This window comes from Callospermophilus lateralis, chromosome 6, assembly GCF_048772815.1.
Source record: "Callospermophilus lateralis isolate mCalLat2 chromosome 6, mCalLat2.hap1, whole genome shotgun sequence".
In the NCBI taxonomy this organism is placed as follows: Eukaryota; Metazoa; Chordata; class Mammalia; order Rodentia; family Sciuridae; genus Callospermophilus; species Callospermophilus lateralis.
The window spans coordinates 2618214-2761691 of NC_135310.1; the positions used below are offsets into that span (position 1 = coordinate 2618214).

At 47.9% G+C, this 143478-nt stretch overlaps 2 protein-coding genes across 4 annotated transcripts; one reads left to right on the top strand and one right to left on the bottom strand.

Moving 5' to 3' along the window:
* Positions 1-33502: 33502 nt before the first annotated feature.
* Positions 33503-71527, bottom strand: Cep43 (centrosomal protein 43). 3 transcript variants are annotated; one of them, XM_076858037.1, is made up of 13 exons: positions 71368-71527; positions 70984-71037; positions 67585-67639; positions 67011-67099; positions 66462-66599; positions 61346-61426; positions 58589-58648; positions 51412-51638; positions 48757-48869; positions 47073-47141; positions 40894-40933; positions 39973-40069; positions 33503-35640 (listed from the first exon to the last, which is right to left on the bottom strand). In XM_076858037.1, the coding sequence occupies exons 1-13, from the start codon at positions 71467-71469 to the stop codon at positions 35566-35568; spliced, it is 1200 nt and encodes a 399-aa protein (XP_076714152.1). In that variant the 5' UTR covers positions 71470-71527; the 3' UTR covers positions 33503-35565. The 3 variants fall into 3 exon arrangements, with proteins under 3 accessions (XP_076714152.1, XP_076714153.1, XP_076714154.1); XM_076858038.1 differs by lacking the exon at positions 58589-58648; XM_076858039.1 differs by lacking the exons at positions 33503-35640; positions 39973-40069 and adding an exon at positions 45860-45932.
* A 31021-nt stretch (positions 71528-102548) lies between these two features.
* Rnaset2 (ribonuclease T2) lies at positions 102549-121858 on the top strand. Its single transcript, XM_076858040.1, has 9 exons — positions 102549-102710; positions 106435-106495; positions 107918-107970; positions 109334-109391; positions 111081-111151; positions 114909-115022; positions 118187-118232; positions 120344-120418; positions 121230-121858. The coding sequence occupies exons 1-9, from the start codon at positions 102628-102630 to the stop codon at positions 121428-121430; spliced, it is 762 nt and encodes a 253-aa protein (XP_076714155.1). The 5' UTR covers positions 102549-102627; the 3' UTR covers positions 121431-121858.
* Positions 121859-143478: the final 21620 nt, after the last annotated feature.

A 143478-nucleotide genomic window follows, 5' to 3' on the forward strand; every position in this document is an offset into this window, starting at 1 on the left:
GTGCCTAGATGAGGCTCAGGGAAGATTTGTGACATTTCCTTTCTACACGAGGAACGCGTTCCTGTGAGAAGAGTGAAGAAAGTGCTGGGGCGGGTGAGCTGCACCCACCTTTCAGGGAAATGCGTTTGGTTTTTAGTGAGAAACCGCGCTTGCTTCCAGAGGCCACTTTACATCTCGGGGAGGGAGTCCCCTCTCCTGAGACTCTCCCCGAGGCCCCCAGCTCCTCCACGTATGAGTGAGTTCCCATGAGACGAGTTTGCAGGGTACTGGGCTCTCGTTATGCCAAGGACCGGGGACGGAAGGTGCCCGCAGAGCTGGACCAAGAGTGCCCCGAGTTCCCAACAGAAGGTGGTGAGGACTGGGCAGGCCAGCCATGACCCAGCATCGAGAGCACACCATATGATAACCACCTGTGTGGGCATTTAGAAAAGATGCTGTCAGCACCCAGAGTGAGTCACCCCCAGCAACCTCGGCCCCACCCCCACGTGCTCAGGTGTTGGTGCATCTGGGGACACCTGGCAACGGTGGTGGGTCTCCATTTCCACAAGCTCCTCTCCATCTGGGCAAAGGCTTTCAATAGATGCGTCTTTAAGTCCCTCGGGATAAAGCGGGGAAAGGGGCCACGTGGCACCACCTGCGGGGGTTCCTGCTGACTGTCCACTGTCGGCCAGGACGGTAGAGGAACTTCAGTGGGAAAGGAGTCGGCCGGTGGGACGAGTGAGGGCTGGCTACTGATCTTCCCTGGGTCAGGATGATTCCCAGTCAACGACCTGGTAGAAGGCAACGGTGCCATCAAGCTGCCTGAACCGTGGGATCTGCTCTGGTATAGGCCCTGCAGAGAGCAGGGAGGACCCGCCTGACGTCACGTGCTGGAATTTGAGGGGAAGGCAAACCCCACGAGGTGAGGAAGCTGCCAGCACACGGGCAGGAGGGACCTGCCTGGAACCACGGCGTCAGAGGACAGGTGCCGCGAGTCAAGGCCGTGACTTCCGTTTTCTAGGGTCACATTCCAGAAGTCCAAAGAAACTGGAGGGGCTTGACTTGCAAAATCCTTTCATTTTAACTCAATATATCAAGACGTAACAATCGCGTAATCAGTGTAGATCAGCACAGCTCTCTGGTGCTGTATGCAATCAGGTGTGAATTTTACAAGAAGAGCATATCCCAGTTCAGAGTCCCACACCTGACTGCTCCGTAGTCACACACGACTGGTAACCACCACACTGGACAGTGTGGGAAGAGAGACTGGCCTAGTAAAAATGACCTGATGAAGGTCACTGGTCACTAGTGTACTAAGGTCCCTGTAATAGAAACTCCAATTCGGGGCACCTAGTTGTATGGGGTAGCAATTATCCATCGCCAGAAGAACACCCGTAAGAAACACCCCCCAGTGGTACACACTGACCCTGTACTACTGCCACAGTCGGCAGAGACCTGGGAGCTTGCTGCTGCGCGGCACTAGCCAGTGTGGCTGGCCCAGTCGCTCCAGGCTCAGTCTGGAGGCAAGCAGCGCTGGCAGGGAGGGCGCTGTCCGCGGGACAAGGTCCCTGTGTGCTCTCCTTTTTTTTTTAAATAGAAAATCTTTTTTTTTTAAGAGAGAGAGAGAGAGAGAGAGAGAGAGAGGATTTTTTAATATTTATTTTTTAGTTCTTGGCAGACACAGCATCTTTGTTTGTATGTGGTGCTGAGGATCGAACCCGGGCCGCACGCATGCCAGGCGAGCACACTACCGCTTGAGCCACATCCCCTGCCCCCCTGTGTGCTCTTCATCCTCACGCAGCCTGGCCACGCCTGGCCCCACGTCAGAGCCCCCTTGCAGCCGAGGTTGCTCAGGTGGACCCGGAATCCACAGGCCATGGCCTGTGCCACATTCTGTTGACCACGGCCAGTCTCAGGCCAAGGCAGACTCCACCTCCGGATGGAGCACTGTGAAATCACACCCCGGAGGACAAGGATGCCAGAAGCTACTCCCTGGGCCACCAGGATGCCATCCCACTCGAGGGGAAGCTCCAGACAAGGGAGCCAGAGCCCCACGGATGGTTTAGCTCGTCAGGCGATACATGAGTCATTTCTAACAAGCACTGAGCAGGGCTGTGGGTGGCTTTAGGACTGTGATCCAATGGCCCCGCATGTGGGCCATGGCCTTTATAAAAAACTACTTATAGGAACGAGTGTGTTTAGTCCCCAGTGAGAAACTCAGGGGACAGCATGGACGCTAACTCGGCTGTGCAGAGCATCATGTGGAAGGAAACCGCTCGGGTCTCAGTTCCCCTTCTGGGGCATCGTGTGCACCGGGGGGGATGCTAGGTGTGGAGACCAAGGCAGAGTCAGGCTCAGTAGGTACCAGCTCCTCCAGGGAGAGCTTTCTAGCATGGAGAAGAGATGACTGTCCAGTGATTCAGCCGCCACAGCAGGTTCTCAGTGGAGCCATAGCAAAGGGCATCCCTCCCTGCCATTGGCCCCAGAGCTACCTTCTGAGGATGGTGCCACCTGACGCCATGAGCTGTCTCCCTGCCGTAACTCATCTGTTTATGGAGACACATCATCTGACAGCTCCTGCTCACGGACCTGCTGAGATTTACAAAATGCTCTACTCACAGAGAGGACGATGGGTTGAAACCAACCACCATGTCCCCGGAGCTGAGTTGCCCTGTCCTACTGTGCAAAGTACAGGGTGGTTGAGTGACTTCAGATCACGTGAGACACTGGATAGACTAGAAGTGAAACAGAGACTCTGGGGCTCTGGTCTGTGCTGTACTCAGAGTCTCCGTCACTATCTAACCACACGCCCTGAGAGAACATACAGCGTGCCCTCGATTCCTGGAAGATCCATCCCCCTGCCGCTGGTTAGGTCTCTTCACAGAGAAGTATCTGCCTTTGGGCTGCTACGAAACAAACTGCTAACAGCCGAACCAGAATCCAGCCCCACCAGAGGCCGAGTTTTTGCGTCCAGATGAAAAGCCCACACTGACCGCCTCTGCTTCCTGCACACAGGACATCAGCCAACCCCCAGGAGGCACAGGGCGGGGCGGGGGTGCTCTAGGGGATGTGGTGTGACAGCGGGAAGGCAGGGGTGACACCCAGCCAGAGAAGCCACCTGCTAGACACAACAGAGATGGCAAGAAGCCTGAGGCAGGCCGGGTTCCCAGGAGCTGTGTGCCAGGGTCAGGCAGCTCTGCGGAAGGTCCGGCAAGGTGCTGGGGCACCGGCCCTGAGGCTGCCTGGGCTTGACAGTGAGTTTGCAAACCTTGGAGGCTCTGAGAAGGACCAGGGCACCCCTGAGAGAGAACAGACCCCCTCTCCTGAGCTCTTCAGCAGGGTGGTCTCAACTGAAGCCCACTGGGACAGTGACCGTGAAGAAGCAGGGAGGCGGCAGGGCCAGGACCCCGGTCCCAAGGGAATACCAGGGGCCAGCCCTGATGGAGCAGCGGGGAATGACGTGAGCAGCGCGTGCACAGAGTGTGCCCGTGCCAGGTGGCCTCCGCTTCCCTGGGAAAGCCTTCTGGTCTGCCCCCAGGTCCAGACGAACATTGGGCACCCTTCACGGTCCCTGCAACAACACCTGTCCACACAGCAGTGACAATGGAGATTACCCCCCACCCAAAACACACGGCCACTCCAGGGGAGGGACCCCAGTCTCCACTTCTCTATCGATGTCACCTCTGGGAGCAGCAAAGGCCCTCCAGGCCCAGCTCCCAAGAGTCCCTGGAGTAAGGGAGCCTGGTGTGAGCAGCGTGGGGCCAGGGCAGCAATAGACCTGGCTTGTCTGCTGGTCAGGTGGGAAAGCATCCGGAAATTACTCTGAACTAAAGGTCTGGCCAGGGGGGACTATAAATGTCTATCTACCTGGCTTTTCAGGAGAAGAGGGCCCACCAATGTCTGAGGTGTAACTCGCCCCCCACAGCTAATTTCAAACGCCCTTCCTGAGGTCGTGGAGGAGGGGCTAGGGATAGACAGGCAGACTGGTAGCTGGGTCCAGCCGATGGGGATGCAAGGCCCACATGGAATCTAGCAAACGCAAGGAAGGAGCCCACCGCAGAGGACAGGGCTCTGTGGGGTGTCACCGGCCTGGAATTCCAGGGGCAACTTCTGACAGACAGTGGCAGGAAATCTGCCTACAGCCACAGAGGACCTCCTTCTTCCTCTTTTTAAGAGGCCCACCCTGCATCTAAGATGATCTGGCCTTGAACCCACTGCTAGTTACACCAGGTTCCAGGTGGGTGTGAGTTTGGGGGAAAGACTATTCCTCCTTCTATGCCCCCAGATTGCACTCGCAGCTCAGGTCCTTCTCTGGAATTGCAGACAGTCTCCCGACTTGGGGAATTTAGAAGGGTCTCCAATACCTGAGGCCAAAGGCAGCCTGCCCTGCCCACACCTGTTCCTGGCCCGCCCCTCCAGGTAGGCTGAGGCCACTCCCTGCAGCAGCTGGCCCTGACTTGGCCCCACCCTTGACCACTCTCTCCACATCCAGTCATCAGCAAATTCTCTGCCATTTCTCCTCAGGGTCTGATACGTATCTCTTGTCCCAGATCGTGCACCTTCTCTCTCTCCATTCCCTCCTGACCCCTGGACCCTGGCTCTCATCTGCCAGGAGGCCCTGCCCCACCTCTGACCTCCCTGTCTCCCGAGTGTGTCCACCAGTCACTGGCAACCATGCTCTCTTAGGTTTCTCAGCCCCTGAGGCCACGTGGCCAGCCCTCCCTTCCCTGGGGCCTCCCTGCTCTGGAATTCCTATTTGTAAGGGCTTCCCAGTCCTGCTCGGCTGAATGCTCCCCCTGGTTTCCTGCCCCCTCCACCTGTCTGCTGTCCCGGGGAGGCAGGGCCCAGTGCAGAGGGGTGTGACATTCTACCTCCCGTCGTTCAGAGTAGGGTCTGCTCACCAGCAGGCGCTCAAGAAATATTTCTCGAGTGAATGAATAAATGAGGTAGTGACTTACTTGAAAAACTAGCATGTGGGTTTTTTGAAAATCTTATCTCCCTTTTGCACAATCTCTAGACCTAATCTTGTATCAGCCTACAGTTGATGCACAGATAGGGCGAGGCTGCAGCAATCTGGGGCACACCACCTTTGTGATTTGTCATCCGAAAAGGGGAAGAGGTTTTGACTTGAAAGAGCAAGAGGGTGGATGGCCTTCACGTGGGACCTCTGCATGGACCTCCTCCGTGGCTCCTCCGTGGCCTGGTGTTCCTTCCCACTGCTCCCTCCTGGGGACCCTGAGGCCTGCCACCTTGCCGAAACAGCTTGTCAAGCAAAGCTCTTTAGTTTGCCAAAATACACACGGATGCTTCTAGCCGCTGGACCAATCCGTTTTAGGGAAATTAATGGAAGCCCACACTGGACCTTATTCCTTTCACACTTCCTTTTACAGTTGAGATTCCCCCTCTGGGTTACATTACTAAAGTGTGCAGACCTCAGAAGTGGGAGTGTGCGAGGGATGTGAGAGGGTGCGTGGGTGACCCCTGAACGGAGCCACACGAAACAGGCTCTTCACCCAGTGATGGGGCTCCAAGATCAGGAGCATGGGCTTAGGGACTACATGGGCACTTGGCTCCTGGCTCTCCACATTCGTGGGTGACTCGTGGGAGTAGCTCATCTGAGCCTCAGTGTCCCCTGTGTGATTGTGGGAAACAGCTGCCTGACAGGTGGGGGATGGAGTCTGGAGACCGGGGAAGGAGCAGCAGGCTCCCACCTGGGTCCTGGAAGAGGCCACAGACACAGGTCTGGAGCACACTGAGCCAGCGGGCGGGAGACTCTACCAGATCCCCCGGACAGTGAGGCCTCGCTCCAGGCTGCTGCTGGTGGCCTGGGCCGGGGCACCTGGGAGAGGCGTCTCTCTGGAGGGTTGGCAGGAAATTACTCATTTGGTGCCATCGCTGTGCATCTCACAGCGCCTTACACACAGGACCCCCAGAATGGAGGAAGTGGGCTTCGGAGGTAAAAAGACGGGAACAACAGAATGGCCCAGGGGGCAGGGCCGCTGACGGCCACTAATGGCCGCTGGAAGGAAGCAGCCACTCTGGAGAAGGAGAGTCACCACCGCAGCCACTCAGCAGAGCTCGGACACTTCCCGTCCTCAGAGGAGAAAGAAAACCCTCTATCTGTTCTCCCTCGCAGGGAAGGGGACAAATCCATGCCTTGTTTCCTCTGAGGTCCTCCAGGGCCTGTGGACTCTAGCCCCCCATGCAGTGTGGTCCTGCCATGCACAGGATCGCAGTGGAGCCCAGCCTTCACCCACGGCTGACCCCTACCTTCATGAACACTGACAGCCTGTTCTGCTGTCATTCACCTCTACGACACTGAGGGTGACTCCCCAGCACTTGACACCCATGTTCCACAGTGCCATGGGCACACCACGCCCATGGCCAAAAGACAACCAGGGTGCCTCAAAGATATTGCTGGTTCAGAGTCTGCAGTCCAGGGGAATCCCATGAAACCCCAGAGGACCCCAGAGCTCCCCTCTAACCCACAAGGGACCCCAGAGCTCCCCTCTAACCCACAAGGGACCCCTAAGAGTCTCGCTCTAGCACACGGAGGACCACCTACAGATGGGTGTGGTTTGCCACCTTTGCGGAGTTTTCATGGTCCCTACTTACGTTCCTGGAGTGAGAGTACCGAGGTTTACCAAGGACATCCAGTCTGGATCCCTGTTGTTGCAGACCACCCCCTAATGTAGCCCCTGTACTCAGAAGGAAGTGAAAAGGGGGGCTTTCTTGGCTAGAAGGAAGCAGCAGTCACCCCATGATAAACAGGTATTCTTCCCGATTCTGGACCATCCTGAGGCACCCAGCTATCAGGCAAGGCAACCGGAGCTCCTGTTTAGAAGGAAGTCACTGTCCCCAAGTCACCACGGGGCCACGTCTTAGGGTCCCCCTCACTAGATCAGTCCTCCAGGAGCTGAGGTCAGCTCCCTGCTTAGCAGGGACCCACTGACGTGGCGGCTGCCTGTTCCACTTGGGGAGCTGCCTACAGATCTGTGGCTTCAGATCTTTAGGGAGGGGCCCAGAAGGTTCAGGATGTTCTGAGTGTTGGGCAAACTCTCCGGGGGATTCCGATATTAACTCAATTTGGGAACCATTGAATCAAGCAAGACTTCCCGTCAGCAGATGCTTGGACTGCTGATACTGGAAAAGAATATTCCAAACTTCAAAAGTCCACCGCTCCGGGCTGGGTTGTGGCTCAGCGGTAGAGCGCTTGTCTGGCATGTGCAAGGCCCTGGGGTCGATCCTCAGTTCCACATAAAGATAAATAAATAAAATAAAGGTATTGTGTTTAACTACACCTAAAAAATAAATATTAAAAAGTCCACCGATCTTATCAACAGAGGTGAGATTCCCACTTAAGCCTAAGAGTGGGGGATCTCACAGCCTCGCAATAAAGCTCCGTGTTTCAGCTGCTGCCTCCCGCGTTTCTTTCTCCCCCTACCCTGTGTGCCACTGTTTCCACATACTTATGTCCACATGTTGTAGTTGTTGTTGTTGTTTTAAATAGAGAGTGAGAGAGGGAGAGAGAGAAAGAATTTTAATATTTATTTTTTAGTTATCAGCAGACACAACATCTTTGTTTGTATGTGGTGCTGAGGATCGAACCCGGGCCTCACACCTGCCAGGCGAGCGTGCTACCGATTGAGCCACATCCCCAGCCCCACATGTTGTTTTTTATGTCTTATGGGGCTGGGGTGGACCCAGGTCCTGTGTGGGGCAAGTGCTGTACCAGGGAGCCCCTGCAGCCAGCCTCAGCAGCTTGTGATCCACTCAACAATCTTTTAAAGGATCAGTCATAAGAAAAATAATTTTAACCTGTGCTTTATTTTTAACTATTTCCAGCGCTCCTTATTTCTTTGTATAAATCCAAATTTTTATCTGCATAATTTCCCGAAAGCCCAGAGAGCCGCCCTTCACACTTCCTGTAGCTCAGAGATGACTTGGCTTGGCTTGTTTTTCTTTTGTGGTTTGGGGTTTTGTTGTTGTTGGTTTGAAAAAGTTTTATTTTTGCCTTCAATTTTTGAAAAAATATTTTCACTGGATATAGAACTCTTTTAGTTTTTGTCTTTAGCACTTTGAAGATATCACTCCATTGTCTTCCACTCGCACAATATCTGACCAGAAACCTGTGGCGATGATATGTCTTCCTGGTGTACAGTGCTTTTGGTTTTTGCTCCCTGGATGCTTTTTAATTTTCTCCCTATCTTTGGTTTTTAACAGGGTGAATATCATGTGCTTTCTGGTTTAGGGTTTTTTAAAAATTGTTTTTTTTTTATTTTTTATTTATAAAGATTCTCTGTGCTTTCTGGATCTGGGATTTGTTGTATTCGATTTGGAAAATTCCCAACTACTGTCTATTTAAGTATTTCTTCTGCTCTGTTCCCTCTCTTACTCTGGTACTCCTACTGTACATTATTAGGTCATTGGACAAAGTCCACCGCACTTGGATTCCCTGTTATATAAGTTTCCCTCCACTCTTTTGTGTACATTTCTGTGGATCTACCATCAAGTTCATTTGTCTTTCTGCAGCTGAGACTAGTCTGCAGATAAGTTTGCCAAAGGAATCATTCACAACTGATTTCATATTTCTTACTTGTAGTATTTCTAATTATGGCTTGGTTTCTGTGTGTCAGCTGAAATTTCCCATCTGGTCATGCATGCTATATGTTTTTTCTATAGATCATTCATTTATCAGTTACTTTAAGGTCCCTGTGTTAGTGTGTATCACAGTGGTTTTAAAGTCGCTGTCTTAGTGTCCAGCATCTGTGGCATCCCTAAGTCTGCTTGTGGTGATTGGTTGACCTGTTGGCAATTAGTTGGTTTGGTTTGGTTTTGTAACAAATAGGAGGGCTGACTCCCCTTATCAAGAGGGAAGGTTTGGGCTGGGGCTGGGGCACATGTGAGCCCTGGGTTCCATCCTCAGCACCACATAAAAACAAATAAACCAAATAAAGGTATTGTGTCCCTGTATAGCTAAAAATATTTTTTATAAAGGAGGAAAGGTTTATTTTGGGTCACATTTCTGGGGGCCAGTCCATGAATGACCGGCCCTGTCGCCTGAGGTGAGGCAGCACAGTGTGGAAGTGGGGGTGCAACCAAACCACCCACCTCTGGAAGAGACAGGAAGCCAGTGAGGAGGGGCAGGTCCACAATCCCGCCAAGGGCACAGGTCAGTGACCCAGCGACCTCCACTGGGCCCCACTGGTACCGCCGGTTATGGGTGCCAAGTTCTGCTCCCCCACGCATTGAGGGTTGAACGTTAGAGAAGCAGCCGCACACAAAGTAGGGTTTATTCAAAAAGGGTCAGTAGACTTCTCCTGGGAGGGAGAAGGGGCCATAGCTGGTGCTGGGCCAGCAGCCTTCCCCCCTCTCTCCTCCATGGCAGCCAGTCCCCTGGGCAGGGAGACCCGAAAGGGCCAATCAGAAGCTGACATGGCAGGGATCCCAGCTGCAGCGGTCACAGGTCAACACATTGGCCCTGACGGACCTGCTGGGCTGGCCAACCTGCTGTCCGCAGCTGCAGTTTAGTGGCCAAGGCCCTCCCACTGAGCTTCCCTCATCTGCACTGTTCCGCCCCGACTTCCCGGCCCCCACCCTTCCTGGACAGTGAACCTCGCCGGGGAGCGTCCCCCCAATAAACCTCCTTCTGATGCCTCCTCCTTGTTCCGTGGTCCCCGATCTTGCACCCTTTCTGCTTTACAGCCGGTGGCCTGCTGTCCCCAGGAGCAAGGTGTCTGTCCTAGGCTTCCTTTGTCCCCTGCTCCCTTCCCTTCCTCCCTCTCCTTCCTGTGTAGTGACCCGGCCAGGACTGGCCCAGGGACGCTTGCTGGACGGCCAAAGGGTGGGAACAGGTGGGCTGAAGGGCGAAGGGCAGGATGGAGAGCCCAGGACACATAGGAGTGGCAATCCCTGGGACGGGTGACCTTGGCAACAGGTTGGAGCAGGGGCAGGCTCTGGATGAGGGTGGAGGAAGGGCTCGGAAGGAAAGAACATTTCGATCCCTCGGGGTGGTGTCGGGACAGAGGAGGCCAGGCACCCAAGACGGCAGGAAACAGTGTCATTTGGCTGCAGCCAGGCTCAGAGGGCACAGCTTTTGCTGTAATCAGTCAATCCCCTGAACCCGAGTTCAGGGAGTTTCAGAGTTTTACACCCAGCATGTAAGGGGAGGGCTCAGAAGTTCACAGTCTGCAGAAGTTCACATAAAAGCAGCTTTTTCTCTCACTGTTCTGGGCAAGTTAACCCTCCAAGGACAGCACCTGAGAAGGGGGGAGCTTCTTCTCCCCTTTCTTTCCTCCCCTGCCAGCTGTTACCATGGGCCCATTTGTAACTTAAAAACGTAGACATCCCTGTGAAGCCCAGCTCAAGGCAGAGGCCTTGTTTGCACAGTTCTTCAAAGTACTATACTGGATATGTTTGTGATAACTAGTAAGGGGGTGTCCAGCACCTGGAGTGCTGGTGTCTTCTCTTTGCTGACAGTCCTAACATCAGCCATGGGGAAGAGGGCTTTTCTGTGGAGAAAGGGGGTGCCACTTCAAGAGGACAGTCTCCAACTTCCCAGCCCCACTCAAAACTGACCTCCTTGAGCTGACCTGACTTGCCTTACCTCTCTAGACTGACCGCCTGTCTAATTCTGGCTTCACCACCTCTGACAGGTCCTTCCCTCTCAGTAAACAGCACCTCGGCTGGGGACAGGCCTGCACCCCAGGGGCCTGTGGGGACGCTTCAGATCCAAACTGCAGTGCTGCAGGAATATTCTATATGCCTTTAAGAGAGTGCGGAGCAGGTGGTTGCCAGTCTGGTCAGGAGCTCAGCGGGCTTGGGCTTTGCTTCTGCAGACCACACTTGCCTTGCATCAGTGTCCCAAGCCCAGGGTGACCAGCTGCTCTAGGTCACATGAGGCAGAGGTGCCAGAGGCCTTCCTCCACCTTTGTGCCCACAGGCCTGCGCCATGTGGGACTCTCCTGGCTCCGGCCCTTCCCCAGGACACGACTGACCGCCGCTGCTTGCTGTGTTATTTGGTGTCAGGCTCATGGTGTGGAAGGAAGGGCTTCCATGGTCCTGAGTCTCAGATGAGCCCCTGCGTCTGGGCCTCCGAGCTGGTCCTGGAGGGCATCCTGCCCTCCCAGGCAGTCGGCTCTGCCTGTCCTTGTGGTGAGCCGGGGGTGGGGGACATCTGCCCCTCCTTCAGCAGCCGAGGTCTCACTGACCTTGTCCCAGGGCTGACGGCTCTGCCTGCTGCAGAAAACACAAGGGAAAAGGACAACCCTTGTGTCTGTTTCCAGGGTACCGTGGTCACCACTGCATGCCTGGGCCACTGGGGACTCTGGTCTCCAGGTGCTGCCCTGGGAAGGCCCATAGTACAGAGCAGCAGCGGTCCGTTGGAGGCCCAGCTCTGGGAACTGACGCAGCAGCCTGTATGTGCCCCCAAGGAGGCTCTACCTGCTCTGTCCCCACACACTTGCATGGCGGCCCCCTCCTCCTCCCCGGATCTGTCAAATATGGCAGAGGTCAGGCCACCCATCTCTCCCTGAAGGGCTCTTCCCTCTGCAGAGCCGGCTGACCTGGTTGTCTTGGGCCCGGGCTCTCTGGAGGGCTCAGGCAAGCTGCAGGTCAGGTGGCTCACCAGGCTTCCTCGGGCAGGAGGGCGCAGTCCTACCTCACGCCTCCTGTTACAAGAAGAGGCAGAAACCTGAGTGGTCCCAGGGATGGGGGAAGAGAAGCTCCCTTTGCATAAGAAGCATGTTTCCCGAATGCCTCACCCCTCCTTCTGGGGCAGGGGTCCAGAGGGCCCCGAGCAGGCAGGTCATCGAGGTCACCAGGCCGGGAAGGGGTGCAGCGTCCTGTGGAGGGGGGTGGGGAGGCCAGCTCTCAGGTGTGGAGCCAGATGTGACAAGAGCAGAGCCAGCGAGAGTCACAGAGCCAACCAGAGCAGACTTTGAGTCCAAAGGGCAGGACTGCCCCATGGCGCTGGAGCCTGCTCCCAGAGCAGGGGCTGGCGGTGCACTGCCCCCCAGGCTGCCCGACACTGCAGCAGGTGCTTCCTGCCCGATGGAGCAAGGCCTACGTGGCCAGAGCGAGAGGCCGGGCACACCCAGCACCAGCGAGGGGCTGTGAGGGCAGACATGAGCAGCTCCAGGGGTCGGTGGGGACCGCATGGGAAAGAAGGGGACCACCACTCCTCCCAGAAGTGCAACCTCAGCACCAGAAGCAGTCTTCACTGGTCAGCTGCACAGCTGTCCACTTTAATGAGGCCCCAGATCGCCATTCTCCGTTTGGAAGGAATGGGGAGCTGTTCTCCAGACCCCTGGCTCCTGCAGCTTCAGCACGCTGTGGCCCAGATCTTAGAGTTCACAGACCTGACCCGACACAGCCTGGGCCAGCCCGGCGCTGCTTCACAGGGCCTCCCTCTGGGCATCCAGGAGCCGGGTCTGGCACCAGGCACATCCAGAGGCCCTGGGCTCCCTGCTGTCTCCCTGGGAGGCAGCCAGGACGAGCAGAGACGCCATCCACTAATGACCCTCTCAACCTGAGAATCTGAAACTGAGACTTTTTACAAGGGGCCACGGAACAGCTGGGACTTCACCAGGTTTGCAGCACAGCAAAGGCCCAGGCGGCAGTTCATTCTAAGTTCTGGGAACAAACACAGAGTCAGGCCGACCCTAAGCACCACTGGTGGGTCATCGTCCCCAAGTCCACCGTGGACGGACGAGCACGCTGCCACCAGCATGGAGTCTGGGACCTGTTTGTCCCTCTTCCTTTTCCTTTCATATGTGTCCTCTAGTCCTCCCCTGACCCCTGGAATTCACCGCCCCCCCCCCAGCTACAGGGTGGACTCTGGTCATTCCCATAGCCCTCAGTCCCCCAGGGCTCTGCCTGGGTGCTCCTCTGGAGGAAGCCACCTTCTCACCCAGGGCCCCTGTGGTGCTTCTCAGCTTCTCCCTCGGAGAAAATGTGCACCTGGGCACTGGCTGCTCATCAAGGAAGACTTAACAAGGACCAGTCCCCAGAGAACATGGGCTCACGCAGTGTGACTCATCTCAGGTCCCTAGACAGGAAAGCAGCCGCCCAGAGAGACAAAGGCCCCGCAGATGCCTCGGTGGGAAGGTGGGAAGGTGGGAAGGATCTGCCGCCCCTTTCTCTGGCTTTCCTCCTGGGACCTCTGAGAAGAACTCCAGGGAACCTGGCTGTGGTGGGAGTGGCGGCACGCGGGCTTTGTCACGGGTGAGGGCACAGCCTGGGCTCCAGCCTTCACCGCAGACCCATCTTACCTGGTCACTTTCCCAGAAGATGCCATTCCTGAAGACCACTTTAGATCAACACACATCTTGTTTCGAAGCTCATCCATTCTACACCCCACACCGTGCAGGCACTCACAGAACCAAGCATATGTTCTGTCCCCAGTTCAAACTTGAGATTCTCGCCCAAGGCCAGCAGTGGACGAGAGTTTCTCTTCCCCAAGGCCGGTCACAGCAGCTCTATGCGTCCTGCCCTCTGCCTTTAGTAGGCTGTAAAGGCATGCCCTGACCCACCTGTCCACTGGTAAATGGTAAGTTCCCCTCCTTCCAGAGGGGTCCTGCAGAGGCCAAGGAGGACCTGCGGCCAGCCCTGTGGGGATGCTGCCCAGCGTTAGCCTTAGCTCAGACCCCTTTTGTTCCATCACACTTCAGGACAGTTGTCCATGCTTCAATTATGGCTGTGCGAGGAAGCCCCCATAAGGCCCGGGAGAGTGGGCTCAGGGAGCTTCTGGAGGGTAGCACCCCGGGAGGCCTATCCCCCACACATCACCCTGCACACCTCTCCATGTGTTCCCTGGGTTCTCCAGCCCCTGGAGCCCGGAGTGGAAGCCGAGGAGGGGATCACAGACGGCAAGGAGCACAAGGAAAACAGCTGGGGCCGAGATGTGCCTCTGAAGTGGGTTTGCCTCTGTCTCCGGGTGGACAGCAGCAAAATCAAACTGAACTAGAGCACACCTGGCTGGTACCCGCTTCTGCAGAACTGCTTGCTGGAGGGGAGAACCTACACCTGGCCAGAGGCCTGCGGCGCTGACCTGGTGCCAAAGCAGGTACTGAGTCTGTGCGGCAATAGCCAGCAATCCTCAGTGTTTCCAGGTCTCGGCCTTCTGACCCACTGGGCAGCCTGCACCTCCCACCTGCGGAGAGTCAGGGTCGCCAGGTGACGCGTGTGGTCAATCCAGGCTGGTGAAATGACTGCTATTCTGGAAGCGGAAGCCCCTGAGGTCTAGAGTCCAGCGTCCTCTGCTCTCCTTCTTCTCCCCGTGTCCCCAGAATGAAACCATGTCCACTGCCTCTGGGAGAAGCCCAGGGTGGACGAGAGCACTGTTGAAATGAGGCTGTCTGATGCCTGGGCAGGACCTGCTAGGGGTGCTTGACAGGTGGATAGGCTGGAAAAGCCAGAAATTCCCAGAGATCAACAGTCGTAAAAGTGTCTCATCTCTTGGACCACTTCCTCAGGAGGGGCTGCAACAGGCGGGAAGTCCCCACAGTTCAGATGGTTCACTGGCTGGGAGTCTGTGCCCCCAACGCACATGTTGAAACTTCACAGAGGGTGATGGTAGGAGGGACCGGGGCCTTCTGGGCATGTGAGACTGCACTACGCATTATCCATCGCTTTCTCACTGAATGCCTAACAAGCTTTGTGCAAACCAGGTGCTGTCTTCATTGCACAAGTGGAGAGAGATGCACCCACCAGGCTCTCATACAGTTAGTCTGCATGGGAATCCGATTTCAATTCACAATCTGCCCATCACGTCACGGATGCTCTTCTCCCATGCCCTGGGGAGGTCATGCAGGGCTGGTGTTGGGAAAGGGTCTGTGAAAGAGGGAAGTGGTTTTGGAGGTCACTGGAAAGGTCAGGTGCTGGCACAGCTGCCTGTGAATGAGCTTACAGGACACTGGGGGAGGGGATGCCCAGGGGGCTTGAGGAAGCCACCTGCTGTGCCATCCATCTGTCCAGCCAGGCCCAGGCAAAGGGAGCTGCTGTCTCCATCTCGCCCCTGAGTTAAACCACTGGAGTCTACAGGTTCTCCCAGGAAAAGTCAGACATTTCACTGTGTTTTTGGTAAACTGGGGAGGCTTCATTACAGAAAGAAAAGGCAAGTTAATAGCCAGTTTCCCCCAGATCCATCCTCCCTTCTTTCTGGACAGCTGGAGAACACATTTTCAGAAATCAAAGAATCAATTTGATTTCTATGTTGTTACTGGTAATGAAGACCCAAGGAGTTATTACTTAGAGTATAGACAGAAATGATTCCAAACTCTCAGGATCTATAAAATGCATGTCTGAGTTAGTGTACCTCAAAGGGCTTAAGGGTGACAGCACCGCAGGTGAGTCTCTAGGAGGGGAGGAGGAGGCAGGCCTAGCGCCCCGTCACCATGCCGCCATGTCCTTGCAGGTTGACCCAGCTGGAGTCTGCCTCGCATCCCGCACAAACTCATGTCCATCTACCCAACTGCAAGGAGACATGATTTCTAGGACACTGAGAGATGCAGTCCAGCCAAAGATGCCACTGTCCCCTCAGGCACCATGCCCACCTGTGTCCAGACCTCCTCTGCCTTCTCAACAGCCCAACCCACACCCCCCGCACCCACCCAGCAGCAGGGGTACACCTGGCCCTAGGGGAGGCACTGGGAGGGCCTTGACTGTAGCTGCACTCTGACACGGGCCAGGTCCCGCCTTTGAAGACAGGCACTTTGACCTCTTTGTCAACTCCACTGAGAAGGAAAGCTGAACAAGGTTCACTACCCAAGTTCGACTCTCTTCTGACTTTAGACAAACGTGCAGTGGAGACCATCATCCTTACCTCATTCAAGGCAAAGGAAAATATGGAGAAAACAGGTTGATCCCTCTTTTCTGTTACAGAAAGAAGATGAAGTCAGCACGTTTCTAGAAACTGAACCCTTCTTGAGATGAAGAGACTGAGGGTCAGGCAGTGAAACCAGCAGGTGCACAGCCAGAGGCTACATCTGCTTTCTCTGCAAAGGAGCTGCAGCTGATGTCTGTACCATCAGGAAAGAAAGCAGGTGTGAGGGAAAGATGGGGGTGCACAGACCCAGGGAACCCGGGTCAGGTCTCGGTACCTCTTGGTGAAGGGGCCTCTGTCGCAGAGCTACACACACATGGGTGAAGAGTCTGGGAACCTGGTGGAGGTCAATGCTGCCTGAAGTACAGGCCAAGGATGTCACATGGGAAACAAGTCACCTGTGTCTGGGAACAGGTGTGTCTCCCTCCAAATCTGCATACCTTTCATCTCCTCCTCTTGCCCGGTGACAGCATGTCCACCTGTCTTGCTCCTCATCTCGGAGCAAGCAGTCACCCCGTCACTGTCACGCCAACGGTGGCTTCTGCAGAGGTCCCCTGTCAGGCCAAGTCCCTTCTGGTCCTAGCTTGTCGACAGCTTTCAACATCAGGGTGTTGATCTGATCAAATCAATGCTCTTCCTAGAGCAACGGACAGCGCCTGCTGTTTTATTTGGGAATGTCAACACGTCAGGTTCACGGTTTTGCAGATGTAGAAAATGCCACATGAATCCCCCTGCGCGGTCGCCTCGCACCAGTCCTGCCTCTGCTGGGTGCCATGCACAGCTGCCACTTGTGTGCTCCCGAGGGGCGAGGGTGCAGGTCTCCTCTCCTTGGATCGCCTTGGCCTGGCTGTGCCCTGCAGTGCTGCCGCCGCAGGCGGAGCAGTCTCCGAGCTCCTAATTTCTGTAAGGCCTCCTGAAGGCCTGCAGTGGACCCACTGGGGATCTGGAGTGTCCTCTTACTGGAAGATTTTCAGCCACACACTCAAGTTCTCTGGCTGCAGACCCTTTGAATGGGTCTGGCAGTTTGTCTGTGAAGCCCCCCGCCCACTTCATCTGAGTCCACGTGGGTAGAGCTGTGGTCTCCCTCGGGGTGCTCTCGTGCGGGGTCCCGGCCGAGGTCCTCTCTGTCGTTCACATGTTAGCAGTCGGTGTCTGCCTTCTCCTTGTCTTGATAGAGCGTTTCACTGGTGCAGAAGTTGACTGATATTTTCAAAGACTGAGCTTTTGGCATCATTGATTCTATTGCTTTTCTGCGTTCAGTTTCTTTGTGCCTCTCATCAACTTGGCATTGTCCTTTCTTTTAGAGTCTAATACGAGCATCGAAGTCTACGTTTTCTTCAAGCCGTGCTTCGGGGCGTCCCACACATTTCAATATGTTGTGTCTTCATTTTCAGTCAGCACCAAATAGCCTCCAGCCTCTCAAGACCTTTAAGAATGGACAACAGAAATGTACTGTGTAATTCCCAAGTGCTTAGAGATCTTATGCTAGCACAAGAAGACTGGCTTGTGATACGCTAATAAGAATACTTGATCAATTTTTAGTTTAATACTTCACATCATTTGGTATTTAGATGCAGCAAAAGGTCTTTCATAAACCAGGAGCTGTTTATGGTGACTCCTCGTGCACTTGACAAGCAGGTGCGCTCTCCCTGTCTGGAGCACTGCTCTACAGAAGCCACCTAACCCACTGGACCGGCTGCCGTCTGGTCTAACCAGGTCCTTGCTGGTTTCCATCTGTGGTCCTCGGGTGACTCCTCGGGTGAACTGGTCTTACTCCCCGGGCTCCGTGGGTTTCTGTGTGACTGGCAGCTGTTGCTAGGTGTCTTCTTGGGAACCACTCTTCTGAGCTCACGTAACTGCCCTTACTCTGAAGTCTACTTTTTCAGATAGTTATATAGCCACTCCAGCTTTTTAAAAATTCTGTTTTAATTAGTTATATATGACAGTAGAATGCACTCTGATACATCATGTATATGGAGTATGATTTCTTCTGGTTATACACGATGCAGAACCCCACCAGTCATACAGTTATATATGCACATAAGGCAATAACGTCTGATTCATCCTACTGTCTGTCCTTCCTACCCCCAAACCCCTCCCCTCCCTTCTACCTAAAGTGCCTCTGTCCTTCCCTCCCCCTTGGGAATCAGCATCTGCATATCAGAGAAAACACTTGGCCTTTGGCTTTTGTGGCCTGGCTTATCTCCCTTAGCATGGTCTTCTCCAGATCCACATATTTACTGGCAAATGCCATGATTTCATTCTCCTTTAAGGCTGAGTCTAGCTTTCTTTTGATTAGCGTTTACATGGTATGTCTTTTTACCCTTTTTTTTGTTTAATTAATGTCATCGTATAATTTGCACACCATTCAATTCACCCACTAGAAGTTCAAGTCAATGGGTTTTTGGAATATCCAGTCATGTGACCACCAGAACCAATTTTAGAGTATATTCATCTCTCCAAAAAGAATTTCCTACTCTTAAGCACCTTCCAGACCTGAGCAGCAACCACTGACCCACTTTCTGCCTTTACAGAGGACCTGTTCTGAACCTTCATATAAACGGAATTATGTAATACATGGGCCTTGAAAATTTCTTCTACACACCTGTCATAAAGTTTTCAAGCTTCATCCAAGCCGTAGAATGTATCAGTTCTTAATTCCTTTTGATGGCCAACTGATCACATTGTATGGACATCACCCTTTGCTTATCCTGCATCATTCATGGACACCTGGGCTGCTTCCACCTTTGGCTTCTATGAATAACACTGAACACTGCTCCGAACACCCATGTTCCGACTCTGTGTGTGGACCTGTTTTCATCTGTCCCCAGGTACATACCTACAGGTGAAACTGGCTGGCCACACGGTCATTCCCCAGGTCAGGGATCCAGGGGACCGTTCAACTGTTTCCCAAACAGCTGTGTCATTTGTCTCCCCACAAACGGCATGCCAGGGCTGGCTTCCCCACCCCTCACCCACATGTGCTAACGGGACTCTCCATTCCAGCCACCCTAGGGAGTGGGTAAGTGACATCCAACATGGCTTTAACTTGTATCTCCTTGATGACTAATGACATTCACCCACCTTTTCATGTTCTAAATACCTATATCCTTATTTGATTGGCATGTGTCAGGGTTGCCTTTTCACTTTCTTGATGGTGTCCTTGGAATCAAAACAGTTCTTAATTTTGATGAAGCCAAATTCATCTATTTACTTTGACTCCTCAGGCTTTTGGTAACTCATTGAAGGATGTGTTGCCAAACCCCAGGTCACAAGGATTCACTCCCATGATCTATGGGTTTTAGTTTTGGGTCTTTTATTTGAGTCTTTGACTCATTTTGAGTTGATGTTCGTACCTGGGGTGAGGAAAGTCTCACTCTTTTGCATGGCCCTATCCACTTGGCCCGCTAGCATTTGTTGAAAGGACTACTCTTTCCCCATTTAATGGTCTTGGCACCTTTGTCCAAAATCAGATGGCCATGGGTGGCTTTCTTTATGGATTCTCAATCTCTTCCATCGATCCATATTTCTGTCTTTGGGTCAGTACCACTCTGTTCTTGATTTCCACTGCATTGTTCTAAACTTTAAAATCAGAAAGTATGAGTCCTCCTACTTTGGTCTTCATTTTCAAAAATGGGGTAGCTATTTTAGATTCTTTGGAATTCTATATCAATCTTAGAATCAACTTGTTAATCTCTACAAAAAAAATATCAGTTGCTGTTCTGTTAGGGATTGTTTTCAATCTACAGAAAATTTGGGAAATACTGTCATTTCTAACAATGTCACGTTTCCTGATCATGAACAGGCGACGTGTCTCCTCTCAGATCTTTAATTCCTTTCATCATGTTTTGGAGTGTTGGTGTTTAGGTTTAATACAACTTAGTGCTGAGGCCCATTGGTGCAGGACTTTTTCTTTATTGTTAGTTTAATGATTAGTAATTCAATTTCTTCACATATTATAGGTCTATCTAAATTTTCTATTTTTTCTTGAGTCAATTTTGGTAGTTTATTTCTAGGAATTTTCTCATTTCCTCTAAGTCATCTAACAGTTGCTATCCCAGTATTCTTTTACAGTTCTTTCTATTTCTATAAGCTCATAAATAATGCTCTTTTATTTCTAACTCTAGTGATTTGAATCTGTTTTTCTTGGTCAGTCTAGCTGTAAGTTCACAGTTTAGTTGGTTTTTTTTTTTTTTTTTTTTTTTTTTTTGTGTGTGTGTGTGTGTGTTTTCAAAGAAATAGTTTCTGTTTTATTGATTTTCTCCATTGTCTGTTTTCCATTTTGCTAGTTTCCAGCTTGTCTCAGATTCAGTGTGCTCTTCCAGTGTCTTGAGTGGAAGGTCAGGTTATTGATTGGAGAGCTTTCTTAATATAGGCATTTGCTGCTATAAATCTCCCTCTAAGTCCTGCCTCAGATGTATCCCACAAATTTGGCCTGTATTATTTTCATTTGCTTCCATCTGGAGTAATAGTGTTTTATGATTCCCTTATTAAGTTCTCCTTTGACCCACTGGTTATTTAGGAGTCTATCTTTAAATTTCTACCTATTGACAAGTTTCTCAAAACAAATTTTTCCTACTTTTTCTAATTTTATTCCAAAGTGGCTAGAAAACATACTTTGTATTATTTCTCTCCTAAATTGCAGAAGTTGGATTTGGGACTAACACATGATCTGGCCTGGAGAAAAGTTCCATATGCACTTGAGAGGACCGTACCCCTGTTCTTGGGCAGAGTCTCTTCAGACGTCTGTTGGGCCTCGTTGGTCTGCAGTGCTGTTACAGTCTTCTGACCTACTGCTCTTCTGCCTGGTGTTGCATGAGTTACTGGAAATGGGATGCTGAACTTCCCACTATTTTGCTGAACTACCTGCCTCTCCATTCACTTCTGTCAATCGTTGCCGCCGGTATTTTGGTGCTATGTAAAAAAAGGAGATGGAGAATTACATCATTTACTTATGTCTGTTATTTCAATCCCAGTGAGTTCTTACAGACTGCACAGCTCTGGGCTCTCTTTTATCAACCTTCTCTGACAATCCCTTCTTACTGGGAGGTTTGGACTGTTAAGATTTAATATTTAATTCATGTGCTTGCCTTCAGGAGTATCATTTTCCTCGTTTCTCTTTACCGCCTTCTTTTAAGCATTTTGTGGCATTCTATTTTTAGCCTTTACCCTACCTCTGTGTAAAGTGTGTGCAGGGGAGGCTCGAAGGGTAACAGCTGACTTTCCACGTAGGATACTCTACCTCTGCAAGTTGAATGAAGAAACTATCACCGACAGGTCTCTTGACTCCTATAATGTTCACTCCTAACACTTCTGACACCAAATACGTAATTTTTCAACAACCAATTCTCCCAACTTTCCTGATACCAACTGGACAACCAAAAGAAGGTTAGAAATGCCCAAATCCCTGGAATTTCCTGAATAGCAGTTGTGAGAGAGACCTGCTATTCCTACTGAGCTGCTTTCAGCCATTCCTCTCAGTTTGTGCTAACAGGTTGACTCTTGGTAGCTTCAGAAAGCAGGCTGGTTGCCAGTGAAACTGCGTCTGATTGGAGTTAGACATTCCAGCCTCACCACACCCCATCCTCTGAGAGTGGATGGAAACTGAGCTAACCACCGAGAGCAAAAGATTTAATCAATTGTGCATATGTAATGGAATCTCCATAAAAACCCTAAATTAGGGGCTGGGGCTCAGTGGCAGAGTACTTGGCTAGCATATGTGAGGCACTGGGTTCAATTCTCAGCACTGCATATAAATAAATAAAGGCCCACTGACAACTAAAATACATTTAAAAAAAAAAAAAAACTTGAACAATGGAATTTGGAGATCTTCCAGGCTGGCAAACACATCCAAATGCATGTACACCGACTGCATGTGGACAGAACTCCTGTGGTCGGGATTCCTCCGGGCCCTGCCCTATATCTTTACCCAGATATTCATTGATCCCTTTATAATATCCTTTATAATAAGTGTTTTATCTGAGTTCTGTGAGCTCTTCAAGCAAATCGTTGAATCCTGGGAGGGGGGTTCATGGAAATTCCCAAATTATACCCAGTCATAAATACACGAGGCAAGAAATTTGCAATTAGCATTTGAAGTGGGGCAATATAAGGGACCCCTTAGCCTGTGGGTTCTGACGCTAACTATCCAGAGTTAGCGTCACAATAAAAGTGAAGAATAGATATCCAGTTGGTGCCCAGAGAGTTGGAGAACTGTCTGTTTATATGGGAAAAAGCCCAAATATTTTGTGTCAGTGTTAGGATTAAAAATGTTTCACATGCATCAACATACAACATGTACATTGAAAACCCAACAGATTAGCTGGTTGTAACCATCAAATCATATTTTTTAAACCCAAAAGGCTAGTCTACATTTACTCATACAATTACTATTCCTGATGTTTACTATTCTCCTCTGGTATCATATCTTTTCCTTTACAGATTCTTTTAGAGCAGGTCTCCTACCAATGGATTCTCTTACTTTCCCTTAATTTGAAAATATTTTTATTTAACCTTCATTCCAGAAGAAGATTGCCAATAGAAATAGGATTCTGGTGGACATTTACTTTAGAACGTAGAGCTTTCACAATTTCTGGACAGAGACTTATGTTCATCTGAATGTTTGCCTCCCTAATAAGTCAACGCCTTGCTTTAGTGTTCACTAGACATTTTTATCAAGTTATCAGCAGTTTATGATGTATCTAGACATAGATTTCTTTTTGGGTTTGCTATAGTTCTCAAATCTGTAAATTTATGCCATAGCTCAGTATTTTTCAAATTATTTTGATTTTTCTTTCAAAACAACATATTGAACACCTACTATAAGCCAGGCACTGGGTCATGCTGCAGATACAAAAGTCTACAAACTCGATATACCTCTTCCTTTGCCATTGTGGAACTTATTATGCAGGAGGGAAAATGGCAGTAAAACCCAATAATTTTAAAGGGAGGTAAAGGTTGTAAAGGAAATAAGTGTGGTGGCGAAACAGAGAAAGTAGGGCAATTGCGGAGACCATTTGTCAACACCTCCTCTACCACATGAATTCAGCATTAGTTTGTCAAGTTTCATTGTCTTACTCCTACGAGGACTGAAAGAAATACATTTATAGACTTGGAAAGCATTGACTCATTTACATCATGGAACCTTCTTATCCAAGTACACAGTACCTCTATTTATTCAGGTATTCCTGGGTCTCTTCCAGGAGAGAGATGTAGTTTTGTGTGTGTTTCAAATAGAGTAATCCTGCGAATCAAGTTTGATGACACACATTCTGTTTTTCAATGGAAAATACTATAAGCTTCTATACTATCTGGATTCTATATGTTAGAATGCTTCTAAAACTGTCCACTGACATTTGCTAAATTTTTTCATAGATCTCTTGACCTGAATCATGGAATCAACAGTATATTCATTGTTTTCTTAAGAACACAAAAAAATTATACTTATTTGGTCTGGCTATCATTTCTTGGTAAACAGAAACTACTCTCAGTGATACAGAAAAAGAAATAAGAAAATACCATTTTCACTAATGATTCATATTTACTTTTATTAATTTCCTCCATTTGTCTCTAAATGAAAGACTTTCTAAATGAAGGAGCTAGCTTCACCTCTTCAAGTAATTCAGTAAATCTGAATTCCACTAATAAGAAACATTGTACAGAAATGTCTGTTTATCATTGAATTAGTTTTCAGTGCTGTGACAAAATTCCTGAGGACAGACCATTTAAATGGAGGAAAACTGATTCTAGTCCATGGTTTCACAGGTCTTAGTCTGTGATGGTTTGGCTCTATCACCTCGGGTCTGTAGAGAAGTCAAACCTCTGGTGGGAGCAAACAGTTGACAGAGCTGCCCACGTTGGCTGGTAAGAGGGGAAAACAGGACAGGAAGGAGCCAGGGTCCCCAAGTACCCTAAGGGTATGCTTCCAATGACCCAACTCCCGCCACTCAGCCCCACCTTCTCACGTATCCACCGTGCCCAATGGCCCCATCAGCGGGACCCTCATCTGGGGATGTTTAAGATCCAAACCCTACAACCATCTTTTAAATATGTGGCTCATGGCATGAAGGGATCCCACCGTCCTGAGACGGGTTAGTAATGAGCTCCACATGCGGGGATCTGACAGTTCCACCAGTCACTGTGCTGGATGGTGGTTTAGAGCAAACAAGGAGGAAACGTCACAGAGGAGCTTAGTTTGTGAAACACGTTCATAATCGTACTTTCGTAGACCTCCATCTGTACTGAAATATGGATGAAAGGATGACAAAAGGTGACTGAAGGATGTCACATACTCAACCTGACGTCTCATTGTTTCAAATGGAAGATTACATTGGCTGTGATCAAGTCAAAACCAGCAGCTACACACACCAGAACTCTCTTTTACTTACAGGAAAGTACGATTATGAACAGCCTTGGGGAGGGCACTCTGCTGTTCACGGTCATTCTAAGTCCAGGCTTGCTCCCTCTTGTGACTCCACCGTCCTCTAGGGCCTGGGGTCACTCCAGAGGGCTCAAGCTAGGTCGAGTGCTGACAGGTGGCCGCCTCTGGATGCTTAATGCAGCCCTTTCCCTTGTCCCCCTCAGGAACACTGGAGGCATTAGGCAGTGACGGACACTTAGGATGATGATCTTGGTCAGTGGAAGAGCCTCAACTACTGAAGAAGTTACACCATGAAAGAAAAACCATTAGGAATATTAGGGGCTGGGGTTGTAGCACAGTGGTTGAGCACTTGCCTCGCATGCGTGAGGGTCCAATCCTCAGCACCACATAAAAAAATAAAAATAAAGTGTTTAAAAAAAGAGAGAGAGAATTGATTAAGGACCTTGCATTTTAATTACGATTTCAATATTAAGTTTCCAAGTCTTGCATTTAGAGAGAAACCGTCTAGTGAGAGTGGCCCAACTCTGAGTCATCTTGTCAGCTGGGTTTTCCCTGGGGCAGGGAGGCTGGATGAGGACTGCCGGTGAGGACCTCGACAGTGCGGCTGCTATTACATAACAGAACTGACTCTCGGTGTGCACATCACTTCTCAAACCACAGGAGCAGACCACAGTGGAAACTCAGCTCACCCGGAGCGTCGCAGCAAGACGGCCTGCAAGGCTTCTGACTCGGGCGTGCCTTCTGCGGCGGCTATCTCTACTGCTGCTTCAGCCTACACAGTTAAGGAAAAGTCACTGATGTCAAACTACACACGTCTGTGCCAACATCAGATGCCGGCCGCCCTGGTACAGGCGATAGTGCTGACCATGCCGTGACTCACGGGAAGAGTCGGAAGTCCTGGCCGATAGATCTTGGGGTAAGAGTCTGCTCAGGGTTGACACTCAGTCCTACAGGGAGGCTTCCTGGGAGACAGTGTAAACATTGCTCCTCTCTCAATCCAAAAATAAAGTGAGAACTCTGAAGGCCTTCATCAACTTACATTTTGAAGATTACTTAAACCTAAATAATAAAGGATAAAGCTAACCCTGTGGAAACAGCCAGGTGAGCACTCACACCAATGCGTGTATCCCATGTGTTCCAGGATCCTCAACATGGGCAGGAACGTCTGCCGGTTTGAGCTATTCTTGAAGCAAGGAACTGGGAGTAGTTTTCTTTTTGGGGGGTCTTTTTATTTTTGTTACCAGAGATTGCACCCAGGGGTGCTTAACCACTGAGCCACATCCCAGCCCTTTTAGATTTTGAGGCAGGGTCATGCTGAGTTACTTAGGACTTGGCTAAATTGCCAGGTCTGGATTTGAACTTGTGATCCTCCTCCCTCAGTCTCCAGAGTCATTGGGATTACAGGCACCTGTCTAGGAGATTATTTTTTCCAAATCAGTATAGTTGAGATATTTCCTCCCAGCAGGCTTTTGTGACTAATAAATCCTGAAAAGTCACAGCTGATGGATGTGGTGAGAGAATGTGTGTGGCTCACTCCTGACCCACGAACCTCCCGGCAGCAGGATCTGCTGATGGTCTGTTCTGAAAGCAGAAGCCCAGAAGCCAGGTCACGGCACCAGGTGCACAAGGGCGAAGCCTGCTGGGGACCTGCTGCCCACAGCCCTCCTCTGCCCAGTCCCTCCCTCTCCCGGCTCAGCCTCTCCCCACAGCCCGAGCGCCCAGGGCTCACTTTCTCCTCTGCCCACCTCTTCTGCTCCCTCTCCATCTTCACACAACCACGATGAACCAGGTGAGGCCTTTGTTTTTCTTATAAATTTAATCAATTTCCCTCTAAAAATCTTTAGTTACAAGTTTCCTGAGCCCTCAATTTATTTACTCGGATTAAAAAAAAAAAAAAGGTTCTCTAGGAGGTAAATGCCAAATATTTCTTTAAGCCTGGCCATATTTTGTTTTTTCTTTTTCACATAAGTGGAAGTAGCTGCAGATAAATCGCCCTCAGAACCCAAGTGGTATGACTTGAAAAGGCAAACTTCCCTGGACAACAGCGGGTAAGGGGTCCTCTTATGGAGCCCTGAGCCATCTGTCCAAGCCACCTGTCCGTGGGTCCCTGGAAGTCCCACGTGCCTTCTTTATGAAGTCTCCTGCTCCTTCACCAGGGAAGGATCTGCCAGGCAGCCTGAGGGTTGCAGCTCCAGCCGAGGGCAGTGTCTTTGCCTGCCCAGCAGAAATGGCTCATTCTCAGTCCTAGGAGGTGGCACGGGACGCCCTTGGTCCAGGAGCCTCCCACAAGCCAGATGTTAAGGAGAATTCTTCTTTTTAAACCTTAGGGAGCAAAGCATCAGTCCCTTCCCCTCTCCACAGCCCAGGAGCATCAGTACCAGGCGAAGGGCACAGAGAAGGCCGGCCCCCTCAGCACACCAGCACTAGGCTGCCAGAAACCCAATGCCCCGTGACCCACTGCGACGTCCCATGAGCATTCACTTGCTGTCAGGTTTATTTGCTATTTTGCCTATGGGATACACTTTTTATAACCATAAATTGATAAACTGTTTGTCCGAAGCTCATAGAACATCTATTTCATCATGTAAAGCTAAGAATATTTTGGTCCCTGACTTTCTAGGGAATCTAGCCTTTAAGAAAACAATCAATTGATTTTCAGGTACTGTGTAGGTCAACGAAGCCGTTTGGACACTGGTGTGTGTTGCTCCCCCTTCACCACAGAACAGAGCCCTCTCCAGTGTCAGAGGACAATGAAACAAACTGGTCAATCTAGTAAATCAGCAGGTCAATGTCACCTTTCCACAGGGAGATCACACACAGCCACGAGAGGCTCTTGCCCCAAACTTACTTAAATCCAGCGGAAGAAGCCAAATTGTGAGACACCCCAGGAAGCGGCACAGCACATGGTTACATGCCTAAAACCGGGAATGACACAAAGCAGTCATGATGCAACACGCATACCCGGGACAGGCAGAGGAACAGCAGCACGCATCCAGGGGAGAGGGGCCACGGCTGCAGGAAGAAAGGCTTCCGTATCTCACTAGAAACAAGCAGGACAGACTTGAGTGGACACACCGAGAAGTATGTGTAAGCCCCAGCGTGACATTAAAAAAACAGTGAAAACAGTAAAGAAATTAGAAAATACACATCTGATCCAAACAAAAGCAGTAAAGAAGCAACAAAGAAAATAAGACTTAGAAAACAAAAATCAAAACTGCAGACATAGATCCAACAGTATAAATAAAAAATAAATAAATCAGACATTCCAGAGACAACCTGAAATTCAAAGACATAAATAGGTTGAAAGAAACAGGTATATCATGCCAACAGGAGCATAAGAGCAAGAATATCCAACAAAGGAGACACTAGAACAACAACAAAACAACTACTAGAGGGTTGTTCAGTGATGTTAAAAGGGCCAAGCCTTTATGAACACATAACAACTACAAACACATGCACACTTAGCAACAGAGTTCCAAAACACAAGAAGTAAAAAATGAAAAAGGAAGAGGTAGAAATGTCCTATTTTTTTAAAAAAAATAATGAATAGAACAATTAGGAATAAAGGTCAACAAGGAAACAGAAGATTTGAACATCACTACAAACTAGGTTAGAAACCACCACCATAGGAGTTCACCCAACACCATCAGAATACACACACACACACACACACGCCCAAGTGCAAATCAATACCACAAGGAGACATTACATCACAGTCGCTAGAACTGGCCTCTATCTAAAACGAGGGAAAAGAGTGAGTGCTGTAAGGAGGTGGAGAAGTGGAAGCACCAGAAGTCGCTGTGGGAATATAAAATGGTAAGCTGCTTTGGAAAGCAGTTTGGCAAATTCTGAGAATAAAGCCATCAAACATGTTAAAACCCCAATGTGTGTATGTACCTGAAAGAAAATGCGTCTACCCAAAGTTGTGCGTGGATGTTCCTGGCAGTGTTTCCTAGGAGCAAAAAGTGGAAACACCTATCTGTGGGAAAGCAGAAAGCCTGGCGAGCTCACCCAGGGAGCACCACTTGGCAAAGCCTGGCGAGCTCACCCAGGGAGCACCACTTGGCAAAGCCTAGCGAGCTCACCCAGGGAGCACCACTTGGCAAAGCCTGGCGAGCTCACCCAGGGAGCACCACTTGGCAAAGCCTGGCGAGCTCACTCAGGGAGCACCACTTGGCAAAGCCTGGCGAGCTCACCTAGGGAGCACCACTTGGCAAAGCCTGGCGAGCTCACCCAGGGAGCACCATGTGGCAAAGTCTGGCGAGCTCACCCAGGGAGCACTACGTGGCAAAGCCTGGCGAGCTCACCCAGGGAGCACCACGTGGCAAAGCCTGGCGTACTCAATCAGGGAGCACCACGTGGCAAAGCCTGGCGTGCTCACCCAGGGAGCACCACGTGACAAAGCCTGGCGTGCTCAATCAGGGAGCACCTCGTGGCAAAGCCTGGCGTGCTCACCCAGGGAGAACAAAGAGACACTATAGATATCTTGAAAACATTATGCTAAATGAAAAAAGCCAGCCACAAAACACCATAGTGCATAATTCTATTTATATGCAAGAATGGGCAACTCTGCAGAGATAGGAAGTGGTTGCCTGGAGGGGAGGTGCGAGGGACAGTGGAACTGGGAGTGACTCATAGGGGTTTCTGTATGGGATAATAAACATGTTTCAAAACGGTGACAATGGGGCACAACTCTGAGTATGCTACTAACCACCGATTACTTCAGTGGTTGAATCTGTATGTAAGGACTGTTATAAACCTTCTCTTAGTAAAGTCATCGACTCAGTCACTAGAAAGTGTTGTGATCTGCGTCGTGCCCACTCTGGCCCAGGATGCGCAGCTGTGAGGCAGCTTACAGCTGCCTGTCCCGTCTGTGGTGAGTCATGCCACCACCTGGGCATGGGACGATGGGCTTAGAGAAAACATCTTGACATTTCTGCATAGTCAGGGCTTTATGGACAAGAAACAGTAGGACATCAAAGGCTGGGCCTTAGAAGTCACCCAGAGGCCAGTAAGGGATTCGCCCCTCTGGTGACCTGGGCTTCCGCATCAAAGGGTTTGAGCCCCAGCACCGTGCGTCTCACCCGACAGCTGCCACAGACAGACATCAGAGACCCAGGAACAGGAGGTGACCCGCCTGACACTCCATGCAGCACTTCTCCCACACGGCCTCAGCCTCTGGCTGTCACCTCTTCCTGGGACAAAGGTTTTTAAGTGTCTGTCTACAGACCATTTGCTTCCTCTGGAATGACTGATAAAAATGGTTCTTGATTATTGAGAGACTTTAAGAATTTAATCTATATTTACAACTCGTTTTTGGAAATGTCACGTGAGTGCTAGGAGTCCAACTTTTGGAAGGCACTTTTTCAATTCTTTTCTCACAAGAGCTTAGGATTGAGGGCACTTACACCTTCTTTCAGTGACTAATAACTTTTAGTAAAACATGTTCTTTCAGTGCTATCCATTAACCAACCTTTCCTGAATGTCCTCAACATGGCGAGCTATAGTTTTGTCACCTCTAGTATTTTGTCAGCGTTTTTACAAGGTATTTCAGTATATACACCTCTTTATTAATCAGCAAATAAAGAAGCCAACTGATTTCTATTCAAGATTCAACTCATAGATCACTATTTTTGATATACCTGAAAAGTGCTTTTTCACCACTAGTTTCTGAAGTCAGCATAGCTTCTCCCTTGTGGCTATTCTGAGGATCCGACAGGCAGGACTGAACAAGCCAGCTCGATGCCCAAGTCCAGGCTTCCCTCAGTCCTGGACAGCAATTCTCCTGTGGATGAGACCTCGCCCTGCTTCCCGGCATTAAGACCCTCGTTGGTGTAGACTGTCACTGCCTGCTGTGATTTCCCTAACTGTCCTGCTGTTCTCTGTGTCAGCGTGCTGGACGGCTCCCTACACAGTGGCACCGACTGCCCCCAGGACACCACGCTCAAGGTGGCTCAGGTGGTGAGACTTTGAGGGGAAGTGACATCTGAAGCAGATCTTGAAAGAGGAACAGAAATCCAACAGAAACTGGCTCATCATCCAGGAAGCGTTTGTCTCCTCGACCTCGACACCAGTGAAGACGCCACATCCTGTGACTCTTGCCTTATTAAGAAGAATACCCACTGAGCACTGAGCACTTGGCAAGAACAAGGAATGCTAAACTCTCTACAGTTACCTGAGCCACAAGAGCAGACCTGTAAGGGAAGACGTATTTAGTCCTCCTTTACAGATGAGGAATGCGAATCGTGACAGTGAGTGACTTGCCCACCATCAGCCAGCCAGTGAGTAACGCGTCTGGGACTCTCATCTCGCGTCAGTCACTCTGCTGCTCTCACAACACTCTGACTCACAGGGAACACCTCTTTCCAGGGTAGCCCTTTGCTCTTTCCATGTGATTCCGGGAGGGGTGTCAATCATGAGAAGACCTATCAGCCCATCAGTTTTCCAGGGTCATAACGTTCAAAGATCATCCTTCCAGTTGGTTTACTCATAGATATCTTTCCAGTCCCCACCAGACCCCGCCGTCACTTATCTCTAGCCAAGTGACTACATATGGCAGGCAGCACTTGCCTGAGTGATTCCTTCAGTCTTCATTACTAGGGCTCACGGACTGGGCTGCCAGACAGCCAACTCCTGGAGACTGAGTCTTAGGTGCAGATGAAGGCCTGTGGGAGCTGGAATGGGAGGAGGAAGGTGCAGGAAGCCCACAGCAGCTCGTCAGAGCTCGAAAGCAGCTCTGAGAGCTGTGGCTGGTTACCTGTGGTGAAGGGTTCTCTGTAGCTAAGGCTCAGGAACGGAGAAAATGGGCTAACCTGAGCCTTGAAGTAGTAGAAAAAACTAGTTGCCCAGGAGTGAGATGTAAGGGGTACGGGGTCAGAGGACGGCAATGTGCTCCTCCAAGCCCCACAGGCCCACCGCAGGCTCTGTGGCCACACACAGGACTCAAAACCTACACCAGACAGGAAGACAGAGTCTCAACCTGAGGACTGCGAGGTGCCTGGAGTGAAAGGGAACTTCCCAGCAATCTTCACTCTGAAGAGCCTCCACTTTAAGAACCATGTATGATTTAGAACAAGAGGAAGGTCAAAGATCTATGGCCAATATTCTGGTAACTTACAAAGCTTTTAAACAAAGTATAAATGTTTGAAAATTAAACATTTATGTAAAAAGTCATTTCACATCAACCTATGAATCTAACATGCCAGAAACAAGCCTCTAATCAAAATGCCAGGAAGCCTCGTTTGCTCTTGTCCCAGCGCCCTGACGCCAGCATCCACCACCTCGCCTCTCCGTTTGGGTTTCCAAGGAACCAGGTCTGGCCCGTAGAGCCTTGTGCTGCGTGGGAGGTCCTGCTCATCTGCCTCCCCTGGAAGCAGCAGTGGGTGCAGCCCAGCAGGACTGGTCTCAACACAGTTGTGACATGAAGGACCAGTGTGGTCTCACTATGTTGAGACCCATCTTACATTGACAGCAAGGCCCTTTGTCATCGCAGCATGAATGCCACATCCATTGACCATCCTCCTAACTTTGCGGCCATTATTCAGGCACCGCCAGTGCTTGCCCAGGCACTTCCCATCCTCACCCACTAGAGCTCCTCTGTCAGCCACCAGAGGTCCTCTGGCCAAGCTTCCTGCTGCTGCTGCTCTCATCCTGGCCATTTGGATAAAAATAGAATGCCTTGAACTTATCTTTGCGGTTCCTTTTTTTTTTTTTTGTCATCCCACTAGACAGTCTAAATCTTAGCCCAATGTTTTAATCAAAACTCCCTGGAGAGCCTGAAGCAGTGGCACACACCCACAATGCCAGCTGCTCAAAAGGCTGAGGCATGAAGGCTGTGAAGTCCAGAAGCTCAAGGCCAGTCTGGGCAACAGAGCATATGGTCTCGGAGGTTCCAGTCCAGGACCAGCTAGCTCCACTGATCTTGGCCTGAAATGAGGAAGAGCCTCATGGAGGAAGGGTACAGTGGGAGACAGCTGCTCAGCTAATGGCAGCCAGGAAGCAGAGAGGAGCAGGCCCCCGGCGACTCCTCCTCCAACTAGGTCCCATGTCCCAGCAGTCCCTTCAGCTCTCAGTGGACTCACCTATTTGGCCAGAGCACTCAGGGTGCAACCATTGCCTAAAAGGCCCCCTCTGTACACAGTCCAAATGAAAACTGGGACATCACAGAAACTCCTTCCCAACTCAGTGCCCAACGCAGGGCTACACCTGGTCGGAGAACTGCTTCTCCTTTCTCATTCTCCTCCCATCCCCCACCTTGTGGTCCAGTGACCTTGAGGGCTGCCCTGCTCCTCAAGTGCCCAAAACATCCACACCAGAGCCATGCAGAGGAAACTGTCTTCAACTCTCCACCTGGGCATTGGTGAACAAACTTCAACTGAACCAGACCCATCTGTCATCCACCTATTCAGCATTGAAGTTGGGGGCCTCTCCAAGCTTGGGATAGGGACAGCCGTCCCCCCACAAACTCTGTAGCATTATACTTGAGAGAAAGCTGTCCAGCCAGAAACTCCATGCCCCTACCTGTCTGCCAGTGCTCACCATGAATTTTTGCAACAGATTTGTTGAGCACACACTAGGGGCAAATGCTACTCTAAGTTTGCTTTTTTAAAAAAAGTCCTTGTTCTCACAGAGCTTACTGGACAATATATAATAAATAAGCAAGATCATTCAGATATGAGAGATAACTAAACACAAGGGTAACTGAGACAGAATGGGGTTTCTCCTTTACTCCAGAAAGCACCAAAAACGAGCAAGACAAACCAGCCTTGTGCAATTCTGGGAGGACACAGATTTAGGGTACAGAGGCCTGCATGGCCTGTGCTACTTGGTCCCAGCACATTGAGCAGAGGGAGAAGACATGGAGAGCGAGCAGACGTTCCACATGTGAACGCAGAGGGTGCACAAGAATACCAAACAAGTGCTTTTCATTCATTTGTAATTCTCATCAATAAAAGGGAAGGCCTAGATAGGTGTGGTGGTGCACGCCTGAAACCCCAGCATCTCGGGAGGCTAAGACAGGAGGATGGTGAGTTCAGACAGCCTCAGCAAAAGGGAGGTGTGCTAAGCAACTCAGTGAGACCCTGTCTCTAACAGGGCTGGGGATGTGGCTCAGTGGTCAAGTGCCCCTGAGTTCAATCCCTGGTACCCCCCACCCCCGCCGACCCCTCAAAAAAGGAAAGCTAGCACTTCTCTGAAATGCCACTGTAAGGTCCCATGGCAAGAGTGACTGCCTAGGACATATGAAGCCCTGGGTTTGATCCAAAGCACCATAAAAAAAAAAAACAAAAAAAAAACACTGTAAAATATAAGTTGCCATAAGATATGTGTCTCATGAGTTAATATTTTAATATATATTTTTTAAACAAAAAGAAAACACTAATCAAACACAAAACCTATAACTTCACATTGTAAGTTTTAACAGGGTAATAATATCTAAGCAAGGAATACATGTGAAAACTTCTCCATAGTTCAATTTTAAATTTCAAAATCATTCAGTAATCTGTTACATAGTGCTGATGAGAAGTGATAAATCTTGCATTTTCTCCCCACCCTCCCAAATATCACTGAAAGGTCAGAGTCTATGAGAAACAGAAAATGACAAATTTCAGATGCTATTGTTTCAGAGCTTTCCATAAATTTAAATAGCCACATCCTGCTTTGCTCCCATATCACTGCACTGAAATGTAGCTTCCACCAAAAATGGACCATGGGTTGGAGGTGTGGCTCAGTAGTAGAGCATCCGCCTGGCATGTGTGAGGCCCTGGGTTCCATTCCCAGCACCACCAAAAAAAAAAAAAAAAAAAAAAAAAAAAAATCACACACTGATTCAGACTCCAGAGGACCAGAGTTTTTAGAAAGTGTTCACACAGATGACACGTTCCTCAGAAACGCAGACTGTATCAAGCCCAGTTCCATCTTCATGCAGTGCTATTTTTCAAACCTGAAAAGCTGACTGGGACAGATAGGGGCCCACAAACTGAGGACAGAAACGTGGGGGTTCCAGGACGCCTGGCCCATTTTCTGTCCTACTTCCTCTTGATGTTTACAGCTCAGTTTTACTTAGCCAGATTCTAAGGTTAGATAGCCTTGATCCTCATTAAATTTTCATTTCCTCTACATTTTAGGGCCTGATAAATATTTTTGCAATTCTTCAGTTAATACAAAATGGAAAACTGGCATTATGCAACTCAGTCTGTCACTTGCCATGACCCACCAACTATGCCTTATTTGCTCTTTTTATTAATAAAGGTAACTTTTTAATAAGTCGTATGTGAAATAAAAAGTACAAAAATTAACACCTTCACAGCTTGTATTCACATGAACACACTGCACCACTTCTGTTTTTCCTACTTACACATTTTAAAATCTTAGTAACATTACAAATGTCAGTGACCTACATCACAGCAGCACAATGCATGTTGGTATAAATGAGACTGCTGGAAATTCTACTACTGGCTGTTTTTAAAGGGTTTACAGTGAAATTATGTACAATATATAAAGCTTGTCAAACTAAATATATATGGTCTTAGGCCATTACTACTGTTTCATTCCAATTTGGATTTAAACATCGACTTACAGATCTGAAATGAAAGCACTGCTTAGTGGTTTCAGATGCACTTTGGTATTTACTATGTTTCAAGGCATCTGTACAGTAAGAAGCTGCAGCTGCAACAAAGAGGACTGTGCCTAAAGCTGCCTACGTGGACAAGAGGAGACATGGTGACCATAAATGTTAACTGTTACTGACAAGTCAAAGAATTAAAGGTCAAAACCACTCTAGATTTCTTTTAAACAAACAAAACTAAATAGCACACACAAGAGTACTTTAATATAACCTTAATGGTCTAACAAACCTTCCAAAAGGAAGGAAATACAAAATAAAGTTGATACATCAAATCTACTTACATCAATATACTTCAGTATCACAAATTTACTGGATCTATGTGCAGAACCACCTAATATCAAAACATACTAAGTGGTAAGGAAGCTTTGTTTTCAGATGGCTGAAGCTAAGGCTCCAAAGACCACTGCAGCAGAGTTGTGCAAACCTACGGCTTTATTGACACCGCTCCTTATGCTCGTGACACTGACGTTTCCATGGGTCCCTCCCTGTGATGAGCCTGAAAGCAGACAGTCAACTTCCACAGAGAAACATACAGCTAAGCCAGATTAGGAATATTACATCTTCCACACATGGGCTCATACAGGAAGTATTTTGTTCAGTAAAATGAAAAGCTAATTTTTAAAAATATCTGCAGTCTTTTTGAAATGCAAGGCACCAATAGGGAATAGACATTCCAGCAAAGAGTGATTGTCTGGAAAAAAAATTATGGAGCTGATCAGTCCTTTGTCCTTTGTTAATTAGAAGACCTCCTCTTCATGTCTATGCAACATCTTCCAGATAATCCGCGACATCACTGAGCTGGGAGACAGTCAGGTCTTGTGTGAGGTCATCAAGCTTTGTTGTTCAAAAGAAAGGAAAGAATTAGTATCACAAAGTGGATAGCATCTTAATTTTAAAAAATACAGATTGCTATAATTTAAACATTTTTATTCTATATTTGCTTCATATTTAAAACTCCTGAGATAGGTGGTAAAACTGAAATGTTGAGAAGGGATCTGCCTCAAATCCTATGGCTAAAGAAAATCAGCACAACCTTCTGAGTTCAGTGCTTTGTACTGATTATACTCGCAAATATTTCAAGTGAAAGGAAACAACATCTTAGAGACCTTAAACCAATTTAAGAAACTGAAATACATGGAAGACATCACAAAATCTCCTTAGGTGAGTACAGCCCCAGTATGTGATTCTGCTGATAGCAAAGGTCTCTGAATTGCCAAGTCTCTAAAACTAAATTTTACCCAAATAAGCATTACTGAAATTCATTGAAAACGTTCAGATTTCTCACTTAAAAAGTACTATTGACTACTGTGTTTTTAAATAATGGTATGCACCTTAAGTTCCTAACATCAAACTTCAGGCCCAACCGATACCTGCTAACACTGAATTCATGGAAGCTGGAGTCGGTCAGCCTGCTGGTGGCTGCAGTGAGGCAGACGGACCCAGGACCACAAGGTTGGCCAGAGCCTTGTACTCCAGCTTCGGGGCCACCAGCGCTGTACAAATGAGCGTTCACTAATTCTGCTTAAGCACTAACCAGCCAAAATGGACATATTCATTTCTGTAAACTTCTTAGGCTAATGATCTTAACAGCATGGAAAATCCAAGGGCCAAGACACATGCTCCAAGACACAGGAATGGTGGCATGCCTCCTCAGTCCCACCCAGACCCACCCTCATCTGCATGAACCAGCTACCACAGCAGGGAAGGTCCTCAGGACTGCAAACCATGCCCTAAGCACCATCTACAGCTGTGTTCCCAATTCCAGGCAAAGCTGAGTAGTTAGGACAAAACTGTATGCCTGAAAAGACTAGTAACTGGCCTCTCAGGGGGAGAGTGGGCCAACCCTGGACCACTACATGTTACACAGGACCACGATACACGACAGGAAGGACACAGTCCCCTCCTGAGACCTGAGATGCACTCTTATCTATCTGTTCCTCTGACCCCAATACATCTTCCCATTTCATTAATCTTTCAGTATAGAGAAATGTTAAGTTAGGAATAAAATCCTTTTGAATAAATAAGCCCTCTCGCTCTTGATCCAAACAGTCCTCGTGTAAAACTATCACAAGGAAATTATTAGAAATCTTAACTGAGGTTCTTATATTTTTCGAGCCAAAATCAGTTTATACACACACACACACACACACACACATATATATATATAAAATAAAAAACCAAAAACCTGAAAATGACAGAAAAGCCTACAGATTATAAAAACAGATCCAGATACCCTGGAACTCCATGTCCTCCTGCTATCATTATTACAGAATGAAACAGGTAAGGTATTCCATTTTATTTGCAAAACAATCAAGTACTATACTAATACTGATTCTAAACTATAGACAAGAGTGAATACAGGAAAATTTGTGGACTAGAAGACAATCTTTCTTAATATAGATAATTCAGTCACTCCAGGCTTTTGACGGCTGCTTTCTTGATTTCTATTTCAGGTAATTCATCACTGACATATAGCAACACTACTCAGTTTTGCATGTTGATTCTGTACCCTGTAATTGCTGAATTTGCATATTGGTCCTAAGTTTTTTTGTGGTGTCTATGGGGTTTTATAGCATTTAAGACCAATGCTTCTGCAACAGTGGCAACTTGACTTCTCCTTTACAATCTGGACGCCCTTTCTCTTGCTTGATTGCTCTGCCTGGGCCTTCTTGCACTATGAAGTGGGCATCTTGCCTTATTCCAGAGCTTAGAGAGAAAGTTTTCACCTTTTCCTCATTCAGCATAATGTAGGCTGTTGGCTTATTATACATGGCTTTATTATGTTGAGGTATGTTTCTTCTATACCTAGTTTTTCAGTCTTTTTTTTTTTTTTTTAATCATGAGAGGATGGTAAATTTTACCAAATGCCTTTTCTGTATCTCTCTAGATAAATGGCACTGGAAAAACTGGGTACTCACATACAGTAGACCCTTATCTCTCACCAGTTATAAAAATCAACACAATGGATTAAAGATTTTTAATGTAAGATCTGAAACTATATGTATCTACTAGAAGAAAAAGGGGATTGGAATGGGCAAGGATTTTTTGAAGAAGACCCAAAAAGCAAAGACAAAAAACACATTACATAAAACATTTCTGCACAACAAAGAAAACAAGAGTAAAGAGACAATCTATAGAATGGAAGAAAACCCTTGCAAACCATTGTGTCTGATGTGGGACTGACATCCAGACTATATAAGGAACTCAAAAAACCCATAAGCAAAAAATAAAATATCCAATAGACAATAGTCCTAAACAGACATTTCTCAAAAGAAAACATACAAATGACCAAGAGATGTGTCAAAAATGCTCACATAACTAATCATCAGGTAAATGCAAATCAAAACCAAAATGAGGTTATCACCTCACCCCACTAATAAGGGATATGACGGAAAAGAAAAGAAACAAGTTCTGGAACGCACACACACTGCTGGTGGAATGTAAACTGTACAGCCATTGTGGAAAACAATGTGGAGGGGCCTCAGAAAATTAAAAACAGATGCCCTTATGATCCAGCAATCCCACACCCAGGCATATCTCCAAAAGAAATAAAATTAGGGCCTTGAAAAGATATATCTGCACTCCCATGTTCACTGAAGCACTATTCACAACAGCCAAAAAAATGGAAACAAGTGTCCATTAACTGATGATGGATGAAGAAATGTGACTCATATACACAATGAAAGGCTATTCAATCATAAAAAAGAAACTGATGGGTGAACCTGGACGACATGACGCTAAGGGAACTCGGCCAGCACAGAAAGACACAGGATCCCACTCACGAAAAATCTAACACAGCTGGCCTCAGAGGAGTGGAAAGTACAGCAGTGGCCACACGAGGGCAGGGTGGGGTTGGGGAATGCAGACAGGCTCACCTAAGTGCTGGGTCATAGTTACAGGGAGTAAGAAGTTCTGGCAAGCTACTGCACTGTAAGTGACTGTGGATCATGATAATGTACTATATATTTCAAAAAGTATAAGAAGAAATTTATGGATGTTTTCACCATAAAGAAATATTTGAAGAGATACACTTAAAACTCATTTACATATTGCACAAGCCAGGAGTGGTGGCAAATGCATGCTGTAATCCCAGTGGCTTAGGAGACTGAGAATTTTGAGTTCAAAGACAGTCTCGGCAACTTAGTGAGACCCTAAGCAACTCAAGAGACTGTCTCTAATACAAAAAAAAAAAAAAAAAGCTGAGGACTGGGCTTAGTGGTTGAGTGCCCCTCAGTTCCATATCCTGGAACAACAACAACAACAACAAAAAAAAACAGTACAATGTGTACATTTGTCAAATATGTATCTTTTAAAACTTTTATGTATTAATTTAAATTTAAAAAAAAGAAAGAGACCACAATAACCAAACCACTTCCAAAGAAATCAGCTTAATTTCAGGTGGCTACCTTGAAAGGAAACTGTAAGAACAAAGGTTAACTGGAAATAAGTGGCTTCCCTACATTACTAGTTTTAGAATTAGAATTCCAAGTAGTTATCTTTGTTCAACACTATAAAAACAGATTTTTCATGTCACAAAATAAGAATTCCTAAAACATTTTGAGTCCTGAAAGGGAAACAATGATCTCTGTGGCAGAAGCTTCATACAAATGGACAATGAAGAACTCGGAACCACATTCTGAAGAACAGCTGGAGTGCACATGTTCACGTGCCTGCTTCACTAGGTCACTCCCACTGACAGGAAGCCGAGGGCACCAAGCTCAGGAGGGCGTGTCCCTTTCCTTGGCCACCCTGAGCCTCTGTGCTTGCTGGCTCTCGGCAGACCCCCATCACTGCATCCCTTTGCATGGCACCCTCAAGTGGCCCTGTGTTCTCCGGCCCCAGCTTTCCATGCTGCTCCCACCCAACAAAACCTAATTAGCCATCTGTCAAATCCAGTCGAACATCAGTTCCCACTTTAGAATTTTCATAAGCTCACATATAACAGGCATTTAACAGCACTTCTCACTTTCTACCTTGAATTTTCAAACATTATGTGCATGACTTTTCTCCATGACCCTGTAGAGTGGAACGGGTAACTCTGTCCTGAACTTCTCACAGCTTTCAACTCTATCTCTATGGATCAGTAGAGATTCTGAAGCTTTACAGTAAATCAACAATCAACAAATAGACAAAAACAGCATTCCCCAGGAATATGTGATACCGTACTTTATCACTGGTATTGATGTCGTCTCCTCCCACAGACAGGTCTTCTTCAATTTCTTCACCAATACTTAGTTCGCTTTTTTCTGAGCGACGGCTGGCACTAATTCCAAGAGGAGAAAAGAAAGAAAAGTAAGAACTCTGAAAAGAAGAGCTAACATTCTTCAAATGTGCACACACATTAATCTTAATCCTCTGAGTAAACTATAACATTCAATATCAGTTTCACACATATCACCTCACCAACATCTCAGTAACCACACTTCAGCAGTTTAGAGGAGAAAACCAAGGTTCAATGATGACCTTCCGAACACAATGGCAAGAAAACAAACCCAGATTTCATCTACTACATCACTCTCTCAAAACAACTGTACGCTAATTTCATATGCTAAAAAGAATACATATTTCAAATGCAATAAAAAGTGTCAAGGTAAAACTCTTTGTTGTCTAATTTAAAATTTCCAGTCAGCCCAACAACAAATATTACTTCCAAACTATTAGGCAATGTCTAGATTATTTTTATGTTTTTAAGGTTATCTGACATAAAATATTAAGAAATAGCATCAGAATTAGAAAAATAATTGGAAAGGGCCATTTAAAAAAAAAACTTAATACAGGCCACTCTCACCATCAAGAGGAAAGAAAGCGATAGAGTGCACTCTGGCACGGCACTACCTGACTACGTGACTCGCCTCAACTGCTCCACGTCAGCTCTTTATCTCATTCTTACCAGCATCAACATGATGCAGATGTCCGTATATTAATGTAAGATGAAGAGCATGCTCCAAAACTACAACTTTGGATTAACCATCTTTTATTCACCTTCAATTAATATGAACAAGAGAATCAAATATACTAAAACCCTAACATCACCTTGTCATATTTGTCTATATTCAGAAGTTACAAATATTTGTCCATTTTTCTTACCTATTAAAATCATCAAGATAGTCGTCATCTTCTCCAGTCCCTGATAAGTTTAAGAAAAGATACGTTACATTTACATAAACACTGCATAATTTATCTACAACTAAACATGTTTTCTGCCAAAACAATATACATGACTGAACTATAATGCATCATTAAGAGAGAAGACTTAAGATCAGAAACAACACCTTTTCCATCACTATGAAGACAATGACAAGAGCTGTCCCAAGTGGTCACCCCGTCTCCTAGGGGGTGAGCTGCACCTTGCCTTTACTCTAGCCCTCAGAGGGTGTGCTCTTGATGCTGCCCTTTGACTGGATGGAGCTTGGCAGCAGCAAGCTCACTGCTGTCAGCCCCTCTGGTTACCTGCTGTGAACCACTGAAACTTCTAAGCCAACTGCTGTTAAGACTCAAGTATGACCTCCATGGTGCGAAGAGGCAGGATCACATCAGTGGACCAGCTCCAGCCCAACAGCGCTGAGATCAAACAGCCCCAGAACCCAGGGGGCCTTGGTGATCTTCTGTGGCTGTGCCCAAGAACAATCACACCCACACCAATCACAGGGTTAACATATATTTTCATTCACATAAAGTGCTTGACACAGATCTTGGTCCACATTAAGGTCTGGACAAAGGAGAACCTCAGGAGGGAGAGATGCTGATGAAGCAGTGCTACAGTTTCTCCAGATGTACCTGAGGCTGACAGGTGAGCACCTTCAAGAAGACCTAGGGCTATGTTTTCTTAAATAAGTTTTTTAAAAGATTTTTGTTGTTGTCATTGTTGTTGATGGACTTGTGTATTTTCTATTTATTTATTTATATGTGGTGCCGAGGATGGAACCCAGTGCCTCACACTTGCTAGGCAAATTCTCTGCCACTGAACTACAACCCTAGCCCAACCCAGGGCAATTGAGGACCAATTTACAAATTAGCTTTCCTTCCCCTTCCACGTCTTCTGAGGGTTAGTTGAGGAAACAGGGTTGGAGGTGCATGAGAGCTGCTTAAACTGTGAGCAGAAGATGAACAGGAATGATGTAGGACCTACAAGGGGAAGATACAAATCAAAAGCTCTGGCTCAAGGGCAAGCTATTCAAAGAAGCTGCTGGCACTGTCCTAGGTCCTCAGATCCATCTATGTCTCTTGAACTGTTGAGGGAACCCAAGTTCTGATGGCAGTTAGACAAAGTAATACTCCTTACAGTACACAAGTACTATAGTCCATTTATCAAATATGAGTGACCTAGGTCCCCTGCAGGTAGAGCAGCCAACACTCTAAGAAGAAAGAGGCAATGAACAGGGGTACAAACCCAAGGCTGCTTAGAGTGAGTGGAAAGAACTGAGACAGCAATGGAGTTAAAACCTAACGAAAGCCACAGAGATACACATTCTGGAGGACAGTGTGTTCCAGGAAGAGAAAACACATGCAAAGTCCTGGAGACAGAGGAGTGGTTGTTTAAATAACCAGGAGGAAGCTCCTATAACCACAGGATAGTCTATGGGGATAGACAGAGCCAGCAGGCATCAGAACATTCAGGCCCTGGAGGGCCAAGGTCGGATTTAGGCCTAAATGCCAAAGGAAGCTAATGAGAGGGTGAAGGAGTCAAAGAGACCAAGGCAGCAATATCTGATGTGCTTTCCCATGTACACACTGATGGCTAATAAAGGAAATCAGAAGCTATTGTGGACAGCAAGGCCTGAGATAACTGGGGTAAGGTCTCCAGTTGAACCAGTGACCTACAGATAAGACAAGTGGGTGGGAGGAGGTGGGGAGGAGACTATAAGGAAATGAAGAAAGCAAGAGTCATTGCTAGTGGAACACTCAAACTATCAGGCAATGAGGGGAGTCCCTGGTCATATGCAATGGGTGGGGACAAGTTTCCAGGCTGCTTTCCTCTCTAGAATACAGAGCCTGTCTCCATTGGCAGCCTCAAAGGTTAAGGGGCTACAAGTGCTTGACAGAAAGCAGGCGCTGTTAAGCAGGGCACAGGAAGGGGAGAAGGGAAGAAATCTTTTTCAACAAACCACACAGGTGACAGGTTTACAAGGCCAAGAAACAAACAGCATTAGCAGCTAATAAATCCTGAGAGCCTCCAAGGACTGATCACTGTCCCTTACTGTGAATATCAACACAGAATAGAAGAGGAAACCGAAGCAGGTTAGTGTCAGATCCACGATGACAGCTGAATTCCCTGCCTTCCGACATGTAGCTAATGCAAAACATACCACAATTACTGAGCAACGTGCAACACACTGGTTCTGACTTCCTGGTGAAACACTTACTACACAACACTACTGGAATCTGGAATAGCAAGTCAAGTCGAAATGCATGTCATGAACACAACAGATTTACATTTCTTTAAACTGGGTGTTAGCAAAATTCTGCCCACAGGCCAATGATTCTTGTCTGTGTTTCCTGATAGTCTCTCCTCCCTACCCCATGCCACCCATCTGTCTTATGTGTAGGACACCTGCCTCCACCCAAGACCTGATCCTGGTCATCTCTGGCCTGGTCTTCTTTCTTTCACTCCACCTCCAGACAGTAACCTGGTTTTGTTCAGTCTATGAGCTCAGATTGGCATTTACATTTTTAAGGAATATAAATATTCATACATATGTAACATAGGCTACATGTGGCCAACAAAGCCTAAAATATCTACTAGCTGGCCCTTTACATAGCTTAGTGACTCCTTGCCAGGGTCCAGCCCCGGCGGGGGGTCCAGGGATCCTGAAGGAGGAGTGGTGTTAGCAAAAGAAGGGGAGATGGGACGGCTGGTTGCAAGTTACAAGCAGCCTTCAGAAAAAGTCTGCTGCCCCTAGAGGGACCTTTATTTTTATATCTTTTTTACAGGTGTTTTTCCAGGTAGTTAATGGATAGCTTCAAAGCCTGAAACTACTTTGATTTTCATAATTTTCAAGAGTTACGATCTTTTCTGACATACATTGTTGACTTAAGATATTGAGTACATTGTTTAAAATATTTTCCTATAACCTTAGCCAATCATGATTAAGCTTTTCACATCACTAGGTGCTAGGCGACACAACTAGACTACATGTCTCCAGACCTATTATTCACTTTTATACCAATAATTATTTCATTAACCTTTAACTTTAAAGCATACTTATGATTATTGGTAAGCTTTCTTACTTCTAAACTAAAATCCCAGTAAAAAACACTAAAATAGCGAAAGTCTGTTACTTAAAAAGCCTACTACTCTGAAGTACCTCTAAAATATGTCTATGTTAATTTTACATTATTTTATTTTTCATTTCCAAAGTAATTTCCTTTTTTAATATGACCTATTTAACTGCTTTCTTACAGAGTTTCCTTGGTCAAAGCACACCAAGTCTTACATCTTTGTAATCTTTAACTGAAGGGCAGGCTCTGCACCTCAACTCATTTGCCATTAATATTAACTATGTGTTTCCCATTTTCATCATAAATTCCTGAGTAAGGCAAAGGAAGGTGTGTTGGTGGGGGGAATGTATTTTTATTAGCCTCTTGCCCTCAAGGGGGATACCATAATCCTCCTTTAGTTAAGTAAGCTATATATGGTGGTCCTTGAACTGTGGACACAGCAATTGTTTTTCTGTAGCTAGGTGTTGTACAGGTTGTGGCTTTAGGACAGGGTGTGTGTGTGTGTAAATGGTTAACGGTAGGATAAACATTTCTTGTTGTTTAGGCTTGAGGAATAACACTATTGTTTGTATCCTGATATTGAAACACACCTTGGGGCATGTCTTAATTGTATCCTTAGTCTCATTCTGGGCATTTTCCTGCAATCTCAGGCAATACGTACTTTTATTACTGATTGATGTACGCCCTATTATCCACATCATGAGTATCATAAACAAGACACTTAACATTCCCGAAGGTTCCAGTTTCCAGATGGTGCGGCCCTGCTGCAGCATCCCCCACACTGTGACCCGTCAGACAGCGGGTGCAGGAATGCCTTTATACCGACTCGTCCTCCAAACACGCTAATTGTCTATCTTATTTCCATTTGCATACCTTAGATTAATATTTACCAAAACAAAACAGGTTGTGTTCTAAAACTTTATTTACAATTGTTTTTATGAAACTCAGAATTTATTTTCCCACTGAAATAAGCTTTAAATAATGTCTAAAGCACAATCACTAAGGGCTCTTAGGCAATGTATCATTCTAAAAGCCACATGGTCCTGGGCGTTACTCAGCCTAGGCTCTTCATCTGTAAACCTGGAGATAATAATAAACCTACCTCTAAGGAAACACTTATAAAGTGACTTCTGGGTACAGTGTTGGGCACACATCACTACCATCATTACCATCCTAGACTACTCCACCAGAATATTAAATGTATATTTACAATGAAAAAAAGCTCAAACAGAAAATATTGTTGCAATATAATTAAACAAAGCTAAATAAAACTCTGTTTCTATTGAATCCTTATGTCTTGCTTAGTGACAAACATCTGGCTAGTGAACTGGTATGTCACACTAGTAGGAACTATCTAAATTCCAACCAAGGTGTGTCAAAGTCCCAAGAGAAGACAAAGTGAGGCAGAACACCTATCACCTTCCTATTCTACCAGCAACTCTGTAGTCAAAGTGGCCTCCTCCTTCCCCAACTGAGGAGAAGAGCTCTACGCAGTTCCTCCTCAAACGCAGAGAGGGAAACCCTCACTTTGATAAGAGAATAGAGCAGTCAGAAAAGCTAAAAGGTTTGGCAACAAAGGGAAACATCACAAGAGTGAAACAAAAAAGTACCAGAACTCAAAAGAGACAGAGCAGCCGACAGGTGCCATGGTCAGGGGGTCTCCAGGTGGGGCAGATCACCAAGGCAGCAGAAGGAATGCCTGCTGCGTCCCAACAGCACCAGACGGCAGGAACCAGGGAAGGGAAGGAAAGGGAATAGGCCCACCTAGCTGGCCAGCCAGCAACCAGGGCGCACAAAGAAAGGAAGGCAGCACAGCCAGCAACTCAGCCGTTACCAGGAAGACTCCAGGGCACTGTGTGGAGCAAGAATCCAGGCAGCTCAGGGAACATCTATTCTTCTGCAAATGGCTGCAAATGGGGGAACAAAGTAACATAAAAAGGAATCTAACGTTTGTCAGGCATATACCATGCCAGGCACTGCACTTTTATTTATGTACGTACGCATATTTAAATCCCATTTACTCTTTAAAATGAGGTAGATATTATTAGTTCCATTTATCAGATGAAACAGCAGCTCAGTTTACCCCCATCCCAATCAGTGCACCCCAGGATTTTCAGGTACTAACCCAGCTCTCTGCCCTACTCAGGAATTTCTCCAGGAGTGCGGTTGTTCACTGAGCTGCCCCCTCAGGCCTGCCTGCAGTTGAAAAGGCAAAGAGCCTGTCTGGGAAGCTATGCTCCATCACTCCCAGGTGTGAGTCATCCCGGACCAGGGGACCTAATCTCCCCTCACATTCAGAGAAGACAGGAGATGGCCACAGAGAGCCCAATTGTGACCTTCCTTCAAGTCAGGGACACAGCAAGGTTCACCCAGGCCTGCCTGTCAGACCTGCCTGTGGTTTGCACAGTACAGAGAACTGCATTTTCAGCGCGTGACTCAGGGTTCAGTAATGGTCACACGGGGCCTCGTATTTCCACAGGAACATTTCCTTCATAGCAGGATCGCCAACATCTGCTCCACATAACAGAACACATCTCATAATTTTCCCTTTACAAGTCTGTTCCTTCCATTAGACTGAAGCTCCTGCGAGCTGGACCCCTGTATTCCCAGTACCCAGAGAAGAGCACTGCCTCTGACCAACTCTGCCCAGTCTCAACTGACACCTCTTTCCTACTCCCTAGTAATCTCCTAGTTGACCATGAGATCTCAGCACAGCCTTTCTGAGAGCCCTTCTTGGCATGCCCAGGCCAGGTGAAGCTGACTGCAACGGCTTCCCTGCTCACGAGGTGGCTCTCTAACACATGAAACATCTGCAGGTTCCTGTTACATCCTTCTCCCTTACTAGAGTCCAAGCACCACAAGACAGACATCTGTCCTGGTTGCTGCCACAGCCATCCTTGGCACAGGGTGTAACCTGGACAGGTTATGTGGATGAACTGCTGAATGAACAGAACAAACAGAGACTCACGGAGTCACTTCATGTAAGAATTTACCCTAAAAATATCATCACTTCAAAGCATCAAAACTAAAACTGCAAATCCAGTTACCTAATCCAAGTGATCCAATTTTATCGTTGACCAATTTTAGATCTTTCAAAACTGTGCTTCCCTTTTTACCTGTGAACAGGAATAAATATTAGCATTAAAGAATATTTATTAAAGAAATAAATGTTAACATTCTCTAAGCCATGTCAAAATTTCTTTTTTAATATTAGACTTCTATAGAACAGGAACATAACCCAGAACTAAGAAAAAAATTACATGCCATCATTAAGAGATGCTTAAATTATTTACGGTAACATTTTTATAAGCCCAAAACAATATTTATTCACAAATAATTAATACTCTTCATTGGAACACAACCATCTCACTATTCAACTATTCCATAAGTAGTCCCACCAATGCATGAACTATAGTTAATTATTTTCATCAATTTTATTTTTCCTTTGAACCTCTGTATTTTTATTTTATATACTATTTTATTTGTCAAGCAGTAGTATTTCCTCAGCCTTAGTTCTCAGCATCCTAAGTCACCATTCTCTAGTCTGTCAGTGACATGACCACAGTATCCTGAATTCCTTGAGGGTGGCAATAACCAGGGAGAGAAGGGACACCACAGGCCATCTGACTGGACACACGGCTAGCTTCCCAAATGTCTGTCTTGTGTGGGTTCTAGCAATTCTCACAGTTGTGCCATGTAACACAAAAGGGTTAGGAAGCATGGCAAAACTAGATAAAACCCACAGTGCAAATTCCTAGTGTAGCTACTCGGAGACTTTCTCAAGAGGTACTCGTATGCTCTAAACACACGGGCGATATCCTCTATGTACTGTGGTCTGGTATACCAAGTCCACTGTATCCCTAACGTGTGAGGGGAGGGCTAGGAGGGCAAGAGGTGTCACAGCTTGACTATGCTCTTGACAGGGAACTTTACCCCCACACTACACACGAATAGCCAAGTTCATGTAAACAGAATGCTTTACTTAAGGTTCCAATGATGATTACGATGGTCCCACAGAACAAAAGTTTCAAAATTACCTGACTTTAAATTCAACTCATTTTAAAAGTCCAAAAAGAGAAATGATTTAAAAATTGCAAATGTACTTTGATTTATAATGGACTACATCCAATAAACCCAGCACAAGTTTTAAAATGTTGTAAATCAAAAACACATTTAATAGGCCTCACCTGCTCAAAATCCAGCTTAGCAGAGTGTTTCCCTAGTAACCCTGTGGCTGCCTAGGAGCTGCAGTCCACTGCCACTACCCAGCACCATAGCAGAGGATCATGCATATTGCTAGCCATGGAAAAGATCCATGTTCAAAAAAGTATCGTTCCTATCAAGTGCACACTGCTTTCACATAAAGTTGGAAAATCATCAACTCAAACCATCATACATTGGAGGCAGTCTGTGTGCATATACATACATTATATATACATAAACATTTTATATATATAATGTGCAGATACACATTATATATAAAAAAAATGACATTTCAGCTAAAAAGCCATCTTCCTAAAAGTATTCTGATGGCAGAGAAAAAGCAAAGTATGAATGAGACAGAATGTTGACTACATCAAAAAAGAAATGAAAAAATATCAACAGGAAATGGTGAAGTGATAAAATTATGGGCTATATTTATGATGATCCTAAAAAAATTAACAATCATATACTACCTAATGAGAGAAAGAAACACCCAGCGTAGGCAAGCCCCCATCCTTAGGCACTTACTCTCAGAGTCTTTCAACGAGGGGGCTCCTGCCAGGGAACTGAGTCCGCTCCTTAAGGGGGGCGCATCTGAGAGTGAAGCCAGGCTTCCCGCTGGCTTCCTAGGTTCACTTCTCCTAACAGAAAGCAAGTGACAGTGAAACAGTAATCTTAGGTCCTGACACTAACACTTTTATTTTGCCCCTAGAATAAAAGCAACTTGTAAAAACTGGATATGCACACAGTGGTTGGAAATAAAGCACACACGCTTTATAACTTCAAAATCATAAAGTAGCAGGGCACAGTGGCACACCCCTATAAATCCCAGCAGCTCAGGAGGCTGAAGCAGGAGGATCTCGAGTTCAAAGCCAGTCTCAGCAAAAGCGAGGCACTAATCAACTCAGTGAGACCCTGTCTCTAATAAAATACAAAATAGGGCTGGGGATGTGGCTCTGTTGTCTAGTGTCCCTGAGTTCCATCCTCTGTACCAAAAAAGAAAAAAGAAAGAAAAGAAAATAAATTACACCTACAAGACAATACAGACTACAGGTCAATCACAAATCCATACAGCAAGCTTGTCAGTAAATAGTCAGCCCAGGACTGGGTTGTGGCTCGGTGGTAGAGCACTTGCCTAGCACACGTGAGGCACTGAGTTCGATCCTCAGCACCACATAAAAATAAATAAAATTAAGATATTATGTCCACCTACAACTAAAATAATATTTAAAAAGAAAAAGCCAGCACAACTCTCTTCAGAACTGTTTAATATCTTACAATCGACACTGACTTGTTTGGCACCTTCACTGTCTGTGTCATGTGTTTCAGAAGTCCTTGTCCATCAGCCATAAACACACCAAGGGACAGTATAGGAGTAAACTAGTAAGTACTACTACTCAGATGTACGTATTGCTGGAAAGTCGCAAACCCCTTCCAAATCACAAGCACCCATCTGGAGGATGCCCAACACGCTGCACACACCCACACACTCCATGGTCCGCTCTTCTTACATCCCTGTCTGATTTCACACCTTCTCCCTCAATCTCCATCCTTACTCAACTCAGACGAGAATGTGCACGGCACCACATCCACCTCTGTACCAAAGAGCAGACCCGCACCCTGCTCTTTTGGCAAAGACTGTTGCCCTGGGTGCAAGATTCCACCACTGGACAGCGTTCCAGGAATCCTCCCCTCACTCCTCCTCCATTTTAAATCCAGACCCTTCTCAGAGGCACCCACATGGGCTGTTACTTCTCAGAATATAACCTGCCCTCTAGCCACCACCTCAATCCTCGGCACCCTTTACAACTCATCATGTTGACCGTTTACAATCGTTTCCTCTTGAGCCCATGCTAATCCTTTAACCTGCCGCCACGCCACTCCAATAAAATCACCTATCAAGGTCATGGCTGACCTCTGCATGGCTAACTCCAGTGGCTGACTTTAGCAGTGTTCATGGGAATGCTCCCTTCTACTTCCTCCTGCAAAGACACCCCGTCTTTCTCTTTCCACCATCTGCAAATTTCTTGATCACCTGGGTAACCCTGTCATTCTGCTGGTCTCCAACCTCTCAGTTCAACATTACCTACAAACTGAACGGCTCCCTCATTCACATCTCCAGCCTGGGCCATGCCCGTAACACAGACACACAGGCCCAGCAGTGAGTGCACGTCCAGCAGGCAGCTTCAAGGCCTCGTGGCAGCTCTAGCTCCTACGCCACCACCATGCCACTCACAGTGCCCTTCCCACTCTTCACCTGGAGAGATGGCTTTCAACTTCATAGTGATCCAAGCCAAGAGCCCTGGCACCACTGTGGATATTAACTTGGCCTCTAGCATTTAGCAGCAAGTCGTTTGGAATCTAACTTCAAAGAACTTCCCCAAACAGCCATTTATCATCCCTTTCACCATGACCCACAGTAAAGAACCACACAGCCCCTACCTGGGCATCCTGCGTCCACCCAGGTCAGTAGCCAGACACCTTCTAGACTCAGATGAAAGACACTCAATGGTTAGTCCAGATCCACTTGTGTGGGTCCATCCCATACAAACTCCACACTCTTTCCCTTTCTGTCCACACCTCTACGTATGCCATCTCCTCTCCTCAGAGTTCTGCAAGCCCAGATTCTGCCTGGCGGACTCCCTTGCCTCTTCTGGCTCTTTGCTCAGATGGCGCCCTCTAAGGGAGATGCCCGTGTGAGGCCTTCTCTGATGTGATGCTGAAATCCAGATGATCTCCAGCCCCTTCACCTCTCGCTCTCTCACACACACATACAGGCACAATTTTCCCATCATCTGGCAGACATTGATGTAATTCTTCCTGATTTTCTAACTCTAGCCAGAAGATGAGCTTCCTGAGGGCAGTTTTGCTTTTTCTACCATTGCTACGCCTGACCTGGAACATGGCAGGCACTTAATACATAGTTAGCTATGAAATAAGTGATACCTGGTTTCTTTATAAATCAGGGATTATTTTACAAAATAACAAGTTTAATGATTTAAGATCATATTTATGGATTTGATAACTATAGAACCTTAAATTATTAGTTTTTACATTTGATCTTAGTCAAAGGGCTAAAAGTGGTAGTTTTTTTTTTTTTTAAATATAGTATGTAAGCACTGATAAATTACATCTTTAAAACTTTAGTCTGAGAACAGTAGAATCCAAAAACATTCTACTCACCAACCATAAGTTTTATCTGGTTTAGGAATGGGATCATCAAAGAAAGAGTCTCCTTCCAAATCATCTTCATCTGGACAAAGACCAGCTGTGTCTTTGACCTCTGAAGTGGCATTGCTTAAGAAAGATCCAATTTTGCTGTCATGGGCCACTGAGTGCAGACTGCTTTTGCTCTTTGCCTCTGACAAGGAGATGCTTGTGTCACTCTGGTTGGCCTCATTGCTGGCCTTCTAGAAAGAGGGAGAGAGAAAAGACTTCGTTGGTGAGAAGACCTTAAATATTTTAAATAAAGAAGTCAGATGAACATAAGCAAATCTGCGGGAGGGGGAGGCTTGCAGTAGCATGAACTGCAGTGTGATCCCATGAATTTATCCGTTACTCCCCAGGCTTCCTACTATGGCCAACTACTGACAGGTAAAAATGCTAAAGAAATACGTGTATACCATTCCTTTCTCCTTCCGTAAATGCAAATATCTTTACTATGCCTATCCTACTTGTAAATGTATTTCTCATTTATTAACATATCCATTTCCTCTCACATGTCATTAAAAAAAAATCTTAATACAATTTCAACTTGCAAACAGGAGATGATCGAAAGAGAAAAGGAAGATTATGTCACAGAAGTGAACCACGAATTAAAGTATTATCAGAAACAAAACAATAGTTTTCCATCCAGTGCCAAGCACCAAAGATGCCGAGGTGAGAACGTTGTCTTCACTCATTCCTGCTTCCACGGGGAACAGACTGGCCACGACAATGCTGCCTTAGCGCAGCATTCCAGAGTCACTCACTAGTCTGCACCTTCCATGAGGCCCAAGGATGGGGACATTCATCTTGCTGCCTATCTTAAACCAAGGTAAGAAGTTCTAAGGTATTTTTACCACGCCCTACTTGCACACAGCAAGGTCAGCACAAAGAACCACATGGCTTTCTTCTTCACAGTTATTTCACAGTCTAATTTTATTCTTTCCTTGATCACATTTGTGTTTAGACATGTCCATATTAACAACAACAACAAAACAATGCCAGCAATAATAAGAGCAGCTAACAATTATGGAAAGCACTCAGACGTTTCACGTGTGACGCCTCATTTTATCTTCGAAGCTATGGTGTGGGTCGACTGTCTACTACCTCTGTGGATATAAGAAAGGAAACACAGATATTTATGAAAATTGTCAAGGTCCCCCAGGTAGGTGAGAGGTGAAGTCACAGAGTCAAAGTCTCATTCCAGAAGTTAGCGCTTAATACTTACCTTAAGCTACTAGGTTGAATTTGTGAAGAGGTGTTTAATGTGTTTAAAATGGCAATTTCCAAATACATAAGATCCCTGTGATACTCTAAAAAAAAGCATTCACCAAAACAAAGAATCTGGAATGCTGCCTACACTGAACTACTAACTGTACAATCTCAGTATTTTCTAGGCCCGAGTTTCCTCAAGAATTAAAATTTGGTTAGCATTTTTAAAACAAAGTATAAATGGGAATTGAGACAGAAGGGATGGATAACATGGCAAGCGACAAACACAGCCCATGCCAAGGCAGGGAGTGAGTGTGGGTCAGACACTATGCACGAGGTGCTCTAGAGGGACGCCGAGCCTCCTCTACTCAGGCAGCATGCATCATGCCTGTCTAAAGATGGGTCCACATTTATATACTGGTTAGAGGCCCTAATTAGTTGATGGAGGAAAGATATATGCTAAATAAATTTTAGGGCCTTGTATAGGAGCTATATATTCCATTTAATAAGGATAAATTAATTACTAAAAGATAAATATCAAGTTGCCATCCTTTTAGACAATGTAGGATATTTTCAAAGAGGCAGAAACTTTAAAAAATGTTCTAGCAACTTTTTGAAGTTTTCCTGGTATTACCAAATATAAACAGGTTATCATGGCACTTATATATTTAATTAGATTCATGACAGTTGTATCTCTCATTTATAAATGTTATAATAACTGACTTATATCTTTGCAAATGCATTAGAAATAAATACCCTGAGACCTTGTGATATTTACAATTAGAGACAGAGTGATTTTCTCCTTCAAGACACTCCTGATAAAATTCAAAGGATAACTGGCATGATGTAAACTGAAATGCAAATACAAAACAACAGCATAAGAAATACCAACTATTCCAATAAGGTCTCTCTTCCCTATGAATTCACTTTATCAACATAATGAACTAAGCTTAGTAACTACTATGTACCGTGATGATTTTTTTTTTTACTGTTCCTGCTATGAACAGAAGGACACCATGCTACAAGAATTTTCTTTTTCTTTCTTTCTTTTTTGCTACTGGGGATTGATCTCAGAGGTGCTTTACCATTGAGCCATGTCCCTGGTCCAGTTTCAAGAGTTCAACAGTTCCAAATTTAAATTTTTTTTTTTTTTTTTACTTTGAGATGGGGGTCTAAGTTGCTAAAGATCTTGCTAAGTTGCTGAGGCTGGCCTCGAACTTGCAATCCTTTTGCCTCAGCCTCCCTAATTGCTGGGATTACAGGTGTACACCACTGTTTGGCTACAACACATTTTTAAAAGGAATTATTCTGTTCTAAACACATAGCTCTCTTTTCTGTGGAGTAAAAACAAACTTGAAAAGCAATCTGCTCCAGAACTGCTCTCCAAATCAATCTCTAAACAACATGGGAATGGGTTGTTACTTTATAATGATGGCTCTTTTTTTTTTTTTTTTAATTTAAACAAAAGGCCATTACTCAACTGGGTAATTAAGGAATTAAACTTAATTCCAAATAATTTTTAGTATTAAAAAAATCCACACTAATAGAAGATTTGTCATCAAAACATTTCACAGATATTAAAACAAAAGCACTATAAACATTTTAGAGCAGTTTCAACAGAGGAAATACAAATACATGCAGGTATCTGCTAGAATTTATTTCGGGTACCTTTGTCTTACCTGGGTTTCTAAGTAGCTATGGTTAAGCATATTGTTAAAAATCAAGAAGTATGACTTTATGCCTTAGAATTCATCCCTGGGATCCCAGATAGAATTGTGTCCCCCAAGAGAGATTTATTAAAGTCCTAACTCCTAGTACTTCTAGTGACCTTAGCCTATGTAATTAGTTATGATGCAGCCCTGGTGGAGGAGGGTAGGCGCTAATCGAGTACGGTTGGCATTCTTAAAAGGTTAGAAGAGGGTTGGAGGTGTAGCTCAGAGATATGGTACAAGTTTAACATGCCCAAGGCCCTGGGTTCAAATCCCCAGCACCACTAAGAAACAGATCTAGGACTACCATGTGAAGATGGAGGCAGAGCCTGGTGTGATCAATCTACAAGCCAAGGAACACCTAGGATTATCAGCCACCCCAGAAGCCAAGAGGGAATAAGGCCTGCTGGCATCTCAATTTCAAGTTTCTGGACTTCAGACTGTGAAACAATAGATTCCTATTCTTTCAAGCCTCTCAACTTACACTTTGTTAGAGCAGCCCTAGGAAATTTATAGTTATTATGTTTGTCTTTTCCTAAGTGAGGGACTACTACATGGCACTAAATTTACTTCAACAGCCATTAAATTTCCTTGGATAGAGCTCAAGACGCCAAAGCTTTATGGAAAATTTAAATTGTAAGAAAGTTCTAGTACATATTTTTCAATCAAATACTTGATAATCAAGAATTCCATCATTAAGATTAACAGAAAATCAGCAGATTTCACAGTGAAAAACATCACTATTTTCCAGTAGCCAAAAACTGAACTACCACTTGAATGGCTTAAGAACCTAGATTTTTCTCTCAAAGTAATGGCTTAATCTACACTGTTCATAGTAGGAGAAACATCAAGTCAAAGAAGTTTATTAGTTTTGCAATATTCAAAAGTTCTATGCTATTTTTAATTCTCTTCCATGCCATGCCTCCTCCCCTGCTCACCTCCCTCCCATCCCCTCCTGCCAAAGAGTGCCTCTGATTCATGACTCAATAACCAAGTGTTGAGAGGATTTCACTACCATTGTTGCAGACATGTATTCAAAAAGTTTAATTTGCTTACCTAGAAAAACAAAAACAGCAAACTTCTAGAAAGCCAAAACAAATACCTAAACCAGTCTCCAAGAACACAGTTCTTCTAGAGAAACCTTACCCCTGCCATCTGCAATCCACCTAATTCCCACAGACACAACAGGACCGCGACTCCTAATTGTCACAGCCTGGAGGACAGCCCTGGGCAGCTGTCCTGCCCCACAGATTTTACAGGTTCAGCTGACAAGCAGTATCACCAGGTCAAGTCCAAGAAACTCAAGAGACTGGGGTCACAGAGCTGGGCAAGCAGGACTGGAAGGACACTGTGCCAGGACCCTTCACCCTTCCACCTATCCAGGAGGGTATGGGGGCGTGGGTGAGTTAAGGGGGTCCCAATACCTGGCTTACCCAGAAAACCCTTAGGTGACTGCCAAAGCCCAAAACACACCGGCAATGTGACCGTGATCACTGCCCTGAGTCCACATAGAACTGAACTTATTCTAGAATTTGGAAAACAATGAAATAAGAAATGTCATTTTTAAGAATTTAAAGCAAAAATACCTCAAAACACATTAGTTCTAAAACACCTGAGAATCATAAAATGGATGATCTTTCATACTACATTTCATGATAAAAGCACCTGGTCCTAAATATTAATAACAGAAAACATCTAATATCTTACTGTTTTCTGGACTTCAGACTGTGAAACAATAGATTCCTATTCTTTCAAGCCTCTCAACTCACACTTTGTTAGAGCAGCCCTAGGAAATTCATAGTTATTATGTTTGTCTTTTCCTAAGTGAGGGACTACTACATGGCAAATAAAACCAAAGTCAGTAGAATCTACCAAATCTTTCATAATTTTTTACATTTTTTTCCCAAACAACTAGGACAATATCTGGTAAAACAAAATGGTATACAGTGAAATAAATCGTCACAGGTGATACTCTGAAAGTGTTCATATTCCCAAATTTTTAACTCAGTAATTATTCCCCCAATAATTATCCTCCTTATATTCCAAATCTTCTATTCAACCTTTGTCTCTGAATAACAAAATAAAACCTTTTAGATCAACCCCAATTAAATTTGGGTACACACACACACACACACAATTTATTTCTAGTCTAAATATAGCCTCCCTGAAAACAGTTGAGGTCTCTGAATGAGCCATTAACACTTGTCCCTTTCTGCATTCAAAAGAAATGAGAAGACATCCATCCACATTCCTGGCTCAGGGCTCCAGAGCTCCCTGGTGAGCAGCACCCCAGGCCACCGGGCTTTAGCTCAAGCCCCTACACTGCACACCCTACAAGGCATGCACAGTCCCCACCTGCAGGACAATCAGGCGGGGCTCCTTCCACCACACACAACCTGGTAAATGTCACTCACCTACCATGTAAATGGTTTCCCCTGGCATCTTGGCAGGTATAATCTCACCTCTACATGCAACTTAAGTCTCTGGGTTAAGCTGTTAAGGACACAGGCAACCTACTGCATGCACAAGGCAAAACAGAAAAGAAAGGCAGGGGGGAAAGAGCCACAGGTAATCTGTCGGAGGATGGAGACAGGCAATGCTGGGCATAACAGACTTCTCACACAGGTGATTCAGAAACAAGACCAGGGAAGCCAAGGAAAAAGGTGTCAAAGCAACAGAGGGAATACCCTGGGCTCAGGAACACAATAAAACAGAAGGGACCCAAAGTATGACCTAAACTCTAGGATAGAGCGCCCCGCCGCCACTCCCCAAATCAGGGAGACACATGAGGCCCTGCCCAGAGTATGTGAAGGTGAACCACATTACACAAGCAGACACGATGTCTCTGTGTGCTTCTCTCTTATTCACAATGTCCTAGCTCCTTAAAGACCCACGACACTAATGAAAATATAAAATCAATACTACAAAAACATGCTTTAACTTTTTGGGGGGAGCAGGGGTGATGTGGGGAGGGTGCTTAGCCACTGAGCCACATCCCCAGTCCCTTTAATTTTCTACCTTGAAACAGGGTCTCACTAAGTTGCTTAGGGCCTTGCTTAGTTGCTGAGGCTTGTTTTAAATTTTCAAACCTCCCACCTAAGCCTCACAAGTTGCTGGGATCATAGGTGTGTGACACTGTATCCAGCAACATGCTTTACCTTCCTAAAAGTTAAAAAAATAATAATAATAATAAAAAAAACCCACCTGATTTGAAAGAATGTAAAAACACAGTTTATAATCTTAATTATTAATTATCTTTAAGGTAGTTTCACCTCTCTAGTTAGACTGTGAAATCCTCAGTGAAGACTGTTCAGTATGTCTTGCCCATAGAATTAGCCAAATGACTGTCACTATGCAGATGTTCCAGAAACACATACTGGCTAATAGAACACCTTCTCATTTAATAATGTAGAACAATGTGAATAAAGAGAATACAACAGAATTTACCTTTGAAACCTTTGGAATTAAAGCTAGTGTATAAAAGAAATATAATACTTTTAAGGCTTTAATTTTGAAAGTTTCCAAATTAGTGAAAAAAAATCTATATATAAACCAAGATTCAATATAGGTTTAATAACCTCAAAGACTGAAAATTAAATGATTTTGTCTTACTTTAAATATATGTAAAAACTGTATTAATAATGTTTCTAAGATCTCTAACAGTTAAATTTTATATGCAGCTAAGCTATTGGCTCAGTCAATTTTTGTGACCTTTAGGGGAGGAAGAAAGAGCAGCCATGGCCCTGACCACTGTGCAGGATAGGATGGGCCCCTCCAGTCTGCTGTAAGGAGGGGCCTGAGCAAAGGTCAACAGGTGGACAAGGCCTAGAACATGACAGAACACAAGTAAAAACGTCCTGAAGGAAACGAAGCATGGCCTTTAATTTATTCATTGAAACTTAGCCAAAAAATAATTTTATATTCTATTTTCCTCAGACAAAAATCATAGTGTTAATATGCACACGATCATGCACTCCACTTTTTTTACTGCCACAAGACAAATTTCAAATTAAAACAATATGTAACAATATGATTTTTCACCCGGGCAAGACAGACAAATTACTTTTTGTTTTACACCAGACTACTTCCTCATATTCTGATTACGGGTAATATGGCAGTGACCTTTCAAAAGGAAACCTAAAACCCAGGCCAAGAGGAGGCCCCGTAAGGCCCCATGAGTCCAAGGGTAGGTTTTGGCACAGGCTGCTTTTCTCCTTTACCCTCATGCATGTTACCTTGTCACCAGACTTCTGCCCGCTTGTCTTCTTCTTACCTTGTCCTTTATACCTTGGTATCTGAGCATGAGAATAAAATGACATTTTACCACATAATATCAATCTTTAAAAATAAACTAACTCATTACCAAACTAATAAAAGTTCTAATTAAAAAATTTCTTAAAAATGGAAAATCTAGTATGTTCCTTTTCAAAGCCTGCAGTTCTTAGTTTTTCTTAACTCATATTTACTTACTAATTCCAGCAGGTCAAGTGTAGGCACTCATCACCATCTGTCCATCCTCAGGTGGAGGATGCTTCTTTAAACACTAGCCTTATTATTTTAAGGAGACCTGGCTTCAGCTCCTAAGCAGCTCTGTAGAATACTTGTCCTGACCTTACCCAACCATCCTAGGAACATTTGAAGCTGGTTCCTAAAGGCTGGTGGGACCCTCTCCTTGGCCACAACATCCCTGCTTAGGCTCTCAAGGCTCATGAGAACCATGGGAGGCAGCCCGCAAGAAGAGGGTGGTAGAAATACTAGAATCCCAAATCCAGACCCTTAGAACTAGAGGGCAACTGCATGTTAAGAGACAAAATAAGGACTCATTTTTGAAACAGATCCCACCCTAGCCTGGCCAGCAACTACCTAGAGTTATTTCTGAAGCGCCATTACAACCCAAGCTTATGGTGCCAACTATGACATGGAGATCACACTGAACAGAAATGAGTGGCAGAAGCGTGGTGGTTCCGCCTGAGGATAGGCATTGTCCTCTGAATCGGCAATGAACATGAGTTTTGGGCAACATTTAACAACCTAAAACACTGAGGATTCTCATAATTCTCCAAAGTTAAAAATTCTTTAAGAATGAGTATGTAAAACAGACTTTAATATTTTAACCCAAAGATATACTTTACATAGGTTCACACTGTTAATTTGCCTTAAAAATAACTTGCTAAAAAGAGAACTTTCAAATAGCTCAATGCTGCTGGTAACTATTTTGAAATAAATAGTAGTTAATTTTAATCTCTAATGCCAGATATTTTTGTGGAAAATAAGTCTTTCTTCCACAAGCTCTTTTATCAGCAATTAATTTTTTAACATTTACTCATGACCTATTCTGTTGTCAGGATTATAGCACCCACAAGCATGAGGGAAAACAATTTTTTTTTAAATTTGCTTTAAAAAAATGCTAACTAGGAATCTCGGAAGAAAAACTATGAACAATAATCTTTTTCCTCAGTCAAAAATAAAGCACAACGTTTCTCTGGGCTTCTAACCTTCAGTAGCAGCAGTGCCCACAGCAGCAGTGCCTGGGCACTGTTCTCAACTGGCAATTGAGTCACTGCCCTCTGGAGACTCCTCTGATTTTTTTAATTTTAAAAAATTTTTTATTGCTACCAGGGATTGAACCCCGAAGCCCTTGACCACTGAGCCACAGCCCCATTTTATATTTTACTTAGAGACAGGGTCTCACCGACTTGCTTAGAACCTCGCTTTTGCCAAGACTGGCTTTAAACTTGAGATCCTCCTCCCTCAGACTCCTGAGCTGCTCAGATCACAGACATGTGCCACCATGCCAGCTTACTCCCCTGATTTAAAATATCACCTCTACGTAAAAGTCACCGTACCACCCTGAACTCACAGCCTGATCTTTGAATGTACTCCACAGCATAACTCTATTTCTATGGAGTAGAAATAAAGGAAAAAATCATAGAATACAAATGTAACCTGTGATGGACTGCATGTTTATGTCCCCCCAAATTCATATGCTGAAATTCCAATCCCTTGGATAACACTATCAGGAAGGGGAACCTTTGGGAAGCTATTAGGGCCAGAGGGTTGAACCCTCATGAATGGGATTAATCCCCTTATAAATAAGAGAGGCTCCAGAGAGCTCCCTTATCCCTTCCACCTTGTGAGGACATATAGTAGATCCCAATTAAAAAACAGGAGGTAAGCCCTCAACAGACACTAAGTCTGCACGCCTTTAACCTGGACTTCCAGCCCCAGAACTAGGATAAACAAACATCTGCTCTTTATCAGCCTCCCCTCCTGGGATGTTTTATCACAGCAGTCTGACTAGACTAAACCATGACCCAAGCCCATTCTTAAATAAGACCAGCTACGCTCCAGTCAGTCACCAACTTTCCTAACAATCGTATATTTCTTCCTCTATTGCTATATGTATATTCTTGATCTTAAATTCAAGCATTCAACTCAAATTTTTTGCTCCTTTAAACCATATCCCCCAAATCAGGTCTTTTCTTTAATAGTACACAAGCACAAATGCACGTGCGCACACACACACACACACACAGAGCTAACCATAGTACGTATATTTTCCCATAAATTTTATTAAAATAGCTCATTAATATAAAAAAACCATCATGATTTACAATTTCTAAATCTGACCACTCATTTAACAGTATGTAATATTCAACACAACAATTATATTCTGGAAACTATTATTCTCAAACTAGGAATTTATAAATGAAAAGTAAACAAATCTCCTTGGTAATGGAAGAAAATATTCAAAGTACCAAATGAGTTCAAATATTCTACAATTCTGATGTTTAAGGGCATATTTTTTCCTACAAAATTCAACAAAAGGAATAGAAATTTTGGAACACATACTTAACCAACAAGAAAAAGGCACCTTGAACAAATCAGAGCCCTTGTTACAAAAGAACAAGAAAACCTAGAACACACAAGAGTAGAGGGAAGAGCCCTCGGAGTCTCAGTGCGGATGTTACTTTGATACCCAGCTAACTCACCTTACTGGGGGTTCCATGTGCACTGGTTCTTCCTTCTGGTGACTTTGGTGGAGAATGTATATCAGATAGATCCAGCGCACCCTAAAAATCACAATTTAAAACACATTTAAAAATAAAACAAGAATATACAAATTATCCTTCAAAGGAATCTTAGCATTTAAAAACAATGTACAAAATTGGCATTTTACTTTTTGCCTCATTCAAATAACTTTTCTTATCAGATTTCCTCTAATTTAAAAAAAATGCATCCACATTCTAATTTCCTATAAAATATTTCAGTCACCTTGAAGGCCACTTAGTTTGCACTGCAATATGCCCCTAATCTATCTTTTCAACACTGACTTTCTCTCTTCCCTTCTCTCCTAATATTATTCTGTGATTCTCAAAGGTCTACCTTTTCTACCCTCCTTCATTATATGTCAAGAAAAAAAATACCAAATAGCAACTCTCACAAAAACCATCAGCTTCTACAAAAGGTAGTACTCTATTTCTCTTTTATGCCCCTTTATTATTTTTGCATTTTTAAAGCAGCTATTTTAGCATGGCTTATATGTGCAATAGTTACATATGTCTCTCAGCACAAGGTTTTAATCACAAATGCAAAGGAGAGTTTTTAAAAATATTTCCTGAATAAGAATCACTTCCAAAAATTCACCTGTTATTATTACCATAAACTCTATGACACTGTGTATTAAATACTGGCTATTTTGTTTTAGAAATTCTTTAACAACTACAATTTTTTAAATATGAAAATGTGCTATACATCATGGCTTCTTCCCAAGCCCATTCTATAATGGCAGCATCTTCTCCCAGGTTAGGAACTATAGCTCATCTCTAAGCTCTTCCTTTCTCACACGGCCTTCTATGACTCTGCCCCTTGCCATAATACTAATTTACCAAATCTTGCTGATTCTTCTTTAAAGGGTAATCTTTCTCTCATTTCTATTCTGCTTCCATTCTTTGTCTAGATTCGACTTCCTACAGGTTTTACTTCTAATTTTCTCTAACCTTTTCAAATTTATCTTTCATGTAGCACTCAAAGACTTCAAAGACTTTCCACCGACCATGAGCAAACAACAGCTAATCATCATGTCTTTGATCCTACCAGGTGCATGAAAAGAAAACCCTTGTCCTCAACAGACTTGTGATTTAGTAGTATGACAAAGATAAATATATGTGACTGTAACAATCAGCAGAATAAATTCTAAATTATACATCAGTTACCAGTAGTGAGAGAACAACAAGAGGAGGAAACACCACAGTCAGCCAGCTGTGGATAGTACCACAAAGATATTGCAGGCTGAGTGATGGGACAGATGTATCATTTCAGGCAGAGAATAGGATAAGACAATAAGAGCAGGCAAAAAAGACATAAGCTGGGCTGGGGATGTGGCTCAAGTGGTAGCGCGCTCGCCTGTCATGCGTGCAGCCCGGGTTCGATCCTCAGCACCCCAAACAAAGATGTTGTGTCTGCCAATAACTAACTAACTAAATAAATAAATATTTAAAAAAAAAAAAAGACATAAGCTGCTTTCAAGTAATTAAGTTCAGTCTAGATTGAATGCAAGTTGAATATCCCTATCTGAAAACACAGAAAGTTTCAGACTTCAGATTTTTAGAACAGGTGATCCAGCACAGCTATACAAACATACTCAGAGATCTGAAACATTTCAGAAATGAGATACTCAACTTCTACAAGGTTTCACACTTCAAAAAACAAAACAACAACAAAAAAAACCTACACAAACAGAATCCTGCAGTATCACTCAGGAGCTGAGATTAAGGACAAAGAATCTAGAGATTCAAATTACCATTATGATAGTTATAGCAATTTTTAAAGAAAGAACAATGAAGAATTGAATTTTAAAAATAATTCAGCAACAGTGAAGACTGTAAAGGTGAGAACCCTGAGGAACGGAGATGAAGATGGATGATGAAAGTGCTAAACGAGAGGATAATGATCCAGGATGAGCTCAGAAACAAGAGAGTGCTTTTGATGAACTACAGCCGGGAGACACTAATAGTCAACCATAATGAAGTATGTGGAATAGAGCAACTCAATTCTTAAGGTAGTTTTAAAATAAAGTTTTGGCAAAAAGCCCTAATAACTGAGCTCAACAAGTTAATCCATAGCTAGTTTCTATTATCAAAAGTCAAAGGACAATAAAACCTTTAATTTTTTATTCTTTTCTGACATCAGGTTTTCTTTCAAAGTAATAAAGTAAAATACTAATAAATGATGGAAAAGCTAAAAAAAAGACTAAATACCCAAATATTTAGAGGGGAAAAAAACAGCAAAAAGTGGGGATAAAATGTCCAACTTATTGTTTTGCAATCTAGACAGCAAAACAATTCTATTTTGAAGAACAAGTTCTATGCTTGGCCCATTTGAAAGAATCACAGATGTGAGTCAGGACAAACTGACAGGGCAGGCTGCAGTTCTACCCAACAGAACACGGTACTGAAGAACACACTGATTCATTTTTCTCTCAAATCTCATCAACCACAAAGCAAAGGCTTTACTAGGTCTCAACTTGGTGCAAATATATGTCTAGCAGAGAAGAGCTTACAGCAATTAACTTTTCCTTAATTGCCAGCTGCCACATCTAGAGCATGCAGGCAAGAGTGAATTCCTCCTAAAAAAGTGACCCCATCCAGCACTGAGGAGCACTCCTGGGGTGGAGCCTGGAGTTCCAGAGCCCAGGAAAGAATGCAAGAACACCTGGAACTGAGGTTGGTTTGTGGGGATAGGAAGGCTGTTCTTGTCATGTGTTTCTTTTTTAGAAGTCAGCTTTTTCACACAGAACTTAAATGTACTAGTGGTTTATCCAGATTGCTATATGTAGTGAAGAGCTGGAAATTCCAAGCTGAAGCCAGGGGAGAGGACTGGGCAAAGGCTAAGGGAGTCATCCACACAATAACTATACAAAACTAAGAAACAGTGATAACAAAGGCCAGGGTTTACCCACTCACATCTCCATGCTTCCGTTATCGACTTCTAAACTAAAGCAGCTCACACAGCCAAAATGTGGCAGGTGGGGTCCCAACCCAACAGTCTGGCTCTAGAGTCCAGCTGTTACCTAGGGTATGAAGAGAGAGGACCAGAGAGAAAAACATGCAACTACCACTGCAATTAGGACAGAGAGTAACAGAGAAAGAAAACAAAAGGACGGGTGGAGAAAGAAAAGACCTCGGGATCACAGAAGTTGAGAGGAGTGCAAAAAAGAGATGCTGCCACCAACTATAGACTCAAGGTCCAGGAGACTGTTGAGCCATTTTTCATACCCTAATACATAACAATGTCCATCATATAAGAAGACAACAAAATCCTATTGACTTACTGAGGAATAAGTGAATGAATGTGCAATACACAGGCTACGACGGCTCAGAGGCCGTCGGTGGGGTCCTGGATCTAGCCAGCTCCCCAACCGCCTTACTGCACTCTTCTGCCTTCTGAAGTGCCCTTACTAAACTTGGTCCCACAACCAATATCTTACATTGTTTAGCAAAATTTTGGCATGAAACAATCACTTCACCCTTTGAATTAAAACAATTATTCACAAACATTTGTTAAAAAAAAAAACATGTATAATCTTCCTCTCTAATCTTGAACTATGACTTAAACATTAATTCTAGAAGCATTTTTTTATCCTGAATACCTCTGAGCTCTTCAAGCACACAAAATCTTCTTCTATTACCCATGGAATATATTTACCATGTCTGAAATTCAATTAGTACTAAAGCAAGCTTTACTGATTTTCAAAGTTCCCAGTAGAAAACATACACTTAGATCCCCAAATGGAATACATACACAGGCCCATTTCCATCCACATTCTAGAAATTTCTATGACTGAAAAAGCATACTCAGCCACAAATCTGGAATAGTCACACATGTATCTACACCTTGAAGATAGTATCTTCATGTAAAACTAATGTGTATTATGGTTTAGATGTGAGGTGTCCCCTAAAAGCTCATGTGAGACAATGCAAGAAGATTCAGAAGTGAAATGATTGGATTATGAGAGTTGTAACCTAACTGATGGATTAATCCACTGATAGGGATTAAGTGGGTCTAACTATAGGCAAGAGAGTCTTGCTAGAGATAGGTCACCAGGGGAACGCCTTTGGGGTTCATGTTTTGTCTCTGGTGAGCAAAGCTCTCTGCTTCATGGTCACCATGTGCTGAAGTGCTTTCCTCCTCCATGCCCCTCTGCCATGATGTTCTGCTTCACCTCAAGCCCAGAGCTATGAAGTCAGCTGACCATGGACTGAACCTCTGAAATCATGAGCCAAAGTAACTTTTCCTCCTCTAAGTTGTTCTTGTCAGGTCTTTTGGTCACAGCAACAAAAACTGACTGAAACAGTATTTAAATATAAGTCAGACCTGCTCAGGAGTAGTTCTGAAAAGAAAGGTTAAGAATAAGATCACTGCTAATCAACAAATTTGAAAACGTTTAGAAACTAAGCAAAATCAACAGCTCAGTTTTAAACATAATCTAAAAAAACCTTTAAATTAAAAAAAATTTGTCTATATATCATCTCTTCCAAATTTAACTAAAATAAAAACAACTAAAAACTAGCTGAATATTTCCTATGTCAAGTATCATTCTTACATTTTATATGTGTTAACTCATGAGTCTTACAACACCCACAAGATGTAGATCCTATTATCCAAATTTTATAAATGAGGCAATGGAGAGATTAAGTAACATGTTGAAGTTTGAGAGCGAAGCAATGAGGAGCTATCATTTTTTTCAGACAGTTTGGCTCCTCAATTCAACACTCTGAAGATCAATAACTAAAACAATATACAAAAGTGTCAAAATCAGGGCTGGGGGTGTGGCTCAGCACTGGAGTACTTGCCTAGCAAGTTCAAAGCCCTGGGTTTGATCCTCAGCACCACATAAAATTAAATAAATAAAATAAAGGTATTGTGTCCAACTAAAAAATAAGTGATCAGAATATTTCAATTTTCATTAAAATATATATTTATTCTCACTGCATTTCATTATCTTTAAGGAAATCTTTTCATGTTAACCTTGATTCACTGCATGTATCTACTCTACCTGGCCAAATTAGACAAAAACGAAAACAAATCATGAAGGATCACACTTACTTCCCCACCGGAGGGCCCTTTCTCCTTCTGTTGGCAGCGTCTGATCACTTCTAGTAATAAGGGTCCTCCCACAGTGCCTTCCGCTTCAATGATACCTAAATCACGGGCCAAATTCTCTCGACCTTCGAGACCTTGAAACTGGAAAAGAAGATGATACATGTGCCCAAAAACATACCAAAAGTACATCCAGAGATCACAGAAAGTTATCTCCAAACTCAAACAAGCTATCTTTCTAGTGAATGTCTACTTTTAAAATTTTACTTAAAAAAAAAAAAAAAAAATGCCACAGCATAGGATCATGACAAAACTAACTCTAATAACACTCAACTTTATTAGCAAGCTACAAATTACATGAAGCAGCAACACTGGTACCTCTTCTCTGACAGTTCAAATAGCTTTTATAAGAAAAATGAATCATCAATTACAAAAAATAATCTGTGTGCAAGTAAATATAACTTGTCAAATTTTATTAGCTTCCAGGTTAATATTAACTCATTTGTATCAATGTTTCAGGGACGTGAAAACAGATGTAAAAATCATTGTTCTTACTGTGCTTGTTTCAGGTTGAAAAACAGCCAAGGTAAAGTCAAGGTTAAAAAACTGGAGAAATTCTGCAACAAGACTAGCCACTAAACGACCTGTAAAGATCAAGAAAAAATTGTGTAAGCAAATCCTAAAAAACTTTCAATTTCAATTTCACCAAGCAGCCTTGGTGAAATAAGATAATGAATAGGAGAAAGAGAGGCTTCTAAATTTTTCAAATTATGAATTTCTTCTCTTTAAATATATAAATAATAAAAAATCTCAATCTTCAATTTTTTCCTTGGGATCACCAGTCTGAAACTATAAAACAATGCAATATTCCACAAAAATATTTCAATGTTGCACTTCTTATATTAAAATTGTGTTTATGCAAAATTTGCTTTAACCAACAACTTTCCACAACCAAACCCACTGAACAATAGCAATGTGACTGTTACACAGCAAAATATTTTTAAATGTGCACCTATAAGAAAACATACTTGAAAAAAAAGATAAAATTTCTGATTTTTCCCCAAATGGTGACAAGATTTTAAAATTCAGAGGCAGATAAAAATAAACAAGAATGAATGGAAAGTCTTACCATCTTTTGTATTTAAAAACTTTTTCAGGCTTTCATTGACTAAAGGAGTTTTGTTCTGTTAAAAAAAAAAAAATGAAATATTTTAAGTGTCATGTTTATCCTAAAAATAACTATGAAATGTACATTAAGTTTAATTTTTGGCAAAGACATAAGTAATATGTTATCATTCATAAAATTAGTTTCTGAAATCCATTTCACAAACAGGACTTGATTTGTACTATTTAATAATGTCTCAAAGTTAAAAAGCCATACATGAAGCCCCATGTTTGTTTTAAATTGTTTTATAAATTACTCATTAAACTGCTTTTGAAGCCCAATATCTTCAATACTGCAAGATGCAATTAAATTTAAACAACTATTTATTATTTCAAATGTATGGAGTATGGTATTTTATCATCTTAGGTCTCTACTGTTTATTACATATATACTTAAAATTTTCAATTACAAGTAGCCATAGGTCAACTTATCTTTGTAATTATAGATCTGAATAAATATAGGAAAAAATACTCTTTTGCATCAAAGCTGTGCTTATTGACAATGAGGCTCAAACAAGGCAGCACAAGAGGGACCTCCTTGAGCTGAGCACAAGTTACAGGTAGACAAGCACCTCATACACTGCTGATGGGAATTCAAAATGGCACAATCATTTTGGAAAGCAGTTTGGTGATCATTTTTAAAAAGCTTAAAATATCCCTAGCATGAATGTGATCCACTTATTTCACCCTTATGTATTTCTCAAGAGATATCACAAATTTAAGCAAAGACTTATACATGAATGTTCACAGCATTTGATTATGATAATCAAAATCCAAAAATCATTTAAATACGTGTATCAACAGGTAAATGGTTAAACAAATTGTCATGTATCCATTCAATGAATTAATGGAAAGATATCTTGAACCCAAGATTAAATGACATGACTTCATACACACAAAATGAATTTCAAGTGCATTATGCTGAACAAAAGAAGCCAGATCAAAAATAGTACATACTATAGGATCCCATTCATACAGCTCTGAAGACATATTTAGGATGCTGGGGGGACACAAGGAAATTTTGAAGGACTAGAGTTATGTTCACTATCTTGATGATGGTAATCAGTACATATTTAGCATAAATGTAAAAGTTTACCAAATTACATATTTTATATGCTGAATTCACTGTTGGTCAATTATACCTCAATTAAGTTTTGTTTTGTTTTCAAAAAAGAGGGAAAGATCACAAAGGACCCTGATAGTCTAGTCTAGAAAATTTGAAGACTGAGTCAACTAAAACACTCAGGAAAGAAAGGAGAGACAAGATCAGATATGTATTATAAACAGTCAATCTAGATCTAGGAGCAATATAGAGAACTCAAGGGGGATTGTGAGGGGGCATCAGCAAAGGGAAGCCTAGATAATAGGAACAGGATAGAGCACTCTGGAAAGGAAATAATGAAGCACAGGCAAAGCAGGCAGCAGAGTACCTCCACACTGACCTTCAGAGACAGACTGGACAGACAGCTGGGTGAGTGAGGACTGAGCAGGTAGGCAGAAAGAAAGGCAAGGCCTAAGAAACACATTTCCTGCCTGATTTCCCCAGAAAGATGGGTCTATTAGGTAGTTGAACATACAGGCCTGCAGCTCAGAAGAAACAGGTGCTGAAAATATGGTGCTCAAGTTACAGGTGTTATTAAGGTCACTAGGAAAAGAATGCAGAAAACTGTGGAACAAGGTAACAAGTACAAGAGTTCAAGTGCAGTACAGAAAAAAAGATCATGCTAAAGAAATCATGGAATAAGAGAAAAAACAGAACAGAAAGAGGTCTCAAAGGTCAAGGGAGACTTTTCAAGTAAGAAGGAATTAAGAATGTCAAACCACTATGCTCAACCAGACAGGTAAAAACCAAAGTATACTCAAGATATTCTTCTTGATTGTAGCAAGAGACCTTCTTAAGGTGTAGTAGTGGTACATTTAAAATGTTAATGACGGAATGTCTGATACTGTAAGAAATGGTATGTGATATACACATTGTTTCAAAACCTAGATTTCTGGAAGGAAGAAAAAAAAAAATATATAAGACTATGGAAGGCAAAACCCAAAGTAATAATACCTGGATAAGACAGGGCCTTGCCAGGCGTGGTGGTGCATGCCCGTAATCCCAGAGGCTGGGAGGCTGAGAACTTCGAGTTCAAAGCCAGCCTCAGCAACTTAGCGATCAACGAGACCTTGTCTCTAGATAAAATAGAAAAAAACAGAGCTGGGGATGTGGCTCAGTGGTTAAGCACCCCTGGGTTCTAACCCAGGTACCCACCCACCCACCCCAAAACACAAAAACAAAAGACAGTACCTCTTCTAAAGCAGGAAAGAGAGAGGTAGAGAGAGGTACAGATACATGCTTTTTAGGTAAGCTTTTCCTAAGGTAAGCAGTAGATTGGGGGCAGGAAGAGGAAGACACAAAGGACTCGATGGCTTTCATTTTTCCCTGTGAGGGAAAAGACAAGACAATCTGTCTAGAGCAAAGAGAACAGATAAAGCACAAGGTTTAAATGAAGTTAAAGAGGGGACTGCCAAGTAAAACACAGATCAGCTGGACCTGATCAGCTCCCAGCTGCGGGTGGTAGCCACCAATCTGTAGCATCACCAATTCATATGGTTAAGTGGCTTTTCTCTAGAAAGTGAAGTAGTCAGGGTTTCTGAGGGAGGGACCATGGTTCTAAATTAATCAAGAAAAAAGAATCAAGCTGGAGATATAGCTATTTGGTAGAGTGCTTGCCCTGCATGCACAAGGCCCTGGGTTCAATCCCTAGAATCACTAAAAAAAAAAAAAAGAAAAAGAAAAAACTAATGCCTAAAAACAAACAAGGAGAGAGCAAACAATAAATGAACAGTTTGATGAAATTAAACAGAAGGTACATAAGTCTAAGCAAGTGGGAAAAGTGCCATCAAGGACAGTGAAAGACTTTGATAATAAAGTGAACCTTGTTGACAAGTTACAGGATATTTAGTTAGGTTTTTTTAGGGGATTATTGGTAGAGGGAAAAAAAAAAACCCTATAAATTATCAATTGAATAAAAAGATGTGAAAAATACTAGAGGACAAAAAACTTTTGGAAAGTTACATACTACACACCCCCTACCTTGAAGATGCACAAGGCATATAAGCTTATTAAGGGTTCTGAACAATCTCAGCTAACTCATTGACAACTTTTTGTTTCGGATTTAGCACTGGCCTAAGTTACTGTGCATACTTTTAGGAATACTCCAAGATTCAGAAAGATACACAAAAGAATGCTGTTGGTCCCCCCAGTCATAAAGAACCTGACGTGTGGCCGTCGCAGCGGACCGCAGGCTGCAGCAGTCCGTCTCCAAGCAGCCAGAAGCCGGCTGGCCCCCGCTAGCTACATCTGCAGGCCGCGTACCTCTACTTTTTCTTGCTCTTCTAGTGCTAAAAACACAGCTGCGCGAAGTTCAGCCTGGAGAAGGAGAAGGAGAGTTACCGCGAGCCGGCCACCCGCCAGGCGGGCGCCCGCCCCAGGGGACCGGGCACCTGCGGGCTGCCCATCCTCCGGCCAGCGCGGCACCGCGTCCCCGACCGGCCCGGCGCCGCAGTGCGGTCAGCTGACCTCGCGCCCCCGACCCCCGGCCGCGGGCCGCCACCCGCGCCCGCCGACCCCGAGCCGCGGGCGGTCACCCCGCGCGGCCCGCGCTCCCGGCCCCGCGCCCTCGTCACCCGCCTCCACAAGATGGCGCGCCCGCCCAGCCCGGCCGCCCGCCTCCCGGCCACCCTGTCGGTGTCCGCGCACCTTGATGCGGTTCAGGACGCCGCTGTTCTCCAGCGTCTGCACCAGCAGGTCCCGCAGCTCCGTGTCCTCCTCGGCCACCACCGCGGCCGTCGTCGCCGCCATCTTGCTTCTCCAAGACAACCGCCCAAGCCGCGCTAACGGCCAACGGCCGCCGCAGAAGCCGCACAGCGCAGCGACGCAGCGAACCCCGCCCCTCACGTCGGGGGCGGGGCCTCGAGACTACGGGCGGACGCGAGAGGGCGAAGCGTCGGGACGCAGGGGGCGAGGACTCGACGCAAGTCGAGGTTGGGGTTGTGGGGGCGGGACGTCGGACGCCAGTGCGAGGACTCGACGCACGTCCAGGCCTCAGGGATCGGGGGCGTGGCCTTGTCTCGGGGCGGGGCTGGGGGCGGAGCTAGGAGCGGGGTAGACGGGCCGGCTTCTGAGCGCCAGGTCTGCGCTGCAGAATTCTCATCCCAATTGCGATAGGGTGGTGGTTGGCTCTTGGTTCAGTGCACTGCCGAGCTGCGGGCTAGCCCCGAGAGACCGCCGTCGGGCAGTGTCTGCATGTACAGCTCATGTATGTGTCTACGCCCATATGTGCGTCTGTCTATGTGTGTCTATGTGTGACTGTGTTTGTGTGTGTGTAAACACTTTCCCAGAGAAAGTGAGTCTGTATTTCGGGAGGAGGCTAGGAATGAAGGCTCAGTGCACTGGCCTTGTCCTACTGTTTACTCCGGTGTGTTTTAAGTCCTTTTGCAAGAATACTTGGAGAGGGAAAGGGAATCCCAAACTCCAGCACTCATAGGAAACACTCTCCTCCACAAGGACTGTGGCAGGGCATAGGAGCCCTCCTTTATCTTCCTGCAGGTAGTCTGCAGATTAGAATCTGAAGTACAAGTGCTAAAAAACGTCTTTCATATTGATGGTCGTAGAACGAGAATACAGGAAAAACTGAGTTTAAATGGAGCCTTTTCTTGTAAAGATTAAGAAGTTAGTTTTGAGGTGGACTTAAAAAGAAAATAATTAAGTCAGATTCATTTGAGAGAAGTAAGACCATTCCAAACATAAACGATGACATGAGCTTTAAAAGACAGGGTCTGGAAGTAGTGCTCAAGTTTCCAACAACAGAATCTGATCTGGTTAGAAAATGGGGATGAACGTCTGGGAAGCCAGGAAGACACCCATGGACCAGGTAGACAGAGGAAGACAGAAGGGAGAGTGCTCAGCTGGGGAAGGACACAGACGCAGAGCTGGAAAGCCGGACCCATCGGGAAATGAAAACAGCATCTATGGCAGAAGCAGGATTCAGGAGCTGGCACAATGATGCATTGGTTTGGGGAATGAGCCATTTGAAGCCTGTGATGAACAAGCAACTTTGGACATCTGGAAGACAATTTGAAATTCCTTGAATTGACAAATTGAACACCTGCTCTGTTCTAGGCCCTAAATTAGGTAGTGAAGAGACAGAACTCGTTTCCCTTAGGGAGCTGACAGTTCAGGGATTCAGACAGATAACTCTTAAAACTGACTGAAAAGACTGAAAAGGGAGGGTAAGAGAAGAAGCAGCTAGACAGACATTCAAGGAGGACAGAGAACAGTGTCCCTACAGTGACTGTATTTGGAGAGCAGGCCCACAGGGGCAATAAAGGTAGTGTGAGGTCATAATCCAATAGGATTGGTGTGCTTAGAAGAGGAAGAGAGACCAGGACTCTTTCCATGCCTCTAAGCCATACAGAGGCACCTCACAGAAAGCAAAACTGCTGCCATATAATCTTGAACTTCTACCTCCAGAAGTGTGGGAAAGTGTGCTTCTGTTGTTCAAGCCATCACCCCATGGTTACCGTCAGTCTCCTAATGGAGTGCTGCTAAACACCTGTTGTAATAGGGGTTTCCTGGTCAGTAAGGAAGAGAGGAAAGATACCAGGGGACAGGGCCAAGGGACACGGGCAGTGGTAAGGTCTGGCTGAGGTGACCAGAGTGCGAGGGCTTCATCTCTCAACGTGACAAATCTGACTTTCATCCTGAAGGTAGGAAATGGCCTGTAAATGTAACTATAAAAGCAATGTGGGCAGGTTGAGGCTGTGGCTCAGTGGTAGAGCACTTGCCTAGCACATGTGAGGCACTGGGCTCAATCCTCAGCCCCACATAAAATAAATAAATAAAACAAAGGTATTGTGTCCAACTACAACCAAAAAATATATTTTAGAGCAATGTCGGCAGTAGCCTCTTTAGATTCTGAGACTCCAGAAGCAAGAGGGGATGGGCAGGTGAGATGCAATGACACTAAAACAGTTGCCCCAATAGTCAAGAAGGATTAAGAAGGGCCTCAAATAAGGTCACAGAAAAGAACATGAAAAGGAGAGGATGGAGCTGAGAAACATGGATATGGCACAGATATTTTATCTATTTCCAGAGAAGCAGAAACTATGTACATGTCTGCATATATACATACATATATACATATGCACCCACAAATGAATTTATTATAAAGAATTGGCTCATGGGACCATCACAGTCACACAGCCAAGATCCGCCACTCAAGTCTATTGGGTTCCTTCTCTTTCCAGGAACCAGTCCTGAAACCTGTTGATTGAGTTGGCAAGCAGGAGACCCAGGAGAGCAGATGGTGTGCCTCCTGGCCAAAGGTAGCAGGCTGGAGACAGGGGACAGTCAGTGTTTCAGTCTGAGTCTGAAGGTGAGGAGGCCGGAAAGACTCTTCTACTGGGGATGGTCATCTGTTTCATCAGGCCTTCAGCTGAACACCCAAGTTAGAGGGAGCATTCTGCTCCACTCAGTCTACCAGTTTAAACATGCTCACAGACACCCCAGAATAACGCTGAACTGAATATGGAGGCCCTCCATGGCCCAGTCAAGTTGACACATAAAACTAACCATAACAAATATGTTCCAGTAAGTGTGAAATAACTAGATTCTGACAAGAATAAACACAGGAGGGTAGAAGAAGGAAATGCCTTCCACTTTCTGCTTTTATTTTCTTGAAATAAAATGTGTCTTTGATGTTAAAATTAAAAATGGTTCTGGAATCATAAAAAGAGTCCATCAGTCTGTACTCAGCGGTAGACTTTCTTACTTGGGGTCAGGTGTCCTGTTTTTATAAGGATCAGGCAGTCGAGAAGGAGTACATTTCTCCAGGGTGTGGGATGCCATGCATGAACTGTGCATGAACTAGAACAATGTTGAAGCCATTGGGCAGGAAAGCCTGGTATCAGGAACTCCCAGCAGCAACCCTGCTAGTGTGAAAACACCTGGTTCTGCTGGCTTCCTACCCAGCTCCATCACAAGTTCAGGACAGCACTGGAGATGAGGGTGATCCGCTGGAGCCACACAGCGTCTGTGTTTGGCTTGCCAAAACGTCTATCAAACATTTACTGCAAGACACCCTCCTCTCCCGGGTTAGAAGCAAGACTCTTCCTACTGAAATCTTATCCCTGCCTTTGATGTGCTCCCATCAGAACTGGAAGACCCATCAGCACTCCTCTGTATATCTAATTTCTGGCTCTGGTTCTATTTCTTACTAATTTTTTCAGACTTTTTACTTCCCAGGCAGCTCACATTATCTAAGCAGGAACCTACCCTGCAGGATACTGGTCACCTTGCAATACCAGGGCTCATCGATTTCTTCAAATATCTTAAGATTGTGCAAAAGACATAGCACACCTGGAAAATTAGCAAAATTGCTTAGTGTCTTATTTTGACAAAAACTTATTGATCAATAACAGGGTGTATGATAGTCAAAATCATGGATTCCAGAGCTACAGTGCATAGGTTTGAATACCCTTAGTGGTTACGTTGATCACAGAAAGTTTCTTAACCTCTCTGTGCCAGTTTCTCACATGTACATGGAGATAAAAATCACATGTATATATGGGTGTATGTATGAGTACACATAATTAGATGTGTAGATAATACTTAATATCCTGAAACATAGATTGCACAATAAAAATATTATTGTTTTGAACATACAGTCTAATTTCATTGTCTCAGTGATGCTCTGAGAAAAGAATTTTTTCCTGACTTGTTATAGATGAGACCAAAGCTCCAAAAATCTAGGTGGTATGTCCACAGTCACACAGCCAAGATCCGCCACTCAAGTCTATTGGGTTCCTGCTCTTTCCATGGTATTTCACTTTCTTCCAATAAAGATATTTGTTAGTTCGCTTTTTGTTGCTTTAACTGGATGGTGCGGACTGGGTAGTTTATAAAAAATAGAGGTTTATTTAGCTTGTGGTTCTGAGGCTAGGAAGACCAATATCAAGGTGGCCTTCTTACCGCCTCACCACATGGCAGAGAATCGCATGGAAAGACAGAACACATGTGCTAACTCAGATCTTTTCTTCCTATAAAGCCATTTTGTCTTGATGCAGCTGTGCTCCTACAACCTCAAATAATCCTAATGCCTCCCCCAATCCCAGATGACGTCAGCATATGAAATAGGAGAGTAAGCTTCTAAAGCATGAGCTTTCTAGTGACATATTCAAACCACACAATAATGTAATTAAATGGAAGTAGGTAAAGTAAGAAAGAAAGGCCGAATGAAGGAAATGGGAAATGCAAGGGAGATGTTCTCCCTTCTCAAGACAGCGTCAAAGCCACCGCCACCAGGGGGCAGTGTACAGCAAGACAACTGGCATTTCTGATTACCCGCTCAAAGATAGGATTCCAGAATTTGCCACCCCAAAATGTCCCCCCATTTTGGCATAAGGCTGATTTTGAACTGAAGGCAAATGAGTCCAAGCAGATAACATTTTTTTTTAAAAAATCCTCTGCTTTCTGCCTATTTGGCTAAAGGCCTACCCTCTCTACCAGCCCTGCTTGGCCCCAGAGGGCACCAACCCACCACAGCAGCCGGCCCTGGTCCTCCTCCATTCCCACTGCTCAGCTGCCCGTAGGATGCTGCCTGGAGACTCAGTCCTTTTCCTAACATTTATTGTTCCCTGCTGAGAGGCTGCGAGGGCCTGAGTTCCAACCTCCCCTCTCACAGAGTGCTCCCTGGGTACAGGCCACACAGGGGAATCAACGTGTTTTCCCCCTTCTTCCCATGGAGTTTACAGACCCTTGACCAGAGAATCTAAGATAGACGGAGGGAAAACATTCTCCTCCCCACAGTGTTAGAGTGGGCAGCCAATATTATCTGTTGACCGTCCATTTAATTTATGTCTTTAAGTTAGATTTTGGGGGGATGGGTAGAACCCAGGAAGCTTGAACCCAGGAAGCCCTCTAGTACTGAGCTACAGCCCAGTCCCTAGATGTTCTTAAATACTAAGATTAGTATGAAAATGTTTTTCTTCTACTCTACTATTTCCCTGAGAATTTTGTTATTTGTTTATTTCTTCGTTTCCCTTCACCGCTTAGCGCACTTTATAAATTTAATTACTTTGTTGCTAAGTGCATGTCTATGCAGAATTGATTGGTTCAAAAGCTGTAACCATGGCAACATAGCAATATCTGGTACATACAAGCCTTAGAAATGCACACTTCCAGTGTTCCAGTAGATATGTGCTACTCTTCTACTTGAAGAATTACCATTTTTAAAATTGCTTCAAATTACTATTAGCCTGCTCTGTTAACCCATTACTTAAATGTCTTTGACATTTAGACTCAGAATCTGGCAAATACATCAGGACAGAAATAAATTAACTGAAAACAGTAGATGTCAACATCATTTTATTTATGTGTTCATTTTAAAATATTTTTGGTGCTGAGGATCGGACCCAGGACCTCACAAGCCAGCTAAGTATGTAGGCTAACACTGAGTTACGTCTCCAGCCCCACCTTCCAGTGCCATTGTAATTCCAAAATATATATATTCATTCTCTAAAATGTGTGTGAAATAGAATATTGCACTGATTTAATTAATGAATCTAAACAATACACAAGAAGATTAAAATACACACACAATTTGGGACATGCGCGCTGAAATTCTTGCTGTCTTAATATTTCTTTCATATATGTGTGTGTAGGAACATATACCAATCCTCTTTTTTCTTTGACTTTTCTATATCTGAAACAGTGCTTCTCCACTGGAACAGTTATGCCCTCCCCGAGAACTTCTGACAACGCCTGGACACATGTTTTCTTGGTGGTGACTGGGGAGGGGGGAGCTCGGTTACTGGCTTCCAGTGGTAGAGGCGAGGGCACTGCCGGATGCCCCATGCTGCCTGGAACAGACCTGCACAGCACAGAATGATCAGGCCCACGATGTCAGTAGAGCTATTTTGAGAAAACCTGCTGCAGAATGATTCCCCATCTATAATTAGTGTTATGTAAGTGCAATTTGACAACTTTATAGACTACATTTTGAAAAATTTTTTTGATCCACATGAAATTCCCTCTGCCTTCAAATATATTTCTTCTTTTTCCCTTGGTCAAGTGACTATCAGCTCTTCTGGGCAACTCTAAATTCTGTAGCCAATGAAACATTGCAACTGTAATAGGAAAAAGGAAACAAAACAATATTGTTTTTAATGTAAATGTTTACACATAACAGGTTACTTTCAAAATCTAAAAGCTGTTCACACATTAATTTTATCATGAAAGTTTTAAAAAAACTTTTGAATATCTTTCAAATAAGGCCACTTCCAGGTGTCATGAGAGTTTTGGACCAAAAATCCATGTTTTCCATGACTCTGGGCAAATCAATTATCATTCCTTTTCTCAATAATCTGGAAACATTTAATGTTTTATCTTGGAAAAAAATAAATTTACAGAAAAGTCGTAAGAATACCACAAATAGCTCCTTACCCAGATTTATCCTTGTCACAACTTTGCCATGTTAGCTTTTTCTATCCACTGATCTATCTGTGCATCATGAACCACCTCAGTAAGAGGCAGAGGTCACGCTGCTTTGCCCTCACCTGTGTGCCCTTAGAATAAGACCATGGCTTCACACCACACCCTGATGTCTGCAGAGGAAACGGAGCGCTACCCCAATACCATTATCAAGTGGTAAGCTGGCACAACGGGAAGGGAGAGGGGACCTGGTTCTTAGTATTTGCTGGCTTCCATGGTTAACAGCTCACCACAGTTGATTTCAGGTTACTGACAGTTTAACCAACAGCTCAAAAAATTGCATAGTATTGAAAACCTGGCTCTGAGGGAGTCAGTATGAACCCACCGAGCCCATCGCACCTGTCATTGATTTTTTGGTTCCTACTCAAAAATCTCCAACTGCTTCAACAATATTCTCAATAGCAACATTTCCTCCCAGTTCAAGATTCAGCTCAAAATCATCACTGGTCCTACTTCTTTAGAATCCATGAAGAATAAATTTAGTGTTTTGTTTTTGAAACAGCGTATGGCTATGTTGCTCTGGCTCACCTCAAACTCACGATCCTTCTGCCTCAGCTCCCAGGTGGCTGGGATTTCAGGCATGTGCCACCACACCCAGCATTAGTTAGTGTCCTTTAATCTGGAGTGGTCTATCCTTTCTCCATCTACCACACACTGCTGTTCTTAAGGGCAATATTTTATAAAATGATCTTCATTTAGGGTCATCTGATGCCTTCTTATGGGCAGATTTCAATTATGCATTTGGGGCAGGAGTAGCACCTAAGTCCTGAGGAGGACCACTGCAGAGCACCTGATATCAGCTTGTCCTGTAATTGGGGATGAAATTCCTGATCACTTGGCTAAGTGTGTTTGTCAGGTTTCTCCACTGTAAAATTATTGTTTCCTTTGGTAATTAATATTTCATGGAGTGGCACTTTGAGACTATAAATATCCTCCCCCTCATCAAATTTCCCTATTAATTTTAGCATCTGTGAGCCATTCTCCAGATTGGTGCCAGTGATCCTGACCTACATCACTGGGTCCCCTTCCCACCCCAATCCAGAGGGATGTTGAGGACATAATGAAGTTCACCTCTAAGGTTCAGTCACACAGGAAGCCATGTTGGCCCCCACCTTGCTCTGGACTGTTGAGAGCCACAGCTGAAGGGGCCCCAGCAAACTTCCAGCTGCCAGCTGATGATTGGCTCACGGCGGCCCCAGTGGTGGTGGCAGTTGGGCTCTGAGGGTTTTTCCTGAGGAGCTGTGTGGTGTGGTGTGTGTGGTTCTAAAAATAAAGTTCGTTTCCTTTGACAAGTGGCTCCTGAATTGTGCCCAGCCAGACTGCGAGTTGACCCTCTCCCCCAGGCAAGCCTGGGGACACGCAGCTTCAGGCCAGGCAACCCCTAATTGCAGCCTCAAGGAGGCGCCAGGCCAGAATCACCCTGCAAAGCCACTCCCACACAACTTGGTGGGTACTAAATTGTCATCCTAAACCAGCGAGGTGAGGAGTAAGCTGAGGTATGGCTGGAGGTGACCAGAGAGCATCAGAGGACGCTTCTTTCCTTGAGTCAGTCACTACTGTGCCAGCTGTAAGAGGGAGAGATTTTTTTGTTGTTTTTTTAAACTATCTCAATGTCTACATTTATTAGTTGGTGTTCTCTAAGGAGGAACTTTGCCTCATTTTATTTATCTACATCAGTGTGGCGCATAGATTTTTATTTTATTCAATAAGTTATAATCCATTTTTCTCATTGTTTTATTTTGCTGCTCAAATTGTCCCACATTTGGCCATTTGGCTTTCCTCCTACCCACTTGTCCTTGGACATATTTTTATTATTTTTAAGCATGTCCTTACTTTCTGGTTTGATAGGGGACAGTCAGACACCAGTGGTAGGAACACAAGGTTCAGGGGTCCATTCTGCTGTCCCCCATATGCAATTCACCTGCAGCCCTGCCTGGCCAAAGTGGACAGACAGTGTCACATTCCATAGAAAACTACCTGTTATCTGCAGGAGAAATACCTGAAATAATGTTGCTAAGAGAAATCCTATTTACCTTGAAGGGGGACACTTTCCATAGACCAGATCCCCAAACTTAGGGAGATAAGGATAATTCCTCCTAATCATAAAATCTCTAAGAATTAAGAGTTCAATTTGAACTGGTCAGCATGGCCCAAACGTAGAGTTGCCATGGCAGTCGGGACTTGAAAACATGACATTGTCCTCCTGTCAGCCAAAAGTCAAAAGGTGGACCTGGGTGGGACTCTCTGGAAACTTCCCTGGGATCCCCAATAAAACTGGCGTGCTGGAGGGGCACGCTGTCCCTCTCCTCTCTGGGAGGACCGCTCTCCCCATGAGGGCGGCCCCTTTCCCTTTTCCTAGTCCTTCGATGAACTCATGCCTGTTCCCTGAGCAACATGTTGAAACCTTCCTGACTTGATGACAGGAATCAGGGTGTGAAGGGGGGTCTTCACACTGCCTCGATTTCCCAGAAGGCCCCAGCCCTGAAACAGGTTCATCTTGTCTTTTTGTAACCCAGCTCTGGAACCAGCCATTTCTCCAAGGATCCCTATTTCCTTTTAGTGGAGGATGATACTCAGAAACCAAACTTACTACCTCTTTTATTCTATGTATTCCTTTAAAAGTTTAAAGTGTCACCTTCCATATTTAAATCCTCAATCTCTTCTGATGTGATTTTTTTGTGTATGGAGAGAGGAAGGGATCAAATTTCCCTTTTGTTCTAGCATTAATTATGTTAAATAGTTCCTTCTTCACCTATATACCTATAATCCTCTCTCTAATGACAATCAAAGCTCCTTAGTTAAGTTGGTTTTCCCTTGGTTCTCTTTTCCGTTTCATTTGTTAGCTGGTCTATAAACACACTGTTCAATGTTGGAGAGTGTGTGACAGGTAGGTAGAAAGCTAGATATAGACATGGATGAACGTGCTCTGTGAAAACCTTGAAGCAGTGATCACCCAGTCCAAGTGAGCGTTCCCCATTCCAATGCTGTCTCGAAGTGCCATCTCCCAGGGGAGGGGAGGGTGGCACAGAGGGTTTTGGAGAAGTGGTTGATTCTAGGTCTGAGGCAGAAAATGTAGAAAATGAATCCAGAACATTTTATCAGAGAGCAAGGAAGCTATTAAAGACTACCAGGTGATGCTAATAGGACACAAATATCAAACTGTAGATTTTCCAAGGTCCAAAATGGGACAATTGAGCATCAGTGAGGATGTTAACTGCATCAGATTGAAATAGCCCCCAGATAACAGGAAACGCACACACTTACACACATACACTCACACACACCACGCACACCTACACACATACACATCACTTACACCTATACTCACACACGCATGCTTACACACACACTCCACACTCACACTCACATACACACAAACACCACACGCATTACACATACACACACACACACACACACCACATACACTCTCACACACACTCATATATACATGTGTCTGGCCACCCTGAAGAGATGCTAGGGAATCAACTATTCAAAACTGAGAACAGAGGGAAAGAATCGAGAAACTTAACGTGCCTTTCTTATTCAAATCCTCACTATTCAGGTCCTGGTAGTGTAGACAGAAGGTGTTACTACATAGAAAATTTTGAACAAGTAAGGAAGAGTGACAGAATCCTGCTATTTTTCAACCCCAAGGGACTGTCATCGAGCATCAGAGACTGCAGCACCTCACACAAAGCCACAAGGTGGCACGCTCTTCTTGATGGAAAACCACCTGGGAGGTAGTTTTGTTACAGAAGCCAAACCTCAGCCTCAGTGAGCCTCTGTGTCCAACTACAAATTTACACAAAACACAAAGGAACAGAGGGACGTCCCAATCTCGCCTGCCGCCTGCCGTGGGGACCCTCAGAGCTCGGAGCTGTGGGCAGGGCCTCCTGGAACCCATGTAAAGTGACATGTTAAACAATGGAGGGACCCTAGCGCTGGGGATGCCTGTGTGGACAGTGAGGCTAGTGCTACAGGGGGCAGGCGGGGTGCAGGGAGGACACGGGAGGCCCACTTGGCCTAGCCAGCAAGGTCTGTCTCCCAACTTCGGAGGTTGTTAAAAAATGCCCATAAAACTGGGCAAAAGACACGCAGCAAACATTTTCAGCAGCAGGCGTCTTGTAGGGCTGTGGCCCTGAGAGGACCAGACACAGCACGGACTCTGGGTCTGCACCAGGGTCCATCTGGGGCCACTTCCCAAACAAGGCTGCAGGAAAGCGGAACCCCAAAAGAAGAAGTGGCCCTGCACAGCTCGGGCTGCGGCGGTCACGAGGTTGGCGGGGCAGGGTCAGGAGAGGGCAGAGCTGCACAGAGCGGACCGTCCAGAAATCCCCAGGCTGGTCCTCTGTGGGTGGAGCCAGATGTGCCGCGCAGTGGGCTCCCTGAGGCCTGGCGGAGAGCAGCTGTGGCGGTGCTGTGTGCACAGATCGGCAGAGACCACACAGCACCAGACGGGGAGTCCCAGCCGCCACGAGCAAGCAGACCACTGCTGGGACCCTGGGCCCTGGAGGGAGCACAGAAAGGCCACTAGCTTACCCAGGAGCAGGGGCTCCGCCCACCCACCCCACCCAAACCTGAAACCAAACCTTCGCGGGAACCCACTGAACTGCCTGCGTATTAACTGCTGTGTACTTGCCGGGGAGCCTCCAATACTCCTAGAGAAAGACAGCAGAATCCATTCTCCCTGAACAATGTAGCACTTACAATTACCAGCATGAAAAGTTTCTAAATATAGAAGACACAGGAAAATGTAAACCGTAACCAGAGGGGAAAAGAGTCAAGAAAGAGGCCCCAAATCACAGTTTCTTCAAGGAAATATGGGAGAACACATATGCAGCTTCTGTAGCAGAGACAGCACAACCATAAATGGAAAAAAGGGCGAATTACTAGCCTTCAGCAAAATTAAAGCTTCTTTTCATCATTAGAATCCAATACGTGAGAAAGTGTTCGCCAAACCTATACTGACAAAGGGCTTGTATGTAGAACATTAAAGAACTGCAACTCAGTCATAAAGAAACAACTCCAGAAAAGATGGACAAAAGACTTGAACAGATACCTCACCAAAGAAGATACTGAAATGGCCAGTGAGCACAGAGACTGTTGAAAAACTCACAACCTGTGTGTGACGGTCAGAGCACAGTGCTGAGATTTATTCTGCACTCAAATATCTGTTAACGTATGCAACACAAAGAAGTGATGAAAAATATAGAATAGACTTCAAACTTGGAGGGTCAATCCAGAAGGATCCAAAACCAATAAGTGAGAGTTTCCAGAAACAACAGAAAAAAAAAAAAAACAAAAAAAAAAAAACATGATCTTAAATAGAAAATTAACAAAGCCTCCCTGAACTGAAACATGTAAGTTTATAGCTTGAACAGGTGCCCCAAGTCCTCAGTAATGACTTTTGAATATAATCACAGCAGAACTTTCAGATCTATTTTCCAGGGGTGGTAGGGAGGAAGTGATAGGGCTCTACCCCAGCCTTTTTTGTTTTCTGAGACAGGGTCTCACTGGGTTGCAGAAGGGGATCTTGAATTATAATCCTCCTGCCTCAGACTCCCAAGTCACTGGGATTACAGCCTGTATGTCACACCTGCCAAGCCTTCAGATTTCTATGGATATCTGAAAGCTGTCAGAAAAAAGATTGGGGTTCATACAAAGATGAGGAGTGAAATCAAAAGGCCAGGACCTGAGCAATAATACTGCAAGCTAAAAGTCAAGGATCAATGCATTGGAAGTCTGGCAAGAAGCTTATTTCTGATCTAGATTTCTGTAGCTAATGCTGGTGATATAGCCCAGTGGTAGAGCATTTGTGTAGCATACAGAAGGCCCAGGTTTCAATCCCTAGCAATGAAATAAAAAGTCAATGGCAACAGCAAATGATCATATAATTCAGTTTGGAAGTTGTAATCGGTCTTCACATGGGTACCACAGGCACAAAATGCTGCCTTTGACTAGCATCTAAGTGCTTCTGTCTTTATCTGCTCTTGGAACTAAGAGCAGTTTTGTATGAACCTTAAAATCTTAACTACAAGCTGGGAAATGCACCTAAGTTATCCAAATTATATAAAATTGATGTTAATCATAGCATACAGACCACTAAATTTTCTTGTTCTATTTGTTGGTCAAAGCAAATATCCTCCCAGCTACTGAGAAGTCTCAACAAGTCAGGCTAAAAGTAGAGGTGGTGCTGTGACAAGGACCAAGGGTGGGAAATTCAGACGGGGTTTTTGTCTGTCATTTGGTTTGTGAAGCTGTGCCTGTGAGATACAATCCCATGTGTTCGTGGGCACATAGCTCTATGCCCACATGTACGTACACATAGACACATCTGCACACATGCACATATATGTACACACACCACACACATCCTATGCACATACATGTACATGCTGCACAGATGGACATGTGTCTGTATACATGTGTGTTGTGTGAAAAGCTCCCGCCTGCACACAACATTGCTGTCCTCTCTCTAATCTATTGAACTCCACAGGTCTCTCTCCTGCTGAAAGCCAGGCATCCATTTCAGGAAAATAAGCAGGAAAAACTGGTATCTTCCCAGAAAGGATCCATGGCCTCTGGGGGACTAACTCCTGTGAATCATTCGTAAACGGTAAACAACGAGGTGACGTGAGAGTGAAGAGTGTCATAGGGAGGTCTGGACCCGCAGCCATGGATCATCTGAGCTGCCCTGAGAGGCGGCAGCCTTCCACAGGAGAGCCCTGGAGCCGAGCCTCAGAGCAGCAGGGGTTTGTGGGTGACCACATGAGGTCACCTGTTCTAGGCGAGGGGCCTGGGACTATACGTGACCAGACAGAACAACATCCACACCTGGGGGTGGGCAGATCAGGGAGGACTGGCCCAGGCAGCTGCAGGCGGGACAGATTCAGCGTCCACCTAGAAATCGCACTCTGGTGGAGTCGCCTCAGGGTTCCCGGGCTTGTCTTCATCAGGAATGGTGAGACAGGCGACGGACAAGGCTGTCACAGGGAGAAGAGCCCCAGAAACGGGGCTTGGCAGACGGGGACCGCCCAGGATTGGCTTCTGTGTCGTTTCCCAGGGCCGGGCCCGGGGCAGCCTCCGGTGGGCATGGCTGGACTGGAGTGCGAAAGCCCAACAGGCAGAGGGACTGCGGCCAGGGTGGACTGACGGCCGGTTGTTTGGCAGGTAAACGTCTCCCAGGAATCAGCTGATGTCAGAGGACCATCCACTCCAGAGTGGGCAGCCCAGGTGTCAAAAAGAAAGAAAAGGAAAAGGAAAACACGTGTGTGAGCAGGAGGCAGAACGGGCCAGAGCAGCAGGATCAGCAAGAGGCCTGACCTGGACTAGGCAGCGCCTTCGGGGAGCTGTGACGGCTGGCTCCAGATTCTTAGCTACTCCTCTCATCGAGATGGGGAGTCCAGGTCTCCTGTTTCTGAATCTGAACGATGGTGACCACCTCAGTCAATGGGTCAAGGAGAGTACTGCAGGTGGCCTCCGCAGGCAGGGTAAGAGCTTGCTGTCCCTCCTGGTTTTCCCTTAGCACTTCTCCTCTTAAGGTCCCCTCCTGAGAAGATTCCTCTGAAATCCAGCTGCCACACCAGGGGACCCTCTGGCGGGCAGTCTCAGCAGGCTGGTCCAGCCACTATGTGCCAGAGGGTCCCAGTGTGGAGTGCATCCTCAGCGCCTGGCTCAATGTGGCAGTGAAGGACAGTGGAGGCAGGTCAGTGGATCTGGGCGCAGGAGGACAGTGGTCCCTATTTCTGGTATACTCCATGAACGCGGCGGTGACTTTGCCCCATGTGCACACCTTGACGCCTTCAGGGAAGGGTCGAGGCCGTCACTGCACTTTCAGACGCCATGACTCGCTCCAGAGCCCAAGGCTGGTCCGGGTGAAGATGGTCTAGAACCTTCTTTTTTCCATCCCAACAGGCACCCATTAGGTTCACGTGTGGTTTGGTGTCAGCACCAAGAAGCAGTTCCCCACAGCTTTCAGGGGGATCCCTCCCCAGGGAGCGCGAGCAGTGCCTGGGCCTCTTGGTTTCTGGCTGCCACATTCCCAGACCTTCCCCAAGAGCCAGCTGCCTGACCTGACCTCTCCCCGTGGCCTCCGCAGGTGCACAGGCCCAGTGTTCTCAGCAGCTGGAGTCCAGTTACTTGTTAGCTTGGCCAAAAGGTCTTGCCTCAGAGGACATTCAGAATCTCCTTGTCACAACAGCCTCTCACTGGTTTTTCTCAGGTTGAAGCTAGTCATCAGCATCTGATAGGCGCAACTTTTGAAACTCAGAAACAAAAAGGTAGTTTTCTTTGATCCCAAAGCAAACTTCTCCTAACTCCTCCCTACATCTAGCGCCCTGGTCTGTCACAGTGGTTTGTAGCAACAGGCACTGGTTCCCAGCTGCAGGGGTGGATGCGAACGTGTGAGCTTCAGGTGAGTCACAGTCCAGAAAGCAGCCCTCACAGTGACGTGCCACCTCCCTCGTCAAATGGACACTTGCACTTCTGTGTGGAGACCATCCAGAGCCATGTGGGCCGCTACACTGCCTGCCACCAGGTCAGCACAGAGCCCTCCTTTGTACCTGGCCCCTGATGCCGTTCAGGCGTCCACCACAGTCTAGGAGGCAAGACCTTGCAGACTCCTCTCCAGGACTTGGCCTGGTCATTCGGCACGCCTGGGGAGAGGGGAACGGGCACATCCCAGGGGCTCCTTTTCCCAACACTGACTGTCCTAAACAGGGAGACCCGCTGGGGCGGGCAGCTCCTCCTGTCTGTAAGGAAGAGCCAACACAGACCCATTGAGAGGCCCAGCCCTTAAGCACTGCCTCAGGGGGAAGGCCTTCCAGGCCACCAAGGACCACTGGAGGGGACAGAGCCGGGGAGGGCCCTCTGCCTGGTTCCTCCTCTGTGCCCTGAGAGCCCAAGGTGCTCAGTGGAATGAGAAAGGAGGATCCACCCTGACCCAGCTCGGGGTTTGATCTCAAGGTGAGACCAGGTTTCCAGCTGACTCCACCAACTTAATAAACTCCAGCTCAAGATCTTGGCAAAGCTCAAGCCTGTGGAGACAGAGGGGGCACTTGGTTTATTCTCAGGTTGAAGTCCTAACCCCCATATGTCTTGGGGGTGCAAGCAGGAGGGCCTTGAGGGGTGATTAGGGTTGGGGTGGGGTCCTCATGATAGGATCAGTGACCTTACAAAATGGACCCCAGAATCTTCGTTGCCCCCTCCACCAGGTGAGGCCCAGCAAGAAGGTGCTGCTTGTCGTAGGTAAGTTTTAAACTTGTTCCTTTCCCACTGAAGTGTCCTTAATTTAATCCATGAAAAACTGACAACAGGGATTAATAGGGAAACAAGAGCGATTAACAGAGAAAAGAAGATAGCCATCTTACCCCTTGAGGGAGGCCGCCGTCTGGCCGGGCAGACCTGTGGCAGTGTGTCTGGGCCCGAGGTGGCAGGCCCCAGGTCTCCTCCCCCAGTGGAAAGATCTTTCAGGTTGAAAGTGGGCAGAAGCTACAGAAGCTGTTTCCGTCCCCCACTGCAGTCGCGGTCCCCATGCAGACTTCCTTTAAACTCACCAAAGGGCAGCCTTTCAAAGCCACTTCTGTGTCTGCAAAAGGTTTGTTTTTCTAATTCAAAATGTGCCAAAGAAATTCATTTGTAATGGGCTATTTCCCTCTGCCTCACGATGGACCAGGAGGGCGCTGACTGCCGGCACCTGTGACCCAAGTCCTGGCTGGAGGGCCTGGGTTGTGAGTGGGTGTCTCTTCCAGCACAGAAGCACCTCTCAAGGACCAGGTACTCAGAACGCGACCTCAGAAGAGGAGGCCGTCTCCTAGGCTCCCTGGAGGGCGCTGCTGCCGAGGTCACCTTCATGCTCACCAACCTTGAACTTCCCCACTTCTCTGGTTCTGCCTGTAAAAAGCCCAAATCAGCGCTGCAGTTGTAGCCCAGAATAGAGCCTGGCACACGTGAGGCCCTGAGTTCCATTCCCAGCACCAAAAAGAAAGAGAGTCAGAACGGAGCTCAGATCTTCCCTACTGTCAGCGCTTTTTTTTTTTAATAGTGATTTTTCTATTTCCCTTTCTCAGTCCTCAGAATCAAACCCAGGGCCTGGCATGTGCTGGGTAAGTGCTCTACCCCACAGCCGCCCCTCAGGCCCTAGCTTCCTCATATCTGGCTGTGGTGTAAGATCTTTGCGGGCAGAACACGCTTTCCTGGGAAGCGGCTTCAAGTCTGCCCTGCAGATGACCCTGAGCTAGGCTGAGCTAGAAGTCTCACGCCCAGGGCCTTAGACACAGACTAAAACCAAGATGGACTGGATCTCATCAAGACGGAGACAGCATCAGACCCATCAGCCCCCAACGCCCTTGAAAACCCTGCTTGTGACCAGCTGGGGAGACAGATCTGAGCAGGCCTCTTGCTCCCCCGTTGGCTGACATTCAGTAAAGCTCTTTTTTTTTTTTTTTTTTGCCCTTGTTTGGTTGACCTTGGACTTTCCCACTTCGAGAACTGTGAGAAACACGGTCCCGTTGTTTATCAGCCTTCTGATTTTTGCTACAGCAGCTGAAAGGGATAACACCCGTGCCCAACATGCATCAGAAAACATGTTCTTTACTCCTATTTGAATTACAGTGTTCAGATGTCGACTTACAACGTGTGCAGAGTTTTCAAAATTGGTCTACAAGTCTGAGGGTGAGACCTTTGCATTCTACCGTGTCACAGTCCAGTGCCAGCGGAGATTAGGTCGGCTTCTCAAGTGGGTAAGAGGCAGGTGGCAGGTGTTTGAAGCCAAGTTCTAGAGCAGAGAGGCTTCCTCACCACGTGTCTGCCACCTGGCCTGACTCAGAGGATGTGGAGCTGGGGTGGTGGCCTCTTGGTGTGGCTTGGGCTTCCTTGTACCTGACAGGCTTAGGGGAACCTGGGCAGGCCGTGGGGTGAGTGCTCCTCTGGGAGATGGGGTACTTGTGACCAGCCTTGAGACCCGAGGTGCTTCTGACACTCTGCTGAAAGGTCTCAGCACAGCTGTCTTCAGGAGGATGGGATATAAAGCCCATTTTTCCCTGGAATGGGGTATAGTGATCTGTGATCTTGCTTCAAAACTGCCAGCAGAGATGACCTTCTCTGTTCTCAATCCATCCAGTTACCATGTGGCCTGGGAGGAGGGCACAGCTTGACCTAGGGCACCTCTCCATTGCCCTCCCAGTGGACGGAGGTACCTGGCATGTTTCACGCCCTGACAGGCTGTACACCAGAGCGGCAGGATTTTCTTTTAAGTCTTCACAACCAGAAGAGTCTTCTTCCTTATAACAGGGATTCCTACCCTAACCCCAGTGACCACCTTCCTCCCCAGGGTGCTTCTAGAGCTCTCGGGGATTGGTGGGTACACACAAAATACTTTCCATCAGTGACCTCATGGCCTGAAGACTTCTTGGCACCTTTATTGAAGTATGATTTTCAAAAAGTTTAATTATAGTTCTCATACAAGTGTGTGGTAAGTGCACGTCAAAAGCCCGGTCATATGGAACACATCAGGATGGTAAAGTTAGCTCAAGAGAGCCTGAGAGACTATTTTCTGAAGAAAGATGAGGAATGAGATTGTTAGTGACAAAACTGGTTGATGCCCCTGGAGGGGAGTAACACTTAACCTTTGGAGTTATCTTTGCTAAGGGACATAAGTACTCTGCATTGTAACCAACTGTAAGAGTTAACATACAACTCCTTGGAGCCCTGATCAATAACAAATGCTAAGCCAAACAAAAGGCAGATTCCCCTAAATCAGCAGTTCCCCAAAGGTGATCAGCAGACCCTTGGAAATGACCTCATCCCCCCAAAAGATCAAAATCATTTTTTTTTCATTTTGTATTGGTGCATTACAATTATGCACAATAGTGGGATTCTCAGTGTTATATTCCCACGTGCACATAGCACGTACTGGGCTCCCATTCTCCTGTATCTCCCCTTCACGCAGCTGGAATGGGATAACACCTGTCCCTACCCTGTCCCCTTTCTGGTCTTCCCTCTATTTTCACTGGGTCCCTTTTCTTTCCAGCTCCCACACATGAGAGAAAAACCTGAGTCCTTGACTTTTGAGACTGGCTTATCTGACTTAGAACCATGTTCCCCCGTTCCATCCACTTTCCTGTAAGTGACTAGACTCCAGTCTCCTTTATGGCTGAGTAGAACACCCTGGGGTGCGTGCACCACCTTTTCTTCATCCATTCACCTGTTGACAGACTCCTGGTCTGGTTCTGTCACTTGGCTAATGTGAATCACGGTGCTATGGTCGTGGGTGTGTGTATGCTGAACCGCCCTTACATCCCTGAACTGAAACCAGATTATTATGATGGACAGTCTTCTTCATGCATTTTTGAATACAAATTGCTAATGTTTTAATTAAGGATTTTTACATTTCTGTCCATCAAAGATATTCGTCTGTAGTTTTCTTTCTCTGATGTGTTCTTATCTGGTTTTGGCATCAGGGCGATATTGGCTCAGAGGATGAATTGGGGAGTGTTTCCCTCTTTCTACTTCATGGAAGGGTTGGAGGAGCAGTGGTGTTAGTTATTCTTTGAAAGTCAGGTAGAATTCAGCTGTGTATCATCTGGTCCTGGGCTTTTCTTTGTTGGAATGGAAGACTTTTTATTACTAACTTAATCTCATTGCTTATTACTGATCTGTTTAGGTTTCTGTATCTTGATTCAATTTTGGTACGTCACATGTGTCTAGAAATTTGTCCTTTTTCTCTAGATTTTCCATTTTATTAAATATGATTTCAAAGTAGTCCCTAATGACTCTCTAGGTTTCAGAGATATGTGTGGTAATATCTCCTTTTTAGCATTTAATTTTATTAATTTGGGTCTTCTATTTTGGCTAGTTTTATCTAAATATTTATCAATCTTATTTATATTTTCAGAGAACCAAGTCTTTGTTTTATTGATCCTTTGTATTATTTTCGTATTCTCTATGTCACTAACTTCAACTCTTTTTTTTTTTTTAAAGAGAGAGTGAGAGAGGGAGAGAGAGAGAGAGAGAATTTTAATATTTATTTTTTAGTATTCGGCGGACACAACATCTCTGTTTGTACGTGGTGCTGAGGATCGAACCCGGGCCGCACGCATGGCAGGCGAGCGCGCTACCGCTTGAGCCACATCCCCAGCCCCCTAACTTCAACTCTTAATTATTTCCTTTCTTCTACTGATTTTGAAATTGGTTTGTTCTTTTTTTCTAGGGCTTTGAGATGCAACATTAAGTTGTTTATTAGGGATCTTTCTGATTTTCTTATGTAGGCACTCATAGCTATAAACTTTCTTCTTAGAACTGCCTTCTCTGTCCCAGAGATTCTGATAATGTTTCTATTCTCATTTGATTCTAGGAATTTTTAAATTTCTCCCTTTATTTCCTCTCTTATCCATTCACTATTAAAAATATATTGATCAATCTCAATTTGTTTATGTAATTTCTATGGCTTTTCTTACTGTTTATTTTATTGTATTATGATCTCATAAAATCCAAGGAATTTTATTGATTTGTTTGTATTTGCTCAGACTTGCTCTGTGTCCTACAATAAGGTCTATTTGGGAGAAGTTTCCACAAGTGGCTGAGAAGAAGGTAAATTTAGCTGTTGGATGAAATATTCTATAGATGTCTATTAGACTCATTTGATTTAAGGTATTTTTTTAGGTCTAATAAGTCTTTACTGAGTTTATGTCTGACCTGTCCATTGGTGAGAGGGATGCATTGAAATTACCCAGTATTATTGAATTGGGATCTTTTGAGTTTTTACATCAAATAGTGCTTGTTTTATGCACACTGATGTTTGAGACATAAATATTTTTACTGAAATTATATCTTCTCATTGGATTGTTCCCTTTACCAGTATGAAGTGATTTTTTTTGTCTCTTATTAATTTTTGTTTGAAGTCTGCTTTATTGGATATAAAAGTAAATACTCCTGCTTGTTTTTGGTCTTCATCTGCATGGAATATCTTTTCCCATCTTTTCACTTTCAGCCTGTGAATGACTTTGCCTAAAGATGAGCCTCTTGAAAACAACATATACTTGGGTCTTGCTTTTTAATCCAATCTACTGTCTTAATTGGAGTGTTGTGAACATTTATATTCAGTGTTATTAGAGGGTGATGTTTATTATTTCCTTCTCTGATTTATTTCTAATGTTTAATTTGGTCATACTTCTCATTTGCTTAGTTATGTTTCTAATGAGATTCATACCTTTGGGAGTTCTGAAGACTGTTTTTAACTTCTTTTTGTATACAGTTTCTTTAAGTACAGAAATTTAGTGCATGACTTAGTTGTGAATTCTTTTAGTTTATGCTTATCTTATTTCTTCTTCAATTCTAAAGGATAGCTTTGATGGATATAGCAATCTTGGTGTGCAGTTAGTTTCTGTTAATTAGAGTCTGCTGAGAAATCAGAAGTAATTCTGATTGGCTTACCTCTAAATGAGACCTCATGTTTTTCTCTTGAGGCTTCAAAATTATTTTTGTAATACCTCCAAGATGTCTTTGGCCCTTTTTGGCTGTTTTGGCATTTATATTAGTGGTGGGTACCACTGCAGCAACCAAGAGTTATGACACCAACCACACAGTATTGGTCATTGCCTTGTTGATGTCTCACTCCCAGGCAAAGGGGTCAATTTGACATGCCAGTGTCCTTGATGAGGATGTAAAAAGTGTTAACTTTATTAGCTTTGATCTTTGTGTACACATTTCTAAACATTGTGTGGGATGAGAATGGCCCTGCGCTCTTTACTGCACTGAAGTATGTTGTCTCCCTCAAGGTGCCTGGGTGCTGAGCCAATCGCGGGGCACCATTGTTAGTTGAAAAAGCAACTGACAGATGAGATGATTATTTGGACATCAGTATTTAGAGTATTTTTCCCAAATGAGTGCAGTTAGTGTGTTATTTTAAGGAAAACAACTAACAGTATTTGTTGTCAATGATAAAAGTGGAGTGTTCAAGTGAAAACCAGAATTTTGGAAGGATGTGTCTGCCACTGTGAGCTTAAAAGCTTTCCCATTCCCAAAGAATCTTCTGACCAGGTCAGTGGTGGCATTAATGAAGACGATTCCTTGGGTAGGGTATGATGAGACATGGTAGCAATGGGAAACTCTGCGATCTCAGTGAACCAATATCATCCAAATGACCCATGTGCAGTAATACAAAATCATGCATGGTGTGATGGTTTTGATGCTGTAACAAATTACCACAAACTCACAGGTGTACAACAGCACGATTCTCTTATCTGACAGTTCTGCAGTTTCAGAGCCTGATCCGAGTCTCCTTGGGCTTAGGTCATAGTATTATACTGGACCATGGTCCTTCCTGGAGGATCCACAGGAGAATCTGCTTCCTGGTCTTTCTAGCTGCCAGAGGCCACAGCATTCTTTGGCTCATGGACCTCTTCTTCCAATGCATGAAGCCAGGAGCAGTGGGTTGGGTCCTTTCCATGTGGCATCCCTCTGGTCCTCTTCTGTAGTTACCTCTTCCTCTCAAGGTCCGTAACAATTGCATTTTGCAAAAGTCTCTTTTGCCATGTAAGGAACAAATCCACGGTTCTGGTGAGTAGCAGGCCAGTGACTTTAGGGGCCATGACTTTGACTATTGCACACGGGCAGGAATTCACTCAAAGTTCTAGATGGTGCTATGCGTTCTAAAGTCAGAATAGGAAAGAGTGATACAATTTCAGATTCCACAGGGCAGCTGAAAGTTTAGAGTTTTTGTTTATATCTAAAAAGCTGTTAAATCCTCCTCCCCTCTCCACCTAGATATCTGTGTGGAGCTGAATTTTCATTATCAACTTTAATTAAACAGCACATTTCAGTGATTGAATGCAGGAGCAAATATAAGAATCAACTTTCTTCTATTATACCTGACATCAAAGAGATTTGCAAAACTGTAAAGTAATGTTTCTTTTTTCACTGTGTTAATTTTGCTATACAAAATGCTTTTAAAGACATACATTTGAATAAAAACATGACTTTATAATGGGCTTATTATAAGAGTTTTTAATTTATCAATTTTAAAATGTTCTCCGATTTAAATTTTTAATAAGGTAGATGTCATTGAATATAATGCATATAAGCAGATGTTCTTTGGGGGCCTCAATGACTTTTCCAGTTCTTATCAGTGTATCATAGTTGTACATGATACTGTGTAACCACTCTAGCATAGAACACAGTTTGCTCCAATTCAGTCCCAACTTCCCCTTTCCCGCCCTCCTCCTCCCCTATCCTTTTCCTCTATTCTATTGATCTTCATTCTATTTATTTATACTTTTTAAAAATTCGTGTCTTATAGATACACATAAAGGTGAAATTCACTGTGGTGTATTCAAAGGGACCTCAATAATTTTTAGGAGTATAAGGGATCCTGAGACCAAAAGTTTAAGGACTGCTTCATATAGAATAAACGAATCCTCATGAGATGATGTTTCCAGATGGCTTTGGAGGGACCTGTCCTGGTCCCCTGTGCTGTTTCTTGACAAATGTTTTCAAGATTTCCTGTGCTGTAGATTGGGGAACAAGGGTGAGGACTTGGGGTGCTGGGCCGTGTCGCCACGCACCCACTATTTAGCTGTGCCCCTTTAACACACTGTAAGCTTCGCAAGGCTTGACTCTCTTCCTCTGTGAGGTGGGCACGCGACACCTGCTTTGTCTAGATCTGGGGTTGTTAGAAAGCTAAGCAGGATGATGAGAGGAAAATGTCTTCTGACTGAGAATTTGCTGGGTAAGCTGTTCTCTTTAATCTACCGACAGAATAAAATCTGTGGACAAAGTGCTCCTGGCTGAGTGGATAAGGGAGCTAAACAACGCAGAGCAAGCACAGACCAATTTAGTGCCTCTCCCAGCCTCAGCAGGAAGGTGGCAGGCAGAGGAGGACACAGCTCTGTCCCAAGGCGCTTCTGTGTGCTGAAGAGAGTGCTGAATTGGGACAGGATGGGAGTGGGGACTCAGGAGAAGCTGGGCCTGCCCCGAGTTCTGGCAGATGGACTCCAGCGGGGACGCCACATGAGGCCAGCGCTTCAGCAGGGACAGGTGGGGTCCCTGGGACCCTCCACTCCTTCTGGCTCATTTCTGGACTGCAGTCTGTGCTGACCCAGAGCGACCCTGCTCTGGTCGGCTCTCCTCCCCAGCAGCCCCTGCAGGCTCTCTCCCCCTGTTTGACGTCTGTCCTGCTGGACACCCACCCACAGGGCTGCCCCAGCAGTGGGGAGCCGGGCGAGCAGGTGTCCTGGGACTCCCGCAGACGCCCACTATGAGGGAACCTTGCTTCCTTTAAACTAGCAGAGGCAAGTCATGAGTCGTCACCTTTATCTGGTTCAGGGAAACTATTTTGTGACTTAACCAGCTTCCCAAACCAGAGTCTGCCCCAAGGAAAAGAGAAAATTACTTTAATGACTAGCTATACTTTGAAGAAGGAGCAAAGTAGCATTTAGAACAAATAGAGTCGCCTTTTAAGTCTGTGGCCAAGTGCTTGCAAGAGATTAAAGGGAGATGAGAAGAGATATAAAATACAGGACCAAAATAGCAAAATAAGAGAGTCCCTTCCTCCTAAATTTGACTTATAGATGTCATTGAACTCATGAATCTTTTTTTTTTTTTTTTTTTAAGAAAAACAAAAACAACCAAAGGAACAAAGCTTACTTCTTAGCTCTGTCAACCAAGCAGGGTTAGGAAGTCAGCGTCCCTCAGGCCAGGACTGCCACCTCCGAGGGCCCAGCTCCATCAGAAAGGACAGAGTTCTTTTTAGCAACATGAGGTGGGAGAAGCAGTATCTGAGGATAAAAAGTGTCATGGTACAAAAATGGATTTTTGAAATAACAAATGACAAAAGCTATAATGAAAACCTAAAATGATGGCCCCAAGCAACTCAAAAGTCAAATTCATAGAACCCCAAGACTGGCCAGAGTGCTCTGGAGGTGGTGCAGGGGGATATGCACCTGGCTGTTGCCTTACGATGTGACCTGATCAGTGGCCCCAGGTTTGTGATTCACCTGAGGATGGTTGATAAGGAACAAGAAGAATAAATAAAGGATTTTTGCTCTGTTTGCAAGTTTCCTGAATACTGACTCGATTCCTGTCATTCCCTTGATTGCTAAGGGCGACCAATGAGAATCTGTTCTCTGGAATACTATTCTTTCGTGTACTTGAACATGTCTGATCTCCGGATCCACTGCAGGTATTATTATTATTGGTGCTCACAAGTCATTCCATTCCTCTATCAGGAGCCCTTTGAGAAGCTCCTGGGCCCCTGCAGCTCAGCCCCAGCTGCCTTCTGGCCTCCTAGCTTTCCCCCGTCACTGCTCTGGCCTCGTTGCCCCTTCTCCCTGACACTGGATCAGCCACTTCTCCAAGGAGCTCTGGCTTCTTGGAGAAAATGTGTATTTAGAAACCATACTTTTGGTCCTAGGGGGTGCTTAGTGCCTCTGGGGTGGGCATTATTACCAGGCCCTTTCAGTATACATGGCAAAGTGACAAAGTCTTGTTTGTTATATTAAAAGGCACACACACACATCATGAGTTCATAGTGAGATTTACAATTCAATTTTAGCATGACAAAACTTTTGCTTAATTTTGGATTCATTTCTAAATTTGTTTAATTTTATTTTTATATTTCCATTCTCTTATAACACCCCTGGTAGCATTAATATCATTACTTGTTTGTTTTGTTAATTTATTTAACTACACGTTAACAATGCTATATAATTACAAAATGGAAACTGAAAGCAGTTTAATATGCTTTGCAGGGATTTTTGTTTTTGTTTTTTGCTTTAGGATGTGTCCATTAGGAAACACAGTCAAAGCAATGTTTTAAAGTCACTTGAAATAATGCTCTCTGTGGTTAAGCAATCTTCCCGATACCTAATTCCATACATTTCCTCTACTTTGCTTTTAGTTTTCAGAGGTTGCCAAGAATTAAATTTTGTTGTATAATCATAAAAACGTTCGTAGTGTTCAAGGTCAAATACACAAAGCAACCACATTCAGAGGGCTTCCCCCCACCCCTGGGTCTGTTCCTCCGCCCAGAACCACTTCTTTCAGTTGCCAGGGTGGGTAGCGCACTGTCCCCCAGTGCAGGGCAGGCGTAGCCCTTTATGTTGCTCACACTTTCTGTGGGTCCTGACTCTAGACAGCTCCTGTGACGTCTGGGGTCTCGGCGGCCTTAGTCCATCTTCTGTGGCTAGGGACACGACACCACAGACCGGGCAAAATGTAAAGAAGGGAGGTTCATTTAGCTCCTGGTTTTGAGGGTGAAAGTCCAGACAGTGGGGGGCTGGCTCTGGGGTGGCCTCCCTGCTGGCAGGCTCTGGAGGGCAGAGAGGAGGAGTCGGGGCTCACATGTGCACATTTCCCCTGTCCCTCCCCCAGGCCACCAGGATTCCACCCTGAGGGCTCTACCGGATGACTTTATGTAATCCTAAAGACCCCTCCCCTAACTCCGTGGGCCACTCATTTTCCACCCTCTTGACATTCACCATGGGGACTGAGCTTCAGCATGAGTTTCAGAGGGGACAAACCGTAATGGGGACATGGCGCAGCTGGAGGTTGGAACCAGGGAGGCAGTGAATGCTGGCTGAATGCTGTTCCACGCTGATTGCTGTTCCAGGCTACCCCACGGTGGAAGCCACACTCTCCTTGCTGTGTTCCTCTGTCCAGGAGCCGAGAATCCCACCCCCATCTCTGGCAGGGTGGGAAGGATCCCCGTGTCTTGATGCGGCAGCAGCTGGATTATGAAGAGCAGATGGGGCTGCAAAAATGCCACTGCACTGCGCTTTTGGGAAATGTAAAGCCCTACAACATGTTAGGGTTTGCTTTTTTTTTTTTTTTTTTGGTGCTGGGGATTGACCCCAGGGCTGCTCAAACACTGAGCCACATCCCCAGCCCTTTGTATCTTTTATTTTAAGATGGAGTCTTAAAATAAAATAAAAAAAAATGTAGCTCATCAGCCAGGCTGAGCTGGTGAGGCCAGAAGTGTTATCTGTGAGGAGAAGAGAAAAAGGGAGAGGAGGCAGGTGACCAGGAGAAGGCCTTCCTCAGCTCAACTGCAGAGACGTGGTCACGGCGACCCTCGGTGTGGCTATGAGAGCCTGAGACCCCAGGTTGGTGCGGTGAAGAGGGGGTCATGTTGCTCCCCTCATCCCTGCTAAGCCGCAGGCCTAGAGCTACACCTCCAGCAGGTTCCCACCAGGAGCCCTGCTTTCCCTCTATCTCAGCGAAGGTCCCCAGCCTTTGAACTAGGAGGAGAGGCAATGCTGAGCTCTTCTAGGGACAAGGCACCATGGGAAAGATGATGGCATCTTCTGTTTCAATCACCACGACCCTCTACGGAGAATATTGCTTTCCTGTCCTGCAAATGGGGAACTGAGCTTTGGAGAAGTCAATTAACTTACCAAGGGTCACACAGCTCCTCAGTGGGAGAGGCTGAACTTAACCCCAGTTGCCTGCAATTAACCAGGTGCTACCTCTGCTCCCTAAGGAGACTTCTCCTAAACCCTGTGGCCCTCCACCACATCAAGAGCACTGTGTGCTTTGTCCCTCTGGTTTGCAGGAACCTTGTCTTGCCCACCTTGGCCAGGATAGGCGTTGTGCTAAAAGGCAACCTTGGTATGTGCTTGGAACCCAACTGGCAAGCTCTCCTGTAGCTCCCGTTGGCCATTATTCCTGAAGCTCCCGGGGCCTATTTCCCAAGAGGAGGGAAAGACAGTGAGGAATGTGGTGGTTTTCAACCAGCCTCTACTCCAGCGTCTGGCTCATTCGACTGTTCTACAGCTGAGTGTTAGTTGGCATCTGACCCTTTCTCACCAACAGATGTTGCTGGCACACACACAGACCTCCCGTTAGGTCTGTGCCACCCTTGTGCTTCTGGTTATGCCGTCCTTCCACACGGAAAGCAGAGAGCCCTGGCCATAAGTGCCTTCCTCTAGGTGGGGTCTCTGCCCACTCCTTGCCCTTGGTTTTCTCACCTGGTTCAGTGCTCTTCTTCCTACCTCCTCAGTCATGGTAACTCTACCTCTCCTTGTGCCAGTCCTGATTAGCTGCTCTTCTGCCACCTGGGAGGGGACGTTTTCCCACTCTACTGGCGTCAGATGTGGCATCTCACTTGTTTTGACTAAAGGAATTTCAGTGAAAAATTCAACATTGTTGCTGGCAAGTTTGGGCCACCATGTGGTTCTGCCATTGCTCTGCCCTTTGAATGGGCAGTAGATTCATTCTGGGTTCAGAGTGAAGAAGATCATGGGCCACGGCAGCTCCTGAGATGGGGCAGCCAGGATTACCAGCACAGGACAAGCTCCATGCTGGAGTCAATCACACAGGTTTGGGAGTTATCTGTTACTGCAGTGAATCTGACAAAAATCCACATGAGAACTGGAAACAAGGAATCAAAACCGAGAAGGTGATATGTAACAAAGCCTCTTGCTCTATGGAGTCTGAGCTCCATAGAGGGCATTAAAGGGCATCTGTCCATGGAGATGCCCATTGCAGCCTGCCCTTGCCCCCTCCAAGGACATGATGCTACGAAAGCTACCCTGGTCTCTTCAACCTCATCATCTGAACCTTCTCACCCTGTGCTGTGGGAACCAATAAATTACTGTGCTGGCTCCTGACCAGCTCCCAGATGCCCTTGTTCCTGTGAATGCCCTCCAGCCCCCAAAACTGTGCCCAAACTCCTCCTCAGCTGCCCGAGGAGCCACTCTTCCTCTCCTTCTTCCTTACACAAACATCTACTGGACACTCACTCTGAATGGCACTCCGTTTAGGGGCTTGCTAATGAAACCGCTGTTGACCGGTGACGAGTTCTTGCTTCCCCAATGTTGAAGAATAACAACAGAAAGCACACGCCGAGGCAAGGTCAGAGTAGAAATTAGAAATTTATTAAAGGACAGCAGAAAAGACTTCTCCCGGAGGAAGAAGGGGACCCAAGAGGTGGAATCCGTGGAAGGGCTGTTCTTTCCCCTTTTTATAGTTCTTTCAGTGATGGAATGTAGGTTGGAGGCCCGAGGGGTGGGACACAGGTGGGCTTGATTATCACCTTTTGGGATGGGCTATCTCCAAGTCTTTTGGGGCTGTTTCCTGGGCTCCATTAACATTTCTTTGAGGTGGACTTTGGCCCAGGGCCTTTTCAGGACTTCATTAACATTCCATGAGTTGTCCTGCGTTTTCCCTGAGTCATTCCCAGCATGGCCTCCATTTTCGATTTCACTCGATATTAGACCCGATTTACCTGACTACACTGACTACCTAACTTTAAATCTGGCTTCACTAAGAGGACATTATGGACAGATGTCCCAGGTTCACATCCAGGTTCTGGGGGTTGCAAAGTATTTGGAGTCCCCTCTTTAAAAGACGAATGCAAAACTATGAATACCGAATGAGGTACAGGTCTTGAAGGGCTCATGCGAGCAAGAGGGCTGAAGCTGACTCTTCCCTCACGTCACGGCCAGTGCCCTTATGGGACAGGGGGCCAGTGCCCTTATGGGACAGGGGGTCAGTGCACTTACTGGTGAAAGGGAGGGCGAACGTGAAGAGGACATGGAATTCTCAGGTGATGGAGAGAGCTAAGTTGAGAAAAAAGGAAGCCACGCAACAGGAAATAGCTGGGTGGCTCCTTCAGAGTGGAAGGTGACATTGTTGAATTTTAACTGAGCCCTGCGGACTTGGAAAATGGCAAAGGTAAGAGAGCCCCTCACTCTCTGAGTTCTGGAAAACGGCTGATGGCCAAGGATGCCCCTTCCCCATATGACCTGGATAGAGGCACAGATGCCCCCCGTCTGCCTGGCACAAGGCTCCACACTCACCCTCCTGTTCCCTTCTCTGCCTGTGGGTGACGAGCTGGACCGCCGCTGCCCGCTGTGAAGGGGAGCAGCACCAGAACCTTGGGAAGGCTTCACTAAGGGCCTGGCTCACCTCGGGCGGGTGCAGCTGGACCCCTGAGAGGAAGCCAGGCCCCAACCCACAGTCCCCCTCCTCTCTGCACATGTGGAGCCCATTGTCCCCTCTCACTGCCCACTGCAGCCTGCCCCAACTCTCCATGTCCAGAGTCGGGTTTCTGTTTGGTAGGGGTTAAAACCGCTTCTCTGAGAAGATATTTAAACAGACAGGACTGTGAGTGAGGGGAGAAGTAGGATTCTGGGAAAGATTTTTGTTTTTAAAAGAAAGGAGAAGGAAGAAGATGGAGCCATGGGGGCATGAGCTGGGGGTGAGGGGCGGGACGGAGTTAAAGGGGCCAGAGAAAAGGAAGTTCATTGAGCACCTACTACATGCCATCACTGTGCCAGGTGGCAGGGCCAGGTGGTGGGCCTTACTCTGCAGTCTAGAGGAAAAGACAAGTGTCAACCACATCTTATCTCAGACAGTCTGAGTGTTACTGGACGACACTGAGGCCTGCAGGAGGGCAGATTACAGGCCACCTGATTTAAAGTCACAGGAACCTGAGGAAGCCAGTTTTACTCAAAATGCACCGGTGACTGTCCATGTTGTAGTTGTGGGTGTGAGGAGCACAGGCTGGGGCACCTGTGCAGTTTGCCACCTGGCCAGGCAGGTGGGTGCAGAAGCTGGACAGCAGTGACTTATGGAAGAGGGCGAGGCCTGGCAGAGCACAGGAGGCTGAAATCCGGGACCCTCTCCATGCACCCTCCACAGACAGCTCCGGTCTGTCTTTCCCTGAGGGAGTAAGGCTTCTGCATCACCGGGAGCTTCAGCAGATGGTTTTCCAAGTCTTGTCCCCCCAGGGCTTCTTGTCGATGTCACAGAGGTGCCGTCCTAGTCTCTGGGACAGGTGGACTGGGGTGCAGGTCGTGAAGGCCAGTAAACACTAGCAGTGCTAGTGACATCGCAGATGCAAGGGCGACTGAGAGTTTACAGAGAGCCACCCTTCAGATCCCACCCTATCTCAGCGACGTCCCTGCAGAAGGAGGCCACAAGGACCCGGGCACCCAGAGCTGTTCTGCAAGGAAGAGGTCTCTGGTATGTGCGGGGACAGGCTCAGGACCGCTGGAGCAGTGGCTGGACAAGGGGACGCTGCGGCGGGTCAGCTTCGGGTCGCGGGCATGGGTCAGCTTTCCCGGGTGGCGAACGGCTGGGGCTGCAAGCGGAAAGGTGGGCCAGGTCGGGGCTGCGGGCTCCGGGGCCGCAGAGCTGCTCGAGACGGTGGCGTCTGTGCGTCCGGAGGCGGCGAGGGGACGCTCTCCCAGGCCCTGGGGCGGAGGCCAGCAAGCCAAGCCAGGCGCCCACGCCACTCTGGCCCCTGAGCGGGCGAGCGCCCTCCCGGCCGGGGCGTGACTTCGGGCGTGTCCGCTGGGCAGGAGGGCGTGGCCAGGGCGCTGGGGGCGTGCCGGGTAGCTAGGCGTGGGCGTGGCGTCCGGAAAGGTGGGCGTGGCCACGGCGCCCAGGTCCGCCCGGGGCGGGGCGGAAGCGCACTGGGCCCGGGCCGCCTGCGGGGGTCGCGGAGAGCCGTCGGGAGGCCCCGAGGACATGGCGTCCCAGGCCGTGCGCCGCGCGCTCCTGGGCTGGGGCCTGGCGCTGTGCTGCCTGTGGTGCGCGGGCGCGGGGTGGAGGTGAGTGCGCGGGCCGGGAGTGCGGGCCGGTGCCGGGCCGCCCCGCGCCTCCTTCCGCTTTCTGTTCTGGGGCCCGCTCGGCTGCCGGCCCTCGCGTCCCTTCCGTGGCTGCCGCCTGTCCAGCCGCTAGGGGTGCACCGGCCGTCGCGGCTAACCCCGATGATAACCGTGCAGCGGACACCAACATCGGAAGACCACTTTCTAATCTTTTCCCTGGGGTTTGGGTGAGGGTCCGGCTGATAGCATTTCATAGTTGCACAGTGGGGGTGGAAAACGGGATTTTACCTTTCAATTAAGCATCGCTGTTTTAGAATATACTTAAGAGACGACTTTGTACTTCAGAGTCTCCAGAAAGAGTATCTTCTAAGAGCTACGTTTGCATACTTTCTCACTTGCCTTAAGGAAGTGGCCCGTGGGCACCTGCTAGGTGCTCTCCAGCGGTGTCCACCTGGAGCCCTGCTGCTCGGCCTCACCTGCCCGCAGAGCTAGTATCAGGAGGGAGCATTAGAGGTACAGGAAGGGCTTGGAACAATGCCTGATGGATGGAATTCAGGTGTGTTTGCTGGAAACCTTAATTTGCATTATGTGACATTCCCAGACTCTCACTTAACTCCTGCAACTGATGTAATTGTGCTGGTTTGGGAGAGACTCCAAGGGCATTTCCCAAGTACTAACTGGGCTTGAAAACGTGGGTCTTCTGTGCTGAGTGACTTTTCTGTTGAGCCTGTCTTTGTTTCTTCATGGATAGAGTAGGTAGGATGGGTCTTTGCTCTTGCCTGGATCATAGATGGGAGACTTTGCTACAAACGTTAAATATGCTCCAAATCTTGCTGGGTTTATTGTAACATACTGATGTGGACTTCCTGGAAATTGCTTCACTTTGCAGCCTCAGGTTTTGGTAACACCAGGGCCATGAAGGCCTGACCCCTAACACTTACCCAGCTTGGTTCTCACACTGCAGTTCCTCTCTTTTTCTCTTATGCAGAGAGGGTGCCTCATCAGTTCAGATTTCCACCATGATTGTGATTTCCCTACTTACTCAACAGTACACGATTATTCACAGAAACTTGTGAAACCAGAGTTTTGAGATAAAACTAGGCTCTCTGCTTCACCAATTTCTTTCTAGGTTCTTGTCTGGCAAACTTGAAGACTAAAATCCATGGAGAATAACCGAAGGGAAGAGTAGACAGAGTAGGATTTATTGAAGTGAGAAGAAGTAAAACTCACACAGTGTGGGAGGAGACCTAGAGCAGGGAAGTCCACTTTGGTGCTCTGGCTGTAGGACTTACCTGGTTGGGGGTTATGAACACAGACAAATCTATGTCTAACAGGCATTGAAAAATCACCAAGGGCACTCCTTGTGTCTCTTAGCCTGGGTTTGTTTTTAAATATATATATATTTTTAAGTTGTCAATGGATGTTTATTTCTATGAGGTGCTGAGAATCAAACCCACACCTGCTAGGGAAGTGTTGTATCGCTGAGCTACAATCCCAGCCCTTAGCCTGAGTTTTGATCCTTCCTGTAACAACCATTTGGTGCACTTCACCTTCTATTTTCCCACCTCTCTGGGAGGAAGGAGTTGGCTGGAGTGTTCCCATAAATAGTTTTTTACATTTGAAAAACACCTCCTCAGTTGGTGCTCCATAATCTTTTACTGGCTAGCCTCTAAGTGTGGACTCTGCCTTTGACTAAGACCCAAACTGGAGCCCATTGCCTGAGCATTTCTAATTGGATTCTTAACCCCTCAGTGTTGCAGATTTTATGCTTAGGAGGAGTTATCCTTATCTGCCTGAGTTCCAGGTGTGGTCTGTGGAAGGGTCACTACAATCTCCCCCTCTGGCTAACTTGGGTTTCTCTTCCTCACATTATTTTGGGCCTGTGTTCTTCACACAGGTAACAGGTGGTTTGCTGAGGAATGGGACATATCCTGTCCACCTAGGCCAGTCAGAGCTACCGGTGAATTGTTTACTGAAAAAGGAAGCATGTGGGGGTCGGCACCTGGGCCCGGTTTATAGAACTGGTCCCTTAACCTCATGTTCCCACCATTCACATCTGTCCACCCCCGTCACTGGTTGGAGCCGCTGATTTAGTTCACTCTGAGTCTTCGTAACACTTGACTTGCTCTGAATTAACTGTCAGCCTGACTGCTGACCTTTTTCACTTATATGTTTGCCAGCTGCACTTTCTACTTTGATCTCTTTGCATATTGAGCCTTATAAATATGGTTAGAGGCCTCATCATGGTCCATTTTGTGTGCTATAGTGAAATACCTGTGCCAGCTACTTAGGAAGCAAAGACTTATTTTGCTCTCAGTTCTGGAGGGTCAAGGGTATGGCTCTAGCACCCACTCAGCTCCTGCCAGGACCACATGGCATGGAAGTGGGCACAGAGGCAGGAGGAAAGATCACATGGCCAGAGGAGCTGAACGGGGCAGGCTCAGGCCCTGTCACGGCCCTCATCCCTTCCTAGGTGACCCACCTTTTAAAGGTCCTGCCACCTCCCAGCAGGGCCACCTGGAGACCAGGTTCCCACACACCAGTTTGAGGGGACCAACCATGGCGGGCCTTCTGCTGAAGAGCTCGGAGTGTGGGAACTGCAGCTGCACCACCCTCAGCAAAGTCAGGATTGGGTGGGCTTCTGTATTCAGACGGGGGGAGTTTGGTGCACGTTCTAGGAGACACGTGAGAGGGCGTGTAACGGAACGTTTTGAGAAAAACTTTGCTTTGGTGGCAAAGGAGAGGCACGGGGAACTCCTGTCCTGGAGGCTGTGATGCTGCAGGTCAGGAGGAACCAGAGGCTTTGAAAGAGGTGGTTCAGAGCTCCATTCCTGGTGTACCCTGTTGGAGTGGTCATTCGCTTGTTGATTTGGGGATGGTCATTCCTTAGATCTTCTGGTGCCATCCCAAAGTCTGAATTATTTCATTCCTATGATGGGCGTGTGTCAAGGACAAATAACTCTGCCTAGGTCAGGGAAGAAAGGGAATGCTGTTTCCCCTGGGATTAGGGAGGAGAAAGAAACGTGTCCATTTTAAAAATAAGTCAGTGGTAGGGCAGCCAGGGCAGGATTCACAGCCTAAGTGGACCCCAGTTTCAGGTGCAGTGCCCACACTGCATGACCTGGCGCAGCGTGTACACACGCTGTAGAGAACACCGTGACAGGCACTGCACCGGCCATGCTCCAGGAGATGCGCATGACGTGCCGTGCGCTGGCATGCTCTAGGTTGCCACAGTGGCTCTGCAGTAGCACCCTGTGATCACATGACAAACCTGCAGAGCAGCTTGTGAATCTGAACCCTGAGTGGCGTAGTGAGGGTAGCCTTCCACTAGTTGTGTTTTGTTGTTACATGAATTACAAAAAGTTACCCGGTTTTCAGGATCTGTTGGACTCACAAGTGCGTCTGTAAGCGTTTCTGAACTGCTGGGGCAGCGGCAGGAGAAAGGTGCTTCAGGCTCAGTTGGGTCCCTGGGCAGGACCCTCCCTGGCTCACCCCTGCTCGTCCTCTTCTGCTGGTGTGTTCTTTGCCACGTGACGCTGTGTGCCACCATGCACAAGCTCGTAGAGTGCTTGTTGCCTTCTCTGTGGCTTGAGCACTCCAGGAGGTGGGGGCTTTGTTCCTGATGGTGCCCCTAGTCCCATGGGTACTTAGTGTTGAATGGATGAATTAATTTTTCTGTAACTTTAAAAATGTTACTGAAAAAAATAAATATTTTGTGTTTTCACAGTGGTGGCCATGAGTGGAAGAAACTGATTCTGACCCAACACTGGCCCCCAACAGTGTGCAAGGTGAGTTTTCCTGGCCCTGGATCCAGGGGACCTGGAGAGTCAGTTTGCTGCATGGGAGCTGCCTTGGGTGCCACTGGCCCACTGACCTCCAGCCTCCTGCCTGCCCAGGACACTGCTCGGCAGAGCTGTGCCTGCCAGCAGGACACTGCCAGAGGGCGGGGTGCTGTGTCCCAGGGTGGCTGTGGAAGTCACAAGTGGAGCGGCTTAGAACCTCAGAATTGGGTTTGCTCGCAGTTCTGGAGCTGGAAGTTTAAGATGGGGACATGGGTCAGGTTGGTTCCCTCCAGAGGGTTCTGAGGAGAGTTTGTTCCAGGCTGTGTCCTAGCTTCTGGTAGGGCCGCAGTCCTTGGCATCCTAGGCTCAAGGGTGCTTCGTCCCAGTGTGCCCCCTTCACAGGCATAGGGGCTTCTCCACCTCCTGAGTCTACCAGTGGCTGTGTTTAGGGCCCACCCTAATTAAATATGACCTTACCTTATCTTGATTACCTCTGCCAAGACCTTATTTCTAAGTAAGGTCACAGGTAGAGCTACAGGACAGGGATGTGTCTTTGAGGGACATGGTTCAGGCTTGGGCTTGTCTCCTCCTTTGGTGCCATTGGAAGCTGGAGACATGTCTCCCATGGGCGGGAGGGAGCGGGAACCGTGCCTGCCCCTCTGCTGCTCTGAGTGGCACCAGCAGCACCCTTCCCCCTCTGGCTTGACCTCTCTGTGTCTGCAGCTCTGTCTGCTTTGGGCCTGTGTCCCTTCAGGCAGGTGTCTGTGTCCAGGCTCTTCCTATTGGAGCTCACCAGCTGGGGCCCTGCTCCCACAGTCCCTGCCTGGCCCGTCCTCCCGCTGGGCGGTTTAGGAAGCGCATCTTGTTGGTCCCGGCTCAGTCACAGGAATCCAATGCATTGCCAAGCCAGCACTCGCGTTGAGGACTGGGTCCTGGGCAGGTGGGTTTTCCCTGCTGTCCTGGCCCAGTGACGCGGAGCTCTCTCCTAGCACGTCCATGATTGCCTTGGACTGCTCCGGTCTCGGCCTTTCACTCCTGTCATGGTGTCCCATTTCCCTCCGGTTCTGTCTCTGTGGTCTAGGGTGGAACAGAGTCATGATGGGGGCGCAGGGCACAGGATTTGGCCAGCTGGAGCCTGGCTTATTACTTTACTAGTGTATTTGTGCCTGGGAGGAAGCGTGAATGTAATGGTAATGAGAAGAACAGAAATAGCGGTCTCGTTCTGTCCCTGAAGTCGCGGTTCTAAGGACTGGCCTGGAGCCTGCAGCCTGATTTAGTTCCTTCCCTGCAGTGAGCTTGCTGTAGATCAGCACTGGATGTACCTGGTGTCGATAGCGTACCTGTGCCTTGCTGACGAACAGTGACAGAACTTGGGGTGCCGAATGAGCTTCACTGTGAACCAACCCTCTCCTGTGTCCTTCTCCCCAGGAAGCTGAGAGCTGTCGGAACTCTCTGGACTATTGGACGATACACGGACTATGGCAAGCATCAGACGCCGTGGGGCGGTGAAGGGGCAGCAGCTGATTTGAATTCTAGCTTGTCGCGTCTTCACCGTGTTGCGCTTGTTGTTTTTGTTAGGAGTTTATACCGTGGACCAGATCTTTATTTAAAATGTTTTCAGCCTTTCTAACATAACCCTAATTCCATTGTTTAGTTCTGTTGGGCTAGACTATTAACTATCTATTTTAAATATGTGCTAAGGGGTTCTAGGTACATTGTGGGGCCCCCAGATTTTAATTTTATTTCAGTATTTCTTTGGACCCATGATAAGTGAATGTAAGAATAAATGAGTAAGTGAGAGAGAGAGAGAGAGAGAGAGAGAGAGAGAGAGAGAGGATCCATGTTGTGCTCACTCCCTGGATCTGAGCTCTGCATTCTGGGTTTGCCTGCTTTCTGCTGGAGCTCTGTGTGCACTCCTGTCACGTTCAGTCCTGTGCATTCGCTTGTGCTGGACGAGGCCCCTAGGCCATGGAGGACGGGCTGGTTTGCTCTTCCCCTCCTTCCTTGTTCTTAGTTACGGGGTTTAGTAGGAAACAAATTCGGTGGGACCTGGGCACCCACGTCTAGTTCCAGCTCTCTCCAACTTTCCAGGTCACAATAGGCCAGCCTCTGGGACCTTGGCCTCCCCTGGACTTTGCTAGGTGCCCTCTGCTGTCCTCAGATGCCCTGTTGTGGCTGCTGCCTCTCTGAGCCTGGAATGAAAACCTACGGGGCTTTCCTCCCTCCTTCCAGCAGGCGAAAGGTGCAGGTTTCTGCAGCTCGTCATCCTGTGCTGTGCAGGGCTCCCCGGGGTCTTGAAGGTCAGCTCAGTGACCTCGTGGACAGGCTGCTCTGGGTGTGTGCGTTGGTGTGACCAGAGTCAGACTTGTCCTGATAGAATACAACTCAGACGCAGGAGTGTGCGTGTGTCCAACAGATCCATCAAAGGGTGTCCTCGCTGGCCTTGTCCCTCTGTGAGCCTGCCGGTCATGTCACCTCGCTGAGTGCCATCATCCTGTAGAGGGACACAGGCTGTTCTCAGGCTGTGTTTGGGCATGCCCATGCCCAGGTCAGACCCCCGAGAACCCTCTTGCTGGAAGACGGCTGGGTAGTTTACTGAGCTTCCCCTGCTAACAAGCCTGTTTGTGTTATTCCTGGGTGTTTTAAAACTCTTTCCTCTTCAAAAGTAACTCAGACTGCGATAACGGGCATCTGGGCATTCTTTGTTAAATGACTCGTGTGGGTAAAGAGTTCCCAGAGAGAATTTCTCTTTCTGTTTGCTGCAGACTTTAACATGTGTGTTCTGATGTCATTTCAAGCCAGGCTAATATTTCTTGTTTTGTGTCCTTTCATTTGGATCTCAAGGCCTGACAAAGGAGAAGAATGCAATCGATCGTGGCACTTCAATGTAGACGAGATTAAGGTATTAACTTTTGATTATGATGCTGGGGTAAAGCATCCAACAACATTAGCTCTTCTTCACAGGTGTGCCTTCCAAGTCATGTTTCAGATTCCAGGTTGAGAAAGTATCCTGTAGGATGGAACCCCAGTGATGTTTTAGTAATTATCAGTACAGAAAACAACCCCATGAGTTAAATGGAAGCCGCCCTTCTCACCCTCTGCCCTGGGTCTGAGCCGCTGCGGGAGCGAGTGTGGGAAGGTGCTCAGGCGGGCCAAGGCGGCCCAGACCTGATGCTCATTTCCAGGCCCTGGGCTCCTGGGTCAGGGCTGCATAGGTTTCTGGTTGGCGTGGGATGTGGTGTGGTGACTCCAGACAGCTGTGACTCAGGGAGCGTGCACAGGGTACTACCTAGGCCGGCCATTCTGGCCATGGTGGGGCTAGGTTTCCAAGTATAGACCCTGAACGAGGGGATGATGCCCAGTCCACTGCAGAACTCCGGGTAAGGATTAAGTCAGAGGGCTGCGGTGTATGAGCGTTGGTAGCCGAAGAGCTCTTGGACACTTGTAGTCCCTGTGGAGTGTAGAACCCTCCCCGACTCATGCATTTGTCCTTGCTTAGAGGAGCCTGCAATTCTTACGTGTAGTCGGGCACGTGTCAGGTAACCGGGGTGGTGGGGGGGCGGGGCAGGCCACAGTGTGAACCGAGAGGAGCAGGGCAGGCCTGGAGTGGCCCCTGTGTCCAAAGGGCCTTTGAAGACAGTCAGTCAGGGAGGGGAGGTTGATGAAGAAGTGCCACAGGGCTCTCTGTTCAGGGTCTATAAAAGGAAGGCCAGGATGCCTTCTGGACTGGGCCTGGGCATCTGGTGGGTACACTCTGCTCCCACGTGGCATCATGTCCAACTCGGCTCTTGTCCCAAACCAAAGTGGCCTGGGGTGAACCATAAGTTACATTGTCACCCTGTGTCTTCTCCAGGGGGCTGGTGGTGGCTGAAGATTGAGTGGGGGGGGCAGGTGAGGAGGGACTCTTTTTCTGTTTTGGCAGGGCACTTAACCACTGAGCCACGTCCCCAGCCCTTTTTATTTTTTTTATTTTGAGAAAGGGTCTTGCTGAGTTGCTTAAGGCCTTGCTAAGTGCTGAGGCTGGCTTTGAACTTGGGGATCCTCCTGCCTCAGCCTCCTGAGCTGCTGGGATTAAAGGCGTGGCCACGTGCCTGGCTGAGGGAGCTGTCTTGATGGTGGGCAGCTCTGAGAGAAGGGGAGGCAGAAGGGTGTGTTTAGAGGGCAGGAGGCCAGTTACTGGAGCGCTGATGGGCACTGAGGGTAGTGTTGGAAATGGGAGAAAGCAGTCGCCCTCAGTTTGTTTATAGGCGTACGCAGCCTCTGTGAAGGGGCTTCTTGTCGGCATGCACTGAGGTGCCTCTGTGTCTTTTCCGGCTTGGTGTCTTGCTTCTTTTAGTGCTGAGTGATGGTCCATGGTCTGGATGCAGACCTGTGTAGCCTTTCGTCCATCATGCCCTTGTACGATCGCTCAGATTTTAGTCCCACACATATCTTAAGAAACACTTTGCAGGACTGCTTCACTCACCTAAGAGTTATACATAAGCACAAGGTTGAATGTCTGAAAACGTTCGTTTACCCACTTGCCTTCTGGGCTTTGTGTTTGTCGGGTCTGGTGTAGACTGTTTTCACTTATTTTAAAAATTATGTGTAGGACCTCATGCCGGACATGAAGATATACTGGCCCGATGTCATTCATCCCTCTTCCAACCGCACCCAGTTCTGGTAAGTGGCAGCCATCCTGCCAGGCTGGGGAGCTGCTTCGTGCACTCTGAACGGAAGCTCTGTGGGCGACATGGGGAGCAGGCGGGGGGGGGGGGCACCTGTCTTCTGGGGCTGGGAAGCAGGAACACCCTTGATATGGAGATGACTCGTTACGCCAGTTTGGGTGGCTTTCTCCAGTGGGGAAGAGGCGAGGGACAGCAGAATTGACCTTACAAAGGTGTTTTCTCTCCTGTGTGCTTTCACTCACTACTTCATTTAAGACTTTTCTCTACTAAAGATAAAATAAGTACTTGCATGTCTTAATCCAAATTAGACAGGAGTGAGTATTTCTTAGGGGATATTGTGCTGTTCTCTTGAAATACATCTTAAAAAGAAGACATACCTACAGATAATGACCTCACCCACGTCTGGGGAGTAGAGAAGGCGGGCTCCTTGCCTGAGGCCCGGTTCACAGCACCTACCCGGCACTCAGCCTCCCAGGCAGAGCTTCTGTGAGCTCTCACCTGTCACCCAGGAGTGGGCGCCCCAGGCAGAGGGCTGCAGTCAGCTCAGGATAGCTTCTAAAGTCATTGCTTTATGAAAAGATAAAATTGACATTCCTTTTATTTGCATTGTTTCAACTGAAGGTAATTCTTTTTTCCCAACATGTTTCTCTAATATGACAACCTGTGATTCAGATTATAACTAATCTTTCCCAGAAAGATTAATCAGCCTAGAAATATTTTAATGTACGATTTTCAGGGAAAAAAAGAAAAGCTGAGTTTAGCAAAAGGCTTTTTGTAATGATGGAGTGAAAGAGATAATCCCCCTGGCTGACCGGTCAGCCTGTCCTTCATGGAGCCACTCCCACTGAGAGTCTGGTTGCCGACTAGCTCAGGCCTCAGCACTTGTTCTGCAGCCTGCATTCTAGGAAGTGGCTTCAGAATAGGTCATTACCATCGTGAGTTGAAGCAGGGAACAGGAGAAACCTCTGCATGTACTTCAGTGTGTTTCAAATGATGAACCTGGTCACTGTGCCGGTGAGTGTTCAAGTACTATAACAAACACCGGAGAGAGTTGGCCTAAAAAGAGGACACGTGGACTCTGGCTCATGGTTTTGGAGGTTTTGGTCCATGGTTGCTTGGCCCAGTGGCGTACATCAGATAGGAGCGCTTGGCAGAGGAGGCTGCTGCTCATGTCAGCTGGGAAACAGGAAGGTGGGGGTCCCAGTTTCCCCTCAGAGGCACACCCTGGTGACTAGTTCCTCCCGCTAGGCCCACCTCTTTGTAAGTTCCCACCACTTCCCGGTGGCCCGCAGGCTGGGGGTGACCAAGCCTTAATACTGGGCCGTGGGGACGCTTGCAGCAGTAACTCGGTTGGCCAAACCCGGCTCTCCAGTGGAGCCCTGTGTCCTGAGAGAGGCAGCCAGATTTCAGTCAGATCAAAAATAAGCCAGCGAACAGAGAAAGACGGCTTTGTGAACTGGTCCTGCTGCTTAGGGCAGCATGGGCAGGGAACGTGGCCGTCTCAGTGCTTGGCATAGGCAGTGTGATTACTGTCCTTCTTCAAGCTGAAGGGCGAATCACCGCTCAGCCTCTGTTCCAAACAGAGGGCAGCCATGCCCCTGGTCAGCGTCCCCACTGTTGAGAGCCCCCCCACACCCGAGGGAAAGGGGTGCTCCTGTCTGCCTCCCGAGGCCTCACTCTCCCCGGCTCTGCGTCCATCAGGTGTCCCCAGCTTTCCGCAGGGATGCGTCCGGGGAGGGAGGCGTACAGAGAACGTGGTAAACCCCACCCAATCCAGCGAGCGTAGGAGGGTGTCTTGGCATTTGTCGCTTGAGGTTTAGGATAGTTTCTAAGATCAGCCACCATGAAGAGCGTGTGTAACAGCCCTCTGCAGAGTAAGGGCTTCTGTTCTGTTTTCTGATTCTTGTAAGAAAACGAATGAGATCTAGGTCACACCCAGCTTGGCCATGCAGCCTCCCGGGGGCTGTGTCAGCCTGAGTGACGCCTGAGGGGTATGTGCCTCTCAGCGCTGACCGGAAGGTGATGGTAGAGGGTGACCCCTAGGACCTCTGCCCCAGGCCCTGCTCTGCCCTTGGTGGGCCAGCCAAGGCATGTCCAAGGAGAGGGTAGCATCCAAGACACCTGGGATCAGTAGCCAGCCCTGTGGATGGTAAATGAAAGACCGTCCAGGCCAAACTGATGTGAGTAGATATCTTGAGCTACATTAATATCAATATTTTAACATATTCTTACCTCTAAGGTCGACCGAGTCAAGCTTGCTCTGAAGGTAATAGCGGTTGACTTTGCTCCCCGCAGCATCCCTGTGGGACAGGCCACAGGTCATTCCATCACTGGTTTCACTGCGGTTACCGTTGAGCCTCCCCTTGCTGGGCTGTGGAATATAGAAAGTGGAGATAGTTTGCCTGGAAACTTCTGGATGGGGAAGGCTCGTTATTCACCTGTGTCCGCCCTTCCTGTGTTCAACCTCCCTACTTCTCTCAGGTTCAAGGAGCTCGTCACCTCTATACAGTTCTTTAAGACTCCTACTGTAGATGGACTTTGCCACGAATTAATGCACAGACTGTGCCTTTGAAGGACTCATGTTAAGTGCTCTGTAGGTGGTTGCATAAATGTGATTTATTAAAGCTTAACGAGTTGATCCCTGATAGATCTGGGGACCTGACACCCTTTGTCTTTCCGTGCTGACCTTGGTTGTATCTGAATTGTCAAGTTGTCAGCCTCCTGAAGGTGGTGCACGTTCTGTTCAGCGTTTGATTGGATGGCAGTGTGGCGTGAAGGGCCCTGACCTGGGCATCGAGATCGTTCAAGGGCAGGCTCTGGGACAACCTGGTCAGCTCTGCTGTGCTGCTGTGGAGCTGCCCGGTCTGTTGCAGCAGACTGCCCGCAGCTGGGTGGGCATCTGGACAGTGGTGTTTCTTTATCTCACTTGGAGTGTTCTGCTGAGCAAGCCGATTGCTGGGGTGAGCTGCTGGGTGGTAGGAAGCGGAGGCACAGGGGGGCACCTTGGGCACTGGCCTGTTCCTGGAGCCTTGTCCCAAGCGCAGGTGAAGTAGGTGCTGATGCTGAGGATGCTGTTTGCCTTCCCGTTGGTGAGGGTGGTGGCGTGGCCCAGGTGCTGGAGACCTCGCCCTTCAGATCCGCAGCTCCCGTTGCTGAATGGGCAGTAGTGCTGTGCCCCGCAGTGTTGTGAGAGCCAAGTGGAGAGCGTGAGCCGTGTGGTAGACTACAGTAGAACCTAAGGAGCTGGCAGCAGCCACGTTTTTCGGGAACACAAACTGCTGCTCATCTTGGGCTTGGTCAGGGCCCTTGGCTTTGTGTGGCCGTCTCCTGTGGAAGGGCTGCACCCACTGTAATGGTCAGTGGTGGCCGAGAGGGGCCTGGCAGAGCCATCCTGGGTGACGGATCTCGTACCTTTCTCGGCCTCCTGCGTAGGAGGCGGGCTGTGCTACCGTGGAGCTGCCCGGTCTGTTGCAGCAGACTGCCCGCAGCTGGGTGGGCATCTGGACAGTGGTGTTTCTTTATCTCACTTGGAGTGTTCTGCTGAGCAAGCCGATTACTGGGGTGAGCTGCTGGGTGGTAGGAAGCGGAGGCACAGGGGGGCACCTTGGGCACTGGCCTGTTCCTGGAGCTTTGTCCCAAGCGCAGGTGAAGTAGGTGCTGATGCTGAGGATGCTGTTTGCCTTCCTGTTGGTGAGGGTGGTGGCTTGGCCCAGGTGCTGGGGGCGTGTCTGAACCCTGCTCTGAACCCCCAGGAAGCATGAGTGGGAGAAGCACGGCACCTGCGCTGCCCAGCTGGACGCCCTCAACTCGGAGAGGAAGTACTTTGGGAAGAGCCTGGCTCTGTACAAGCAGGTGGACCTCAACAGGTGGGTGTGTCCTCTACAGGCTCCCAGCCTGGGGCCCAGGGCAGAGGTGAGTGTGGATGGTGATCTGCTGGCAGCCCCTGCTGCCCCTGAGCCTCATAGGCAGTGGCTCAGGCTGCAGCTGGCTCCCTGGGTGCTGACCTGCTGTGGAGTGGCCGGTCGGCCCAGTGGGGGGTGGCGAGGCTGCAGAGCTATTGCCCTGCCGTCTGAACAGCCACATCCCTAGTGCCAATGAGTCTGCAGCCTGTGGGACTGGAGCAGGAAGGAGCAGCGGGCCAGAGTCCTTGAGCCCTAGAAGTACCCCAAGCCCGTGGACCTGCCCCTGCCTGCCCTCGCCTCATCCCTGGAGTCGGGGAGTGGGCTATCACCAGGCAGGAGCCAGTGAACTTGTGAGGAGGTGTCCTGCAGGGGCCAACTCAGTCCACTCATGGCCAGTCTGGTCACTGAGAGGGCTCAGGCCAGCCCTGCCCCTCCATCTAGACACGTGTTTACTGTTCCTTATTGTAAGTGATCATGATAAGCCAGGGAACAAGTTTTGAAAAGGGACAGTACAGCGAGGGTGTGTCAGCACAGGAGCCCGGCCTGCAGAGGGCTGAATGTGCGCCCCCTGCTCCAACTCACCCCAAGTGGTGGAGGGCTGGGGCCTCCTGGGTGGGATCACTGCCCTTATCCAAGACTCCAGGGAATCCCCCTTGTGAGGACAGCGAGCGGCGCAGGCCCCGAGGAATGAGCTGGCATCAGGCGCCAGATCTAGCTGCACCCGTCTCTGGCTTCCTGGCCTCCAGACCTGGAGATAGGTGCCTGCTGACTTAAAGAAGGGAAAGAGGAGATTACGCAGTGTCTGCGCTGCTGCCTGCTTTCATCCGGGAGGTTTTCCTTCAGACGAGATGCGTCCCAGGACCCTTCACTCCTCAGCCATGTCCTAGGTGCTCAAATGAGATCTGTTTAGAAGATGAATAAGCTCCCCTGGTTCTGTGGTCACCTGCTCTGCCTCCTCGGAGACTGAAGGCATCACCATCTCACACAGACAGTTTCCTGCATCTTTTGGATCAAAAACAGGGAAATTTGAATCGATGGGCCAGACCCAGGACAGGAGGAGAGACGAGGCATGTTGAAGAGCACGCTGTGGAGGAGTTGGAAGCTGATGGCTGCCAGAGCACAGGGCTTGAAGTGTGTGCTGGCCCTGAAGTGTGGTTGTCTGCCTCCTGGGGTCACCTTCCACGTCTCAGGGTGGATGGCTGGGTGGCCTCACGGTCTTAAAATCTGCAGTGTCCAGTGCACTCCCTAGGAGGTGCCCGGCCGGCAGAGTGTCACAGGCCCTGTGCACATTTAGCTGTGGACTTTGTCCGTTTGATCTGTAGCTTCTTCTTGGAGGGAGCAGTGTTCTTGTAGTAAGATCAGGACCCGTGGAGGGGCCTCTGCAGAAAGAGAAAGATGCATCTGCACAGGATCCGGGTCCCACCGCGATGTGAGCTGAGGCTGGCTCTGCACCCAGGGCCAAACAGAAAAAGGAGAATAAGTAGATATTTGTCGAGTTTTAAGTAAGGCATCTAAACAATTAAGTAGTGTCTTTTTTAGCTTTTGAAATGTAGTAGCTTTCTGCATGTTCACATTTGCAGAAGTGTAGGCCCTGGAGTTTCTAGGGTAACTGGGAGGCCAGAGCTGTTGGCCCCATGCTGGGGCAGGCCTGCTGAGTGGACGCATACTGGGACTGCACTGCTTGCAGAGAATCAGTTATAGAAAAATTACATGCTTTCCAGTTTCTCCAAGGAAAATACAAAATTTATAGCATTCACAAAATTAAGAAGTTGAAATCCAAAACAAGAACCCTTACTTTTTTTTTTTAATAAATCATTGCAAATTATCTTTTTGTTATAGGATGTAAACAAGTTATCAGGAACTGTAGGCAGGTAACTTTGTTTTGTTTTGTTTTGTTTTGAACTCAGGTGCACTTAATCACTGACCACATCGCCAGCCCTTTTTATATTTTGTTGTATGACAGGGTCTTGCTAAATTGTGTAGGGCCTTGCTAAGTTGCTGAGGCTGGCCGTGAACTCCCCATCCTCCCTGCCTCAGTATCCCCCTGCCTCAGCCTCCCGAGCCTTTGGGATTATAGGCATGGCCACTGTGCCCGGCCCTATAGACAGTTTTTGATTCACTGTAACATGAGGGTGGCAGACGTGAAGCTGCAGAGCACCTGTGGGGGCCACAGGAGTACCTACAGGTGAAGACCTGGGGTGGAAGCCCCACTGACCTTGCGCACTGTGTGGGTGGGCTAGGTGCCATGTTGCCTGTCCTTCTCTCATTGCCTTTTGTCCATGGTCACCTGTGTCAGATGGCACTGCCCAGTGGAAATAGAACCTGAGCCGCAGAATTCACTGTCTCTGCCATGACCCCTTTAAAGTAGAAGAACAGGTAAAGCTAATTGCAATCATATATTTTACTTAACTCACTTTACCTAAGGTATTATCATTGCAACTCACAGTAAGTATTTTTAAAATCCAAGATATTTCATGCTTTCTTTTGTCGAGGGAATGCAGAAGGCACAGGGCAGGCCGTGGAATGTTTCTGTGGGCTGGGGCATTTCTAGGGCTTGGCGGACCCTTGCCTGCCACCATTTCCTGCTGGTCCTGGGAGCACTGCAGCTGGCTGAGGACAAGTTAGTCCCCAGGGAGTGCTCGGGAGGGGCCGTCTGGGACTTGGCACTGTACCTCCACAACTTAGTCCGTTGGGTGGCTCCCTGGTGGGCTCTCTGAGGCCATGCGTCAGGATGTGATTCAAGGTTGACAGACGTGAGACATATTTAAAGACTTGGCCAGATGCAGCTTTCTGGGATAAGCCAGGATTCCAGAAGTCAGCTGCTAACCATCTTTAGAACAGGTGCCTCCTGGGAGGCTGTGGAAGGGACGACGGGGAGGCCCAGGAGTGGGCAGTGCTGTGGAGCCCCTGCATGGCTTCCGGAAGGTGCAGATGGAAAGCACCTGTACTGAGGGCGAGAGGGGCGGGGCAGCACCTCGGCAGCTGTCCCTGCAGCAGATGTAGTGCCCAGGGTCACAGATAAAGCACCCCCCTGTGTGGGTATCTTGATTCTCCTCTATGAAATAAGCTTCAGAAGGCCAAAGAAACAAGCCTTCTTTCTACAGCTCACTGTGTCTCCTTAATTTCAGCATGCTCCTGAAGTTTGGGATCAAACCCTCCGTCAATTACTACCACGTGAGTATGGCCTTCCGTCTGACCTCATGTGCACCTGCCCAGGACACCTGCATGTTGCCCCACCCCTGAGCCACAGTCGGGCTTTGGAGTGACCCAACATGACCTTCTCCTGTTCATGCTCTGACCCAACTTCCCCATGGTGTTCTTCCTGTCGGCACACTGAGTGTGACGAAGGCTACCTAGACCAATGGTTGGGACGCTTTCGTGGCCTGTGCCCAGTAGCGGTGTTCTCCATAGTCTGTGGGGCAGGTGGAATTTGAGTTTGAAAAAGGGACATCCATTTTTATAATATTTTATGTTTGAGAAAAAAGCATTTTTTTGTGATAGAACTGTGTGATGTAGAAATGGAAGCCTGGCCAGGTCTGATTGCCTGAAAAGCAAGGAAAGCTCTTGGTCCTGGGCTGACAGTTCTATTGGCCTGCGGCCGCATGCACTCTGCTAGGAACTGCTGTGGTCTACAGCGGAGCAGAGTGGCTCAGCTTTGTGGCAGCTGCAGCAGAGACAAAGACAGATCCCCTGCAGAACCTATGCTCCCTCCGTCTCAGTGGCTTGCAGGCTCTTGCTTTAGGGCAGTGCTCAGATTCTTAGGTAGCCGGTGTGCTTATCAGGGTGTGGACGTTACACAGGGTGAGAGTGACTGTTCAGCAGTCTGACAGCTCGGGCCAGCGCTGGACCCTGAGCGGCTGTTTTGGCCGAGGACAGTCTGCCGGACTGGAGAGGTTCCCCCAGTTCTGCTCTGGTCCTCCCTCCATGGGGCCCTGGGCTCGAGGAGGGTGCAGCTGCTGCGCCTTGAAGACCTCTCTGCCCGGGCAGCGCATGGCCCTCTCGGTCCTGCTTTGGCCTCACGTTCCCGTAGACGAGGGTGGTGGGTTTTAGGTTTTTGTGCAGAACTTGGGGTTCAAAGACCCATCTGAGTGGTGGGAGCAGCCATGTGCTGAGCCTGTGACACTCTCTAAGGTGCAGGAAATACGCGGTGGTGACCCAGGGGACGCTGCTGTGAGAGTGAGTCCAGTTGGCAGGCTTCCTGCTCTGTGTCCAGCATGCAGCTGGACACACACCTGTTGAGCCCTGAGAGAGCTCCCGAGCAGAGGCTGCCTAGGAAAGGTGTTTTTTTAGTTGTAGATGGACATAGTACCTTTATTTTTATGTGGTGTTGAGGATTAAACTTGGTGCCTCATAGGTGCAAGGCAAGTGCTCTGCCACTGAGCCACAATCCCAGCTCCAAAAGGTATTGTTGAAACCAAGGCACAGCATTTGTGAGCACTGGAGGAGTGTCCCAAGTGGGAGGGCCAAGGGTGGTGCAGAGGGACAGCAGGTGCCACCGCAGGGACTCAGGAGCAAGTGCACCAGGAGGGCTGCAGAGCTGGGAGCCATGTCTCTCTGCTACTCAGCTGCCTAGAGCTGGGGGGATCCAGAGAGGCGCCCTCCTGGGAGGAGTGGGGGCCTAGGCCTCTGGGACTCAGCAAGGCGCCGGGTGACTGGATCCAGCCTGGGCAGTTTGAACTTAAGGCCTCTGAAAGATCCAGGAGGAGAGCGGACAGGGAGGGAGCCCTGTCCTGTGGGCTGGGAAAGAAGGCATCCAACACCAGGCAGGGGAAGGGGTGGGGAGAGCACGGCGGCAGGGAGGGGCTTTGCACAGTGTTGGGACAGGATGAGGGTCGGAAGCATCCACCGCAGAGGCAGAGCACGGAGGGCTGCAGATGGCCCCGGGAGGTGTGAGTCCCCAGGGTCAGTACAGGAGAGGGGTGGGGGGTGGGGTATCCCCAGTGGGGCAGGGCTGGGGGGTCGGAGGCGTGTAGCTGAGGGTCGAGAGGGGGTGCTTAGAGCCAGTGCCTGTCTTAGTAGGAGGTGGTTACTGTGTGCTGTGGGGAGAGGCTTGCAGAGTGGGTGGACAGGGGTCAGCTTGCAGTAGAGAGGACTCGTGGATGAGCCCAGTCCACCATGTCCTCTCCTCAGGGAGGCGGGCGGTCATTGTCACGTCTCTCAGAGCCGAGCCAGGAGCTCTCTCGGAGGAGGAGGCCTGACGCTGCGGTCACTTTTAGTGCGTCACACTCTGTACTGTGACCTTTCCTGATGAGGTGTCATTTCTAATAACCTTGATTTAATGTCAGATTGCAGATTTTAAAGATGCCCTCACCAGAGTCTATGGAGTGGTACCCAAGATCCAGTGCCTTCCACCACAGCAGGTCAGGCGTGCCGTGCCCTCATCCTGCTCTCCGTATCCAGAAGACAGGGTCCTTTCCTGCAGCTCTGTCTGCACCACAGCGTTCCCAGGGTGGAGCCGCATTTGTGCATGCGTGTCTGTACATGTGCTGACACATGCCACGTGTGTGCGCACACGACAGGCGCGTGCTCTGGGCACTAGTGCAGGTGCACGTGTGTGTGTGGGGGGGTGTTGTGTGTGCGTGCACTGCAGTGTGTTTTGGAATAACCGTGTTTCTTCAGTGCCATGCTAGAATAGGCTTTGTCCTCCTGCCACTTGCCCTGAGGACATAGCTGGTGTACAGGGACGGGTGGAGTGTGGAGAAGGAAGTGGAACATTTCTAAGTTAGAGAGTTTCTAAGTTTCTGTGTTGCTACTCTTAATTATTTAAACTGCAGTTTTCTATCAGATTTATAGACAAAATTGTAGTTTCTCTCTTTAGCCAAAAAACATACGGGTTCTTTTAGCAAGAGGGTAGTACGTACTATGAAGTCGGGGTTCTCTCGGGTTCTCCGTGTGGGCGTGGCGTGTGCACTTGGCCCACCTGCATCCAGGTCCCTTCCAAGCTAAGAGCGCCTTCCTTCCCGGGGGGCTGCCAGGCTGGTGGGGCGTGAGGCTCAGCGGAGCTGTGCTGCTGTGAGTCTCCCGTGCCTACCAGCTTTCCTCTGCTACCGGGCTTTGCTCCTAGTCTGGCGCCTGCTTGGTTCTCAAGGCGTTTCTAAAGCTTCGGGATCCTGAAGCTGTGAAGATGATCCGAGATCTGAATGCTGCAGCGTCTGTCATCTTTGTTTTTAGGATGAGCAAGTGCAAACCATTGGTCAGATAGAGCTGTGCTTCACCAAGGAGGACTTGAATTTGCGAAATTGCACCGAGCCAGGGGAGCAGCTGTCCCCCAAGCAGGAAGCGTGGCTGGCCGAGGGGACCGCGGCACAGGGGATGGCCGTCTGTGAAGATGGCCCAGTCTTCTACCCGCCTCCAGCAAAAACCCAGCGTTGATCCCCAAATTTGGAAATATTCTGTTTTATAAAAAAAGAGATTCACAAATCACTGCTTTTTAAACATGATTCCAAAGCCTTTTAAAGTCTTCTCTGCTTCTTCCTCCCACGTCAGTGAAGTGATTTTGACCCTGCCTGGTCACCTGCGCTCTGGGCTCCTCTTCTGTGGACTTGTATCTACAGCCGAGGTCGTAGTGAGCCTTGTTCCCATCAGAAGGGAATCTGACCCAATCCACTGATGCGTGATTAGAAACGTCAGTGTAGCCGAGCAGTGCCCATCCTTAGGTTGTAAGTTCTAGAACCCTGAGACGCCCAGGGTTCCTTGGAGGTGTTGTGCTCCACATCAGGATCTTGGCCTCGGCCGTGAGGGTAGCGGTGCTCTGTGGAGGGTCTCTTCCTGTGTGCTTGATTAAACTGCCTTCTGCCATATGTGCTCCTGGGTCGGTCTGTCTGAATTTTTTTTCCATTTTTTTTATTTTATAATTTTTGTCTGTTCTTATTAGTCATACACGACAGTAGAATATATTTTTACACATGGTACATATATGGAGTATGACTTCTCATTCTTCTGGTTGTACATGATGGGGAGTCATGTTGGTTGTGTGATCATATATGCACATAGGAAAGTAATGTCTGATTCATTCACTGTCTTTCCTAATCCCATTCCCCGCTCCCTTCCCTTTGTCTAATCCACTGAACTTCTATTCTCCCTGCCCGCCTAATTCTTTGTTAGCATCCATATATCAGAGAGAACATTCAGCTTTTGGTTTTTTGAGATTGGCTTATTTTGCTTAGCATAATATTCTCTAACTCCATCCATTTACCAGCAAATGCCATCATTTCATGCTTCATCAAAGCTGACTAATATTCCATTATGTATAAATATCACATTTTCTTTTTCCATTCATCTGCTGAAGGACACCTAGATTGTGAGTTGAGCTGCTATAAGAAATAATGTGGCTGCATCACTGTAGTACAGTGGGACAGCTGGGTTAAATGGTGGTTCCATTCCAAGTTTTCTGAGGAATCTCCATACTGCTTTCCAGAGTGGTTGCACCAATTTTCAGTCCCACCAGCAATGTATGAGTGTGCCTTTTTCCCCGCATCCTCACCAACATTTACTGTTACTTGTATTCTTGATATTTGCCATTCTGACTGGAGTGAGATGAAATCTCAGTGTAGTTTTAATTTGCATTTCTCTTCTGTTTATCTTAATCAGGTTAATATTTATTTTACATGTGGAACTTAATCTGTGCAGGTGTTAGGTATTAAAAAATATTTAATTCCTGGAACAACCATGTCAAAATAACTATGTCTTAAAAACAGCTATGCTGATTCATGTGAAGGCACTTACCCATTAAAAAGATCTTCAGGTTGACTCCAAAAAATAACCCTAACCCCTCTGTGTCTCTAGAGATAACCCCATAATCGCAGAGGTTCAGAGGGCAGGACACACAGAGGAGATGTGCTAGGTAGGTCAGGTGGTGAGGAAGCCGTGGCGAGTGGCAGGAGACGCTGGGCTTCATGAGGCAGGATACGAGCTCTGTCCTAGATGCCCGATGGCTTCTCAGATCCCACGGTGGCATGATCAGGGACTTGGATCTTCGTTTTTTCTTTTCTGTGCCGGAGGGAGGAGCCAACCTTGCCTGTGTGCTGGGTGGGGCGAGGGGCAGAGTGCCCCCAGGGACATGGCCCACACTAGGTCCCTCCACCTGTCCGTCCCTCTGCCCCTCCTCTGCCTGTCTCTAGTGCCCACCCCGCCGCCCGGCTTGCTCGTCCAGGGTGCTGCTTGTCCCTGCATGGCTGGCCTGGCTGGTTGGCTGAGAGGTTGGTGAGGGCAGGTGGCAGCTTCAGCAGGGTTTCTCCCCCTCGGGGTGCTTCAGCAGGGACACCGAGGCCTTGGGCACCACGTTGGAAGGTGCTGTTTCTTTGGTTTTGCAAGGTGGAAGCTCAGGGCAAGGGTTTCCACTTCAGAGGAGCTGATGAATCTGGACAATGAATCTGGACAGGTCCTCTTAGCCTTGGAAGGTCGAGGAAGGCAGTGCCGCAACGTTCCTTAGACGGTGTCCAAAATCTGCCTGTGCATTTTAAATAAGCCATGATTTTTTAAAAAACGTAAGGCACAGTTGTCATCCTGGTCTGGGCCTTTCTTGAGAGCAGCCTAGGGCTGCAGTGGGGTTATGCAAGCTGAGCCTGCCATTGTCATTGTGTCCTAGGTGGTGGGGGGTGGCACGCCTGAGGGGCACACAGCCCACACCACCAGTGCCCTCAGAAGGAGCTGAGGGGATGTGTGCTAATGTCTGGGTCCAGTGCGTGGCAGCAGATGGTAGCCAAGCTCTCATCAGTGGACTAAACCAGGTAAGGGCAGGGCCCTGGGAAGGACACCAGTTCCAAGCACATTTTCATTACAGGTAAGCCTTGGGTGTTCTCCAAATTCAGCTCACTAGGCCGGCTGCGACCAGCTGACCTCTGTGTCAGTGCAGCAGGGAGCCTGCTCGGGGGTTTGGAAGATGAGGAAGCAAGGGACAGGTGAGTGGGGTGGAGTCAGGCCCCGGCATGTCCTGTGGACAGGGAGCTGAGGCAGCCACCAGGTGCTCAGTGAGGGGTCCCTCTGCCTGAAGGTCCCTGCAGCATAATGGAAGAGGACCCAGGGGCTAGACCTGGAGGGCAGTGGAGTTGGAAGTGTGGAAGTGGTGGGAGGGGGCCATCAACAAAAAGACTTGTGGGCCCCTGAAACCCTGGAGCCCTGCCCGGGCTTCACCTGGGGCTGCCTCGGGGCCCAAAGCATCTCTGCTGCCTTGGAGCGGGGTGTGGCCCCTGTTTAGGACGCTCTTCCCACCTAGAAGGTCAAGGTTTTATCAGGTCAAGGCTTGGTCCAGCTGGGCTCCCTGAGGTCACCACGGTGTGGGGGACAAGAGGCGCTGGTCCACTGTTCCTGAGAAGGCAGAGCCTCCCGCCAGGCTGGGACGTTGTCACCCCCAGCTGTAGTGTCCTCAGAGCTGGTCAGCTTTCCCCGGAAGCTCCCCCCACAGCCCCCGGCAGCTAACATCACCACGCCCAGTCCTTCCAGGAGACCCCAGAGTGAGCTTGGGCTTCGTGTTGATCTCACCTCCCCAGGAGCAGTACTTCCCAGCACACACTCTGCCTCCCAGTGTTAGCTCAGCTCCGAGCTCAGAGCTCCTTAAAGCTCCTTAGCAGGACCTCCGGGCTCCGAGCTCAGCTCCTTAGCAGGACCTCCCGCAGACCCCCAGCCGGCCTCCATATGGCTTTCATTTTCCTCTTGGAGCTCCCATGCTGGTGGGGAGGATGACAGGCAAAAAGGGGATAAAATAAAATGAATAAAATAAAATGGGTCGTATGGTGGGAGAGGTTGGAGGAGGAGTGCAGGAGCGGTGGCCAGGGAAGGCTGTGTGACAAGACAGCTCTGAGCAGGAGCCCGGGGAGGGAGGGCCGCAGGCCCCACAGCCCTGCCTGTCAGGTCAGGGCTTTGTCCAGCTGGGCTCCCTGAGGCCACCGCGGTGTGGGGGGCAAGAAGCGCTGGCCCACTGTCCCTGAGCTCGTACTTGGATGGAAGGCGGGAGAAGACAGCTGCACACTCAGGATCCGCAGCCTTCGGCTGCTCTCCATGCCCAGATGCAAAGAGCCCACAAACTGATCCTCAGCGTTTCTGTGACTTCTGGACCAGGGATAAAAGGAATTTAACCAGGAACTCGAACCCTAGACTATAAATACTACTCCAGAATTCAACGCACAGGCTGTATTGATCATCCTGTGAGCGCTGGGGACAGGTGGAGTTGAGAACACTGCTGTTTGTCACAAGATCTGCTCGTGAGTCCACCGGGATGGGGCCCAGATTAGTAATCGACTTTGTAAGAAGACAACTTGATTGCGTCGTTTAGGAACAAGCTACATTTCCCACAGAAGGAGCAGTATCTGGGATTTTCTGAGGCTCAGCAAAATCTTTGACAGGCAATGAGAAATACTGCAATTTTATGTAATTTTTGTGATGGAAATTTCTGGGGTTTTTTTTGAGTGACTGTAATGAGTCTTCCATTTACTTTAGACAAAAAGACAGAATTAGCATTTCAGGCTCAGCTGATGTTAGAAAGTTGGGGATGGATGAGGCCGGGAGCGTCGGATGCCGTGTGACCTGATGGTGACGAGCCCTTGCTCAGACCTGTAAGGGCCGAACACACTCACAGCCTTCTGTTCCAAGGAGGAAGTCTGCAGTAACTGCTGTTCATTTTGTTGATGTTGACAAAGTGGGACCAGCCTGATTTCTACCAGCCAAGGTTGCACACGGCCCTTCATGGGGAGGGCCTCGCCTGCTCTGCTCTAGGTTTGGGGCATGCTGAGGTCCCCATGAGATGTCAGCTCCTCACGCTGCCACAGTGCTCAGCACAGCCAAGTGGGCCTCATAGGTGGAGGAAGGACAGTGGCAACTGACCAACGGGGAGACACATGTCAAGGGCCACATGGCAGCTAAGCAAGAAAACTCAGCTGGCCTCTGGCATTTGAGTGCTTGGTACCTTGTGAAAGTGTGAAAGTCGCCTGGGTGGTTTCTCTGATGTCTATGGAGAACAGAGCCGGCCTCCACCCAGGTGGGCTGCTCCACTTACATCAGTGAGTGACTTTTAACTTTGCTGCCACTGAGAATCTGATCTATGGTGATAGTTGGAAACCAGGTGGTCTTTGTGGGGCTCCGTGGGGACAATGTGTGCTGGCCCAGGACGTTCTCAGGCACCAGTGAACGTGTGCAGTATGCACCTACAGTCAAAACATACAACAAATAGGAGACTATCTTAAGGAAGCCAACTAGTGGCTTAAGTAATTGAGGGCACGTGACTTCAGATAGTTTGTTCAGGGCCACAGGTCTCTGGGCTCTGTCTCCTCCACATGGTGGCTTTTTCTTAGCCATGCCAAGCCTCCATTTCATCAGAGGGTGGATCTGAGCCGTTTCCCTGGTAACAAAGATATTTCTCCCTAAGCCAAGTCTCCGTAAGCTCATTATTCTCTACTATTTTTTTTTCTATAACAGGATTCACAAGGACAAGTGGTAACTTTCCTTTTGTTTGCTTGTTTTTGTGGTGCTGGGGATCAAATCCAAGGCCTTGTGTGTGCTAGGCAAGCACTCTACCCCTGAGCCGCCCCCCTAGCCAAGTGGCCCCTCTCACCCACCCCAGGATTCTAGTGGAAGGATCAGTTTTATTTTTTTTCCTAATAATAGTGCATGGCAAATGCCTAAGGTGCATATGCTGGGCATTTACACTGTGTTCTTGTTTAGTTTTCACAACTCTGACAACTGCGGTCCTGGCTACTTTATAGACACAGGAGAGCAGTCTCCTCTAACAGCATGTGCAGGATGCAGGCAGAGAGAAGCACCTGGGGGTAGCTCAGTGGTGGAGCCCAGGGCCCTGGGTAGGTCCCAGCGCACACACTCAGGCAAGCATTTGAACCTCCAGAAAGCTGGTGAGCACGCTTCAGTCACGACAGGCATGCTGTGGTGTCTTCGCAGAGGGGCCCGAGACATGATGGCCTCTGTTTCTCAGCAGTGCTGCTCCGGCCGTCTCTCGTGTGCTGGGGGAGCATTTGGGGCTGCCTTGCTGGGCAAGCTCGAGTTGTCCATGGGTTCTGGCCAAGGTGAGCAGCTGCCGAACACACGTCACCCAGTTCTCTTTTGACTTTGAGATGGAGGCTTGAGATGGGGCCTTGAACATTTCTTCATGGTCCTCTCCTTTGGGCCCAACATGCAAATAGCAAGGGAAGGGGGGGCCAGAGATCCCCAGGGGGTCCCACAGTGGAATGCTCAGTGGGGCAGGAGGTTACCATTGCAGTATCTTGACGGACACAAGTGGGGTACACACACCCTATCAGTGAGGTGTAGAGGGGTTGCAAAGCCTCAGCACACTCCTCAAACAGCAGGGCCTGTAGACTCTCTAAGAAGCAGCAATAGACACAGCCCCAAGGGCACAGCCTTTGGAGAGCAAGGTGCAAAGTCTAGGAGGCACCGTCTGCAAGGCAGGACTTCTGGGGTCCCACCCTGCTTCATCCTGGCATGGAGCGCAGCAGCCACCGTGCCCTGAATGTGGCTCTGAACAGGCACAAGGTACCGAATCCTCTGCTCAGACCCTTCCTATGTGCTCTGGGGACTTCTGCTGGTGGAGAATGCAACTATTATTGAGTAAGTTTTAAAATCAGCCAAATTTGGGTAGTGGGTACATATTTTTTCCCCATCATTCTGGGGAGTAGGAGAGAGGGCCACTGCAGGACTTGGGGGCAGTGTTTGCCCAGCTCATGTCACACAGCCAGCATGTGGCTTGGCAAGCAGGGTCCCCAGGGCACCCCCCCAGACGGTGGGACCTGCAGACCACACGTCTCCATCAGTGAGAGCAGGTGGAGCAGACTTCTCCTTGTGCTGAAAACCTGGCACAGGGGTCACACTACTGCTTTCCAAGGGTCAGGGTCCTGAAAAGGGCTTGAGACTTCTTTGAAGCAACAGAGCTTTTTGGATGTGGCCAATTTGCCTTGCGCCACAGTTCCAATTTTCTTAAATCTGGCATAACCAAGTACGGTTGGGACTTTTGAATGAAATAGCCTCGTGGTGAGTTGAGTCTGGGGATATGTGTGGAGTCTGCCCTGCCCCGGTCTGCCCGCCCTCCTCACACTGGCAGGAGCTGTGTGCTGCTCCTTTGCTCTTCAGATTAGTCACAGCCTGTGAACATCACTTAGGAAATATGTGTGATGATTTCTGAAGTCATCGCCAGGAGCCAGTGGGCAGGTTGGCTTTCACTCAGATGAGCGAGTTTTGTGAATATAAAATCCTTCAAACAGTGGGAGCTCTTGCTTCTGCTTTTCTGAATGCTGCTGTGATGTCTTGACACACTTTCTTCCTTAAACTTCAACAGACCCTTGTTTTATTTATTTACTTGTTCATTTCTTTCTTCCTGTGGTGCTGGGCCTGGAACCCAGGGCCTCTTTATGCTAGGCAAGTGACCTGCTGCTGAGCCGAGTGCCAGCCCTCTGGTTGTTGATTCTTCAGATGAGGCCAGTGGCTTTTGGCTGTCATGTAATTCTCAGGGCTTCTGTGGGTCCCCGTCCCTTTCCTTACATGTGGCAGCACAGGGAACCGGAACAAGAATGTTTGGAGTACATTATTGCAACCAGCATTTGACTGTAACTGAAGTTCAGGCAATTTACCTCATTTGCATTAAAATAATGGAAATGCTGTGAAAATTGGTCCAGAAGAATCGAAACTGGGTTCTGCTCTTCCTCCGATCTTTACATCTCCATCTACTGGGGTGGGGGGGTTAGTCTTACGTGTCAACTTGACTGGACCATGGGGTGCCCAGGCATTTGGTCAAATGTTTTTCTGAATGTTTCTATGAGGATGTTTTTGGATGAGATTAACATAAAATTAGTGGACTCTGAGGAGAGCAGATTCCCAGCACAGGGGGCCTTCTCTAGTCTGTTGGAGGCCAGAATAGAACGAGGCTGAGCCCTAGCAAGAGAGAATTTTCCAATGGGCCACCTATGGACCTGAACCACAGGCCTTGGCTTTGCTAGCCTCCATAGCTGCCCGACCAATTCCTTGGGACAGTTCTCTCTCCACACACACACACGTTCTGCTCGCAGGGGGACGTCTGGCCAACTCAGATCTTGCTCGAAGGCGGCACCCTCTGCAGTTCGTATGTGCACCTGCCACCCAGCCCCTGGGCCTTCCCACACTGACTGCTTCCGGGGGCTCCTTGCTGAGGGCAATGCCGCTCTGGCACAGGCCTTCATGCAGGGCTTCCCAGGGAAAGGTGCTCTCAGAATGGCTGTCACCCCAGCCTGAGCAGCAGAGGTGGGGACCCAGGTGTGTGGTGATAGAGGAGGCTGGCACCCAGCCTCTGCTCTGCCAGGCTCTCCCCAGGGACACTCGGCTGCCTGATACTGCACCCAGGTTTTCAGGGGAGTTCCAATGTGGTGCAGAGAACTCCTCCCCGGGAAGCACTGCAGTGCATGCTGACCTGTTACTGGCCACCCCCAATATTCAGGGTGTTTTCTACAAAGGACACTCTTTTACCCTCACACATGGCTGTGTGCATTGAGAAATCAACCCCGACAAATCACTTCGCCCATCCCTAACCTCATTCTCTTCACACCAGTTGCTCAATGATGCCCGGACGGCCAGCGCGTGGGCAGGATCGCACGTGGTGGCGGGCTGTGGAGCCTGTGGTCTCCTCTAGTGTGGAGTGTGCCCAGGACTCCCACGGACAGGGCCTCTGCCTGAGCCTGCTCCAGCCAGCCTCTCTCGACCAGTCCCTGGGGCAGGTTCCTCGTGGGCCAGAGGCTGTGCTGCCTGGGCGTGTCCTGCCAGGTGGTTGGTCTGGTTAGCTAGCTTCTCCACTGCTTTCTCTGGGTGGTTAATACCATGTTATGTAAATATCCTCGTACTTCCCACGTGTTCGTTTAGTGTGAGTTGGTATGGAGCCCGGCTTCCTGCTTCACTCCAGGAGGCCTCTACCTGGCACCTTCTCATGCCCACACCACTGTTCCAGCACATTCCAGGCTCACGTGCCACTTTCCAAGGAGAGAAGTCCTGTTCTGCACACCCGTGGATGACTACATCCATGTCTGCTTTGACTCACACGTGGCAAACCACGAGTCCATGCCAGGACTTCCAGTTCTCCTCTAGGACCTCAGAGAGTCTGGTTGTCCCCCTGTCCCCGTTTATCTAATACTGATGTGCCTGCTCTTGCCCTCAGTACCTCTGCTCATCTCACCACCCAGTCTGCTCCTGCCGCTGCTGTCCCCACGTGCATGAGTACGCGCCTACATGGGCTCTGACATTGCGTGTTGAGCTTCCCTCATCCTCCATCCCTGCAGGTGGCCCGACACGCTGGGAGGAGGGAGGGAGAATGGTACAGCCCTTTAGTGTTAGAGTACATTCGCACCCATGTTTACTCACTAAAGTTCTCACAGGAGGTGCGAGATGCAAGCACTAACACCAAAGAGTGAGACTCTGCCTGGCTGTAGGAAAGGTGTCCCAGAGCCAACATGCAGGCTATCACATCCCAGCTGCCTGTGCACGTGGCCCTGCGGAGGGCTTGCCAGGGGCAGGTGAGGAGCCCTGGGCATTTCCTTGCCTTTGCGGCAGGAAGACCTCCCTCTGATCCTTGGCCTGGGAGGCAGAGGTAGCACCAGCTCTGGGGTGTGAAGCATCAGTTCCGACGGCTGCAGAGCCGGAAAGGCCTTCCCGTGTGTTAGCAATGCTGAGATGACACCTTCTACAAACAGCTCGTCCCCATCTCCCGTGTTTGGTGCTGACAGCACATCCTGGCCTCCTGGAAGCCCCCAGCCCCAGGGAAGATGGACACAGCTCGGCAGGCAGCACAGAGTGCAGGGGAGGAGTGTGTGCCGGCCACGTCCCTCCTGAAGAGCTGGCGGGAGGGACGTGTCCTTGAGCTACAGGCAGAAGTCACACTGCTGCACTTGCCTGGTACTGCCAGAGCTCGGCTTCGGAGTGCAGCTGCAGCGCGTGTCTGCCGGGCCCTGGACCAGCCTCTGTGTGTGCTGAGCAGCCACGGCCAAGTAGCCCTCAGGCCCAGGCCTCGGCCCTGCCAGCGTCTCAAGGCTGCCACACATTCTCTGAGCGGCTTGGTGGGCCAGGCAGACCCCGGAGACAGCCATAGCAGCTCCCCACACCCCATCCCTCGGTCCCCCGACTTGGGCTTCGTTGTTTGGGGTGAGCTCTCATGTGCTCTGTATGAGACTTGTTGAGTTCGGGCAGAAACGAAAGCAGAGGCTTGGAAAGGTAGTTCATCAGGCTTCCCTGGCCAGCACCAGGAGGAGGGCTCAGACAGACGTGCGTCCAGAGCGGTGGTAGGAGGTGACGACACCACCAGGGCCACTTCCTTCCTGAGTCAGCAGCAGGAGGTGGACACTGCTCAGAGAGAGCTCATTGGGTCGCGCCTGTGGACTGGGGTCTCGCCAGAGCAGTAGCGTCTTACCTGGCCTCAGCCTGGGAGGCAGCCCCTGCCAGCAGCCCCCACTTCATTGTCTTACAGTTGGAGGCTCTGAAAAGTGGTCACTGTGTCCCCCCTTCCTGCCTGGTCCCCTGCCTCTTGCTCTGTAGGTTACCCTCCTGGTTCAGTGGCAGAGGGGACCAGGGGCTGCGAGGAGGATGTGAGGAAGGCAGCCCGAGGGCTTGGCCTGGACGTGTGGGAGGCACAGGACAGGGAGAGGTGGCTGTGCAACAGGACGCGGCTCAGAACCCCTTCCTGGCGCCAGCTGAGTGGGAGGAGAGAGTGAACTGCAGGGCACGCTCTGGGAATGCTGGGAAGGCCTGGAGGTCAGAGAGGCCCGCAGGCTGGAGACGCTCGGGGCTTCCTGGTGGACTCCTAGAGGAGAGTCCTCTCACAGTCCCATCTGCCCTGAGGAAATAAGCATGGACTCTGGAGGGGACAGTATGTCTCAGTCCACAGACTGCACCTATGTCCCTGCACATGTGTGGGCTTGTCCTGCGTGGGGCAGACGTTTTCCCAGCTGCTTCGTGACTGCCCTGGGCAGTGCTCACAGATGCTGTCCAGCCTCACGCACATTCATTACTGGCCAGGTCTCTCCACCTGCTCCAGTCCCCTTCATTCACATGTACTCACAGAGCCCTTGGGGGCAGCAGCCCGGGTGGGGCTGAGAATTCCATGGAGAGGGGAGAAGTCCAGCACCCCCGCTCCCCCACCAGCTGAGGAGATGGGGGGACACGTGTGCAGAGGGAGACCATGCCCCCAGCCCAGGCCTGGAGCTGTGTCCCATGGTAAGCCCAGAGCCTGAGGGACAGTGCTGGGGGAAAGACGGCTTTGTTCAGTGGTCAGAGGGTGCAGAGGGGGACTCTGGCCCCGAGTCAGCCTCCAGCTCAGGGTGAGCAGCTGCAGATTCTGGCTCGGAGCACTGGGGGCGGCTCATAAAGGGGAGGGACATTCGGGTCCCTTCTGGGGGCAGGGGGAGGCCTTTTAGGAGCGCAGTGCCCTCTCTTCACTGCTCCATGGGCCAGTGTTTCTGGGCATGGTGGCCAGCAGGTGTCTTCACGTCAGAGGGGAGAGACGCCGGGCAGGTCCAGGTCAAGCCATCCCCCTGCCGTGGCTCCAGACAAACGTGACTCCTGCTCCACGTGGCTACCTCAGAGCCAGGGAGACCTGCCCGGTCAGGGCAGCGCAGGAGACAGTGTGAAGACAGAGGCCAGGTCTCTCCGTCCTGCTCCAGTCCCCGGGGACGCCTGCAGGTCCACGTGAAGAGTCCAAGTCTTCAGCCACAGTGGCCTCAGGTCCCCGGAGAGTGGCCCAGGCCACCATCATCACCACAACCCACAGGTCAGAGGTGTGGTCTGCAGCAAGGCCAGGGGGATGACACTGCATTGTCCACCGTGTGACCTCCAGGGTTGGTGGCTTTTGGGTCAACTCAACAAGTGAGGTGGGGACACTGCCTTGTGGCACAGAGTGGTGGGCAGGGCACCTGGCCTATCGCCTGGTTCTGCCCTACATCCCTCTCCTCTCTGCTCCTGTGTCCTGCCCGATTCTGTAGCAATGTCCCTCTGCCGCTGCCCCTGGTTTTCAGAATTGGGTTTAAATATCTCCACTCAATGTCCCCAGCCACCTCAGAGGGTCCAGACCCCTGCGCCCCTTGCTCCTTTGCTGTGAGTTTTACATGGGACTAGTGGCAGAACATTTCTGGTGGCCACGCCTGGGCCCCTCAGCACTACAGGACACCCAGCCCAGGGGACTCGAGGCGGCAGCTCCCTGCCCCTGCAGCCAGGCCGGGAAGCCCAGCAGCTCCTCGCTGGCCTTTCCCACATCAGTACTGGGCATTGAGACCCAGGGGTTGGTGCTGACGTCTGGCAGGATCCGGCTGGGACTGGCCTCCGCTTGACTCAGCTGCACAGAGGGCCTGGCACCAAGGTCTAGCCATCCCAGCCCTGCGCTTGCCTCACTGTGCCAGCTGCCTGGGTGGCTCTGAGCTGCAGCCTTGGGGGGCAGGGGCCTGTGGACTCTGGCTGCCTTTCTCAGGAGAGCAGTTGGCGGCTGCTTGATGGCTCTGACATTCAAGGAGCCAGCAGCACGCATCCGTCACCCGTAAAGCACATCCGGGCTGACGCCAGTGCCTGCAATTCACCCCGCATCCTTTGCACACGGCTCTGCTGAGCTGTTCTCAGCCGGCCCTGAGTGGAGTCTGGGGAGAGTGTCAGACAGGCTCTAGTGGCTCCTTGCCTCGGGGCTCCTGCTGTCTCTGGTGCTTCCTTCTGTGTCTGGTCGCTGGCCAGCCCTGCTTCTTCAGCAGAGGATTCCGCCTGACTCCTGCAGCGGGATTCAAAATGTCCCCACCGCCACAAGCCACTTGGATGCAAGCTATGTTCCCTGGGGGCTTGACCCTGGCAGCAGATCTGGGAGACAGGCTGAAGAGGAACCAGCTGGACAGGCATCAGCCTCCTGGGCCTGCATTGGGCCCCCAGACCCTGTGATGAGGCCTCTGCACAGTGCCCCATCGAGCGGTGCTGTCTACGGACACAGAGTCGGATCTTTTCACAGCTGCAGTGAGAGGGGGCACACGCTCTCAGTGTCTCCTTAGGGAACACTAACCCCTTCCTGGAGCCCCACCCTCCTGATCACCTCCCAAGGCCCCACCTCCCTGCAGGGAAGGGGGTGCAAATACTCCCCGCATCTCAGGGTGCCACTGGACCAGCGGCCTAGGTCCTGATGGCCGGATGGGGAGGGCTTTGTACACTGCGAAGTCTGATGTGCAGCTTGAACCTGCGGCCAGGCCAGGGAAGCCAGGAGCCCTCTGTCCTCTCTGCTCAGCATTTGTCAGGACCCTCCTGGGCACCGGAGGCACAGAATGGAAGTCACGTCTCCTGCCTTGAGTGGACCCTGGCACTTCCTCCCGCTGCTCCCCAGACTCTCCGGTGGAGGTCTTGTTGTCAAGGGCCCTGTCTCCATGACAGTGAGACCTGGCACAAGTGTCCAGGCAGAACGCCTTCCAGTCCCGTGACAGTGGCTGGTGCTGTCAGAACCCCGAGTGGGACTCAGAGCGGGAGCCCGGGGCTTGGTGCTCTCAGCCCTGGTGGCTCTGGCTCCTCGAACTGTCCTGTCAGCCTCCTCCTGCAGGTCCCGGCAGACCCGCCCGCACCACTGACCTTGACGTTTTAAAAATAACTTTTAACTCTAGTGGAATACTTGGAACACACATGGGCATGAGGAAGGAAGTGAGGTCACCAGGTCCCACAGCGCACAGGGACTCACCCCACTGGCCCTCCCCACCCTCCTGGTGACTTGCAGTCCCTGCTGCACATTTGCACCTTAAAATTACCTGGGGAGCTTAAAAAATCCCTCCTGCCAGGGCCCCATCCCAGGCCAATCACACCAGGCCCTGGGAAGCCTGGCACAGCCTTTCAGAGCGCCCCAAGGATCTGGCCACTGGCTAACACATCGGGTCTTTTGATTCAGTATTTTACTTACATCCTTCATCTAGATCCAAACAGCTACCTTAAAAAAAAAAAAAAAAATCAAAGAAGAGCAAAGTGACTCTTCCAGCAGGTGCTTGTTTGCCCATCCCCTCGGATCTGGACAAGGGGAGACGGCGCCCAGGGAGACCCCAGGTGGGCCCCAGAAGGACAGAGGGAGCTGGGTTTCCTGGTTACTCAGGGGAGGGACTGGCCTTGGGTGCACCCCACCCCAGCATTTTGCCCTGTGCTGAAGACCAGCACTGCAGCTGCCCAGAGAACACACCAGGACCGCAGGAGGGGACGTTGGCATTCACTGTGCCTCCTGGGTCTGCTGTCAAGCGTGCCAAGCGAGAGGTGTGATGGCCCTTCCCATGGTGGTTCCTGTCCACCCATTGATCCCACCATTGTACCTTCTTACGTGAGCCTGATCATGTCTGTTCACGTTCACTTCTCCATCTAGCCAGCCTTCCTTCTCATTTCTGACTAATTTCAAAGTAAGCTACAGATGTCACTGCACTGTGTCATCGTTTATTATGATCATTGGCTGGATTTCAACTTCTGTGCCAGTTTTTACCTCTATGTTTAGACTCAGTAAACGTACAGCTGTGCTCACTCCACTCAGGTGGGACACTGTGCAAGAGGGACCCAAGCTCAGGGTGACCGAGGATCACCTGTTTACTATCAAGGACAACACCGGGACCCACCACAGAGGAGATACAGAGGGTCGGGGCCGGGAGGTCTGGGGACCTCCATGTCCTCTTCAGGGCTCTGCTACCGTGGGCCCAGGGCAGGCTCTAGCTCGGGGCTCATTTGCTCATGTTTTGAAGTCAGTGTCCACTTAAGGATAAGCATCAAGTGTTGTAGTTGGGCAAGTGCAACGGAGGGCGTGACCAAGTGCAGTGTGGGCTTCAGGAGTGTCCTAGAGATCTGCCTGGGGCAGCAGGGGCACTGCCAGCGACTGGGTAGGCTGTGCACAGGGCAGCGCTCCTCCAGTTGTGCAGTGTAATACCTGCACAAGGATTCACAGTGGCCAAGGAGGAGCATAGGAGCCCACATTGATAGGATTAACCACAGTTCCCACTCCTTTACTGACATCTGATCCCATGACAACTCAGTGAGCTTGCAAAGGTCAAAAGCTCGCCCTTACTCCAAACACCCTGGCCTTCCCATTCCTGACACGGGGTGTGACGTCAGCCCTGGGTGCTGCTCCCGCAGCCAGAAGAGCTCTTTCTTGCATATACAGAGGTGTGTGGCTCCAGATCCTTCGGCTCCCTGTGTTGGGCATGCCCCTCCTTCCTGGCCCTGGGTTGCACCACTGCTTGGCTTTTGTGCTGCTTGAAGCTCAAGTGGGTGGTCCCTCCAGCAGCCCTGGAGCTAGGGAGCTTCACTATCACTGCTGTGGCTTGACCCTGCATGTCCCCCAGAGTCTTGCTCCCAGGATGGAGCATTGGGAGGTAGGGCCCCTGGGGGGGGTCTTCAGGTCACTGGGGGCATGCCCTTGAAGGGGATCCCAGCCCCTCCTCTTCCTCTCTTCTGGTTTCCTGGCTGCCATAAGGTAGCCCTCCATGATGGGCTGCCTCATCACAGGCCCTAAAGCGTCAGGGTCAGTTGACCACAGATGGACACCTCCAAATCTGTGGGTTAAAACAAACCCTTTCTCGGTTGACTAGCTCAGGTATTGCTGCAGCCGCGGAAGCTGAGGGGCACCGCCCTGGAGCTGCGCCTGCTGCTGTGGGTTATAATGCACGTACTCTCACTTCTGTGGAGGAGCTAGAAGCTCAGGTCCCACGAGGAGGAAATACTGGAGCCAGGCTTGGAAGGGGGCCTTCCTCCCTAGGCCCTGGATTCCTCCCACAGCTGGATGCTCTGCCTGCTGACTGACAGAGATGGTCCCTTCTGCCTGATCCTGATCCTATGGTGTCAGGATCTGTCACTCTGTTCTGGCTCAGTTAAACTAGTTGTTATTATTTTTTATCCCTAACCCACAATTGCCTCCCCACTTCTCAGAATGTTCAGCTCAGATGAAGGCAACATTTGGACAGATGGTTCATTAAAATGTAGTAGAAAACATTAAAAGTGTTACAGACACATAATGAATGTATGGGAAATGCTTAGACTTCATGTTCAAAAGAGATTCCTTAATCCAATTAGGGATAAAGGTTGAAGTTTCTGTTTCTAGGTAGAAAGAAGAGGGAAGATTTTATAGATATGTTAATGCTACTGAAGATGTTGATATGTTTGTTTATTTCAAATTTCATACAACACGAATTATTAAAAAGTGATATTTGTAAGCCTTTAGTGTCAATTTAGCATAGTGATTTTGGTCTTCAAGTTCGATGTAGGCACCAACTTTTAGTCTATTTCTTTGAAATTTATTCTATATTTTATCCTTTAAAAAAGTCCTCAACCAAGTCATATAAATATTCACCATTACCTTCTTCTTTGCTTTTACATTTTCATATTCTTACAATAAATACTTTAAGCATTCTTCAGTAGTTTTGTGTATTGGAGAAATGGGACTTTAAAATGTTGTCTCCCCTCCATGGATTCCCCCCCCCCCCAGTGTCATTAAGTACCCACCCCTGTACCCAGCATTTTCCTAGCGTATCTGAAGTGCACGTGTGTTTTCTCTGTTTTCTCGCTGGATTGTCCATTGCTTACGGGCACAGTGCTGCTCTGCTGCAGCTCAGCTTTCCCTGGGGAGCCTCTGGGGGTGCTTTGTACCTGGGAGAGCAGCTGGTCTTGTTCTTTCCCAGGTCGGCTTTGCACTTTCACTCATGTCTTAAGTTATACATACGTCACAGCTGAATCTTGATCGTGGACCCCACAAACTCACGTTGGCATTTTTAGAATATGCACATTCATACTTTCCTGCGTTCCTGCCAGAAACACGCTCCCCGCCTGGCTCGGGTTGTCCCGGCATCAGCCCTGCCGAGCTGCCTCAGCTGCTTCCACAACAGCAGCCCCAAACGAAAGTCTGTGTGCGTGGGGAGAAGCTTTTAAGTCACTCTGAAAATCACCTGAAAGCTAAGATCATTTCTCCTATTGGTAAGCTAAATCCTGCATCTAAAATATATGTATATATGGTTGTGTGTGAAAAGGGGCATAGAAATTTTCAGACCCTTTGCCTATTAGACTCACACTTGGGAATTTACCTGAGCACACAGTGGAACTTCAGATACAGGAGTGTTTATTGAAGCAAAAAGTTTGCTTGTGGAGAGGAGACGACTTCCATAAGGTGTAGCCACATAATGGAATATTACATAGCAATCTAAAGTAATTTAGAGGACTGAAAAACATTGGAAGATTTTTTTTTAACAGATTATAATGATGGAAAAGATCATAAGACACTTTTGGTGAGTTGTGTCACTGTGACCAAAATACCCAGCAAGGAAAACTTACAGAAGGAAAAATTTATTTAGGACCCATGGTTTCAGAGGTTTCAGTCCATAGAAGGCCGACGACGCCTTTGCTCAAGGTGAGGCAGCACATCGTGGCACAAGAGCCAGTGGAGGAAAGACACCAGCTCAGGGCAGCCAGGAAGCAGAGAGGGGGGTGGGTTGGGGCCACCGGGAAGATGCGCCCTTTCAGAGCACTTCACCATGAGCCACCTCCTCCAGCCACGCCCACCGGCCCACCATCACCACGTCTCCTCCATTCAAACCAGGTGGACGATGAGACCACATCTCTCAATCCAACCATCTCACCTCTGCACGTTCCTGCAGTAACAGGAGCTTGTGAGGGACACCTCACTTCCACACCATAACAGAAGCGGACATTTTAAATGCCGTGTTGGTAAGATGGACCTTCCTAGGAAAGCCGGCACCGAACCCTTCCCTGGGCAGGTTGAGGAGGGGGACAGGGCTTGAGTTTGAGTAGTGGGGGAAGCCAGCGCTGCCCTCTGCACCTCACTCTGGCTCGAACGGGAGGGAGCTCTGGCTCCAGGGGCCAGGCTTCCCCCTTGGCGTGACACAGGTCTAGTGCATCTAGATTCACGCTCCCCAGGGTTTGAGGGCTTTGTTGCACTTGGGTTCAGTGGAAGTGGTGCTGGCCAGACTCTAGCTGGCCTCCTCCCTCCCTCTGTGTGCCTACACCAACCATTTCCTTTAGATACTCAGTGACACAAGATCTGGAGGTCAGAATAACACATACACCTGTGCATGTGTATGCGTGTGTGTCAACACATATGCATGCACACAGGCATGTTGCCTTCCTCTTGTAGCTTCTCAAAGTTCATTTAGAACATGTGTCTTAAGGGCAAAGATCTGGGTTGAGAGGGCTCAACGTTTCACAGAAACTTCACAAGTTGCCAATCAGAAAACATCTATTCTTACTGAAGAGGGAGAAGTGTCCTCAGCTGACAGAAGCGCCATCTAAACCACTGCATGGCCAGCTGTGGGGACAAAAGCATCCAAAACACAAGACAAAGGGCTGTTTACAGGGAATCAAGCCGACTTTTTTTTTTTTTTAAAGCTGGATGAGGGAAACAAATCAGAAGGCTACTGGGATGTTTTAAATAGCCAGGCTGCAGTGTTTCACAGGAAAGGCCAGGCCCATGGGAACAACAAAGCTAAACACTGGCACAGAGTGTGCGTGTGCCTGCTCCGACACCCGCGGCTCCAGGGGCAGCTTCGAGGGAAGAGGTGAGGCGGACATTTGGAAAAGCATGTCAGCGTGAACTACGTTTCGATACTGCACCTGAGGATCAAGATAACGTCTAGAAAAGCCTGCAGAATCCCCCTGCCGAGGGTGCTCAAGCTTGCCCGGCTCCACGGGCCATTCTGTCATCCAAGAAGCCCACTGTAAAGAGGAGACTTGAGACAGGGAATCTATCAAGGTTCACGGGAGCAAGGACTGCTTCCAGCCCGGGCCCCACTGGAGCCAGCAGAGGCCAGGCTGGCCGAGCAAGGAGGCCAGGTGGTGTCCAGAGGACAACGAGGGCAGGTGGTGTCCAGAGGGCAAGGAGGGCAGGTGGTGTCCAGAGGCTGGAAGTGAAGACGTTGAAGCCTGATGGGCAGCCCAGAGGGACGGCGGCGACATGGCTATCTGTCAGGAGGATGCTCTCTTAACCCCGTGTGGCTTGTGCACGTCCTTGCGGTGGCCTCCCCAGGTGTTAGGACCACTGCGGTGGAGTTGAGGACCAGAAGGCCTGATGCTGTAGGACTAGGCAAACTGCCTGTTGGTCCTGAGGGAAACACAACCCACGCTGGTCCAGCAGGCGAAAAGCTGCCCATAAATGCAGGTCGGCAGGAATTTTCAAGTTTTTCCCCTGTAAATCCAATTACTTCTGAGAGAAGGCCTGGCCATCCTGGGCTCCAGTGAGCCCCAGGAAGTCTCCGTCCATAGCTATGCGACTATAGGGCAGGGGGGCCCACGCTGGTCTTTGGCTGCCCCAACACCTGCTCCCTGTAGGGCAGCTACTCTCTTCCCTTTAGGGCAGGAGAACACACGGCACTTGAGCCAGACTCCAGGTGGGACAGGTGAGGAGCCAATGGCTCACAGCCCAGCCAGGGCAAGTGTCTGCTGCAGATGCCAGACTCCTGCCCAGGGTGAGTGTCCTTGAAGAGCAATGGCCAGATGCAGGAGCTTCTCTGCGTTTTGTGACCGGGGCCCTTGGAGGCTTGGTGTGGAATCGGAAGTGGTTTTCCCAGGAATTCCACAGCAAGACACTTGAAGTCCGTTGACCACTTTCTGGGAAAAAGAAGTATTTGGAGGAAGAAAGATTTATTTTTAACAAGTAATACTCCTAGCAAGGACTTTATCTTGTTTCATTCTTTAAATGAGATAGATTTCAAAGTTAAATAGTTCTCAAGAAATAATATAATAATATTATAAGAGCTTTAAAAAAATACCCTGCTATGATTATTCCTTTCCCAATGCTCTCACAAACATACTCAGTGTTCATTCTACAGCATTTTAATTTAAAACCACTCTTTTACCCCCCAAACACTGAGAAAATCAAGAATTGACTTGTTCTTGTTTCTGTTGGGCCCTAGCCGTTGTTTCCACGCCCTGCCTCTGACAGCCCAACCCTCCAAAGTCCAAACACCCCTTTGTTGGGCAGAGACTCACTCACAGAGTGGACATGGCAGAAGCCTCTGTAAGTCTGGCACGAGGGCCCCGCACCTGGGCCCCAGGAGGGCACACGGCACTGGCACCTTTCTTTTGCTTGAATGATTGGTGAACTCGGCCCAAAGGGGTGGAGAGTCCTGGAAAATTCTTTTATTTTTTAAATTTTCATTTCATTTCTCTATTTAATTGATTTCTATGTGGTGCTGAGGATCAAACTCAGTGCCTCACACGTGCTAGGCAAGCTCTCTGCCACTGAGATACAGCCCCAGCCCAAACTCTTTGATTTTGATTTTTACTTGTTGTGGTTCTGGGGATGGAACCCAGGGCCTTGTGCACACTGGTCAAGCACTCTACCACTGAGCTGCACCCCAACCCTGGAAAACTCTTGTAACTTCTATTTTTTTTCAAGAAATCACATATGTAAACAAACACACAGACTACAAACCATTTTGCTGATGCCTTTAAAAATTCCCTTGGGAATTATCCATTCATCAGTTTTTAAGCATCTGGTGTGTGTTCAGCCTGCCTTGGGTGCTCTGGTGAATGCAGGTCAGCTGTCCCCTAGGACTTGATTGGTACTTCACGTGGTTCACGGAGGAGGGACAGAGTCACTAGCCCATTGCTGGAGTGCTGGGCACACCCAGGCATCACCAATCCCTGACCAGGCCAATCCCTGTCACTTGCTTCATGACTAGTGGCACTTTTGGCCAAGCCAGCCCTTCAGATGCCTCTTGGTCTTGGCCTTGTAAACTTCCCGCCATCCCAGCCCGGGAGGGTGCTGTGCCACCTGCTGCTAGCCACACCTGCTTCCATGTTTCTGACCTTTCACACCTGGGCAGCCCAGTCACCTCCTCTGTAAGGAATTCCCCTGCCCTCCTCAGGAGCCAAAGGGGCAAGTGCCAGTGAGCCATGTGGCATGTGTGTGTGTGGGGGTATCGCCATCTATCCCCGCTGGCCACCTAATGCTGGGATCACAAAGTCTATTAGTTATTCCAATAACTCCAGAAAACGACAAGAAGGCACGTAACCCCACAGAAGGATGGGATGGCTCTCCAACACTGAGGGTCTATGGAAAGAGAGAGCCACTGGAATTCTTTATTCTTATTTAGGGGACACACAAGGGGAGGTTTCATGGAACATTCTATCCCCAAAAGGGCAAAGGGGTAGGATTACAAAGGAACAGGTGAGTGTAGCTCAGCCCCACCTGGTGACGCCTGCTCCTGGAGCCAGCGTCATCATCCCAGGTGGGTAAAGCCCAAGTTACTGCAGAATGATAATCCTTCAGTGCCCAGGCAGCAGGAATTAAAGACATGTTCATCCAGGGCAGCACCCGACAGGGGGCACTCTTTCAGGTTTGCTAGTTGATTGTTCTAGGGTCACTTTTCCGTGGTTCTGTGTTGTGTAGTTCTTTTCATATCTCAACAAATTGATGCAGGAACAGCTACGACTGGCTTTTTCCTGTTGCAGTCATTCTTGAAGCTCAACACATCATGGAGAAAAGGAAAAGCAAGAAATGGCACATTCTCCTGTGGCACCTGCATCAAGGTGGCTGCTCTGTTCTTGCCTTACATTTCTCCACAAGGTGAGCAGGCATCAATCTGTCCTTAAAAACAAAAACAACAACAACAACAACAACAACAACAAAAACAGAGGTAGGCTGGATGGTGCGGTGGCATCCTAGGGCCTGGGAGGCAGGTCGTGAGTTCAAAGCCAACCTCAGCTACTTAGTGAGGCCCTGAGCAGCTTAGTGAGACCCTGTCTCCAAATAAAAAGGGCTGGGAGTGGTTCAGTGCTAAAGGGCCCTTGGTTTAAATCCATGGTACCAAAAACTACAGCAACAAACACAGGCCCAGACAATAACACGCCGTGCATTTCAAACACCTGGAAGAAAGGACCAGAAAGCTCTTATCCTGGAGAGATGGTGACGATCGTGTGAGGTCCATGTGTTCAACCTGAGTTAGACACTTCACAGTGTAGACAAGGCCACAACAGAATGGTGCCCCTTAATGTGTACAGTTTTCTGTGTTTTTATGTGTCAGTGAAAAGCAAGACCTAAAATCCCCCTAGCCTCTGCAAGCGGGAGGGCGAGGGTGGCCTTGGGAGCTGTGCTGCCAGGCTTCTGTGCTGGGAGGCCTCCTGCAGGAGTTCCCCTCCCCTGCAGCTCCGGGCTCCTCCTCCCTCTGGAAGCCCCAATGGCGCCCAGTCCAGACCTCTCCTGAGCATCCAGCAGCCCTCCGCAGCACTGGGCCCGCCATGCTGCCATGTGCGCACTTCCCAGGGCACTCCCAGGACTGTCACCAGGAGCAGAGAACTGGCTCCGCAGAGTAGCTGGAAGAGTCCTACCGTTCCGTGCTCTTAGTGACTTTGGTGTTCTAGACAGGAAGTGCTGCGGTTTTGAGAATTTGCCAGGTCCTGTTCACGTACATGTGCACTCTCTTTGTGAGACCCCTCACCACACCTTGGTCCTCCCACTGATAACTCAGGATCATCTCCTTTTTAATAA

Coding starts and splice junctions, on each gene's coding strand:
- Cep43 (XM_076858037.1), bottom strand. CDS start 71,469: ATGGCGGCGACGACGGCCGCGGTGGTGGCCGAGGAGGACACGGAGCTG. Junction 48,870..51,411: donor CCAGATAAAACTTATGGTTG/GTGAGTAGAATG, acceptor GCTTTCTGTTAG/GAGAAGTGAACCTAGGAAGC. Junction 40,934..47,072: donor AATTGGATCACTTGGATTAG/GTAACTGGATTT, acceptor TAAACTTATCAG/GGACTGGAGAAGATGACGAC.
- Rnaset2 (XM_076858040.1), top strand. CDS start 102,628: ATGGCGTCCCAGGCCGTGCGCCGCGCGCTCCTGGGCTGGGGCCTGGCG. Junction 106,496..107,917: donor GGCCCCCAACAGTGTGCAAG/GTGAGTTTTCCT, acceptor CCTTCTCCCCAG/GAAGCTGAGAGCTGTCGGAA. Junction 111,152..114,908: donor TCCAACCGCACCCAGTTCTG/GTAAGTGGCAGC, acceptor CTGAACCCCCAG/GAAGCATGAGTGGGAGAAGC.